The following is a 144,179-nucleotide window of genomic DNA, read 5'->3' on the forward strand; positions in this document are numbered from 1 at the left end:
CCTTTTCAATCATGTGTCCCCAGGACTGACCAGCTGACTCCTGGGAGTGGTGGCTTCAGATCCACGGGGCTGCCACAAGCCCTCTGGTCTGCAGACATTTCTGCTCAGCGACCTCAAATGGTGTGTACCCTGACCCTACCGGGTGCTCCCCCACCAGTGATCAAGCTTCAAGGTTTGATTGACACAGGGGCGGATGTGACAATCGTCTCCCTCTCTGCGTGGCCTCCTATGTGGCCTTTGGCTCCTGTGGAGTCAGCTGTCATAGGGGTAAGGGGTGTGGCACGTACCTTGGTGAGCCAACGGTTCGTGCTGATCACTAACGCGAATGGGCAGACGGCTGCTGTTCAGCCCTATGTCATTCCATCTCTCATCAATGTCTGGGGGCAGGATGTGTTGGCCACCTGGGGAGTGCGAATTGGAACGGGTTTTAATTGAGGCCACTGCATTGCAAAAAAAAAAGAAAAAAAAAAAGGGGGATGCCTGGAGAAACCAAATCAACCACGTCACAGTGCCACAGGATTCAGAGAATCTTGTCATCCTAAATCATTTTCTCTCATTGCATTCTTCAGGTGAGACACACCTGCCTCGAGCAAAGGTCTGGATACGAGACCTAACCACTAATAAGTGGGAGGGTCTGTACAACCATATCGCCTGGGGCCGCAGGTATGCATGCGTTTCCATAGATACTGGAGTGCGATGGGTACCTGCGAGATGTGTCTGCCCTGACTTGAGACACCAAAGAAAGACAGAATGTGGCCAACAGGCAACCCTCCAAATGATGATCAAGAGGATGTCCATCAATCAGATGGCCTCTCCCTGAGTGGGGACTGAACATTCCATCCTTTCTTTGTTTCTGAAAAAGGACTGTCAACAGGCTAAGACTGTCAGTTTTAAACAAATTAATGATAAGTTCTTATTGTATTATTAGACTTAGTATTGAGATTGTATTAGAATAAGTAAGTGATTTTAGGATTGATAGTGCATTTTTTGTAAGAGGGAATCACAAGATCCAATATCTCTGACCATTTTAAATCGGTGTCCGATTGAGGAACCTCTGGAGCTGTGTCTGTTCTCCTTCCTGCAAGGGGCCCCATGGAGGATTACAAACACCGCCTCCTTCTTTAAACAAAAAGGGGGACCTGTGGATGTGACAACCTGGTCAGAGAGCAAGAAAATGAGATAAGTTTTCTCACAGCGGACTTGTGCGACTTTTTAGGGAGTTATAGAGAAACTATGATAACTTGTTATTATAAACAACCTGCAGGTGGTGTTTTCCTACTTTGTTTTTCTGTTTTTCTCAAAGATTGTTTGTGAGAAAGGTGTTTTGGTTAATTAACCAATCAGGTAGAATGTATTGGAACAGTCTATAAAAGAGAAGAGTTTTTAGCATTAAAGCTGCTGCTGTGCAAACCAGCCTTCTTGGAGTCCATGCTGCTTTCTTACTCAATAGCGAGACATTATGGATCTTGAAATCAAAGGGTGTAGTTTGAGGGATTAGCCCTTTCAACCATAAATTTTCTAGAGTTCATGCAATTGTGGTGACATCTTTTCTAACACTTGCTTCCCCTTCTTCGTAAGTAGTGGTTTCGGTTTCATGTTGGGTGGTCAAAAAGGGCAATCCAAAAGTAATTTCATAGGGTGACACTAGTAGATCTGATCTGGGTTTTGTCCGGACCCTCAGTAGTGCCAGAGACGAACACTTTACCTATGACATTTGAGTTTCAATCATCAGTTTAGTTAGAGTCCTTTTTAAAGTTTGGTTCATCCTCTCTACCCGGCCTGAAATCTGTGGGTGCCATGGGATATGTAATTTCCATTCTATTCCCAGGACTTAAGTTATTTGTTGTAAGACTCTGGATGTAAAATGTGTTCCTCTATCTGAGTCTATCTTGTTAACTATTCCATACCTGGGAATAATTTGTTCCAAAAGGGTTTTACACACCACATTAGCTGTAGCTGTAACAGTTGGGACAGCTTCTACCCAATGAGTTAAATGGTCTATTATTACAAATAAAAAACTTCCACCTCTGCACTTGGGGAAGTTCAGAAAAGTCCACTTGGATGCTTTGAAATGGTCGCAGGGCTAACTCATGACCTCCTGGTGTTGTTCTTCTCATAACCTTTTTATTACCTTTTGGCAAGTTATACATCTCTCGCTTTGCTAATCCAAATATCCCAATGCACCTGTCCTAGGGTGACTTTATGATGCTGAATTGTGTCCCCACTCATCTGTTTAGCCCAGAAATAAGTTTTGTGCCTTTAAAACTAGATCTGAGAGCAAAGCAGGGAAGAAGGAAAAGTGGTGGAATTTTTTTGCAGTTGTATTCAAAAACAAAGCTATACGAGCTTCAGGTCTCTCTTGGTATGTGTTGTCTGCAGCACAGACAGAGAGTGGGAGAGAACTCCCCTTTGCTTTTAGTTAGTTTTTTTAGCTAGCTGAAGCAGAGAAGTTCCCTGGACTGTGGCTTTTTCTTTTCCTGGAACTGTTCAAACCTGCTCTGGACTAAAAACCCAGAAAAACACCAGGAGCTCACGCCTGTGGCACACTGGGGCCCAGGACGTGGCATTTTGCAGCACAGGAAGGACTGATAAGAGACTGAGCAAGCTGAGCTACACCCCACAAAAAAGACTATTTCTGAATTTGCCATTTCTTCTGAACAACAAGAAGTTTCTTTGTTTAATATTATTCATTGTTTCATGCTTGGGAGTACTTTGCTTGTTAAATAAACAGGTTTTTTCCACTTCTGTGGAAGGAGATTTTTCTCCTGAACGGGGGGGGGGGAGGGGGGAAAGGCCACTGAATTTTGCCCTTTAGGGAACATCCCTTAGGAAGTTCCCTTCCAAATTTGTCCCAAACCAGGACAAATACTTTTTGGCATCCAGCACATGGCTCAAGAAAGTGGAAAAAACCTGTATTAATTGCATTTTGGTTGTACTTATTCTGTCTTGGAATAAAGCAGTCAGTAGCCATGCTACTTAAATTTATACTGTTTCTCTGGTTTGAGTTCTTCATGTTTCTCTGGTCCCTAGGCTTTTTTGAGGTTTTAATACCTTTCTGGTCCCTATGATTCTTTTTTTATCCGGAGATAGCTCCAGTATTGTCCCTAACACATAGCTTTTACAAAAGAGGGGCAGGGATTAGAATAGCTATTTTCCTGGGCATGGTGATAAGGATTTATAAGGAGTTTACAAAGACACTAAGGTTTGTTTAAAATATGTGTAGTTTGTGGTTTCTTCGTCCTACCCTGCGTCCTAGTTCCAGTAGTATGTTTTGGGGGTTTATTAGTAATTGCACCCAGTTTATTAGAGGGGGAGCAGGGGATGAGGCTTTTCAGTCTTTCTTTTCCTTCTTCTCCTTTGAATCTGTTACGTCACTTTTTGAAAATTTTCAATTTCCCCTGAATGTTAGAGACCACTTTCCTGGTATTTTATCTGGTAAGCTTCCTCTATATAGTCTGCAGCTTTTCTAGAATGAGGGCTGGTATGTCCAGAAGAGCTGATGAGACCCCTGACCCAGGAGTAGACCAAAGCATGGAAAATCCTGACTGGTCTGGGGAATGAGAGGATATGGGCCAAACCCTCAAGGAATTTTCTGATTCTCTAGCCAGAGACTTTCCACAGAGACAAATACAGAACCCAGCTAAAGTGGGGAAATATCAGAAAAAGAAGTGCAAAGATGATTTGAATGAGAAAAAGCTCATTGCAATAAGCTGGGCCTTGGCATATGATTATCACATGCTGCAGATAAAAGCAGAGGGGCAGGGAGAAAAATCAGCAGTTACCCCAGTCACTCAGGCTGCAGCTAAACTAGACAGTGAGCCTAAGCCAGCAACTAAACCAGACAGTGAGCCTAAGCCAGTAGCTAAACTAGATGGTGAGCCTAAACCAGCAGCTAAACCAGACAGTGATCCTAAGGCAATGATGACGGTGATTGATGAAAGAGATGGGGCATCTCTTGGGTCGTATGCAAGAAGCAGATGTTTATTCTTTGTGAAGCAGGGTTTATATAGTTTTACAACATCAGCTAAAATTTTCCACTACTAAACAATGACTACATCACTCATGTCTCTTAACTATGTTGCTTAACCACAGTTCTGCAGGTGCAATTCTACCTGGCTACTCTAAAACAAAGTATAACATTCCTTTTCACTTCCCCCCTCTGTCTTGGTTTGAAAAGACAGGTGTTTGTTAAGGAAGGCAGGACTCTCCCTTGAAATTGAAAATGTAAACTTCATCTCTCTGAATTATTATAATTTTGAAATTAAGAGGTTCTCAGGTAAAGATATGGGAATAGGAATAACAGTTCTTTACTAGGAAAATTAAAAATACAAATGCAATAGTACAAATAAACAAAAAAATAACCCACTGACAGAGTCAGAATATGACCTGACGCCCTGTTGTTCAGGGTGTTGGTAGCAGTCTGATTAAATGGTGGCTGCAGTCCTTCTGGAGTGACAGGTGTGGTTTTGTTGAAGTAGTGATCTTGTAGAAGGGTGTAGTTTTCTTCTGAAGGTCTAGTGGTGTAGATGGGCCTGGTTTTCCTCTGGCAATCCGGTGGAGAAGAAAAGCTGCTCCTCTGAGAGTCTAGTGGGAAAAGGCTGGCTCTGGTGTTCTAAATCTCAGATTATATCTAGGTAGGAATGCTTGGCTCCTCCCCCTGGGCGGAGCATCTCACAATGGGATGATGTAATATTATCAGTCATGCAGTGAGATTCAGTGGCTTATTAATAGAAGATATTTCCTGAAGGGAGGATTGGTTGTGGAAGAGATAAAGAAAATTGTCAAATTAACAGAAGATAACTGCCCCACCTCTAACAGATGGTAAATAGAATACGCATCCCCATTTCCAACCTAAGACACCCCCACACTCCTATTCATTGATGCCATGGTTTCCATCCCACCAAGGTTAGCACATCTATGTTGGTTTCAGCCCTGCTCTCTAGCTGAAACCCCACATCTCCCCCTCTGTTTTCTACCAGTAAAATCTTCTTCATGGACTTATCAATTAGTCTCTGAACACACTGCAAAACACATGGCAAGGAAATCGCTATAAGCAACAAAATAGCTAACACATAAATCCCTGTCATAACTGAATTCTTAAGCCAGCCAGTAAGCCCCCATTCCCCAAGCATGAGTCCAAGCCAATCGCTATCATCTACAACCCCTAATTTAGTGACACTGTCTCTAAGGGCTTGTATGCTGGCATGAATAGAATGAGAGTCATCAGATAAATTCATGCAGCATAAGCCTTCAAAGTCTTCACAACTGTGTCCATGTGCTAAAAGCAAAAAATCTATTGCAGCTCTATTCTGCAGCATAGCATGTCACACTATCAACATCTGTTAATAGGCCTGTTAAAGCAGAGCTGTTAGCATTAGTTTGTTTCACAGGCCAACAGCCAAGGTTATTCAGGGTTTTTAAGGCATGTGCTATGCCAATAGATGGGATAATTGAGGCAAATACTTGTGGTCCATTGTTCCAAGACTCGATGCTATTATTGCAATCTTGGCTATACGTGTGGGTGCGCCACTTTGTTCGTACTAGCCTATGAAAGAATGTTAAATTTTCTTGTAAAGAGTGAAACATGGTCAGTCACCCAAAAGTACAAGGGCTTGCTAAAGCCCTTCCTGGTATTCCTTTCCAATCTCTATTTCCACATATCAAAAATATGTTGTCTAGTAATCCAAGGGCCACTTGTCTTACAACAATTTGCTATGGCAACGTGTGATTACACCACGCCAAAGCATTGGTATAAATGTCTGTACCTGAAACATCAAAGGCAGGGCCTATGTTTTCTCTGTTAACTTGATACTAGCTCGCACGGGTATAGTTTAAAAAGAAACACACGAAAGACTGCACAGATCCAAAAATATCTAACTCTTGAGGTTGTAGGGAAATAGGGGGAAAGTTTCCCATGTAATTAACTCCTTGATTGTTGTCATTACCAAAATACCATCCAGCTGGCAGACTATGCTTTTTAAGCCAATCTATCTTGCCGTACCACACTGGCTCAACTTGGCCTGGGGCAGTACACTCTTTATGCATTGTTAAATTGTACAAATTATCCCACTCACTTTTCTCTAAAGGCATGGCCACTAAGCAAGTTTGGAAAGGATTACCAGGGGAGGTCATGGATAGGTACAGCGTAGATTCATTTAAAGCCTGAGCTAGCGTAAGCCACACGTTATGTTTTGGAAGGGATGGCATCGTGACCACCTCTCCTTTGTTGAAAAGGAGTCCTACTAAGAGGACCAGCCTGAGAAGGCGGATCTGGCTCCTAAAAATACGATTGTGGAAGCCAGCCATACTCTTGCCCACACACTAATTTTAAAATGACACAATCACTAGAAGAATAATGCAAAGGGTCACACTGTGGGCAATTTCAGCGCAATACCACTTCCTCTGGCACCTGTAACACAAGAGTTCACACCTGGTGGGAATAGTCTCTGCCAATAAAACAAGGAATAGGGTTGTTTTCAAGGGTAAGTCCAAGTGTCTACTCGCTTCGCTCCTGCTGCTATTCACAAATGGTGGCTTGTTCTGCAATTAAAGCTTTTACTATCTCTGGAGCAAATCGACCATACAGTTCACAGAGTGGTGAGAGGTCAGTGAATCCCCTCAGGTCAGGTAACAGCTGGTTCAGGTGGCTATGGGATCTAGGTGGAGGTGGGCTCATCGGTAGGAGAAGATGAAGACAGGGTTCAAGTGGGCGAAACCGGGGGTGGAGTGCCAGGGTGATCGGGATCCTAAGGAGAGGTATTCAAGGATTCTCTGAAAGGTCTCACATTCTTGGCCAGGATCTGCCTCAGGCCATTTTCTGTGGAGACACAAGCAAAACCTCTTCCCCATGTGACCAGGGGGTAAGATTCCATAATCTTACCTGTTTCTGGGTCTCTGATCAGCACTGGGGCCTTTTGCTCAACTTCTGAGGGTTATTGCCAAAATGCCACACAATTGGAGGATTAGGGTCCATCAAGGAAAAATTTTAAAAATTGAAGGCATACAATGCCTTCTGTAATCACTCAGCTGGGGTGGTATTCCCCATTCCCCCTTTCTGTTGTAACAAAAGACTCTTAAGTGAAGCATGGGCTCTTTTGATTATAGCTTGACCTGTTGAAGAATGGGGAATCCTCATTTTGTGTATCACTCCCCAGAGGACAAGGAAATTTGCAACCCTATGGGAAATATATGCTGGGCCATTGTCAGTTTTGATTTGTGAGGGGATTCCCAGGACTGCAAAGGCACTCATAAAGTGACAGCAAATGTCTTTTGCTGATTCTACAGTATGACAGGATGCAAACAGAGCACCTGAAAAGGTTTCTATAGAGGAGTGAATGTACTTAAGTCTGCCAAACTCAGGAAAATGACTAACATCTGTTTGCCAAATTTGAAGGCTTTGAAGTCCTCTAGGGTTAACACCTCCGGACACAGAGGGGAAGGAGTGTCTTTGACAGTCTGGGCATTCAGCGACAATGCTGGAGGCTTGGTGATTAGTCAGGTCAAAAGTACAAGCCAGTGTGGCAGCATTCTGGTGAAAAAAAGAGTGACTTAATTTTGCCTGGGCAAAGCAGTCTGGTCCGGCAAAACTGGAGCAGGTTAAACCGGTAGGGCAAGTAGGTCTCCCTGCCGGTTTCCTTATGCAAAAAAAACGGGTAGTGTTGTATGAGACCTAACATACATAACAAAGTAGGGGTGTTCTCTGGCATCTAAAAGGAAAACAAGTTGCTGTAACCAGTGAAACAAATCTGCTTAGGCACATCCTTCACTAGAGCAGCTTCAGCCCTCTCCACAATACCTGCAACATAAGCAGAATCAGTGATAAGGTTAAGAAGGGTAGCAAATTGCTGAAAGGCTCATACAACAGCTGACATTTCAGCAGTCTGAGGAGAACTTGAAACAATAGTGACGTCTGGATCCCATTGGTTACAATCTGCATTCCACCAAAGCATCACCGACTTGTGGGTGTGGCCAGATCCATCTGTAAAAACAGTTAAAGCTTGTAACAGACCCTTGCTTCTCTTAGGTCACGTTAGGAGATTAAAAATGGCTGCCACGAGCTTGTGCTTTGGGGAATGTGTAGAAAGTTTTCCAGAAAAGTCAGTGAGGGCCATTTGAAGCACTTCAGACTGTTGCAATAGCCACTGCAAATAAACAGTAGTAATAGGTAAACAGATCAAACAAAAATCCACACCTGCCAGTGTGGTAAGTCTCTGTCTAACTTTTACAATAAGCAAAGCAAACATTTCATGTTGATTGCTTATAGTTTTAGACATATGGTGTGGCAAAAAAATCCAGTCAACAATCAGCAAGGGGTCTGGCACCCTAGAGTTCCACTGATAAATTAAAGCCTGAGGTTGCTTAGCTGAATTTAGAATTATTAAAGAAAAGGGCAACTCAGGGGCCCATTGGGCCGCATGTCTGTTTGAAATGGCATCATCTACTTTTTGCAGTGCATGGCAGGCTTCTGGTGTGAGCTGTCAAGGCAACAGGCAATCTGATTCCCCTTTTAATAAATCAAACAAAGGGCCCAGATCTACATTTGAAATTTCTAACAAGGAATGAACCCAATTAATTGTCCCCAAAAGCTTTTGTGCATGATGCAAGGTACGAATGTCTGTTTGGATTTGTAAAGGCTGAGGAGAAATACTCTGTGTCCTGATGCGCCAACCAAGGTATTTCCAAGGGGGTTGACACAGGATTTTTTCAGGACCAACACAAAGTCCTGCTTGAGTTACAGCAGCAATGACAAGGGCTAAGGCATCCTCCATAACCTCCTGTTTTTCTGCTGCAATAAGAATGTCATTCATGTAATGGTATAATAAAGCAGCAGGCATCTTTTGGCTGAGGACCCTCACAACAAACCACTGGCAAATAGTAGGGCTGTTTTTCATATTTTGAGGAAGAACAATCCAGTGATATCATTGCAAGGGTGCTTGCACATAGATGGTTGGGACAGAAAAGGCAAATTTAGGAGCATCATCAGGATGCAAAGGAATGTCAAAAAAGCAGTCTTTTAGGTCAATGACTGTCAAGTGCCAATCTCAAGGGATCACTGTGGGAGATGGGAGTCTAGGCTGAAGGGCTCCCATGTCCTCTATTACAGAGTTAATTTTGCGGAGGTCTTGGTAATGCCTTGTGAAAGCTGACCTAGAACAGAGACTAGACAGAGCTAAAGAATAAAGTAGGTATTTATTAGAAGGCCTCAATGGATACACCTTGGGCAGCACAAGAACCCAGCCAGGACTACACCCAAAATGAACTCAAAATGGTCACAAAATGGACAACAGTCACGGGGTGTCTCACTTTTATAAGTTCTGGTCCATTAGCATATCAGAGTTAATTGTCCAATTATAGCTTTATCTTACGAAGTTCCATCTTTCTTGTTTTTCTCTCTTCATTCCACCGTTGTTTATGCTCTTGGGCCTGAGATTTGAATCATTTGTCCTTGGTCCCCAACTAGAGAAAGAATTGTTTTGTCTACCTACTTTGTGAAGAGAGCTTCCAACCTCTAATATGAAGCTCAGAAGTACACACTAAAGCAGTGCAGAATCTGAAAAATATAAAAGCCAAAACCTGAGGCATCATTGGAGCAGGTGCCACTTGCCAGTGTGGTTTTTAATTATAAACACAGGCAAATTCCAGGGACTGGTAGAGGGGACTACATGCACCTTCTGGAGTTGTTCTTGAACAAGGTCAGTGAGCGCGTGCAATTTCGGTAGTGATAGGGGCCATTGATCAGCCCAGACAGGAGTATCAGTCTTCCAGGTCAATTTCAGGGTCTCGCGTGACACAATGGCCCCTATCAAAAATCAGACAGCTTTGAAACCCCATTGAGAAAGTACATCTCTTCCCCATAACACCATGGGTACAGGTAAGACAAATGGCTTTACAGAAGCTATGTGACGTTCTGGTCCTGTCACCTGAATTAAGTGGTGATTTTGATAACTGTGACTGCTTCCCCCAATCCCAGTGAGGGCTTGGGGCACCTCCGTGAGGGTCCAAGTGGGGGGCCATTTGGCTTGGAAGATAACAGTAACATCAAATCCAGTATCTAAAATGCCAATGAGTGTTATCTGTTGCCCCCATAACAATAGGGTACATTTACAGGTAAGGCATTTATCAGAAATTTCCTGCACCCATAATATTTGTGGGGTCCCTGTAGAGCCAAATCCTCCCACCCCTGTTTTGTCTTTTTCTACAGGAGATGGTGAATTGTGTGAAAAAGGAATCAGCCGCACAATGCGGGTCCCTTGAGGGACAGTACAGGGTGGAAAAGGGGTCCAAGCCATAATTTTAATTTCATCAGTAAAGTCTGAGTCTATGACCTCAGGTATCATTATCACTGCTTTTCAATGAAGGAATGGGACCACTGTCGGGCTAAGAACAATTTATTACTCAGATAAACATCAGTTTCAGAGGCTGTGAGATTTATGAGAGCAAGCCATCAGCCAGAGCTCAAGAGTAGTAACAAGTTTCTTCGTTACAAGGCAATATATAACTTTCTAACCCAAAAGACAGATGCCACAAAGTTTATTTTGCTTTTCTAACCTATCACCTTTACTTACTTCTACTGCACTGCGGATACTTTCATCCAATGGGCTGCTGTCACACGTACACCCCTATGCTTCTATTATAACTTCTAAACTCTTAGCTTACTCTATACAATTACATTACTACATTATGGTGTGCTTGAGGGCCACGCAGGACCAGAGTGGGGCTTCCTCCATCACTGAGTGGCTATTTGGGAGAACGCTGAGCAGGTGTGTTGCTTGTGCTTGAGGGTCACGAGGTCTGGGGCAGGGCTTCCTCTGTCACTGAGTAGCGGGCTGATTAAACAGTCGCCTCTAGGGAGCGTGGTGACCTGGAGCGCAGTGAACAGTAGCAGGCAAACAAGGATGTGGCACGTCTCTGAGGGCATGGCACGGCAGTTTGTGAGGCAGTTCTCACAGGCAGGGCAAGCAGGCAAGGTTGCAGCATTTCTTGCTAGCAAGGTTTACTATGTGTTGTTCATGGTGTTTCTGTTAGTTGGTAGGGTTTTTAGCATTTCTGGTAGTAATGGTTCATACGCGATCCAAAACTGCAGTTAGTACGAGTGCATGTAATCAAATTGAACCCTCCAAAAAGGATGTGTCTTTCCAGACCCATTCCTGTGTGGACGGTTTGAGCTTATCAGTGGTTTCAGAGTGTGTTGTGGAGGAAACCTGCCTGCGGTGTGAACAGGTGAACAATCTCCTTTCACTGGTGGATGAGCTTAGAGAGGTAGTTGAAAGACTAAGGAGCATCAGGGAAAGTGAAAGGGAAATAGATTGGTGGAGTTCAGCCCTTCCATCCTTGAGGGAGGTCCACCAAGAGTCAGAGGACACCCATGCCTCTCACTGTCAGACAGTAGAAGGACACCTGGTAGGTGAAGGGGAGTGGAAGTGGGTACCTACTTGAGGAGGTAATAATAAAAATTTCTCCCGACTCACTCCCAAGCCAGGTGTCACTTCAGAATAGGTATGAACCCCTGGATCTAGAGAGTCAGCCAGATTATTTAGAAGAAATTTCCCATCCTTTATCAATCCTTCTATTACTGGCTTTAAGCCTTCTCTTCCTTCTAATGATATAGGGTACTGAGACACATGTATGGGACATTCTTCTCTCTCAATCATTACCCTTATTGGGTCAATATCCAATCCTCCCCTATTTCCTTCCCTGGCCCAAACTTCCTTGTTAATCCTTTCCTCATCTTCTTGGCGGAGTTTTAGCACTTTGGCCACCATTTTCCCTTCTTCAGGTGTAACCCCTTGACGTTGTGTCCCGATCGCGGGAGGAGGGGCGGCGCCAGTCGCCCGCGCGCTCCAATCCCCTTTTATTTTAGGCACGAGTGACAGGAGTGGCTGCCCCCCGCCTCAGCCACCGGCAGGCAGGATCGCGGTTCGTCCACTGGCCGAGGTCCCGGACCGCCGTGAGCCGCCGATAAATGTGGACCCACGTCTAAGGATTGAGGCAAAGGAAGAAGGAAGGACTCTTTGCTTGCGTCTCCAAGCCATCTTTATTCTTTCCCGTGACGGGGGCGGGGGGGGGGGGGGGGGGGCGCCGGGGCTGCAGCCAGCACCGTGCGGGAACAGCAAAAGAGCTCGAAACAAAGAAAAACAGCAAACAGAGGCTTTTATGAGGGGGGGGCGGTTTCCCGGGACGAGACCGTCTAACAAGTCAAGGGCTAGATAGGAGGGGTCTGGGGGCACAAATGTAAACATAATACCAATAGAAAAGGGGACAGGAAAGGTGCATACCAGTGAGAGAAGGTAAATGTCATAACTGGCAGCGAAGCTTCTGGATAAATGGGTGTAGCAAATTATGACAGGCTGCAGGGGCAGGATTTCGGAGGATAGACAGGGAAGAATCTGGAATTATCATAACTGCCACGGAGAAAAGGCAGGAAGACAGGTGGTAAACAACTTTAGGGAGAGACTAAACATATAATCTTCAAAACCCCACTGCTACAACCCCTATTCCTAATTGTACCTGCAAGTCTCTCCCCAATAAATTGCAACCTGCTCCAGGGACTAGCAAGACATCTCTCATCCCTATTCTAGTTTCCCCCTTCAATTACTGTGGGTGAGGGTCCATAGTGATGCAGAGTCCCCCGGCAGATGCAAAGGAGAGCCGCTTTATTGCAAAAAAAGGCCTTTTTAAGCAGTTAGGCCTTTATCAGTTACATAGTTTTAAATAATAACAAACATAATTCAACCAGCCACCATAAACCACGATATAAACACATGATGGTTATATAACTTGTTTTTCTACTTCTAATTCAGCTGAGTCACTCCCATAGTCCTTTTCTACTTAGCCAAAGTAACAGGTCTAAGACATGATTTTACAAGGCCTTCCTTTTGTAAGGTTTTTCCTATATGCAACAAATTACTACACTTTTTATTAGAGGAACCTTCAAACCTTCTCCTTCAGCTCCCATTACTTTTATAATGTCATTGCATATTTTACACCCCTTTGGAATAGTAACTACACAAGTTCTCTCTGCCCCAGTATCAACTATATATTCTAATACCTCCCCCTGGGGGCCTACTTTTAAAGTTATCAAGGGCTCTAGATTATATTTATCCCCCAGGAAATAAAGCCCCAGACATCCCTAGTCTGCTAATTCTCCTGAATGTACCTCTTGGAATACTTTCAGGTCCTTGTTCTGGCAAAGTCAATATCTCTTATAGTGTCCCTCTTCTCTGCAATAAAAACAGACATTTCTAGTTTGCTCCTGAGACCTTGATCGTACAGGGCTCCTGTTTCCTCCCCTTTCCTTATCTCTGGAATCTGAATATCTGGGAATAGTACCTGGGGGCTGCGGATTCCTCGAGGGGTTACTTTCTTGCATGGTGGCTACCATAATTTTAGCTTTTGCCTTGGCTTTTTCTTCATCACTCTGTACATAAACTTTTTGGGCTTCTTTCAATAATTTGTTTAACCCCTTATCTTGCCATTCCTCAATGTTTTCCAACTTTTTCCTAATATTTGGCCAGGCATGGGTGGCAAAGTTAACCCTTAACAGGGCTTGTCCTGCTATACTATCGTGGTCTGTCCTGGAGTACTGCGGCATGTTTTTCCAGAGCCTCTCTAGCCATTCAGTTGGAGTTTCTTCCTTTCCTTGCTGCCCATCAAAAGCTTTGCTAACATTTTGCCCTCAGGGTGTAATAAAGCCTCTGATCGGCCTTATCATAAAGCAGAGCAATAGGGCTCAGGAGCTCAGTCCCTGGGTAGGGACCGGGTGCCTGAAGCTAGCTCGCTCATGCCAACGCCGCGGAGCTACCATCTAGCAAGCATGGTGATTATCAGCTTTATAGTGATTAGCAAGCTCTCAGGATTTCAGCTTTGCTTGCTAGGTAGTGGTGCCCCGAGCTTGAGGCCGCAGCAGATGGAGAGAGAGGAGAAGGAGAAGGCGCAGGCTGTTCCACGGAGATGGCTTTATTTGGGGAGGTCCGTGAAGGGTCTTTCCTCTTCTTCTTTCTCCCCTAATGGGGTACAGTATGCTTCTTTTATAGGGTTGGAAAGGATCCAAGCTTGACCAATGGTAAGGGGTTAACATGACATTGCCTTGTAGGGTTACAGAGATAGGTTAAGGGCGGAGGACAGGGAGACAGGAATTTTCTTTTGCTGTTTCAGCATTCCTATTGTTCATATCCTCCATGGTGCTTTTCCCAAACTTATGGGGTTTACTACAACTCCACTTTCTGTTTTAACAAAAAAAGGAGTTCACTATAGTTCTTTTGAATCAGTGAACAAGGCACGAGAACATAGCTAATACAATAACAACTACAAGGAGAATCAACAACATTCCCTTAACCAAGTATGCAGCCCATCCTGTTAATCCCCATTGCCCGAAAAGTTCATTGACCCAGTCTGGGATTCTCTCTACTTTCAAGTCCTTCACGAGATCTTTCAGTTTCTGGATGTCCGCATGGATGGATTCCGAGCGTGAAGAGAGGTTGAAGCAGCACATCCCTTCGAAGTCTTCACAGCCGTGTCCATGGGCAAGCAGCAGGAAGTTGATTGCTGCTCGATTTTGGAGCGAAGCCTGTCTTGTGGTTTCTTCTTCCTTTAAGAGATCACTCAAGGCTGCAGATGTAGCGTTAGCTTGTTTACTGAGCCAACACACAAGGTGATTGATGTCACCGAGGGCTTTAGCTGCAGCTACCCATGGTAAGAACAGGCAGACAGCAATCTTTTTTGGTTTGTTCCAATCGTATAATTTAGGATCACAATTTTCATCAAATTCAGTGTAGGACCTTTTTTGTTGTTTTGATTCGCTTTCTTTTTTCCAATTATGTAACAGGGTGATGTTTGGAGTAAGGGTAGAAAGTTTTCCAAGGGTACAGGGACCTCCCTGGAGTCGGGAGGGGATCCCAGCCCATACTCTGTCACCACAGATGAGAAACATTCCCTTGGGTAATACTTTGGGATGGAGAGAGGACACAGAAATCACACGAGCCGTGTAATTGCACCAATTGTGAGAGTTATAGGCTTTGTTAATTGGTGATATCTCTTTTCGATATGTGTTTTTGTTCTGGTCAATTTCTGGCCAATTGTTTTTTGGACGTCTAAAGTAAAATTTGACACAGTATGTGGCCTTGGAGGACCTCAACAGATCTAATTCTTGGGGTTCCTCTCGAGCATCTGGCAGAATTTTTGTCCACTCATCCCAAGTATCAGCCACATTGGGTCTCTTACCTGTGGTGCGGAGGATCTCTGAGTTATAGACAGGCCAGTCATCTGCTACAAAGGGAATTCCTACTAGACATGTGGAAAGTGGGTTATCAATGCTTCCCATGGACAAGCACATGTTGTCTTGTTTTAATGTCTTTGCTAAGGTTACCCAAACATTATGGCTAGGCTGTGGGCTAATCCAGCCGAAGGCACGCGGTACAGTGAAGAACATCCAGGCAGCAGTGAGGACAGCAGCAACAGAGATATTTTTCATCTTTGGGCAGGAATAGGGCTTCTGATAGGGAATATAAGCAGAATTTGTTGTCTTTATGATGAGAGGGTTTTCTGCCATGTTCTTTTCTCTGTTCCCCTCCTCCCCCCCTTTTTCTTTTAATTTCTAACCTACACTAAGGGAGGAGGAGTGGGTAGAAGGTTAAGGGGTTTTAAAAGGTTAGGGAGAGGGAATAACAGGGTTTTTTTCTTTGTTCGTTTGGGGTTTTTTTGGGGGTTTTTTTTGTTTGTTTGTTTTTGGTTTTTTTATAATACAAAAAAAAACAGTGCAACAACATATAATTCAGGGAACATTTTTGTGTTAAGGCTATCTATGGCCTGATGCAGCAGACTGTTGTTTAGCTTTCAGTTTTGTCTGCTGTCTTGTAATGGGGCGTTCTGTTCTTGTGTTTGTGCGTATCTGGCAACGTCTTCATCTCCAGGCAGAGCTGGTTTGGTTTTGAGGTGGTCTTGTGTTTGACTCAGGAGAGTTCTTGTCCCCGTTTCCAGGAGTAGTGTTTGCAGTGCCTAGGTATGGCTTTATGTTTTTTCCTGGGTACCACCTCGGACCGTATGGTAGTAGCACGCACGCGTATCCTCTACCCCAGGTAATCAACTGGTGAGGCCCAGAAATTTGGTGTGTTTCAGGGTCCTTCATGAGCACAGGTGGTTTCTCAGTGAGCTTTGCTAGGGTGGTATTTCCAAAGTGGCGAAGTATTGGTGGGTCAGGCTCTGATGCTGTACAGTTCAGGAAGTTGATGAAGTAGAGAGCCTTGCAAAGTCTTTCAACTGGAGACGTGATTCTCGTGTCTCTGTTCAGTTGATCGAGGACTCTTTTGAGGTTTTGATGTGTCCTTTCCACAATGGATTGTCCTGTGGGGTTTACAGGTATGCCGGTCTTGTGTGCTATTCCCCATTCATTGAAGAACTCCTTTAACTTGCGGGAAGTGTAGGCTGGTCCATTATCTGTTTTAACCTCTTTTGGTACACCCAGGGCGGCAAAAGCAAGGAGAAAGTGTTTTATTGTATGCATGGTATTTTCTCCTGCATGTGATGATGCAAATACTGCTCCTGAAAACGTGTCGACTGATACATGCACGTATTTTGACCTTCCAAAAGGTGCGAAGTGAGTTACATCTGTCTGCCACAGCTGGCAGCTATTCAGACCTCAGGGATTGACTCCCGTCCCCATAGATGGTATCTGATAGTTCTGACAGTTTGGACACGTAGCCATGATAGCCTTTGCCTGATCCTTTGAGAGCTTAAACATTCTGATAAGGGCAGGTATATTTTGATGAAAAAATGCATGTGACAACTTTGCCTGGGCAAAGATGTTATGAACATTAGCAGTTTCTGCTGCCATTGCTAATGCATCCGCTTTCCTGTTGCCTTCTGCAACAAAACCTGGGAGGTCTGTGTGTGACCTCACATGCATTATATGGTAAGCTTGCTTTCTGTGGGAGATTAGGTATATTAATTTAGAGAGCAGTTGGTACAACTTTGGATTGGAAACCTCTTTGAGAAGAGCATGTTCTGCTCTCATCGCTATCCCAGCGACATAAGCTGAATCTGTAACCAGATTGAAAGGCTCGTTTTTAAATTTTTAAAAGGCTCTGACAACAGCTTCTAATTCTGCGATCTGTGGAGATCCCTCCACTATTTGTATGTCAGAGTGCCAATCTTGTGTTTGGGGGTCTCTCCATGTAACCACCGACTTGTGGGAAGACCCTGAGCCATCTGTAAAGAGGGTTAGAGCCTTGAGAGGTTTTCTACTTTGGATTCGTTTTGGAATCAAATGGAAGGTTACATCAGGGTTAAAAAGTTTGTGTTTTGGGATCTTAACTGAAGTTTGGCCCGGGTAGCTATCCAGGGCAAACTGGAGGCTTTCATTGGTCTGGATCAAATCCTCAAAGTCTGTAAGAGTTATTGGTAAGTATATGCATTCGAACTCACAACCTGAAAGAGAGCGAAGGTGAGTCCTTGCCTTTTTTATTAAATGTGCTATGACCTCCTGATAGGTGGTAAGTGTCTTTGTAGGTTGGCTACTTGTAAAGACCCATTCCAGTATCAGCAAAGGGTCTCGAAGCTGGGAGTCCCATTGGAAAATCAGTCCATGGAATCGAGGTGCTTTTTCCAGGATGATGAACTGGAAAGGCAGGCTGGGCTCGAAGCGATGGGCTTTGCGTGAAGACAGGGCTTCCTGGACTTTGGTGATGGCACCTCTGGCTTCTTCTGTGAGAGTGCAGGGAGAATCCAGGTCCTTAGGTCCACGAAGAAGGTTGAACAGGGGAGCAAGGTCCTCTGTTGTAATTCCGAGCAGTGGACGTACCCAGTTGATGGATCCGCATAGGCTGTGTAAGTCCCTGAGGGTTTTTGGGTTGTCATTTATGGTGATCTGCTGAGGTACAATGGTCCTTTCCCGGATCTGGACTCCAAGGTAAGTCCATGGCTTAGTGTACTGGATTTTGTCCTCACGAATCTCCATTCCTGCCTTTTCTATGGTTTCAATAGTCTTTTTAACTGTATTGTCCAAGTAAGCTTTATCTGAAGCACACACCAGGATGTCATCCATATAATGGTGGATGATAGCATCGGGGAATGATTTCCGAATGGGAGACAGGATGTGAGCCACGTACCACTGGCAAATAGTGGGACTGTTTTTCATTCCTTGAGGAAGATAACACCAATGATATCTTTTGAGTGGAGCCTCTTTGTTAAGAGAGGGAATGGAAAAAGCAAACCGTGGAGCATCCTCAGGGTGCAGAGGAATGCTGAAGAAACAGTCCTTAATGTCTATGATAGCAAGTGTCCAGTCTCTAGGCAGCATCGATGGGGAGGGCAGGCCAGGCTGGAGAGGGCCCATGTCCTCGATGACCTCGTTGATTCTGCGAAGGTCGTGGAGGAGCCTCCACCTGTTTGTCCCAGGCTTTGGTAGAACAAAGACTGGAGAGTTCCAAGGGCTGGAGGACTCCACTATGTGGCCTTTTGCGAGCTGTTCTTCCACGAGGGTGTTTAGGGTGCGCAGCTTGGCTTTATTGAGGGGCCACTGTTCAATCCAGATTGGCTTGTGACTTTTCCAGGTGAAACGAGGTGTTTCTGGCAGTGCGCTTAGCTCAGTGGCCCCGATTAGAAATCCTGAGTGGGAATACGTAGGGAAGCTCCCCACTGGGATAGAACGTCTCTGCCCCAAAGGGTGATGGGGGCCCTTACCACAAATGGACGAATGGTTGCCAGCTTGCCTTCAGGCCCTTCCACGAGGATGCTGCTCTTGCTTCTCATGGACACTGTAGCTCCACCAATCCCTGAAATCATGCCTGCAACAGGTTGTAGATCCCAGTGTGCTGGCCATTCTGAGCGAGCGATGATGGTCACGTCAGCACCGGTGTCCAGCATCCCCGGTAGGTGGGTCTTCTCGCCTTTGCAGGTGAGGCCGCACTCGATGGTAGGCTTGGACGGTCCCACAACTTGTGCCCACATAGCTGTAGGGTTGAGAGGAATCTGTTCCCTGTGATCCTTTGGGAGTAAAAAGGCTTGTGCTATTGAAATTCCCTTTGAAAGAAAAAATGGTAAGTCTATGCAGTATACCTGGACGAGAATGTCTTGTCCTGGCTGCACTGTCAGCACTTCTGGAACAACGAAGATCTCCTTTGGGCTATTAAGAGAGTCACTTATAATTAAAATGTGCGAAGGACCTCCTTTTGGCCCATATTTGCCTGTGGGAACATGGTGAACATTCTCATTATTAAAGTCAATGGACAAAGCAGTTACCAATTGCCGGCGGGTTCCCATCTGGGTTGCCCCGTGGGTTGGATCCTCTTCTTGTGGTCCGGAACCTCCTGGGTTGGTGCGGGGTTGGGTCTGGGTGGCCTTTGATTTGTTGTCAGCGCCTGGGGCTCGACCGGGCGGCGCAAGGAGTTTCCCGAATGCTGCTGGTAACGCTGCTGATTCTGGGGTCTTTGGTAATTGTTACGGTGGTATCGGGGGGGTGATCTCTCTGGGCAATCCTTTATGTAATGTCCAAGATCCCCACAGTGATAGCATTTAGCTTGGTCTTTAGAAGCTATTACTGCATATGCCCCAGAAACTCCTTCAGCAATACCTTTGGCAACTGCTTGGGCCACTGTATTTTCAGTGGACATGTGACGTGTACAGCATTCTAGCATTTGCTCTATGGTGGGGTCTGTATCCACGGGTAGAGACCTCAAAATGGCTTTGCATTTTTCATTTGAGTTACTCAAGGCAAGTTTACATAAGAGTTCCTTCCTTGCCTCTGTGCTCTCTATCTGTTTCTCCAGAGCATCTCTAAGTCTGTCCACAAATTTGATAAAACTTTCATCTATCCCTTGTTTAATAGTAGAAAAATGCATTGTTGGCATTGACTCATCATGCATGAGAAGAGGTTTTTGCTGAGAGAGCGATGTCCTGCAGTGCCTCTTTATTCAAGGTTTCCAATTGGTCTGCTGGTTTCTGTAAGTCACCTTCACCAGCTAGTTGGACTACCGTAAAATTCGTCTTATTAGCATCTGCAGAATATGAATCTGATAATGTTTTTAATTGTTTTTTCCAATGCCTGTCCCATAACATATATTCTGCTGGGGACAGGAGGCAGTGTGAAATATTTTTTATATCGTGGGGAAGTAAGACGTGCTGAGAACATGGCTTCTAAGAAATTTCTAAAAATATGTGAGCTTTGCCCATGTTCTTTAGCTATATTTCTTAATTGCACTAGTTCCTTATTCGAGTTAGCCTTCCATGTCTTTATAGTGGACTCGCCACCATTCCGTCCTTGCTTATATTCTACTGGGAAAGCATTAATTTTCTGTGCCAGCTCCCAATCCCCAGCCTTGGTCGCCTCTATCTTAATAGGAGCCCATGGATCCGTGTGGATCATATCAGAATCAGATTCACTGCAAGAGCTCTGGTCCTCTGAGGAGGACTGGGGGGGGGGGGGGGTTGCTATCCGTGACTTACGCTTTTTTCGTTTAGAAGCGTTTTTCAAAGGTTTCAATGGCTGGGGGGGGGGAGACATGGCATGACCTGGCTAGGGGGAGGTGCCAATGGAGCTGGGATCGCAGCACAGCACGCACAGGACCTGGTGGGGGGGGTAGCACTTTGTGAGGTCTCTGGGATTCCGTTCGGGTGGCATTGAGGGTGGGCGGGGGGTTGGGGGGACGCGTGGTGGGGGCAGGGGGGCTTGGCGAGGTGGGGGTGCGGGCATGGGGGGAGTGGGGGTGAGCAGGCAGTGGTACCGGTCTGGGGTGCCGCAGTTACGGGGTGGTGTGATGGGACTACGCTTGTGTGAGGTCCCCCTGCTGTGGCAGGCAGGGAGCAGGGGGAGGGGGCGGGGATGGACACGGGCTCGGGAGCGGCGGGGGTGTGGCTCGGGGAGCCGTCAGGAGGGGCCGGGCCAGTCAGAGCTGGGGCGAGGGGAGCGGGGGCGGCGGGCGTGGCGACAGGAGGGATGGTGGGGGACACCAGCGCGGGGGTGGGGGGGGTACGCAGGGGAGGGGGACAGAGCCGACACAGGGGTGGAGGGGGCGGCAGAGGCAGGAAAAGGGACCCCCGGGACCAGAAGCAAGGAGGAAGCCGAGCCGGGGGTAGGAGGGATGTGTGGAGTAACAGATAAGACAGGATCCGCGGAGTTAGGCAGCGCAGGTCCTGCAGGGGTGGAGGATGGGGGAGGGGGAACCGTGGTGGGCAGCGTAACCTCTGCTTTAGGAGTAACAGAGGAGAGAGGGACTTTAGGACCTAAGGGGTGATGTGAGGCATGCAAGTGACATTCCTCTGAGTCCTTATGAATCTTGTTAGTATTTAAAGAGGAAGTGTCTGTTACCTGCAAGATTTTTTCTCTGTTAAATCTTTCAACGGTTTTAGTTATTATATGGAATAAAGGCAAATAATTAGTTACAGAGAAATCCTGGTTTGTTTGGGAGATATATATTGTGTTCCCGATCATATCCCAAAACGAATTTTCAATGACTGCTTTCTTATCAGTATCAGGGTATTGCGAAATAATCCAAGTTACAAATTTTTTCAGGTTAGTTTTTGAGAGCTTGCCTTTAGAAAAGGAGAAGTTGTTAGCAGATAAGATTTCTAAAATAGTTAAATATCTCTCTCTCTCGGTTTTACTTAGTTTTGAGTGTCAAACTGACCCTCCTGGGGATAGGATTTTCTAAAATGAAAAGTCCCTTCACAGAAGGAGCGGCTTCCCAAACAGGCAATCACAGAAAACCCCGGGGGGGCTTCGTTGCTCAACCGACGGATATCGCCTCTGGGGGGGGTCCATAGTCGTTGGGCCGCCACTTTAATAAAGCCTCTGATCGGCCTTATCATAAAGCAGAGCAATAGGGCTCAGGAGCTCAGTTCCTGAGTAGGGACCAGGTGCCCGAAGCTAGCTCGCTCATGCCAACGCCGCAGGGCTACCATCTAGCAAGCATGGTGATTGTCAGCTCTATAGTGATTAGCAAGTTCTCAGGATTTCAGCTTTGCTTGCTAGGTAGTGGTGCCCCGAGCTTGAGGCTGCAGCAGATGGAGAGAGAGGAGAAGGAGAAGGCGCAGGCTGTTCCACGGAGATGGCTTTATTTGGGGAGGTCCGTGAAGGGTCTTTCCTCTTCTTCTTTCTCCCCTAATGGGGTACAGTATGCTTCTTTTATAGGGTTGGAAAGGATCCAAGCTTGACCAATGGTAAGGGGTTAACATGACATTGCCTTATAGGGTTACAGAGATAGGTTAAGGGCGGAGGACAGGGAGACAGGAATTTTCTTTTGCTGTTTCAGCATTCCTATTGTTCATATCCTCCATGGTGCTTTTCCCAAACTTATGGGGTTTACTACAAGGGTGTTGCCTCTTTTATCCCTTTGATTATCGGATTATGATAATCATTCATATTTCCTCATCCTGCTGCATTGTTGTGATTCCAATTAGGAGATGCTATTGGCATTTTCTGGTCCCCTGATGGGCCCTGTTGATTTTTTCTTTCCAAAATTCTCATCAGCCCTAATCATCTGCCTCTCCTCTTGGGAAAATATAATGCCCATTATTGACTGCATTTCTTCCCAAGTAAAAATGTTGGGGCCTAAAAATTGGTCTAATTGTTAAGCTAAACCTATGGGATCTTCTAATAATCCTTTAATTTCCCTTTTAAAATTTCTGACTTCTGAAGAGGTCAAAGGAGCATTCACAAATCCTATTCCCCCTTGAGCCCCTTCCATAGGCACTTCCCTTAAAGGAAATGAGCCGACTTCTTGATCTCTTTCCAAAACAGCCTTTCTGTTCCTCAGCTATCATGACCTTAGGAAAGATCTGTTTCCCTTGCTGTGGGGTGGTGGCAGGGGAAGACTTATTGAGCAGCCCTCGAGTTTTTACTGAACTTCCCCTAGTGTTTTGGTATGGTCCCCCACTGGTGGGAGGGGGAGCTGGTGAAGCAGCAGGGGCCACTCAACCAGCAGGGGTCGCTGGAGCAGTGGGAGGGTACAGAGGGGGTAATGCCTCTAGCAGTTCCCACCTCTTTTCCTTCTTCAGCTCGTTCTAAGGCTTCTGATACCTTAAAAACTTTTACCCCTGGGGCCAAATTTCTGTCCAGCAGGAGGCATATTCATTTTCCTCAGGATCGAGAGGTTCTTTTACATTTACAAATATGTTTAGAGTTTGACTAATGCAACGCTCAAAAGACCCATACCTAGGCCAATAGACATGATCAGATCTTATTTCCTTTTTTGTCCCATCTATCATGCAATACCGAATCACTTTGACTTTATCTTTTCCTTTAGTACATGGATTACTATCCCAGTTAGCTAACTTAATTCCTAGGGGACTGTCCTGGGGTATGGCTGCTGGCACCCTTTTGCTCCCTCTCCTCTCCAGCAACTCAATCCGCCTCCCTTCAGACAATAAGGCTGAACTCCAAATCAACAATTGACATAACTGTCCCCATTTAGGGCAAATTTGGGAGAAAACCTCTAAAGGGGGCCCCTCCAGAAAGCAGAACCACACGGCCCCTAGTTACCATGGTTTTTTAGGGAGCCTTTATCCTTCCCCCTTTCTTTTGCTTTATGAGTCCCTTCTTGTCCATGAGGTGTCAGCCTGCAGTCGCTGATGATGCCAGAAGAAGCCAATCAAGCTGGCGAAATTGGCGGGGCACGCCTCTTGCTCGAAATCTCCTAGGGCCACAGAGATGAGGCGTCCATCCTGGATGAGACCCCAATTGTGAGAAAAAAAGCCCACTCCTCAGTTAAAATTTAAAGAAAATTTAATAAGGGACAATAGGGGACAATGTCAATAAAGCAAAAGGAACAGTGCTGGGTTCTTAGATGCAGCCAGAGGCACATCAGTCAACACAGTAACACCCTTTATATACCCTGGGTATTGCATCAGCTTAATACATGTTTACAAATGGTTATACATATTTAAACATTTTAACACAGTTCCTCCTCTGTCCCACCTTTTTAGAGCATGTGCAGCTGTCCTAGTCATAGTCATTTGTTACTTTTTGATACATTCAACAGGTTTTGAGTCCTTCATTGGTTAAATGTTAACATTACAAATCTTCACCAACATTGACATGACAACAAAATATTTGCATTAAAAGAACTCTAAACTTTAGCAAAACTTCCTTTACAAAAGTCAACATTATAAAACATATAGTATTCACTCTAACAATTGTGAAAGCCGACACTTATCACATGACAGTTCTTCTATTTGTCATAAAAATGGCTGTTAGCATGCATCTTCCTTCTTATCGCTTAGCCCACAAAGGTTAAGCTCTTGTCCTGCAGAAAAAGCAGTTATCCAAACTCATTAGCTCACATTCCTTTCCCTTATCATCTTAGTCCATTTGGTTTTGTTTCTCTCCAAGGGCAGTTAGTATTAGGCATAGCATCTACTATTTGTTTATCATCATAGCCCCTGCTGGGGTTAGGCTTCTTGTTTTGCAAAAGCGGTTGTGGTCGAGCACAGCAGCCAACACCCAACTTTTATTAATCTATACTTTATACTGAGGCGCTTGTGTTGAGTCCTGTGTTTCATATATTAAAGGAGTCCCGTGTTTCACACTCCGGCAGAATAGATGGGAACTTGTCTGGCGTTAGTGTCTTCCTTGCAGCAGTCAAAACTGGTGGGTTTTAGTGTCCTTTCTTTTGCTGGCTTGGTCTTTCCCAGGCTTTGGACTGGCCGGGGCTGCCCCCCCCCCCACCCCCGCAGGCGCCCTGGACCAGAAAAAAAAAAAACAAGCCGGAAACAGTTCAAGGGAAAAAACAAAAAAACCCCCAAACAACTAAAGAAGAAACAACTGAAGGATCTCTGCTGAAGTCCAGGGAAAAAAGGTGGGGAAAGAAAAAAAGAAGCTTCTTGCGTAAGCAAGCAAAAAAACTAATCCAACAAAGGCAATGAAGTAACAATTCGTGTCACTGCCTGAAACAGGCTGGAGAGAGAGAACATTTAAACCAAACTGCCCAGGAGCTCAAGGCTCACCGCTCCACTGCCCAGGTCCATCTTAAATCTACAGCAGCCATTTTCTGGGCATAAAGCAGATGGTTAGGGAACAAAGTATCATCATAAAATCACCCCAAGACAATGGGCTTGTGATTGAGGGGTGGACTTAACCATGGACACTATTGCACAGGTTATACATTGACGTGGCCACCGGAGCCCAGGCTAGCTCTGGAGAGACTCTGGCAGCATGCCAGGAGTGGGGACCAGCTGAGGTTTTGATTTACCTGCAGCTGAACCTGAAGAGCAGCTTGCTCTACAGCGAAGAATGTCACAGCCACAGCAGGAATTGGGCAAAGGAGAAGGAGGAGGCTCTCTGGTCTTGAGGGTCCAACAGGGAGAAGTTTATTGCAATTGAAGACGTCAAGAACAAAGAGCCCCAAGAACTGCCATGCTCGGGTTTAGATACCCGGTGGGAAGGTACAAACAGACAGCCAATGGGGAATCCTTGGGGGAGGAGTGAGGGGATTCGGTCACTTGCTTGGGGCCAATTAGGGCAGGTGGGAGGAGAGGATAGGTCACATGGGCCAATGGGGCATCGAGGCTTAGGGGAATTCCAGAGGGGAGGCACAATCAGGGATTGGCCCAAGGTGGGAGTGACAAAGAAGATTCATTCAGGAACAAGGGGCAAGCTGGAACAAAGGGCGGGGAATACCATAAAGGGCAGCTTCAGGGGTGGATACACCTCAGGGACAAACCAACTTGGGGAAAATACAGGGGTACATTGGAACAAACTACTAACATTAACTTTTAATAATAAACTAATAAAATAAACACGGGCTGCAACAATACATGAATGTGAAACATGCTGCAATCAAGCAGAGGCAAGCAGGTAAAGCCTCTGAGGTATGGAGGACAATGGCTGAAATACAAGTATGGGGAGGTCTGGCAGATTGACTATATCACACTCCCCAAAACCCATATCAGCAAGTGCTGTGTGCTTACAATGGTGGAAGCAACCACAGGATGGCTAAGAACATACCCTGTGCCCCATGGCACCACCCAGAATACTGTCCTGGGCCTTAAAAAGCAAGTGTTATGGTGACATAGTACTCCAGAAAGAATTGAATCAATGGAACTCATTTCTGAAACAACCTCATAGACACCTGGGCTAAAGAACATGGCATTGAGTGGGTGTATCACATTCCCTATCATGCACCAACCTCTGGAAAAATTGAACAATGTAATGGACTGTTAAAGACTACACTGAGAGCAATGGCTGGTGGGACCTTCAAAGATTGTGACACATTTAGCAAAGGCCACTTGGTTAGTCAACAACAGAGGATCTGCCAATTGGACTGGCCCTGCCCAATCAAAACTTTTGTGTACTGTGGAAGGGGATAAAGTTCCTGTAGTGCACATTAAAATCATGCTGGGGAAAAGTCTGGGTTATTACTGCCTCAGGCAAAGGCAAACCCATCCATGGGATTTCTTTTCCTCAAGAACCTGGGTGCACTTGGTGGGTAATGAGGGAGGATGGAAAAGTCTGGTGTGTGCCTCAAAGCTATTTGATTCTGGGTTAAAATAGCCAATGAATTAAATTGTATGATGTTATTAACTATCCAACACTGCGTCTTACCATTTGTATGGTGGCTATGTGTGCATTACCTCACTGAGCACCTCATGGCATCAATCTTAAACACAAGTGATGGGAGCCTGACTTCCCTCTGACTGTCACACTCACACCAATCAATGAAGAATGAACTTTGATAAAAGTGAACAAGTGCAGCAGTACTGGAATCAGAGATGACTCAAATGTGCAACATGCAACAATCCCACACCTCACACCATCTTTCCTGCTTGAAAAACTGTTACCAAGAATGAAGGCCAGTCATGGATTAAATGAATTCAACAATTTTATTTTTGTGTGGACATTTTATGAACCTTTGACAAAGGTCTTCCATAGACTAAGGGAATGATGTCTGTATGTATATCTATCAAAACAGATAAATAGGAAAGGTGATGGCATATTGGGGGCTGTGAAACTTGGCAGACATCAATGGTATGGAAGAAGGGGTAGATATTGTCCTGGTTTCAGCTGGGACAAAGTTAATTTCTTCTCAGTAGCTGTTATAGTGCTGTGTTTTGGATTCAGAATGAGAATGGTGTTCATAACACACCAATGCTTTGGTTTTTTGCTAAGTTGTGTTTATCCTAAGTCAAGGACTTTCTTCTTTGTCACATGCTCTGCTAGTGAGGTTTGCAAAAGAAACTGGGAGGGAGCACAGCCAGGACAGGTGGACCCAAACTGACCAAAGGGATGTTCCACACCATATAACGTCATGCCCAGTATATAAACTGGGGGGAGTTACCTGGAAGGGTGGCTGATCTGGGGGCCTGGCATCAGTCAGTGGGTGGTGAGCAATTGCATTGTGCATCACATGTTTGTTTCCTCTTTATCAACATTATTATTACTTACCATTATTATTGTATTTTACTTTATTTTCCATTATTAAACAGTTCTTATCCCAACTTACAAGTTTTGTTTCAATTCTCCTCCCCATTTCACTGTGGTGGAGGGTAAGTGGCGGGGGGGGGGTTGTGTTGAGTGAGTGACTGCGAGGTGTTTCATCTCCAGCTGAGTTTAAAACCATTACACCCATCAAAGTGTCATGGTAGAGCAAGGAGGTCAGGAAGGTCCATGGGCCTTGGAGAGGGTCAACTTGAGGGAGAGGGACTACTACCCCAGAGTCACGTAAGAAAAATTTATGGGCATGTCCAGTGTACAATTTTGCTTCCATCTTTTAACCCCAACTAGATAGGACAGGAGGCAGAACACAGTGCTAGGGGATACAAAAAGGCACCCACTTCCACACTATTCAATAAACCCTGATCTAAATACTTAACAGGAACACAGTATTTGCTGGCACAACAGAGTTTCTCCCTTGCTGGACCTGGCTGGACCAAAAGTGCTGGGTGGAAGCTGCAATGGGACTGAATTTGGTTTGTATGTGAAAAAACAAAGCCCTTGGGAAGGGCTTGTATTGGAGAAGTTCATGGAGGACTGTCTCCTGTAGGAGGGACCCCACACTGGAGTAGGGGAAGGACTCCTCTCCCTGAGGAGGAAGCAGCAGCAGAAACAACATGTGATGAACTGATCAAAACCCCCATTCCCTGTCTCCCTGTACTGCTGGGAGGAAGGAGGTAGAGAATGAGGAGTAAAGTTAAGCCTAGAAAGGAGGGAGGGGTGGGGAGAAGGTCTTTTTAATACTTGTTTTACTTCTTCTTATCCTACTCTGTTGTCTTATATATCAAGAGTTCTGTTATCATGATGGTGCAAGGGTTCCATATCCTCAGAGTTTTGTATCTCCTCGATGTTTCTTGCAGGCAGCTCTTCTAAGCACTAACTTTTCCTGATCCTTGCAGCAGCCATCTGACTCCTCTAACTTCAGTTCCTGCCAATCCACTCTTTTGTACCACTAGTTCTTATTTGCTACAGGTGTGGCCTGTTATCATCCGGCATGCTCCTAATCTTTAGTAATAGGGTCCAGCTGCAACTCATTGGGGGGTTAAGATTACATTCTACATTACCTTCATTTACCCATACTGTGTCCCCCTACACTACTCTGATTTTGATCGGTAATAAATTCAATTAATATTCCCAAGTCAAGTCTGTTTTGCCTATGATGGAATTTGGTGAGTGATCTCTCCCTGTCCTTAACTCATGAGCCTTTTGTTATATTCTTTCTCCCCTTTCCAGCTGAGGAGGGGAGTGATAGAGTAGCTTTGGTGGGTACCACAAGCTGCAGTAACAGACTGCTGTTTCCTACATTGAAAAGACAGTCCGGAAACCCAAATGCGTCACTTTCTAAATCATTTGGACTACTTCCTATACATTGAAGCAGAAGGGTGAATTAGCCAGTGCTGAATTTAAGCTGGTGCTATTCAGCAGTTGCTAGTACAAGTGTGGGGTTTGAGTAAGCTGGAGAACACTATTGGCAGTGACCCATGACCTGCACTACAGCTAAGAGCCTCTGGGATTGTACTGGATCAGCCCTATCCCTGCCCATTACCTACCTAAGAAGTATCCAATGCTCCTGAATACTAAAGACAATGGCATGATGATATTAAAAAAAAATCTTTCCTAACAGTTTTGAAGACATGTAAATGAGCAAGACTATTTTTATCCCACAAAGGAGAACAATCTGTGTGTCCTTGCAGGTAGACAAACCAACGTACTTCCTTTGGAGGCTGTTGCCATGGCATCTATCCAATGTCTTCACAGCATCTTCCAGATTTTTGAGATCTAATGAGAAAGAAAGAGGAAAGGAGGCACCAGTTAAAAGACACGCAGCAACGTTGCTGGGATAAATATGACCCAGTCCAGCCTGTATTTATACGTTGAATTAATTGGAGGTTTTTTCTGTGTGGCATTTCATCCACAGAACACTGAGTTTTCTCATTTGATTTTTGGTAAGAAAGACAGAATTGCTATAAAAATATTTTCATTAAGTCAGGGCAAAATTAATTTTACCGAACTTCAGCCATCTAAGCCTGGCCTAAGGGGGCTGTCTAGGCTCCTGTTAGAATTAATGGAAGGAGAAGGGCTCCTCCCAAGAATGATTTATCCAGCCTAGTTTAGATACATAATTTAAGATAGGATGGTTTACCCTTTGGCAGTATTTATCTCTCTCCTTTAACTACAGTGGGACCGTGGATGGACTAAATGTCTGGATTTTCAGGTGAGGTAAAATGAATATGAGCAAAAACCTCTGTTAGGTGTTATTTCAGGGACAGAAATTGCCAACCAAAATGAATGAGCTGAGTGAACAGCCTGGGGCACACCTTTGGGTATCTGGAAACAATGCAGCTAAAATAAAAATAACTTTTTGCTCCATTCCTCAACCTTAACAGAAATCAAAAGCCTCCCAGCATATCAGTGCCGAAGGAAGTCAGTGGGATGCCATGCTCAGGAAACAAGTGAAGATAAATTAACTCTTCTTAGATAAAATTGTCTATAGACTGTGAGTCTACTGAAGTTGCATGGTAGGCTGGTGTACTGGTTTCAGTTGGGGTAGAGTTATTTTTCTTCCCAAGGGCTGGTATGGGGCTGTTTTGGATTTGTGCTGAACACAGAGTTGATAATACAGAGATGTTTCTGTTATTGCTGAGCAGGGCTTACACAGAGCCAAGGCCTTTGCTGCTCCTTGTATGGCCACGATGCAGGAGGGGGGGGTGGGTGTGGGTGTGTGGGAAGTTGGGAGGAGACACAGCTGGGACAGGTGACCCCAAGTGACCAAAGGGATATACCAGACCATTTGACATTATGCTTAGTATATAAAGTGGGGGGAAGAAGGAGGAAGGAGGGGACATTTGGAGTGATGACATTTTGCTTCCCAAGTAACCGTTACCCATGAAGGGGTCCTGCTCTCCTGGAGATGGCTGAACACATGCCTGTCTATGGGAAGCAGTGAATTAATTCCTTGCTTTGCTTTGCTTGCGTGTGTGGCTTTCTGTTATAAATACATGTTATGTTGTTGGCTTTTCGCAAATATTAGGATGAATGTTATATGTATAATGTTAAAATAACTTTGATTTTATTTCTGCTATTAACAAAAACTTAGACATAGTAGTAGGGGTAGCTGATATAGTTATGAGTGAACTGTCTGTTTGGTCGGGATAAAATCCACTGAACATGTAATGAAGACCCTGCTATTGATATGCCAACTATCAGCATCTGCTGTCCAAAGAAAGTATGGACCAATGCCCAAACTGGAAGTGATAAGGAGAAGGAGCCAAAATCACAGCCAAAAAACACACATGCTCTAAAAAAGCAGACCCGAGGAGGGGCCATGTAAAATAGTTCCTGGAATATGTAAACTAGCTTATGGATATGCATAAAGGTCTATGAATATGCAACAGGCTGATGTAATAGAAAAGGTATTTAAGGGGTATCCCTGAAGGTGAAGGTGTGCTCTTGGCTGAGTGCCAATCTTAGCTTTACTGTCTTTGTCTCCTATTGTCCTTTATTAAACTAATTTTCACAGGAGAGTGAATGTGTTTTTCAAGCTTTCCCTAATAAACTGTCTTTATCTCAACCCATGAGTTTTCTAGCTTTTAACCTTCCGATTTTCACTTCCATCCCACCGATGAGGGAGTGAGCAAGCAGCTGTGTGAGGCTTGGTTGCTGGCTGGGGTTAAACCACAACAGCTGGCATGTAAGAATCTAAGTGGTGCATCTGAATAAAAAACAATTTTACATTAATGATGTCCATTGCAATGCTTTAGGCAGACTGTCACCTTGCATGTGTGGGGCTTGGGAGGTACACTGACAAGCACAGTGTGCCTATTTTTTAAGGCAGTTCACTTTGAAAGTATGTATTACAGCCACAAATATCCTGTCCCTGAAGGGGAAATTTTCATTTCAGTCATGAAAATAGGTTTCACTTGACGTAGAAATAAGGCCAGGACTTGATTCTGCAGCCTGAAGTGGAGCTGTAGGCACCTGTGAATAGCAGCGTGGGTACTATTGCAGGGAGGATGCATAAGAGTTAAAAATTATGTCCTAATAAGGCAACTTAGGTGTGTTAAATTTACACATAAATACCCCTTAATCATTTCCAGGACCAGTTGCACCATGGCCTAGGACACATTGTGTCGCCCTAATAAGCACCAGGTTTTGTGTGATGTCACCGAGGAACCTTTGGGGTCTGGCCCCCGAGGGTCTCGCCCACGACACCACAGCTTTCAGGGACCCTGCCTATCTCAGTAGTCCGGGCCCGGCGGGAAGGGGACATCACATGGGGGGGACTCCTGAGTACAATTTGAGGTGCGGCTAAGACAAGGAGAGCACTTACTTTCTGCCGGTCCGGGCCTATCCAGCCGGGCCACCGAACCGGATGCCTCCGCCATGCCCAACCGAACAGTCCCAAGCACGTCTCCGGAAGCGCTTGCCGGACTATAGCGGAAGCGGGGCGGGGCATAGTCTCTTTGGTGCTAACCCCCGGAGAAGATGGTGAGTGCAGGGACCTAAGTGCGGCGATATCTGTCATCATCCGCCGCCGTGCCGGGCTCTGTGAGGCCGTGGGCCCCGTCTGGGGCGTGGGGTGGCCCTGCGCCGTGCTGTGGCCGGTCTCGGCGGTGGGGCTGCGCTGCGGGGAGACGAGGCTGGGACCTGAGCCTGAAGGCCCCGTTCCTGGCCTGTGTGGGAGCGTGGGACATCGCGTCCTGGGTGAAGAGGCAGAGATGGGGTATGGGGCTGTGCTACCACGGGATCTCCTTCGGGGTCCCCTCCGTGCTTGCTGCGGGCCTGGCCGGGACAGCGCTCTTCCCAGTGATGAGGAAGCTTTTCAGATAACGTAGTAAGAGGGAGTTTGATTGCCAAAGCCTCTTGTGAGTGTATGGTTAATCTATGAAAATAAATACATTTCTTCAGGAAAAAGCAGTTAACTGTTTATCACCGATAAATTTGAGGGAGATGAGAAAGGAGTTGGAGATAACCACTCGGTGGCTTCATTTTATTTCAGCACTGGGCAGGGGGATAGGAATGGCAAAGAGAAGTGTAAGAAACTGGTTTCTTAAAATGGAGGATACCTATAAAAGTGACTGAGTCAGTGTTTCAGAGATCAGTGTGCCTCTGCCATGTTTACTGAACTTGGTGATTTGAGAGTGTTTTTTAGAGAAGCCTGTGTTTTGAGTTACATGACTTTTGAGTGATAGTGATATTTACAATGTGCAATGTCTTGAAATATTTCTCAGACAAAGGGTACGTCATCATTTGGTAAGCGACGAAATAAGACACACACCTTGTGTCGTCGATGTGGGTCCAAGGCATACCATCTGCAGAAATCTACCTGTGGGAAATGTGGTTACCCTGCTAAGCGTAAGAGAAATTGTAAGTAAGAGTTGAGTTTAAAAACCCGTGGTTTTTTGTTGTTTTCAATAATCTGGCTTTTTTCCAACAAAGAAAGAATACTGTATCATCTTACAGTGTTAGGAAATTTTTTGAAATTAATACTGATTTAACTGTTTTTCAGCTAACATGCAGTATTACTGAATAATAATTTACTTAATTTATAATTTTTTTTTTCTTACGTGAAATTGAATAGTTGTGCTATTCAAATGTACCATGCAACTAATTATTTGGTGTAGATGAATAACAGTTATTTCTGTGTTCTAGATAACTGGAGTGCAAAGGCTAAAAGACGAAATACCACTGGTACTGGTCGCATGAGGCACCTGAAAAGGGTCTACCGTCGATTCAGGTACGACATTTTATTACAAACTAGTGTAATCTGACATCTTCAATGGATTTCACTGAATTATGAAATTCATCATTCAAAGTTAACACTTATTTAGTATGCTTGATGAGGTATGGTGTTTCTTTTAAAATATATTGTGAAAATAAATGATGTCATATCTGCAAAAGAATATACTGCCAATTATAAAAAGCTCATTCACTGTTAAAATATAGGCTGTATAGTAAACTCTGATGTTTCTGTTAATTGTAGATAGTACAGAACACAGAGGGTATTGTAATAAAGCACTCACATTTGAAAAGGCATACTTTGTGTAGCATTACCTCTTTTTGGGAGTCTGACATTGATGGTTGCACTGAAGTTGGATTTTTCTAAGAAACAATTCTTGAAACGCATTCTAATCCCTTCTTGCCCACAAGAAAAGGATTTAAATACTTCAGTGGTTGCTCTTTAATTTGGAGTACAATTAATAAGTAACATCTGATTCTGAGTTACAGGTTTCTAAAATCTGTTATAAAGCTTTGAGTTGTACTTAAAAGGTACTGTACTGTTAAACTTGCTAAGAATTTCTTTTTGTATGACCTCCATGTTCTAAAGCACAGCTCTGTAACTTTTGGCCTGATACACCAGAAAGATGGATGAAAAAACCCAAGCAATTCAAAAGTCTTTTCCTAAAAATGTAGATTGGATTTAATAGTGAAAAGTAAGTCTTTTAAGTCCCGGACCTAGGTGTATTTGAGGGATCCATTCATCTCTGGTTTTTTGGTAAGCATAGTCTTTCCCAGAAGCATCCAGGAAACACCTTACAATGTGCAACTGCAGCCTGATTTCTACCAAGTGTTGCTGAAGTAGAAATGTCATCTCCAAAAGTAAGCTTGGGGTCAATTTCTGTAAGAAATTGACTTGCACTTCAGTGCTAACAAATGCAAAATCTTTTGCCAAGCTGCTTAGTAGGAACATAAAGTAAGGCATGCCTTCAGTGGATGTGCTGTATCGAATTCAGTCTTGCAATGTTTACTCAGTTAATGAAATCTTCCTGTTTGAAGAAGTCACTTACTTCAGCAGAAGAGAGAGAAAACCATATTGCTTATTCCAAACAGTTTTTGAATTATGTTTCTTAAGAAAAACCATTGAACATATGAACTCCATAGTGATTTCAGTGCATTACTGAGAGAAGCTGAAAAAAGCTGGTGAACCTGATCTGAAACATTGCTTCTTGGAAAATAACTTGGAGCAAAAGTCAGCCTTTCAAAAAATGATGACCATATTTCTACTTGTAGGAATGGATTCCGTGAGGGAGCCACACCAAAGCCCAAGAGAGCAGCTGTTGCAGCCTCCAGTTCATCATAAAGATACTTGTATTTGTTAAAATAAATTGTCTTATCCAGAAAATGTCATCTTTTGTATGTTTTACTTCAGTGAAACATGATATATTGTGTCTGGCTGAGCTGGAGTTCATTTCCCCACAGCAGCCCTCCCAGTGCTGTGCTTTGCATTGGGAGCTGGAAAGGTTCTGATAACACACCAGTGTCGTGGCTTCTGCTGAGCAGCACTGGCACACCATCAGTGCTGTCTCTCCAACATTCCCCCATCAAGGGGCTGGAAGTGGACAAGATCCTGGATGGGGACACAACGAGACCAGCTGACCTAAATTCCCAAAAGGGATATGACATCAGCTCAGATATAAAAGCTAAGGGAGGAAGGAAGAATGGGGGTATTCATTACTTTACAGTGTTTGCCTTCCAGAGCAACCACTCTGCGTGCTGAAGCCCTGCTTCCCAGGAAGTGTCTGAACATCACTCACCAATGGAAAGTAGAGAATAAACCTATTTTTTCTCTTTGCTCATGTGTGCACAAACTTTTGCTTTTGCTTTAGTAAACTGCCTTATCTCAACCTACAAGTTGTTTTCCATCTTATTTTCCCTCCCCTGTCCAGCTGGGAAAGGGATCAATAGAGCAGCTTTGTGGGCACCTGGTAACCAACCAAGGTCAACCCACTACAGTCCTTTTTTGGCACACAACCTGTGGGGTGAGACAAGTGCAGTTAAATTTATATAAATATATAAATCATGCTATAGTAAATAGTTATCAAGTAGCAAGCTCCTATGGGAGGCATGGAGTTTGTCAGCTGCACTCCTTATCTCTATTTTGCTGAGTTTGGAAACATGTTAACACAAACAATGGCTCTATGCTTTGCCCTTAAACTGATGGCCTTGTTATGCTGGGGGAACTGCCTTTTGTGGACAATGAGGGAATACACCTCCCTCTGCCTGCCTGAGATTGCTGTGAAGGCTTTTATAATGCAGCCTCCCGTGGTCATTGCTCATCCTTATGTAAACTGCTTAATACTGTTAACGATATTAGCTAATACCATTGGTACACTATGGAGTTCATGGAATCTGGTGTCATCCTGATGTAAGAGAAAACAAACTTAAGGTGAGCAGATATTGAAATCTGCCCTGAGGCATCCAGTTCCTGACTGGGAGGGTGGGTGGAAGGATTTGGGCAGGTTCCTAGGGCAGTTCTCCCATTACCTGGCACTTTATACCTGAACAGGTAATCAACCCTGACAAACTGACCTGTCAACTGATAGAAGTGTGTCTTGCCTACCCCACCGAAAACCAGCAGCTCCTCACCCTGTACTGGGGCCTGGCCTGTGCCTATTGAGCCACAGTTCAGTACTCTCAGAGGACTGTAGTTGAGGCAGGAACCCAAACTGCATTTGAGGATAATAATGGCTGAGATAGGAACACAAAGAACAATTACAGTTATTGCCCCAGTAGTGAAAAAAAAAAATTAACAAGGCGAGCTACAGGTCCATATCATCAATTAGAAAGGGAGGAAGAAGAGGAGGATCAGTGGAGAAGGAGGGGTGACGCTTTCAGCGCTGTGTATTTAATACCAGTCACGTCACTGCTGGGGGGAGTAGTTCCGGTAGGGGGAAAATGCCACGGCCGGAAACAAATGTGGCAATTTTTGACTGGCTCGCTTCAGCTAAGGGGCCTGCAGACCCCGGCACCCTGCGCTCTGCCGTTTCTCCCCTCTTTTCCTGTCCTTCCAGGACGTTTTTGCAGGACGAAGGGCTGAGGAGAGACGGCGGCGCCGATATCAGCTGAGTCTAGCCGAGCCGAAAAAGGAGTCCAGCGGGGTATTGGGAAGAGGCAGCAAAGCAGCAGAACCGACCCACACACACCCCCAGCACAGTGGACTGGTGGTAGAGGCGGTGCAGGATCCTGGTGCCGAACTGAACTCAGCGGAGGGAGAGTCGACTCGGCTTGGACGACCGAGCTTCTGGGGGGTCTGTTTAGTCATTGTATTTTCGGTTCGTTTGTTGGGGTTTTTTGTTTGTTTGGTTTGGTTTTTTGTTTTCTCTGGCTGGGGGGGGGGGGGTGTTTGGTTGGTTTTTTTATTTTGGTTTTGTTTTGTTTTTTTTCTGGCAGCGGGGGAGGGAGGGTGTTAAACTGCAGAACCCTTGATCATATTGCTTCAGGCTTCATATTGCCTTTGTTGGTTATACCATTTTCTTTTTGTACAATCATTTATTATTACTGCTGTGTTTATTGCAAGCCTCTTTAGTAAATTGTGACTCTGACTTCAATCTTCCTTAGTATTTACTTCAACGTTATAGAAAAGGGGGCGGCTCGAGTGGCCTTATTTTCCCCGGTGAGTTTTTAAAACCAGGACAAGGGGCAGGATGTGCTCCAGCCGCTGGAGCTGAGATTCTCCTGCAGCCCGTGGTGAAGCAGCTGTGCCCCTGCAGCCCACGGAGGTCCACGGGGATGCAGAGATACACCTGCAGCTGGTGGAGGAGCCCCACATTGGAGCAGGTGAATGCCTGAGAGGAGGCTGTGAACCCCTGGGAGGCCCGTGCTGGAGCAGGGACCTGCAGATCCATGGAGAGAGTAGCTCATGCCAGAGCAGGTTTCCTGATAGGACTTGTGACCCCATGGGGGACCCACACTGGAGCAGGCTGTGCCTGAAGGACTGCACCCCGTGGAGAGGGACCCACGTGGGAGCAATTTGAGGAGGGTTGTTGCCTGTGGAAAGGACGCTGGAGAAGTTCGTGGAGAACTGTCTCCCGTGGGCGGGACCCATCCCCCACACCCCACATTAGAGCAGGGGAAGGACTCCTCTCCCTGAGCAGCAGCAGGAACCATGTGTGATGAACTAGTCATAACCACCATTACCCATATCCAGGTGCTTTTAAAGTCTTATTTTACTTCTCATTATCCTGCTCTGATTTTGTTAATAATAAATTAAATTAAATTAATTTCTCTAATTTGAGTCTGTTTTGCCCATGATGGTATTTGGTGGGTGATCTCTCTGTCCTTGTCTCAACCCATGAATCCTTTGTTATATTTTCTCTCCCATGTCCAGCTGTGAACAGGAGTGATTGAGAGGTTTTGATGGGTGTCTGGCATCTAGCCAGGGTCAACCCACTACAGTCTTTTTGGTGCCATCACTCAGATCATGAGGATTTTGAGATAAGGATAGTAATTGAGAGAGGTAATGGGCAAAACAAGTACTGAACAATATTAGAGAGTAGAATGATCATGGGGAATTGCTGTAATTGTGGCAAAGGGACAAGGGGTGGATTTTGTGTAAGTTGTCCATTTTTGTTCTGTGTTATGATTATGTTATTTTGGTTTTTGTGGGGGGAATTTTTGTCCATGGTCTTCACCATGGGCTGCAAGGAAATCTCAGCTCCAACACCTGGAGCACCTCCTGTCCCTCCTTCTCCATTTACCTTGGTGTCTGCAGGGCTGTTACTCTCACATTTTCACTCCACTCTTCTCTGGCCACAGTTACATCTGCACAAGAACTTTTTTTCTTTTTCTTCTTAAATATGTTATCACAGAGGTGTTACCACCATTTCTAATTGGCCCAGCCTTGGCCAGCTGCCCATTCATCCTGGAGCCAGCTGGCATTGGCTCTGCTGGACATGGAGGAAGCTTCCAGCAGCTTCTCACAGACACCACCCCTGTAGTCCCCCTGCTACCAAAACCTAGCCATGCAAACCCACTACACATGGGATTCCTGAAAATGCATGTATTTACATGTACAAATTCTTGATGGTATGCACTGAAGCAATTAATTATAAATAGTCCCTTAATTGACTTTTCATTTAATAGCACCTCCACCTCGAAAAGGGCCATCATCTCTGTGCTGAATTTAAAAAGAGGGTTGTATTTTACTCACCTTTCCTGCAAGAGAAATGAAATATTGGCACTATGGACTGAGTTTCATTGTGTCCTAGCATGTAGAGTCAGAATTACTTGCAAAGATGGTAATTGAATAATGGCTCTAAGTGCTGTTCTGGGAGGGAATAGTTTAAGAGGGATTCCCAGTCTGAGACATTGTTCACTGTTTTGTGGCTCTGAAAAGCCTGCAAAAGTATTGCCTATTTAGTGGGTCATTGCTTGGGTTAAAAGAAACTGCCAAGTCTGGAGCACACGTACTGCCAGACATTAAGGGACTGGAGATTTGTTATTGTTGACACACAAATAGATCAGAGTTAATTAGTGAAAGGACTAGAAAAGGACTAGAGCACAAGTCTTATGAGGAGCAGTTGAGGGAACTGGGATTGTTTAGCCTGAAGGAGGCTCTGCGGGACCTTATAGCTCTCTACAACTACCTGAAAGGAAGTTATAGCTGAGTGGGGGGTTGGGCTCTTCTCCCAGGTAGCAAGTGACAGGATGAGAGAAAATGGCCTCAAGATCCATCAGGGTAGGTTTAGGTTGGATATTAGGAAAAATTTCTTCACTGAAAGGGTGGTCAGGCATTGAAACAAGCTGCCCAGGGCAGTGGTGGAGTCACCATCGCTGGAAGTGTTCAAAAAACATGTGAATGTGGCACTTGGGGACATGGTTTTGTGGTGGACTTGGTAGTGCTGGGTTAAGTGTGACTCAGTCTTAAAGGTCTTTTCCAACCTAAATGATTCTAGGATTTTATGGTGGGTGAAAACATTAAATGGTAGGTAGTATGATACAGAAGTCCATGACTTGGAGATACATTTGAATTATGGATTGGTACCTGATAAACTTGCACTCTACATGGTGTGTTACTGGGTCACTCAGCTAGCTTTCAAACTCAGCTTTAAAAAAAGTGATTGTAAGGTAAAACTTTTGGAAATTTAGAAGATGGTAATCCCTGCAAGGCTTTAGAGGATTTCAGATGCTTTAGAGAGAAAATGCTTAACACACACCTCTCTTCCTCCCCCCCCAAAAAAAAAAACAAACCCCAAACAACCAACAAACCATCAAAAACTTCTAATATTTTAAGCTTCTGAGGCTGTTCTAGTATTCCTTTGGTTTCATAATGAATTTATAGAAGTAGCATACTGCTTTGTCAGTACTGAAGGATTAGCAGTCCACAAATGTATCAGCTTGTGCAGATCACTGAAGAAATTTTCAGCCGGGTTTGAAATTAGAGTGCCCTTGACTGCACTTTCTTATATTTTAAATGAAGTATAGTTAATACTTTAGGATAATTGAGTGTATCTACTTAAGCTGTTTGTAAACAAAAAGAGAAATCTTGTCCTGCTGTTCTCTTAGCATGTAACAAATATATTGTACTCTGCTTTTAATTGGTCCTGAGAGATTGAAAGTAAGTGGTGTCAAAGCTGTTAACTTAAAAATACATTTTGTACATATTGCACATCTATGTATTCACAGGGCTCAAGAATTCATCTAAAATGTGTTGTTTGATTATATAGTGGGAAACAAATGTAAGAGGAAGTAATAATAAATGTCTTTTTGTTACTCTCAGAGTGAGAATAACCCCTCAGAGCATCTTAAAACAGGTCAGCAAGGCACTAAAGGCTTTTTGAACAACAGTACTGTTGGATGGCAGGTGTTCTGACTATGGGTGGGAATGAAAACCTTTGCTTTGCAAAGTCTTATTTGATGTTCTTTGTGTAACATGGGATTTTTGTTTTGAGCAGCCTGTGTTGCATTAAGAGTAAGAAATTTGGCAGAAAATAACTCCACTTGCATTCTAGCTGGTCAGAGAGATCAGAGGGGCTGGGTGCGGCTGGGCTTAATTTCTGATTAGAACCAATTCAGTTCTATAGGTCTGGTCCTGTTCAATAGGAACTTCCATGAGCACAGATTTATAAATAGTGCAGTTTACCAGTCTGATCCTATAGCTCTGGTTGCATTCAATAAGAATCTTGTGATCGATCACAGATTCACGAATAATGGGGTAAATTGAAGCAACAGAAATACAGATTTGGAATAATAATATTGTGTTAACCTGAGTAATAATAATCGTACACAAAATCTTATCAAGAAGGTGTCCCTGCTTGGGAGGAGGGAGGGGAGAGGAGAGTAGCCCATCGACTGTGTCCAAAGTCTTTTTGCGTCTTCCTCACTAAGTGAAATTTCTACCCTCCTTATATATAGCCCTATATTATCTTCCTCCTCCTATGCAACGTATAGCATGATCTAAGTTGAGAGTTGAGTATTGTTATATATGTGGTACCATGTACTTCATTAAGCTTATTAGCATATGCAAGGATGTGCATTTTAATGACCCTTAATCAGGCAAAAGTTACTTTTTTGGCCATGGTGTCAAGTTCTAGTCATATGACTTTGTTCTGTCCTGTGCTGTTAGTTTGAGCCAAAACAAGAACATCCTATCTCCACAGGACCTTCTTTAGCCAACTCATCCTTTCTTGATGTCAGCTACACAGATATCCATCCACAAAGATAACATAGAGGGAATGCAGTGTGGGCTGCAGATAGATAGTAAGTCTTAGCCCTTGCCTGGATTCTTGGTCATCATCCCACAGCCTGTTATGCTGACCCACAAACATAATATTGCAAAGGCAAGTGATTAGCTATTTGCTGCTGCTATCTGTTAGCTCTTCAGCCTAAATTATATTATGCTGTATCACACTGCTGAAAAATGAGCATTTATATAATATACAACATATCAAGGTAATACCGATTGAAACTTGCAATGGCTTGCAGTCACTTTAAAAACTTACGCACTTCCTTTCAGGGGGAATTTTACCTATACCAAGAATGAATTTTATGAACAGTTTGACAGCTGCTGCATTTTAATCTCCTTTAAAATTCTTGGTGAGGGGCAGGAGATCAGTTAATGTGGGTTATGTTAAACCTATTCAAAAGAGATTAGGTAGCTCACTATTACATGTCAGTCATTTTTGGACTAAAAGCTTTACTAGATATAGATTCTGAAGTGCTTCAGTTCTTTGTAGTGTTTTGTTAAATGTTGAAAGGTTGACTGCCTCAATGATTTTTCAGTATATAAACGATCTTTTGAGATCTTGTTATAATAATCTTAACTTGAGGATTATGAGTTAGAATTGAGCCTCTGCATAGTGTTCACTGGTACTTTAGATCAGCCCCCTTTATGTCCAAGATCCTACACCTGAGTCACGGCAATCCCAGGCACACCTACAGGTTGGGGGGAAAAGTGATTGAGAGCACCCCTGCAGAGAAGGACTTGGGGATGATGGGTGATGAAAAACCATGAGCCAGCAGTAAGTGCTCACAGCCCAGAAACCAACAGAATCCTGGGCTGGATCCAAAGGAGCATGGCCAGCAGAATGAAGGAGGTGATTCTACCCCTCTATTCTGCTCCTGTCAGACCCCATCTGGAGTACTGAGTACAGTTCTGGTGCCTCTAACATAAGAAGGACATGGAACTGTTGGAGCAAATCCAGAGATGGACTAACAATGTTGCTAAGAGGACTGGAGCACCTCCCTTACAAAGACAGGCTATGAAAGTTGGGGCTCTTCATTCTGGAGAAGAAAAGGTTCTGTGGAGACCTCACAGCAACTTCCAGTACCTGAAGGGGCTACAGGGAACTGGAGAGGGACTCTTCATCAGGAACTGCAGTGATAGGACAAGGAGTAATGGGTACATAATGAAAGAGGGGAAATTTGAGTTAGATATTAGGAAAAAATTCTTTAATGTGTGGCTGGTGAGGCACTGGAACAGGTTGCCCAAAGAAGTTGTGGATGCCTCATCCCTGGAAGTGTTCAAGGCCAGGTTCAATGGGGCTTGGAGCAACTTGGCCTAGTGGAAGGTGTCCCTGCCCATAGCAGGGGGATGGAAGTAGATGATCTTTAAGGTCCATTCCAACCCCTTAAAATTCTGTGATTCTGTACATAACTATTACCATACACAGTCTGTAATGTTTTATGAAATGTTTTTTCATACCATATTTCTTATTAAAGCTTTCATATTTTTTATTCCATAGTAATGAACAGATGGGTTTTAATATTTTGTCCCATTAGGTTAGGGGGATGCTTTAACACATAAAGACTTTTCAGGGATCCAAATTTGTTTTCCAACTTTCTGTTAAATTCATGACTGTAACAAGTAATACTGAATGTTCTCTGAATCATATTTAAGACTATTACTAGAAAAAATGCTTTTTTAACCATATGCAATACACTGCATTATTAGTGCCTGAAACCCTGTCTGCATGTGGGTGTTCAGCCATGTTGTGTTTTGACACTGGTCCAATGCCAGGCATCCACAAGAGTCACTCGCTCACTCTCTGTCTAGGTTTGAAAGACAGGTGTCTGCTAGGGACGGCAGGAGCTGCACTTGGAATGGAAAATGTAAACCCCCTCCCTCCGAATTATTATAATTTTGAAATTAAGGGGCTCTCAGGCAAAGATATGGGAATGGGAATAACAGTTCTTTACTAGTATGTATAACAAAGCAAATCAACTACAACAACTATGGCATTAACAACAACCAGAACCACAAACCCAGTAACAGCCTTCTCGGCCACAGGCATTTTCCCCTTTGGTGCAGTTACGGTCACAGACGGCAGGGGCGCTGGTGACTCCCGATGCCCCAGCAGGACTCTGAGGAGCACCAAGCTGGAACGGCAGGAATGAGCAAAAATCCCGGGGTGGTGGACGAGATGTATCAGAAGCTCCGTAGCGGTAGCTGGAAATGCGGGACGTCACGGCAGGGGAGGGGGTGCAGAGCTACAGCGTGGAGAAACCCAGAGCAGTGCTGAAGAACCGGTGGGGGCGGGGCAGCAGCGGCCCGGCTCCCAGCAGGGCAGGGAGAGGCGAGCTCAGGATTCCCGGGCACCCGAGCAGATGGTGATGCGTCCCTCTTTTAGTGAGGTAGGTGATAATAAGGTCCCAGTTCAGTTGTTCCTCTCATGAGCAGAGGCTTCGGGCTGGGTTATGGCGGTGGCAGCGAATTCTTTTTCCTAAGCAGCAGCTTCGACCGTCCTGCTCCGAAACAGAGAACGAGAGTGTGCCTAGTAGCTGCCCCCGCTCCTTTACCTGCCCAAATCTCACGGTATCTGCCCCTCGAAAAGAAACTCCCAAAAAGAGAGATGCAACCAGATGCCTTCCTCCCCTGAGTCTTTGGCCACTTCTTTGTTGTCTTAAGTACCCAGCTGTCAGTGTCTCCTAGCAACTTAATGGGAAAAAAATTCTACAACTAAAAACGAACAAAAGGAAAGAAACTTAATCCCCGGCACCCTCCCCTGCTACCATTGGGCGGAGGAGGGAAAAGAAAAAAAAAGTAAACGACGGATTCCTGAGTTAAGGATCGCGAGAAAACACTTCAAGGGGAAAACAGGCTCAACTTAAGGTTGCAAAGTGAAATTTATTACTAACAGAAACAGAAATTTATTACTAACAGAAACAGAAGAGGATAATGTGAGGTAAAATAAGCCCTTAAAAACACCTCTCCCCCCAGCCCCTCCCTCCTTCCCATCGACAGCACAGGGATACAGAGTGTGGGAGTTTTGGTCACCTGAGGTTTTCTCTGGGAAAGGAGTCCTCCCTAAATTGCGGAAAAGAAAACAAACTCCACAACTTTTGTGAAAGTTGTAAAGCTGGTATGTGTATTACAGCACTGGACGCATGTGGGGATCTTTCCCCTTAAAAGGACATGCATACCTCTGGGAACTCCAGATCTCTTTTTATCTTCCTTACTCTTATAAATGATCAATCGTGAGCCAAATTATCAAAAATTGCAAAAAGATTTCTTAATCTTTCTGCACGACTGAATTATGGTCTTCAAAACCACCACAGCCAAAGAGACAGCGTCGAGCCTGGGATCAGCGCTGGGTGACCCTGGATCCGACCTCTATCGCATCGGAATCCCCCCCATTCACGAGAACCACTTCTTGCGGTGAGGTTTTCTACAGTTTATTGTGCCCGAGGCGAAAGAGCCCAAATTTCTTTTGTAACTCTTCACATTCATCGCTGTTTCTTTCAGTGTGCAGAGCTGGACAAAGATTGTCTCCAGGTGGATAGTCAGCGTTGATGGGCTCCGGGGAAGCCATGTATTCAGATGATGTATAGTTCTGGCTCGCTGGCTATCTTGATTGATGTAATCGGCAGGGCGATGATCCTCTTAGGCGGTTTCTGATGACTGGAGATACCGGTGATGGTGATCATCATCCTGGAAGCGTCTATTCTTACGCTAAAGCATTGATCGTTATCTTATCTGTGTCTGGGAATTCTTTGGAATCTGAATAGACATCTGCTTCTCGGCCGCCTGTATGTGGTCAGAGACATGTTTTGGATTTTACAATCTTTATAACATACATTCTTTAATAGCATGAATTATTTCTACCATATATTACGTTGCGAATCCATATGCATAGAATTTCACAACAGGTTCATAAATATTCATTTTACTGATTTCGCGTTACACTTGCTGCTAGTGTTTTTTTATCAGAAAGCACAAAAAGAACTCCTGGGACACCCTGTCCTGCCTCCCGCAGCCTCTCTGTCTCCCGTTATCTCTGTCCTTCGGCTGAAGCAGTTTCTTCAAACATAGGTTTTTTGCGAGAACGCGCAGTCAGACCAAACAGCTATGTTCAGAAGCTACAGACTTAATTCAAAGATGTACTTTTTACCTAAATAGGAATGGATTTCTACTCTGGATAATTTCCACTCTGTCTCGTTCCCCTGTGAGACTGTGGGGTCCCTCTCATGGGAGACAGTTCTCCATGAACTTCTCCGATGTGGGTCAACTCTCACGAGCAGCAGCCATACCGCACCTGCTGCAATGTGAACTCCCCCCATGGGCAGACAGTCCTCCCAGAACTGCTGCGATGCGGGTCTCTCCTTCCACAGGGTTCAGTCCTCCAAGGACAGGCTGCTCCATCCTGTAAGCAGGGGCCCCCTCTCTCCACCAGATCTTCCACTGGATCACAGCCTCCTCCAGCCAGTCACCCTCTCTGGTATGGGCACCTACCCCAAAGGCTGAGGGTGGATGTCTGCATCCCCCGTGGACCCATGAGCTGCAGGGGGACGACCTGTTTCACAATAGCCTGCAGAGGAATCTCGGCTCTGGAGCCTGGAGCACCTTCTCCCCCTCCTTCTGCACTGACCTTGGTGTCACCATGTTGTTTTCCCTCACATGTTCTCACCTCCTCCTCATCTCTAACTAAAAGCAAAATCCTGTGACTTGTTTTAATTTTCTTCTTAAATATTTAATCACAGAGGCATTACCAGCCTCTCTTGTTGGCCCAGTTTTGGCCAGCAGCATGTCCATCTTCAGAGCCATCAGCCATTGGCTCTGCTGGACATGGTGGGAAGCTTCCAGCAGCTTTTCACAGGAGGCATCTTTGTGGTCCCCTATTACCAAAAACCAGGCTGTGCAAATCAATACAAGCCACCACCCCAGTGAGAGCTGCTGTATGCTCTCCACAGGCAGGCCTTGCAGTGTGCAGCAGCACATTGCATGGCACCCCGTGGCTGTGACAATGAAGACAGCCTAGCAATCTCATTGTACTATCACAATTTCTCAATTGAAAGTATGCCTATGTTCGACACATCTCCTCACTTTAGCATCAGGAAGGACAAGCCGTATTGTGGGGAGCGCTTAGCCCTAACTTCCCACTGCCTGCAGGCACAGACCTCGCGGGCGATTGCGGTGCTAGCCAGGAATACGAGGGAGCTTAAGCTTCCAGGCGGTGCCACTTCTGACGCCAGTGGGCCCAGGTCAGCTCCTTGCACCACGCCAGAGCTGAGGGAAACTGCCACCGCTGCTGAGAAGCGCTTTATGACTGCCTTCCCTCCCGGTCCTGAAATCTGTGCATATTTCCAATATTTCCCAGGGAAGGTGGCATAAAAACACCCCAGCCCCCTCACTCTGCCCCACAGTTTCCGGGGGCTGTTCTTTCCATCCTGCCGTTATGCCCTGCCAGCAGGGCCCACCTGCAGAAGCCTCACCCCTTAGGGTGCCACTGAGCCGACCCAGCCCTCCCCCACCCAACAGCAAGGATTTGCCCCAGGGGAGGGCAGGAAAGTGATAAGTGCTGAGATCACTTCCCAATTTGGTTGATGAGCGTTTTTTGTTTGCTCCTCCCCTGCTAGTACTGCGGCACAGGCGCGGGCGCGGTCTATGAGCAGGCTCGGCCCTAGGCTCAAGATGGCGGTGGCAGTGGCAGATAAACAGAAGCATGAGCATGGCCGGGTGAAGATTGGGCACTATATCCTGGGCGACACGCTTGGCGTCGGTACCTTCGGCAAAGTCAAAGGTGAGCGGCAGGGAGTGGGACTCTCATCTGCTCCATGGAGTGCACGGTCCAGTCGGGCTGCAGGGGGTAGCGTGCTGGGCAGGTGTGTTGGGCTGAGCAACGGAGTCTCCATTTCTGGCTGAGGGACGTGGCTGCCTACGGTCGCCTGACAGCAGCCAGTCCTCTGGGGCTGGAGTCAGGTGACCGTTGAGGCCTGATTGGAGTGGTGGGGAGTTTTGGGGCTGGACTGCCACCTTAGTTTGGGATTGGTCCTAATCTGTTTCCTGCTCAGAGTGTTGGGGATGGGGTCTGAGTTTCATTGGGGGTAGTGCCCGGCTGTATCTGTCGAGCCCGGTGGGTCACTGGGATGTGACCGCCCTAGCACCGGGGGCCGACGGCGGTGGTGGGAAAGGGGTTAGGGAGAGCGATGTAGGGCTGACGTGTTTTCGGGGTGACCGCGAGAAGGCATTTCATGGGCTGTTAACTGGACTCTCACCCCTAGATGTAGTGGCTACAGGGTGGTGGCCGGGGCTACATTCTGAATGATGTAGACTGGGTGTGGTGGTGTGGAAATATTGTCTGATATGCTGTGAACGTCTTTTAGGAAAGGGGAGTTGTATTAGCTAACTTCTCTGGGGTAGGGACTTCTAATGGGAAGTAATCATAGGAAAAGCAAAATTTTTCTCTTCTGTATTTACAGAAATAATTGTTGGAAGCTACTTATGCTGCATTTATATAAATCATCATCAGATATGTAATGAAAGTAGATATTCTTAATTCTTGAGCCGTCTGTATGTTTTGCCACACAAATATTAATACTTGATGCCCTTATAAGGGAGACAAGATGCTTCACTCTACAAGGGGAGAAATAAGCATGTGTCTTGGTTTAGGGCAAATTTGGGAGAGAATCCCTAAAGGGGTTCTTCTAGAAAAGCAGATTTAATTGGCTCTTCCTTTAACTGGTTTGGGAAAAAATACTTTTTTGGAGAAGAGTGGAAAAAACCTGTTTATTAAACAATAAAACCTAAACAATATCAAACAATAAAAGTTCTTGTTGCTTTAAAAGAGATGACAAACTCAGAAAAGTCCCCTCCCTGGCTTGTAGCTTGGCTCACTCAGTCTCTTATCAGTTTCTCTGTCACTGGAAATGTCACGGCCCAGGCCCGGCCTGGTGGGCTACAGGTGTGAGCTGCTGGTGCTTTTTTGGGTGTTTAGTCTAGAGTAGGTTTAAACAAGTTTAAAGAAAAGGGAAAAAAACCTACAGTTTAGAAAACTTTTTTTGCTTCAGTTAGCTAAAATTAACTAAAAGGAGAGTTTTGTCTTGTTGTTTGTTTATCTGTAGACAACAATAGTCTAGGAGTAGGAATGTGGAGGAGTGAGTGCAATGTCTGAAAACAAACTGCGTGCTTCTTCTCTTTCTCCTTTACTCTCTGGAATAAGTCTTAAAGGTGTAAAACTTATTATTTAGCATAAAAAGAACAGATGATTTGGGATAAAATATTATATAGTTAACTCAGGACATTCGACCCCTTATCCCCATATTGTTAGCTTGCTACTAAATTTAATATATATTTTAACTTTATAGGCATATATATTATACATCTAATATACAGTTATACACAGACAATGGCAGTAACATTCAGCAAACAGTGATATTTATATATAGTTTTTACTCAACAATCAGATTTCTTTGAGGTATACATCGCGTTCTTTTATCTTTCTGTATTATTTACTATGTGTAACTTGGTCCTTGAGTAAAGTCAACTCTACGAATGGGTTTGTCTGTACTTGAGGCAGAATTGCTCTAAACTGTCTTCTCTAACAAACTTCTGACATGTACTACTGGGACTTTGTTTACTCTATGTAAAGGTTCAGATTGGGCAGGGCCTACTCGGTTAGTAGAGCTTCGGTTGTTAATTAACTAGGTGGCTTTTGCCAGATGTTGCTTTTAATTTTTGAAAGATTTCTTACCTAATGCTTTTAAGGTGGTTTTTAATAGTCTAATGTACCTCTTTACTTTTCTTGTAGCTGGTGTATGGTAGGGGATATGGTATACTCATTTAATGTCATGTTTCCTAGCTTAGGTGTTGATAAGGCTGTTCTTGAAATGAGTCTTGTTGTCTGACTCAATCCTCTCAGGGGTACTATGTATCGTATTTGTGGGGTTCCCAGACAAAGGAAGGAATGATAAATCTGACTCCATGTTCTTAGAAGGCTAATTTATTATTTTATGATACTATATGATATTAAAGAATACTATACTAAACTATACTAAAGAATAGAGAAAGGATACTTACAGAAGGCTAAAAAGATAATAATGAAAACTTGTGACTCTTTCCAGAGCCCCAACACAGCTTGACTGTAATTGGTCATTAAGTCAAAACAATTCACATGAAACCAATGAAACAATCACCTGTTGGATAAACAATCTCCAAACACATCCCAATGCAGCAAAACACAGGAGAAACAATGAGATAATATTGTTTTCCTTTTTCTCTGAGGCTTCCCAGGAGAAAAATCCTGGGTGAAGGGATTTTTCCAGAAAATATGACTGCCACAACTATGCTTTTAAAGGGCTTGCTTTTTAAGGTTTAGGATGGTGTTATGGGCTGTAGCATGAGGCACAGGGTAAGTTTTTAACTATCTTGTGGTGGCTTCTATTATTGTGAGTATGTAAGGCTTGCTTTGGCATGTCTGGGGCAGTGTGATGTCGTTAATCTGTCAGGCTTCTCCATACTTGTATTTGGACTACTGTCCACTATATTACAGGGGCTTTATTCGCTTGGCTTGTTTGATGGTAGCACACGTCTTACAGTCATGGATAACTTGAGAAATACTGTCTATGGTTAAATTCACTTTTTGGTTTCGTGCTTACTTATAGGTGGTATCTCTACTTTGATGACTTGAGGTATTATGGGCTTATTGAATTAGGAATAACTTTTTTTTGTGTTGCTAATCTATTTTTCATACTTCTATTTTTGCAGCTTGGTCTACTTGCTGATTGTTTTGGTGCTCTTTATTGGCTTTACTTTTGGGGACATGGGCAGACTTTCAATTAAATCTGCTTTTCTAAAAAAACCCCTTTAAGAGTTCTCTCCCAAATTTGCCCTAAACCAAGAAACCTACACAATTATGTCATCAATATACTGCAGGTGTTCTGGAGCTTCACCCTTTTCCAGTGCAGCCTGGATCAGTCCATGGCAGATAGTGGGGCTGTGTTTCCACCCCTGGGGCAGTCGGTTCCTGGCGTACTGCACGCCCCTCCAGGTGAAAGCGAACTGAGGCCTGCATTCTGCTGCCTGAGGAATGGAGAAAAATGCGTTAGCAATGTTAATAGTGGCGTACCACTTTGCTGCCTTGGACTCCAGCTCGTACTGGAGTTCCAGCATGTCCAGCACAGCAGTGCTCAGTGGTGGAGTCACTTCATTCGAGTCACAATAGTCCACAGTCAATCTCCATTCTCTGTCAGACTTGTGTACAGGCCAAATGGGACTGTTTAAGGGTGAGTGGGCCTTATTGACCACCCCTTGGCTCTCCAGCTCCTGGATCATTTTGTGGATGGGGATCAAGGCATCTCGATTCATCCAATACTGCCAGCAGTGCACCGTCAAGGTGGCAATTGGTACTCGTTGCTCTTCCACCTTCAGGAGTCCTACTGCAGATGGGTTTTCTGATAGTCCAGGCAATGTGTTCAATTGCTTAATGTCTTCTGCCTCTACAGCAGCTATTCCAAAAGCCCACCTGAGACCCTTTGGGTCTTTGTAATAGCCGTTCCGGAGGAAGTCTATACCCAGAATACATGGGGCCTTGGGGCCGATCACAATAGGATGTTTCTGCCACTCCTTCCCAGTCAGGCTCAACTTGGCTTCCAACAGGGTCAATAGCTGCAATCTCTCCATTACCCCGGCAATGGAAACAGGTTCTGCCCCCACATGTCCCGATGACATTAGGGTACACTGTGAACCAGTATCAACGAATGCTTCATATTTTTATGGCTCTGATGTGCTAGGCCATCAGATCCACACCATCTAAAAGACCCGGTTTTCCTGTGCCTCTTCCTGGCTAGACACAGGGCCCCTCTAGCTCTGGGTATAATTTTAGTCCTGGGCATACATACTAGAGGTTCCTTCAAGGGGATCTGACAGATCATACCCGGCAGCTCAGTCATGGGAGGCTGAGGCTACCTTCACTTTAGTGGAACTCCCTTGGTTAGTGTTTCTCTCCTTGAGTTGAAGCACCCATGCTGCCAGGACAGAAGTGGGTTTCCCATTTTCACCTTCCCATGTTTCCCCCATGGTCGCGCAGCAAGAACCACAGGTCAGCTCGTGAGGTGCACCAGGTGCACCCTCTCTCTCTAGCTGGGAGACATTGGGCTGTGACTTTGGGGCCTGTGACTCGCACTGGTGCTAAATGGGAACTGTTCCTCCTCACCTCCTCCTTCTCCACCTCCCTCATCCCTTCTTTGAGGTCTTTAATCACAGCAGAGACATGCGCCTGCATCACGCCATTGATCATACTCTTGTAATTTCTAAGCTTGTTGGTGACAGAACCCACTGTATCAGTTGTTATCAGCATTAATCATTGCAATCAAGGTGGTGTATTGAGATGGCCCTAGATTTGCCAGATTCCACAACATTTGCCCTGTGCACCTGACCTTGTTGGGGTCATTATCATGCCATCAATCCCTCTCAAAGAGTACTTCCAGTACCACCACTTCTCTCAGCTGTTGGATCCCTTCCTCAAGTGTAAGAGCCTAAATGAGAGATGCGGGACTCCAGGCGGCTCTCCAAAATGCAGTTTATTCCATCAAAGAGGTTACAGCAGTCCCGGGTTGTGGGCGACAGAGCCTGTGCCTACAGCTGTCAGCTCCAGCTGCAGGCAGGCCTGGAGACCCTTTGGTTTTGGTTACAATGCATTATATACTTTTCTTTGCTTAGCATCTTAATACAGTAGAACCAATCTATACCTTAACTATTATCTATAGCCTATCATAACTACTATAATTACCATATTCATGTTACTATTCTCCAATCACTAAATTTAGTACATTACAGTTTAAGCTAGAAGTTGTTTTTCAGTTTTCTTGCAGTGGAAAATTCTGAGACGTTTTTTCTACTTGCAACATTGGCAGACTTGTTTGCCTGTGCTATCTTTCTGCTTGGTAAAAACATCTTCTTGTTTGAGGTGGGTTTATCCTTTGCTCTAAGCCATAAAAACCCCTTCTAACTAACATACCCTTTGCCTCCTTGGTTAGCCAGTAAGACTGGCTCAGCAATTCTTTTCTTCTATATCAAAACTTGCTTCCATGTCTATTCCTTCATCAGACTCTACATTTAAAAATCTTTCTGCTAAGCATACATATCTGTGAGACTTTCTTGTCAAACTTTCATCCTTCCTAACACTCAAGGGTCTTCTAGCGCATTCTATGATGGTACTCCTGCATTCTCTCTCTGTGGACAAACTTCTCACTTGCACTCATTAAAAGCTGCTCCCAGAGGGAAAGGGGCTCTGGCTCCCTTACAAATACCTGATTCACACCTGAGTCCTGGGTCAAGGGTGCCAAATTCCTTGCCTCACCACCATCCAGTTGCACACCTGTACCAGGTTGTATAAGCCTCACGCCCCCATTGTACAATGTCTTTGTGCAGATTACAGAGAATTTCATATCTCGGGGACTCGGTGATGATCTCAACTGTTGGTTCCCCTGCGGGTTGTGAGGGCCCTCCTTTCTTATCCTTATTATCTGGGTGCTCTGATTTCATCTTAGACTTCCTCGTTTCCACAGGGGGTGACTGCTGCTGGCTGTGACTGCCCCTGCGGTTCAGCTGGAACCTGGGTAGTTGTAATGTCTGTGGGTTCCACTGCTGCACCATCAGACTCTCCCTCTTCGAGGCAGGGAGAGGGTTTCTCACCAGCTGGGGAAATATAGTTCTTCAGCATCTGGCCCATCCTGGCGTATCTCCTTCACCAGAGCCCCAGTCTGGGTGGTTCATTTCTGAGGTGGGCTGCAGGGCAGGGTCAGGCGGTGGGGCAGCATCCCTAGTCTCTGGGGCAGTGTCAGGTTCTGGGGCAACATCCCTATTCTCTGGGGTAGGTATCAGGGTGGTTATCCAAGTCAATCTTCCCTTATCTCTGAATGCTAAAATGAACAGGCTTAACAGACATGTCAGTAACACCAACCACTGTATGAAATCATTAGCATTTAGAGAAGATTTGAACCCTTTAAAAACTGGTGGGGTAGACCCAAAGAGCTGGTTGAAGGGTTGGGAGAAAATTTCCCCCAGTGTAATTTCCTCACAGTAAGTACCATTATTAAAGTAACCCCAAAAACATATAGTTAGTGTATGATAGCTCTGAATCGATGTGCCCACCTTCCAGAGGAACTTAAAAATCTATTAATTCCTCACCTCATTAACCCATAAATCAAACTGGATAACAGCCACAGTAGCCTGAAGTTATAGGACCCATGTTTAGATAAGGGGCTGCAAATGGGAGAAATATAGCCACGACCACATGCCACCCAAACCAGGGTAAGCTAGACCACATGGCGATACCTAATGAGATTTCTATATCCAGCACACAAAAATTAGGTTACTCAAGAATTGTTACTCCTTTTTCACCCTTTTTCTGTAGATGCCCTCATGCCTCACATTGGGTGCCAAAATCTGTCTTGGTTTGAAAAGACAGGTGTTTGCTAAGGAAGGCAGGAGCCTCTCTTGAAATGGAAAATGCTAAACCCCCTCCCTCTGAATTATTATAATTTTGAAATTAAGGAGCTCTCAGGCAAAGATATGGGAATTGGAATAACAGTTATTTATTAGGAAAAATAAAAATAAAAATGCAGTAATACAAAACAACACTGACAGAGTCAAAATATGAACTGACACCCTGTTGGTCAGGGTGTTGGTAGCAGTCTGAATAAGTGGTGGCTGCAGTGATCCTGTAGAAGGGTGTAGTTTTCCTCTGAAGGTCTAGTGGTGGAGTAGATGGGCCTGGTCTTCCTCTGGGAATCCAGTGGAAAAGAAAGCTGCTCTTCTGGGAATCCGGTGGGAAAAGGCTGTGTCTGGTGTTCCAAATCTCAGATTATATCCAGGTAGGAGTGCTTGGCTCCTCCCCCTGGGCAGAGCATCTCACAATGGGATGATGTAATTTTATCAGTCATGCAGTGAGACTCAATGGCCCATTAACAGAAGATATCTCCCCAGAGGGAGGATTGGTTGTGGAAGAGATAAAGAAAACTATCCCACCTGGTTTTAACAGGTAGCCCAATTAACAGAAGATAACTGTCCCACCTCTAACAGATGGTAAATAGAATACACAGCCCCCACCACATCTTGCATTTGCAACCTAAGAGAGATGAAGCGGTTCAAAATATCTGGTATCAGCAAAACAGCAGACACTAACTGGTAACAGACTGGTGACTACTTTTGAATTTCGCATAAAGACAACTGAAAGCAAGACCTCAGATAATATCATGTAGAAAAGAAGCCAGTGTTATATTTATGAAAGCTACTTTGTATTACCTCTTGACAGAAATCACCTAAGCCTCACAAATAAGAAGCAATCAAAATATATTTATATTAGTCACCCTAAACCTCAATGAGCTATCAGTCCTTCAAAAGAATCACTGCAAAAAGCTCCCTTTACAGATATAACATTTCCTTCTATTTCGTTATTCTTTGATAATGCCAATTGCCTTCATGCTTCACCATGGCTATGCATAACATGAACATTTCTAAGACAGTCTTAAAGCAGCAATGACTCGTTTGAACTGTTCAAATGCAGAGCAACAGTGTCTAAACGTAGTTCACCTGGCTTTCAACTGGAAAAAAAAACAGATCACGAGGACATTCAGAGTAAATATGACATTCTTATGAAATGCAGGTACTAGTCATGAAGGCTGTAGAAAAAAAGCTGAACAAGCATATGTTGTGTTTAATGAGGCATTTCCATCATATGCCAAATGGCCAACCCAAGGCTTAGAGGAAGGTAGTAATTAGAAATAGGAGCTAAATGTTTTCATTAATATTTACAAAAAAAAAAAAAGAGTTAATGCTGTGATGCTGTGCAAAGGCATATTGCTGCACAGCAACATTAGATAGCAAACTGATCTTCATTGTCCATTCTCAGATCTCTTATCACTGCCTTAATCAGGAAGACAAATTTACATCAGTTTTGCAGGCAATACAGACCAGGGGTTTGAACCTACATCCTCGAACAAATTCTGAATATTTACAAAAGTAATTTTCTACCCTTATTTTCTCAGTACAAATCACTGAAAGTCTAACTATTAAAAAATTTGGACATTTGCCTGCAGCAGGAATCATCAGTTTTTTTAACACATAACTGATTTTGGTCCAGTACTCTTTTACGCCACAGCTTTTTAGCTCTGTGGTGTTTTAGCTTTGACTGGATATTGGCTAGAAACAGCTTTCTTCTCCATGACTGCCCATCTGAGGGACAGTCAAATGAGCTAAGCCTGTCACTATTCGACTCAGGCTAGCACAGCCAGATGAAAAGCTAAACTGGTACTGATGTGATGTTTTCCCAGTTATGTGGGAGGGTAAAAGGGTAAATAGCAGAGTGAATTCAACTAACAGCTATCTTGACAGCAGGAGCCCTTTAAGAATTATTAAGCACTGGTTTTCCCACTCATCTTTTGGGGCTGACACCACTGTTAAAACTAAAGACCCACTTTCAAGAAGCCATATGCTACATTACATGAGCTCTCAAGAAAAATCCTAAAAAAAATAAATAATTGTTAGTTTATCCTTTTATTGTCAATTGATGAAACCATATCAATCCATATCAGTCACCAGAAAGGGAAGATGCTAAAGATTACCAGAAAACAATCACAGATATAGTATTAAATGAATGTGTGCTCAAGAAGAAAACTAGTGCATCACAGATAAAATATGCCCTTTTTATGAAGTACAGCTAGAGCAAGAAGAAAACAACATAGCACATTATTTAGGGACAAGATGACACATTTTTTTTTACGGAAACAGAGCATTAGTCCATGAACACTAACACTTGCTTTCAGTTCCTAAATAAATTCCCAGACCACTTATGGCAGGCAAGTCAGTATGCAGAACAATGCTGCATTTTACCACAAAGTGATTTCTCCCTCTGTTAGCATTCAGGAACACGTAATCACGGAATGATTATATGCAGGTGCTTTTATTAAAGAGCTCTGGGTGTCAGGGGTTCACAGACCCAAATCTGACCCGACATGGGTTCGAGCCGTACATGTTTTATATTCTATCATTATATAACTTACATATTAATTATTAAACTTACATTGTTCTATTGTATACATTGATTGCATCCAAGCATGGATTTCTCGTGATCCCCCTCAAACCGCAAAAATAGTTTTTCATTATTCTTTAAACAATAATTATATCTAATCACATCTAACAATTATATAATTTATCATATACTGACTACACAGGTGCAGTTTCACATGATCTAGCAAATACAAGGCCTAACATTTCCCAGGGCCTACCTTTAACATTTTCCCAGGGCCTACTAAGCCTAACTTTCTTTCTAGCTCCCCAAATTTTCTATGATTTTAAAATCTTTTACTATCACCTCTACTCTTAAAAAGTGACGTTCATACATGTATGTATGTACTCTTCACATGATCAGTAACTACAAAGCAGCCTAAAAGAAAACCCAACTTAAACCAAATAAGGTACACTGAGGGGTATTATGGAAATAGAGCAATAATAAAACTGGCAAGTTTGGGGGTTTTTTTAAAGAAAGTGTGTCAATAAGGCAGATTATTAGCCCTTCAAGTTAATTTTATTTGATGAAATATTAACAGGAGAGACATTCAAGAACATGTTAAAATTATAACAGTAGCTCCACCACAACAGTCCTTTTTTGACATCCAATATAGGCCATGAGGGGTTACAGATAACAGGTTTGTTGGGGATGTGCTAGATCGAATTTGTGGCTGTTATTGCAGTTCAGTGTATAAACGGGCAGGCTCCTGTGCTTGCCGTGGGGTTCACTTGCCTCTTAGAATCTAGTGCTTGTTAGTGACCACTTTTTGCTTTAATTGCTGCTGTAGTGCTGTGCTACTCATCACCTTACTCTGCTGTGCCTGGGAGAATTCTGATAACAGTTGTCTTGTGCAGTGAGTACAGCATGCAATCCAGACAGGGTGTAGAATCCCAGAAGATAAGGGGCTAATATGTATGTCTCAAGCACCAATAGACAGATAGCAGTGGAGCCAACCAAGGATTGTTGGTAATCTGTGGGAAAGAACAGGATGTGGCTGGAGAAGGGGCCATGCAGAAGTAGGACAGCACTTCTCTGGGACAAACATTCTTGTAGCTCCTGGAGATAAGCACAACACAGCACATCACAAGCACAGAAATGAGGCTGAGTAGTGGGCATGGACTGTAGGGGGGGACCAAGATCACCCAAGACCCCTAAAACCTCCGACCCATTTCCAGAAAGACTGCATGTGAGAACTAATTTGCATAGAAAGCAACAAACCTGTCTTAAAGTAAGAGAAACCTGTCTGTAAAAAGGTATCCCCACTAAGCTGAGAAATAAATGAGATTATGACATCAGAAATGTTCCACCAACAGCAAAAGTTAGCACCTATGCAAAAAAGTCAACCACTCTAGCCCCACTCCCAACTGCCATCTCAAGGCAAAGCACTACCTGGAAAATGCCCAAATGTCAGAAATTAAGGTTTGGCAGGTCCCCCAAAATTGCTACCACTGTAGTCTCTTAGTGTGAGGGTAACCAATGTCCCTATGCTCCTTTAACTATAAAGTGATGGTCTGGGGAGATTTTACATGTGTTAGCTCTGGTGAATACTGTAGCTGAGGTTACTGTATTACATAATGATATCACTAATAAAGAAGCCACATCACAGACCTGTGGATTTAGGGGAATTTAACCCCAGCCCTCTGAGCTAAGGTTACCTTAATAGGAAAAGCCACTTGATTTACCACAACTGTGTTAACTGCCCCATTTTAAAAAAAATCTATTGTGGGTATTGATATGTTGGCAGGAAAAACAGTTGAAACTTTAAACAGTTGGTTCTGCTTCAGGACTTCGCAACTGGAATTTATGAGTCTTGGGTGAATTGGCAAAGTGGGATCCTGTTGTGCTGCCTGTGCCTGACAAGGTTGTAACTGCAAAACAATATATTCCTGGGGAAAAGAGAAAATTACTCCAACCATTCAGGCACTTCAACAAGTGGGAATTGTTAAGGAAACCATGACTGCTTTTAACAATCCTATTTGTCAGCCTGTTAAAAAAACAAATGGCACTTGGAGAATGATTGTAGATTATAGAGAATTGAATAAAGTCATGCCCCCTTGCAGTTACACTGCCAGACATGGTTACCCTCATAGAAAAAAAAAAAAAAAGAAGGAAAAAAAAAAGAAAAAATTTACAACCCTGGAAGGTGGTAATAGATCTTGCTAATGCTTTCTGTTCCATTGCCATTATGCATTTATAGCCATGTGTATGTAATTATACTGTTTGTACTCAGCTATATTTAAGGACATTATATAGGCCATGGGCAAAGATAAAATAGGGTCGGTGGGCCTTGAATACATGGCAGGTCAATTACATTGGCCCCCTGTCCTTGTCAAGAAGGTGGTGATATGTATTCTCTGCTGTGGATACAGCATCGGGACAATTTTTTTGCTAAACCGACTAAATATGCTAATCAACATAACAGAATTAAAGCACTAGAACAACTTGTTCTTCATTATGGACCTTCTCACCAAATGCAAAGATTGACTGAAAGAACAAATGGAATATTGAGGAAATAATTTTAAAAAGCTAACCAGTACTAAAGTTTTACAACAGTGGTGTTCACATCTTACTAAAGCAGGCTTTCTTGTTAAACAGCTGGAGTATTCATAATCAAACATCCAATGATCATACAAACATGGCAAGGACTGAATTTCTTCCAGATGGTATCTCTCCCAAATTATTACCTAGAAGGCAAAGGAAATTGTTTACACCAGTAGATTGCATGGTGGAACTGCAACCTATTAGCCTAGACATGAAGATTCATAGAATAACCCCCTCAGAATGCCATATGGTTCTGTACCCCAACTTCTCTTATTTTACATCCTCTGTTGATATCAGATTCTCAAGTTCTTGTATTTTGGGTATCTTTGATGAATAACAGTACCTTATTTAGAGGAGACAGTATTTGAGCAGTGTTATTGGTGTCACAAACCCAACATCAAATTGAAGCTCTTCAATACATGTGGGCAATTACCCCATATCAGGTTATCAAACTCAGAGCAATAGTAACTGAAGGAGCTGGAGTAATGGCATATGTATTACTAGAAGGAATTTACATTCCTATTTAACTCCCTTATCACAGGTTGGCTCATCATGCTTTGCAGTCTTGTACTATAAGCACATGTCCTGGATATATTTCCATGAGATTAACATGTAAATACTTGGATTTGGTTGGCCTCTACTGTAACTAACTTGTCTGCCTTTTGTATTGAGGGAGGATTAACAGCTGCAGATGGTCACATTCACATTCTCTGGAAAAATCCCTTTGCCCAAGATTTTTCTCCTGGGAAGCTGAGAAGCCTCAGAGAAAAAGGAAAACAATAATTATCTCATTTGCTTCTCCTGTGTTTTGCTTATGTGGAATGTGTTTGGAGACTGTTTATCCACAGGTGATTGTTTCATTGGTTTCTGGTGTGAATTATTTTGACTTATTGGCCAATCAGTGCCAAGCTGTGTTGGGACTCTGGAAAGAGTCACGAGTTTTCTTTATTATCTTTTTACCTTTCTGTAAGTATCCTTTCTGTATTCTTTAGTATAGTATAGTATAGTATATTATTCTTTAATATAATATAGTATCATAAAATAATAAATTAGCCTTCTGAGAACATGAAGTCAGATTCATCATTCCTTCCTTCATTGGGGCACCCCACGAATACAATAGCAGATCTCTTGAAAATGTTCCATTGGCATGCCAATCCCAGTAGCTATATTACAGAATTATACTATGCAAATGCTTTTGATATCCATGTTCTTCATTGTTATTCTTTCTGGGTAGGTAACAGCTGTATGCCAAGGAACATTACAAAATCAGTTGGTTGTGGACCATCTTCTTCGACACCATAAACACTGCTCCAATTTTGAAGGCATATGTCACTTCAATGTAATTGATGAATCAGCCAGCATAGGGGACAACATTCAATGTCTCCAGGACGTAATGCATCAAACGAAAGAATCTACTGGTGGTGCCTGACTAGCTGAGTGGTTTAATTCCCTGGCAGGATGAGTGGGACACCTGATTCAAAGCATTATTGTGACCAACCTAGTGGCCTTCTCTGATGGCATGACTACACCAGTGGACAAGGGAAAGATTGCAGATATCATTTATCTGGACTTCTGTAAAGCCTTTGACATGGTCCCCAACAACATCCTTCTCTCTAAATTGGAGAGAGATGGATTCGATGAATGGACTGCTCTATGGATAAGAAAGTGGTTGGATGGTCACATCCAGAGGGTAGCGGTCAATGGCTCAGAATCTTGATGGACATCAGTGACAAGTGGTATCCCTCAGGGGTCCATATTGGAACCAGTGTTATTTAATATCTTCATCAATGACATAGACAAAGGGATCAAGTGCACCCTCAGCAAATATTCAGATGACACCAAGCTGAGTGGTGCAGGTGACATACCTGAAGGATGGAGCCATCCAGAGAGACCTGGACAAGCTTGAGAAGTGGCCCATGGGAACTTCATGAGGTTTAATAAGACCAAGTGCAAGGTGTACACTTGCAAACCAAGAAAGCCAATCATGTCCTGGGCTGCATCCAAAGCAGCAGGGGCAGTAAGTCAGGGGAGGGAATTCTGCCCCTCTGCTCTGGTGAGATCCCACCTGCAGAGCTGCATCCAGCTCTGGGGTCCCCAGCACAGGAAGGACATGGACCTCTTGGAGCAAATCCAGAGGAGGCCACCAAGATGATTAGATGGATGGAACACCTCTTCTATGAGGAAAGGCTGAGAGAATTGGGATTGTTCAGCCTGGTAAAGAGAAGGCTTCTGGGTGACCTAATTGCAGCCTTCTACTACCTGAAGGGAACCTGCAAGAAAGACAGAGACATTTTACCATGGCATGTAGTGACAGGACAAGGGGGAATGGCTTCAAACTAAGAGAGTAGGTTTAGATTAGGAAGTATTAGGATATTAGGAAAAAAAATCTTTACTGTGAGGCTGGTGAGACACTGGTATGGAGTGCCCAGCAAAGCTGTGGATGCCCCATCCCTGGAAGTGTTCAAAGCCAAATTGGATGGTGCTTGGAGCAACCTGGTCTAGTGAAAGGTCTCTCTGTTCACAGCAAGGGGGCTGGAACTAGATGATCTTTAATGTCCATTCCAACCTAGGCCATTCTATGATTCTACGATGGTAGGAATATGTTTATTCCTTTTTCTATATGTGTTTATTATGTGCCTCTGTAAATTACCCTGGCCTACACCCCGCAAGCCCAAATGGACATCTCCAACTTTGCCAGCCCCATTGGAAATGGTCCCTTGACTGAGAGAGTGGAATGTGGGAAAATAACAGAAGATTGGAGATGAGGATTGCAAACATGCTTGAATGACCTGCATCTGGAGAGTAGAAAAATACATATGTCACGTTAATAATTGTTTAGCCTTGTGTGTTTGACAAGTAGAACATCTGTGTTTAGATAAAATAGGCCTGTGATAGATTCAGAGGCACCCTTGCAAACATGCTTGAGATTCCTGCCCTGCTGTGGCAAAAGACCAAAGCACAGTGGTACACTACACTTGATAAACAGGTGAAAATAACAGGTTCATTGATCCTCCAGCCTGGACCTCCTCTGTGGTGCCCTTGCCTCTGCTTGTGTGCCTCTGCCCAGGTGCTGCTTTGGGTATCTCCCAGTTGGTGAGGTAATGAAAATAAATATACTCCCTGCATTTGAGCTGTGATTTTGTGATTGTTCCTGTATCCTGTCTGTGCTGGCTCACACACTGCTTCCCAGTGGCTGGGGGTGGTGGTGTCACTTTATAAGCCAGCCTTGAAAAAAAACAGGAGTCAACAGGCTTTAGTATCAAGATGTTCTTCCACTGCTTTCCTAGATATTCTTAGAGTCAAATATATCCCTATTTTCTATAGCATACCAGAAGTTAACAAGCAACTTCCAGGTAGAATTTGGTTCTGCTATTATGCAGAACACTGTCCATGACATCACTTTCAATTTCTAGAGAGGATAATCTATGTTCTTCACCCACTTTTCCACTTTTTTCAATCATACAAAGAGACGCCCCATATCTAATGCTGCTTCTGAGATGAAAAATTTAAACTAAAAGAAGGCAAATTTGAAATGAAACATGGTAACACTTGAAACATCAGTAATTTTTTCAAAACATGCCAATAGTTGAAAGAGATTGTGCAAAGAACATAAAATAGAAACATCTACACTGAAAAAAAGCTATCATGTTAAAAGACAACTAACACATTAAATACAACAGGATTTTTACTGTTTATACTAGGTACATGAGAAATCCATTAGGTTAACTGTAAAAAACCCCACCAGCTTATTTTAAGAATACAACCTGAATCTAGTTTAACTCATTTGCAAAACAATGTTTTCAATTTGCATACCTCAATATTTCAACAATTCTCACAAACAACACAACAGGAACAGCTTAAAACAATGCAATTCTTTCACCTGTAGTGAATGGCATCGCGGGAAAGTTTAATTTCTATTTTATTTCTACAAGGCTTTGAGCCTACTGCATAGCATCTGCGTCCCTACTAGGAAAAGTTGTTTACATCTAAGCTGAAAAAAACCCCTTTGATAACCACTGGTCAACTGTTTTTAGCAGTCTTTCCAAGTCTATGTCAGATGTGTTGCTAGTTAATCTAATAATCTCAGGACCATCTTTTCATGCTGTCCTGGGTTGACTATATGATGCTTTTATCCCCAGTCGTCTGTTCTGTTTATGCTGAATAATAAGTTTTGCACCTTTAAGACTTGTTCCAGAGAATGAAGAGGGGACAGAAGAAGCGCGCAGTTTGTTTTCAGACACTGCACTCACTCCTCCACATTCCTGCTCCTGGACTGTTGTTGTCTGCGGATGGACAAACAGCAGGACAAAGCTCTCCTTTGTTGTAGATAGTTTTAGCTAGCTGAGGGAAAGAAGTTCCCGAGACTGTAGTTTGGTTTTTTTCCCTTTTCTTTAGACCTGTTTAAACCTGCTCTAGACTGAACACCCAGAAGAGCACCGGCAGCTCACACCTGTGGCCCACTGGGCTGGGCCTGGGCCGCGACATTTCCAGCGCCGGAGGGACTGATAAGAGACTGAGTGAGCCAAGCTGCAACCCAGGGAAGGGACTTTTCTGAGTTTGTCATCTTTTTTGGAGCAGCAAGAGGTTTTATTGTTTAATATTGTTCAATATTGTTTAGGTTTTATTGTTTAATAAACAGTTTTTTCCACATTTCTCCAAGGAGGTATTTTTTCCCAAACTGGTTGGGGGAGGGGCCAATTGAATCTGCTTTTCTAGAGGAACCCCTTTGGGGGTTCTCTCCCAAAGAAAAATACATCTAGTGGCTCCCAACGCATGGCCCAAGAAAGTGGAAAAAACCTTTATTGATTGCATGTTGGTTATGCTTGCTCTGTAGTGGGTTAAAGCAGTCAGTTGCCATGTTGCCTGAATTCATAATGTCTCTTGGGGTAGGTAGAAGCCTTCAGGTAGTTCTAGTCTCTAAGCTTTTTTGAGGTTTTAATACCTTTCTAGTCACTAAGATTATTGTCCCTAATATGTAGTTTTTACTGTAGAGGGGCACGGATTAAAACAGTTATTGTGCTGGGCTTATTGATAATGATTTATAGGGCGTTTACAAAGATACTGAAGTCTGTTTACGATATGTATGGTTTATGGTTTCTTTGTCCTACCCTGTGTCCCAGTTCCGGTAGTATGTCTGGGGATTTATTAGTAATTGCAACCGGTTTGTCAGAGAAAGAGCAGGGAATGAGGCTTTCCAGCCTTTCCTTTCCTTCTTCTCCTTTGAATCTGCTATGTCACTTTTTGAAAATGTTCAGTTTCCCCTGAATGTTAAAGAGACCATCTTTGTAGTATTTAATCTGGTAAACTTCCTTTATATGGTCTACAACTTCTCTAGAATGAGGGCTGAGATGTCCAGAGGAGCTGATGAGACCCCTGACCCAGAAGTAGACCCAGGCATGGGAAATCCTGAGTGGTGTAGAGAATAAGAAGATATGAGCCAAGCTCTGAAAGAATTTTCTGACCCTGTGCCTAGGATTCTCCATGTGAACAAATTCAGAGCCCAAATGAAGTGGGGAAATACCTAAAAGAGAAGTGCCATGATGACTCTAAAGAGAAAAAGCTCATTACAATAAGCTGGGCCCTGGCCTATGCTTATCGCACTCTGTTAAATACTGTAGGGCAGCAGAGAGAAGCAGGGGGACAGGGAGATAAATCAACAGCTACCCCAGTCACTCAGTCTGCAGCCAACACCCCAGCTACTCAGGTTGTAGCTAAACCAGACAGTGAGCCTAAGCCACTGGCAGTCGCCGCAGGAAAGAAGCACACAAGCAAAACCAATTGGCCACTAACCGATGATGATGATCCGGGGGAAGGACCCTCAACACCAATTACTGATACAAAAGCCAAAATTAAAGCAACTGACACAAGATCAAAAGCCACTATTAAGTCTTATTCTCTGAAAGACCTTCATAGCCTAAAAATGCTTACACTCAAAAACCCGATGAATCTATAATTAGTTAGTTAGTCTGTCTTTAAGATGCTGCAGGCAAAGTTATAATTTTAAACAGTAGTGAAGCAAAGCATTTGAGATCCCTGTCACATAATCCCATCATTGACCAAAGAATGATGAAGGACGCCAAACCTCACAGCCTCTGGGCACGGGTCCTGGGAAGTGCAACACAAAGATATCTGTGTGCAGACAATCTCTATATGCAACAAGCTCAGTAGAAGACCATAGAACAAAGAATTCAATGCTTAAAGGAAATAGCAGTGGCAGATATTGTCTTCTCAAATGACATAAACACTGTAAATCCAGACTTATTACCATGTACATCCGTAATGTGGTGAAAACTTATATGACTTAGGCCACAAGAATATGCTTCTGCTTTAGCAAAAATGAAGCAAGATGACAGTGAAGAGACTGTGCTTAATATAGCGAAAAAGCTCCGAGCATATGCAGATGCTGTACATGGCCCAACACATGCCAGAATCACAGAGGTGGAAACACTTCTGCAGAAATTAGAAGATAGAAGAGAATCACAAAAAACTCTGGGAAGAGATTAAAGAAGACTTTCTCCAAATCTCGGCAGTACAGACCAGAGGTTCTGGTATCCAACACAGAAGTTCCCCAGATGGGCAGAGAAGGTACACCCCACGAACTGAGCCGTAGTTCTTCCTACATGTTTGCAGAAAAAACATGAGGAAATAGAATAGAAAATCTACTGCTGCTGTAGCACAACAGGTGTGTGAATTGAAAGAAAGCAAAACTCAGAAAGAAAATTCTACCAGAAGAGAAGCAGCTCCAGTGGCCATAACCAAACTGCCATATATAATGATGATGACGATATTTTCGATCCCCTTAAGGGAACCTCCAAGACATATGTCCAAGGAAAGAAGGATAAGCAGGCTTAGAGGGGCCCTGCCTCTGGCCAGGTAGAAGCTAGAAAAAAACGTGTTTTTTGAACTGTGTAGATTCATTAGCCTGGCACATATGAACCACAACAATATAAAGCTTTAGTCAACACTAGTGCGCAGCGCACATTAATTCCATCAAGAGATGTGAGGGCAAAATCTGTTTCTATTAGTGATATGACAAGGGGATCATAGAATTTTACTTTAGTAGAAACTGAAGTGAACCTGACTAGAAATGAGTAGAAGAAACACACTATTGTGTCTGGCCCAGAAACCCCATACATTTTAAGCATAGACTTCCTCCAAAGTAAGTATTTCAAAGTCCCAAAAGGACTCAAATGGGCATTTAAAATAGCTGCTGTAAAGACAGATGGTGTCAAGCAATTGAACACCTTACCTAGACTATCAGAAAACCCATCTATAGTAATTGCTGGGCACCCCCATCACGGGAATGATTGGCATCTGTCTCCAAGGCTTCGGAATGCTTTATTAAAACTATACTATATTACATTACAACTATATTAAAGAGAAATACTATACTATACTATATCATACTTACTACTAACTAACTAACTAGCAAACCCATGACTCTCTGCCCGAGAGCCCCGACACACATGTGGATCCAATTGGTCAATGAATCCAAACAACCATCACCAGAATCCAATCAAGCAATCACCTTGGGTAAACAATCTCCAGAACACATTCCACATGGGCACAAACACAGGAGTAGCAAATGAGATAAGAATTGTTTTGATCACTCTTTTCTCTGCTTCTCTCACAGCTTCTCTCTGTTCAGAGGGCATGTGAATACCACACCCATCTACAGTAAGACTCCTGAAAGTAGAAGAGCAACAAGTACCGATTGCCACCTCGACAGTGCACCGCCGACAATACCGAATGAATCGAGATACCGTAATCCCCATACACAAAATAATCCATAAGCTAAAGAACCAAGAGGTAGTCAGCAAGACCCACTCACCCTTCAACAGCCTCATTTGGCCTGTGTGTAAATCTAAAGGAGAATGGAGATTGACTGTAGACTACTGTGCATTAAATGAAGTGACTCCACCGCTGAGCGCTGCTGTGCCAGACGTGCTAGAACTCCAGTACGAGCTGAAGTCCAAAGCAACAAAGTGGTATACCACTATCGATATTACCAATGCATTTTTCTCCATTCCTCTAGCAACAGAATGCAGGCCTCAGTTTACCTTCACCTAAAAAAGCATGCAGTACACTTAAAACTGACTTCCCCAGGGGTGGAAACACAGCCCCGCCATCTACCATAGATTAATCCAGAGTGCGCTATAAAAGAGTGAGGCTCCAGAACATCTGCAATATATTAATGACATCATTGTGTGTGGGAAGACAGCTACAGAAGTGTTTGAGAAAAGAGAGAAAATCATCCAAATTCTCCTAAAAGCTGGCTTTGCCATCAAGTAGAGCAAAATCAAGAGACCTACTCAAGAGATCCAGTTTCTGAAAGTAGCAAGATAGACAGCGTCAGATTCCCACTGATATCATCAACAAGATCACGTCTCCACCACCCAACGAGAAAGAAACACAAGCTTTCCTAAGTGCCATAAGTTTTTAGAGAATTCACATTCCTGAGTACAGACAGATTGTAAGCCCTCTCTACTTGGTTACCCGCGAGAAGAACGATTTCCACTGGGGCCCTTAACAGAAGCAAGCCTTTGCCTGGATCAAGCAAGAAATCACTCACACAGTAACCCTTAGCCCAGTCAAGACAAAACCAAATGTAAAAAATGTGCTCTACTCTGCAGCCGGGAGCCATAGTTTGTCATAAAGCCTTTAGCAAAAAGTGCCTAGTAAGACTCAAAACCAACCACTAAAATTTTAGAGTCAAAGCTACATTTTCCTACACAATGATGTCATCAATATATTGTAGATGTTTTGGAGTCTCACTCTTTTTTAGTGCAGTTTGAATTAGTCTATGGCAGATGGTGGGGTTGCGTTTCTACTTTTGGGGTAGTCGGTTTTTGGTGTACTGCATTCTTCTTTAGGTGAAGGTAAACTGAGGTTTGTATTTTGCTACGAGAGGAATGGAGAAAAATGCATTGGTAATATCGATAGTGGTATACTACTTTGCTGCTTTGGACTTTAGCTTATACTGGAGTTTTAGCATGTTTGGCACAGCAGGGCTTAGCAGTGGAGTTACTTCAGTTAATTTTTTTTCAGTTAATTTTTTTTTCAGATTTATGTACAGGCTAAATGGGGCTGTTGAAGGGTGAGTGGGTTCTGCTTACTACTCTTTGGTTCTTTAGCTCATGGATCATTTTGTGGATGGGGATCACAGTATTTTGATTTGTTCAGTATTGTTGGCGGTGCATTGTTGAGGTGGCAATTAGCACTCATTCTTCTACTTTTAGGAGTCTTACTGCAGATGGGTTTTCTGGTAGTCTAGGTAAGGTGTTCAATTGTTGGATGCCTTTTGTTACTACAGTTGCTATTTTAAATGCTTATTTGAGTTTCTTTGGGTCTTTGAAATACTTTGGAGGAAATCTATGCCTAAAATGTATGGGGCTTCTGGGCTAGTCACAATAGTGTGTTTCTTCTACTTATTTCTAGTCAGGCTCGCTTCAGTTTCTACTAAAGAAAAATTTTGTGATCTTCCTGTTACACTAGTAATAGAAACAGATTTTGCCCTTACATGTCTTGATGGGATTAATGTGTACTGCGCTCTAGTGCTGACTAAAGCTTTGTATTTTTGTGGTTTAGATGTGTTAGGCTAATGAATCTACACAGTCTAAAAACCACAGGTTTCCCTAGTCTTTATTTAGTTAGAGGCAGGGCCCCTCTAAGCCTGGTTATCTTTCTTTCTTTGGGTATACGTTTTAGAGGTTTTTTTAAGGGGATCAAAAATATCGTTGTCATCATTTTATATGGTTGTTTGGTTATGGGCTACTGGAGTTGTTTTTTTTTGGTGGAACTTCTCTGAGTTTTCCTTTCTTTCAATTCACGCTCCTGTTGTGCTAGAGTAAGAGAAGATTTTTCATCCTATCGCTTTATGTTTTCTCTGCAATCATGTAGGAAGAACTACAGCTCAGCTTGTGGGGTGTACTTTTTCTCTCTATCTGGGGAACTTCTGCATTGGATACTAGAGCTTCTGAACTGTACTGCTGAGATTTGGAGAAAGTTCTCTTTAATCTCTTCTCTGAGTTTCTTGTGATTTTCTTTTATCTGATCTTCTAATTTCTGCAGACGTGTTTCTACTGTTGTGATTTTGGCATGTGTTGGGCTATGTATAGTATCTGCATATGCTCGGAGGGTTTTTGCCATATCAAGCACAGTTTCTTTACTGTTATCTTGCTTCATTATTGCTAAAGTAGAAGCGTATTCTTGTGGCTTAAGTCATACAAGTTTCTGCTACATCACAGATGTACATGTTACTAAGTCTGGATTTACAGGGTTTATGTAATCTGAGAAGACATTTTCTGCTACTGCTATTTCTTTCAAGCATTGAATTCTTTGTTCTATGGTCTTCCACTGAGTTTGTTGCATATAGAGATCGTTTGTATACAGATATCTTTGTGCTACACTTTCCAGGACCCATGCCCAGAGGCTGTGAGGGTTAGCTCTCCTTATCATTCTTTGGTCAATGATGGGATTCTGTGACAGGGATCCTAAATGCTTCGTCTCATTACTGTTTAAAATTGTAGCTTTGCCTGCAGCATCTTAAATACGGACTAACTAATTATAGATTCATCAGGTCTTTGAGTGCAATCCTTTTTTAGGCTACAAAGGTCTTTCAGGGAATAGGACTCAATAGTGGCTTTTGATCTTATGTTAATTGCTTTAACTCTGGCTTTTGTATCAGTAATTTGGATCATCATTGTTGGTCACTGGCTGATTGGTTTTGCTTGTGTGCTTCTTTCTTGTAGGGAATGCCAGTGGCTTAGGGTTACTGTCTGGTTTAGCTACAACTTGAGTAGCTAGGGTGTTGGCTGCAGCCTGAGTGACTGGGGTAGCTGCTGATTTATCTCCCTGCCCCTTTTCCTCTGTCTGCTGCTTTACAGTATTTAACAGAGTGCGATAAGCATACTTCAGTATCTTTGTAAACGCTCTGTAAATCATTATCACCAAGCCCAGCACAATAACTGTTTTAATCCGTGCCCCTCTACTGTAAAAGTTACGTGTTAGAGACAATAATCTTAGTGACTAGAAAGGTATTAAACCTCAAAAAAGCCTAGAGACTAGAACTACATGAAGGCTTCTACATTAAATGCCACTAGATGTATTTGTCAGGGCAAATTTGGGAGAGAACCCCCAAAGGGGTTCCTCTAGAAAAGCAGATTCAATTGGCCCCTCCCCCAACCAGTTTGGGAAAAAATATCTCCTTGGAGAAATGTGGAAAAAACTGTTTATTAAACAATAAAACCTAAACAATATTGAACAATATTAAACAATAAAACCTCTTGCTGCTCCAAAAAAGATGACAAACTCAGAAAAGTCCCTTCCCTGGGTTGCAGCTTGGCTCACTCAGTCTCTTATCAGTCCCTCCGGCGCTGGAAATGTCGCGGCCCAGGCCCAGCCCAGTGGGCCACAGGTGTGAGCTGCCGGTGCTCTTCTGGGTGTTCAGTCTAGAGCAGGTTTAAACAGGTCTAAAGAAAAGGGAAAAAAACCAAACTACAGTCTCGGGAACTTCTTTCCCTCAGCTAGCTAAAACTATCTACAACAAAGGAGAGCTTTGTCCTGCTGTTTGTCCATCCGCAGACAACAACAGTCCAGGAGCAGGAATGTGGAGGAGTGAGTGCAGTGTCTGAAAACAAACTGCGCGCTTCTTCTGTCCCCTCTTCATTCTCTGGAACAAGTCTTAAAGGTGCAAAACTTATTATTCAGCATAAACAGAACAGACGATTGGGGATAAAAGCATCATACAGTTAACTCAGGACATTACAGGAACATGGCAATGGAAGTATTTGAAAAAGGAGAGAGAATCATCCAGATTCTGCTGGAAGCCAGCTTTGCTGTGAAGAAGAGTAAAGTCAAGGGACCTGCCTGAGAGATCCAGTTCCTGGGAGTAAAGTGGCAAGACGGATGGCATGAGATTCCCACTGAGGTCATCAATAAGATCACTGCAATATCTCTACTGACCAGCAAGAAGGAAACACAAGCTTTCCTAGGTGACATAAGTTTTTGGAGTTTGCACATTCCTGAGTACAGCCAGATCCTGAGCCCTCTCTACTTGGTTCCCTGCAAGAAGAACGATTTCCACTGGGGCCCTTAACAGCAGCAAGCCTTTGCCCAGATCAAGCAGGAGATCACTCATGCCATAGCCCTTGGCCCAGTCAGGCCGGGACCAGAGGTGAGGAATGTGCTTTACTCTGCAGGTGGAAACAGTGGCTTGTCCTGGAGCCTATGTCAGAAGGTGCCTGGGGAGACTCGAGACCGACCACTGGGATTCTGGAGCCGAAGTTACAGAACATCCAAAGCCAATGACACTGCCACAGAGAAGGAAATCTTGGCCGCCTATGAAGGAGTTCAAGCTGCCTCCGAGGTGACTGGCACGGAAGCACAACTCCTGGCACCCCAACTACCGGTGCTGGGGTGGTTGTTCCCTCTACCCACCACTCCACTGATGCCACATGGAGTAAATGAATTGCCCTCATCACACAGTGTGCCCATATTGGAAACCTGAATTGCCCTGGGATTTTGGAGGAAATAATTACAAACTGGCCGGAAGGTGAAAACTTTGGTCTCACTGATGAAGAGGAGCAGGAACAAGTAAGACTGGCTGAAAAAGCTCCACTGTACAACCAACTACCAGCAGAAGAAACACAATACACTCTTTTCACTGACAGTTCCTGTCACATCTCATCATAGGTATGAAAAGAAAGTGAAAAGCAGCCATATGAAGCCCCACACAACAGGCTGCACAAGCTACTGAAGGAGAAGGTGGATTGAGTCAACTTGCTGAACTCAAGGCTGTTCAGCTGGCCCCGGACATTGCTGAAAGAGAGAAGTGGCCAAAGCTCTACCTTTATACTGATTCATGGATGGTAGCCAATGCTCTGTGGGGCTGGCTGGAAAGATGGAAAAAGGCCAACTGGCAGCATAGAGGAAAACCAATTTGGGCTGCTGATGAGTGCAAAGACATTGCCACTCAGGTAGAAAGCTATCTGTGAAAGTCTTTTATGTGAATCTTCATGTCACTGAGCTAGGCAAATGAGGAGCACCAAAACAATAAGCAGGTAGACCAGGCTGCAAAGATAGAGGTGTCAAAGATAGATTTAGATTGGCAACGTAAGGGGGAGTTGTTCCTAGCTCAATGGGCCCATTATGCCACAGGTTATCAGGGCAGAGATGCTACCTATAAGTGGGCATGAGACCAAGGGGTAGATCTAACCATGGACAGTATTTCTCAGGTCATCCATGACTGTGAGACATGTGCTGTGATCAAGCAAGCCAAGTGGGTGAAGCCCCTATGGTATGGTGGGCGATGGTCGGAATATAAGTATGCGGAAGCCTGGCAGATTGACTACATCACCCTTCCCCAAACCTGCCAAGGGAAGCGCTATGTGCTGACTATGGTGGAAGCCACCACAGGATGGTTGGAGACCTACCCTGTGCCTCATGCCACTGCCCAGAACACCATCTTGGGCCTGGAAAACCAAGTCCTGTGGAGATATAACACCCCTAAGAGAATCGAGTTGGTCAACGGGACCCATTTCAAGAATGGCCTTATAAACACCTGTGCCAGAGAACATGGTATTGAATAGATATATCATATCCCTTATCATGCACCAGCTGCCAGGAAAGTTAAACAGTGAAATGGACTACTTAAGACTACCCTGAAGGCACTTGGCAGGGGAATCTTCATAAATTGGGAAATGAACTTAGCAAAAGCCACCTGAATGGTCAACACCCGAGGGTCCATCAATCGAGCTGGTCCTGCCCAGTCTGAGCCCTTGCACACAGTGGATGGAGATGAAGTCTCTGTGGTACATCTGAAAGGTATTTTAGAAAAGACTGTTTGGATTAGTCCCACCTCAGGCAAAGGCAAACCCATCCGTTTTGCTCAAGGACCTGGTTACACTTGGTGGATAATGCAGAAAGATGGAGAAAGCCGTTGTGTACCACAGGGAAACCTAATCTTAAGTGAGAACTGTGTGTAAGGTTACATTGTGTAGAGTTTATTGATTTGGGCATGATGCACATGGTAATAGAATAAGGGGTGGATAATGTCTTGGCTTTCAAAGGCAAGATGTGGTGGGGGATGAGTGTTCTATTGCCATCTGTTAGAGGTGGGACAGTTATCCTCTGTTAATTGGCCCACTCTTAAAACCAGGTGGGCAGTTTTCTTTATCCCTTCCACAACTAATCCTCCCTGGGGAGATATCTTCTGTTAATGAGCCACTGAGTCTCACTGCATGACTGATAAAATTACATCATCCCACTGTGAGATGCTCTGCCCGGGGGATTAACAGTTTAGTTCTAATGTGATAGCATACACACAATAATAAAGCTGCAAAGCTGCCTTACAGTAGAAAAAATGCAAATATTTTTGTCTTGATTAAATGCACGTGGAAAAACTTGTATTTGCTATTACATTATGTAGCAAAGTGAAGATTATTTTTGTAATCTTTGTAATTAATTTTGAGTTCAGCACAGGTCTGTTACTAATGTCCATTCAAGTGGACAAGGATGAACCATGTAGGTGTGTGTCTGGAATCTGGCTTGTCTTCAGATGGTAGGATTCAGGGTGGTGGATGAAAGTGATGTAGTTATTATAGTATTAGTGTTATATCACTGCATGCAGAAATTAATGCAGATAGTGAAGCCTTCTAGTGGAAGAGATACCTTTTGTGGTTTATCTGTAATACAATGTTGAGTTTAAGAAAAATATTCTTAGGAACTCTATTATACCTACTTTCAATAGCACCTGCAAAATTAAGGAATTTAAGAGGATTACCTGTCTAGGAAATGTTTTACATTTTCAAGTTCCCCTGTTGAAAGAAAAATGAAACTCTCTCAGAAGTAGGAAAGAAACTGAGGAGTGTAAGAAGTTGCATGTTTGCATTGCTTCTCACAGTTACTATTGGATTTTATTTTGTGCATTTCATATAACTTTTGTCACTTATTTTATATAATAAAGCCCTGGTGATTGCTGCACAGAATGTGGAGCTTATTTAGGGTTAGACTGCTCCAAAGACAGATAAGTAATTATTAAGTAAACCAACTAGATACTTTTAGCAGTAATTCAGAGTAATTGCTGAAATGGGCTTCTTGAGGAAAGGATAGTGGTGATGTCCTTAGTAAGAGTATCCTTGCAGATAAAGTAGAAGAGTGTGTCTGAGCAGGTTGCCAAGTGAGCCAAAATCTTGAAGTTACTTGTACATGGAAAGAAAATGGTCTCCTTAATTAGAAAGGATGGCAGTGTTTTGGGATACAAAATGCTTTGTTTACTGTAGTGCAAAAACACAGTCATGCTGCAAGACTTCTGAGCATTAGGTTTAAGGTTTGTTCCTACATATCCAGTTCATCTTCTAATGATAGAATTCTGGGAGAAATTGGAGTAGGGCAGAAGAAACAATGTGCCATCTGGTTTTCAGCCTCCTCAAGGATAATGGGGCTAATGTGGAATGCTTATATCTTAATTGTGATATTTCTTGGCCTTGTTTCTTGCAGTTGGTAAACATGAATTAACTGGGCATAAAGTCGCAGTGAAGATCCTAAATCGACAGAAGATTCGCAGCCTTGATGTTGTAGGAAAAATCCGCAGGGAGATCCAGAACCTCAAACTCTTCCGACATCCTCATATAATTAAACTGTAAGTTTTGCTTGCTATAATCATATCTATTTAAACAGTAGTCCCTTGCTCTCACTAGTCTGAAACATGTTCAAAGGGCAATACTATTAGTGGTATACTTTAAGGAAAGTAACCAGTTTTCAACTATGTAACCATTTTTGGTGTACTCTGTAATGCATTTTCACAAAACTGATTATTCTGCAGGGCAGAGGGCTTCCATTAGTTCTTTACTTCGAAATTCTTTGGGCAGGTATAGAGAAGGTAGTGGCATGATGGATGCTTACAGTAACATCCATCTCAGTTGTTTTAGCTGCTGCTTCTGTTTTCTTTTTTCTGGTAATGTTTGAGCTTTGTTTCTGCTTGGAAACTGAGTTCAGTACAAGATTGTAAAGGGTACTTCGATAGTAAATTTGTTGTGTTTTCTTTACTCAAAATATTTTTTAGGGTTGTGTTGGTCAGTGCCCTGTTTTTTCCTGTGTATATGGTGCTCTACAAGATTTTCCTGAAATATGTGCAGTCTGTTAAATGTGATCTCATATTTCAGAGCTCTTCAATCTAGCTGTTACTGCTTAACTAAATAAATGCGATATTTACAGTGTGCCTGTTTACATTTGTTTGATCAGTAGCTCATCAACAGAGTTCAGAATGCAGTTATGTCCCGGAGTAGACACCTTGTATCTGGTCTGAGGAAATAAATTATAAATACTATTGACTTTTGTACTTTTCCTATAAAGTCAACCTGTACATCTAGCAGGGCAAATTTAGAATATGGGTGACTTTCACTGTTAATTGTGGTGTTGGAGTTAAGGTTTTCTTTATTGGCAGTCTTTTTTTTTGATCATGCTTTCACTGATATATGCCATCCCTATACACTCATTTGGCAACAGCACTTATACTGGAACTAAATTTGATTGTGTCAGATCACACTGACTTCTTCAGTGGGTCAGTTTTCAGAAGACTATTGAGCTGATTAGTTTGGCTGCAGAGCTGCTAGTGCTGCCAGGTAGAATTCATGAATGAGTCCAAAGTATATAACTTTAGCTAAAACAAAATAGGAAGTGTAAGTGTGCCAATTGAGATATTTGGGCTGGAACAAGAATGTGTACTTCTGGTGCTGCCAAACTTCTAAGTCATCTTAACAAGTTTCAGGTTTCAATTTCTTTCTTGGGGAATTATGGGGAGAATTTTCTCTTCTGCATGCTGAGAGAAAGGTCAAGACAAAGGAGATGATGGAAAAATTGATGGGTCCCAAGCTTTTCAGTTGGTCATCTTGCATTTTCAAAACAGAAGGGTTATTAGCCTGAATGCAAATAGCATTTGAGCTATAATTGATAATGTTGTGTAGATAGACTTGCTGGTGACTTTGGATCATGATGCTTGTGCTATTAGCTGTATTAGGGAACTGCTAGGTTTTTACGAAGCAGAGCGACGCACACTCCCCAGGCAGGTGCAAAAGAGAGCTCCTTTACTGCACAAACTAGGCCTTTTTAAGCAGATGAGCTTTTCTCAGTTACATACTTTTAAAATACAACAAACATAATCCAACCAACCACCATACACCACAATGTGAACACACAATGGTTATATAACTTGTTTTTCTACCTCTAATTCAGCTGAGTCACTCCCATAGTCCTTTTCTACTTAGCCAAAGTAACAGGAGTGATCCATGATTTTATAAGGCCTTCATTTTTAAAGGTTTTACCTATCTGCAACACTAGGTAGCAGCTCAAGATACTTGGCATAAAGGTAATGAGATTATTTCAGCTGAATATTACAAATTAGACAATGTCTAATTTGGAACAGCATGCTTTATTAAAATTTTTCATACAATGCTTTATCAATATATGCAGTTGCAAAGCTGCCTCACAAAGATTTTCTTTTTATACCATGCTTTAAATAAAAACCTTTGGAGCATCTCCTGTTGTGGTTTTTGACCTCTAGCAATAGAATGCATCTTGTTTTCCTATGTAAATTGCCTCTTTGTGCATTCTGGTCATCTATGCTGTGTGGTTTGATAACCTTACTTATAGGTATGTAACTGTCGGGTCCGGCTGTCTGTCTCTGCCCCAACACAGGTAGGGTGGTGTAGAGAGCTTTTTGGATAATTGGTTAGCTGAGAAAGGACATTTCGATGTGATACCAATGGATAAGGATAGGGGAAACAAGCTGGGAACTGAGCAACCAGTGTCCAATCACTGACAAAGGTCACAGTGACCTTCCCTGAAACGGGAAGACGGGGGAGAAAATCGCTTGCCAGAAAATGTAGTTATCTTAGGTAGAGAAGTTAGAGGAATGTAAACATAGAAGCAAAATAATTGTTAGAAGATAGAAGTAGGTGTGGTTGATCTAAGTGTGCTTTAACCAATAATGAGCTCAGCTTTTGCAATATGTATAAGCTTCATTAACACCAATATAAATATGGGTGAGCTTTCAATAAACTTCGGGATTTGCTATTCACGCATATGGCGTGTCGCATTTCTCCCGCCGTTCACGACAAATGGTGACCCTGGACGTCGGGACTAGCCACGGTCGGCGGCGTGAGCGGAGTCAGGTCCTATCGCAGCTGAGGACGGCAAAAGCACCGCTGAAAAAGGGAAGGTGCCGTGCCCTGGGTGACCCCAGAGAGGGGCCCGGCTGATACGTGTTGCCGGAGCCTGAAAAGAGCTGCAAGAAGCGCGCTGTTATCGTTTAACACGGATAAAGAAAGGCAAGCAGCATATAATTTATTTCCTAGCTTTTTATATAAGCGTAAGATTACGGGTATAGATTTGCAGAAGAAGCTTCATGGGTTGTTAGCTCATGGGTATGCTCAAAGACTTTTTCGGACTACTCGCACAGTGCACAGGTTATCAGACTGCCGTATATTTGGGGATTAGTTGTGGCAGGCAGTCATAGCTGCTGATAAAGCCGCGAGAAAGTTGGGAAATTTATGGCGGGTCGTGCATGCTGAATTCTTGAAATACCAGGCAGAGGAAAGAGCTGCCCAGCAGACTAGTGCAGCCCGTGAAAGAAACAGGAGTTACAGAGACTGGTTTGGGTCCCCGCCGACACTAGCTCCTGCTCGAAACGGCAGTTCCCCACCCCCATCGGCGCCTGCTCTAAGCAACACGGCCCCGCCGACATCAGCGCCTGTTTTAAGTGGCACCCCCTCGCCGACTTTGGTTCCTGCCCCATACGGCGGTCCCCTGCCGGCACCGGCATCTACGTTAAGCGGCAGCTCCCTGCCGACACGAGTTCCTGCTCCAGACAGCAGCTCCCTGCCGCTATCAGCTCCTGCTTCGGGCAGCAGCACCCCCCCCCCCCCCCCCCACGCGTACTCCAGCCGTGCCGTCCGCGCCGCCCCGCCGGAGAGGCTTGTGCCGGCCCCGGTCCTGGGCAACTTAACAGCTGCAGCGCGGCCGCCTCCCGCTCCGCTCCGCTCCGCAGCCGCCCCGACCCCCGAGCTGAGGGGGCGGCAGGACGGGCCTCCCACCCCCCGTGGATCAGCGGGCTCCAGGAGGTCCGCCCGCCCCGCGGCTGCCCAGTGCAGCTCTGCTTCCCAGCCACCAGCTCCCTGCGCCCGGACACCAGTAGCAGCTGTCACCTCCTCAGCTCAACCGGCCTCCAGCCCGCCACCGCCGGGAGCCTCGGAGTGGACCTGGCAGCAGCAGCGGACAGTAACCCTGATAACTGCTCACCCGGAAAAGGTTCCAACTGGGGTAAAAGGACCACTCATTATTGATGGATTACCTATGGGAGTTTTGCTTTTAGGACGTTCCTCGGCTACAGTGATGGGATTATTTGTTTTATCTGGAATAATGGACGCTGGCTATATAGGGAAGAGTTCTATTATGCTGTATACTCCTTTTCCACCTATGCAAATTGAACAATGAACTGTTAGATGAACTTTGACCTTTGTTAAAAGGAACTGATCCAGCACAGCCTGTTCGTATAACCCCTGAACAGGGTGAGACACTGCAGCAGATATTGGACTGTGTTACACAAGGCAGTGTTCGGAGACGTGATCTTGATCTCCCTATACAGCTGACAGTTTGGTGTGGACCAAAATTTTTACTGGGTGCACTTACTCAACATAACAGAAAAACGGGGGAGATATGGGCCTTGGAATGGATATCTCCTCCACTTCAACAACATAAAACCCTTCTTCAGAAAATTGACATTTTAGCTGATTTGCTCAAAAAGGGTCGTGATAGGACAGTGGGGTTAGATTCAATGCCCAAAAAGATCATTAAAGCCCTTATCGGATGCTATAACTGCTTACACAGATGCAGGAAGAAAATCCAAACAACTGTTACTCATTGTACATATTTATATGTTTAGAAAACTGGACTGGATGTCATGTAACATTTAGAATTATAATTTAACCTGAATGTTAGTTTGCACAAAAAAAAAAAAAACTCCCTCCAAACAACAAAAACAACAAAACTCCCACTCAAAACAGATACTAAAATATATAATAGACTTCCAACCATAATAATAATAATAATAATATTATTATTATTATTATTATTATTGTGGACAATTCTGATAAATAATTACCAAAAAGAATATATTCATCCCTACTGTTCAAGCATCAACTGACTTTTAAAACATAAAGCATAAACACTGATGTTTGAGGCCTAGAAAACATTCATTCTATTGTTTGAATAATGATTTCAGTCTACAGGAAAACTGTTGCTTAGCTTTTCCTGTAACATCGAACAAAGAGTATTTTGTACTTAGTTGCTATCTTTTTTCTTTGTCCAAGTGAGAACACAATATGTCATTTAAAATATTCTCTCATTTAATTTACATTTTAATCTGAAAGAGAATATGGGTTTAAAAATCATACCACAGCATTAACGTCCCTTTGCACTCAGAAACATATTTCTTGTACCTGTTCAATTTAAAGCAAACCCACAATACTCTAAGCACCTGACTTAACTTGTAACTTCTCCATCACTTCTTATATTTTTTTTTCCCTCTGAAAATAACCAGTGTGAGCTGTAGCTTGTCTCTCATGTGTTAAGTTCTTCACTGGCTTTGCATAAGGAGATTCACAAGCACATGAGTTATTCTACACTGCTTATTTGTCTCAAACATCTGATCTAAAACACGTCATCTGATTTGTATTTCTTAATATTTTATAGGTGAGTTAGTTCTGAGTCATTTTTCTCTGTTTCCTGTGTCTAACCAAGATGCTGAAAGACTTTTTTGATACATCAGACTTCACTGAAACAAAAGCTTCACACAGATCAGGCATCTAAACTATTTGTTCATTTCAAAAGTGGTATTTTGGCTACAGTATATTTTTTCCACTTGTGTGGTAGAAATATTCCTCTGGCACAGTCGAAAGTGATAGGTCCTATTTTGGGAGGTCAGAGTCCCAACCAAGTGTGAGAGGATTGTCTGAAAAACTTAAAGAAGCTGAAGCTAAGGAGAAAGAGACGTTCTTAGGAGTTTGTGCCAGACATGATGGCCGAGTGGCCCAAAAGAGTGCCTGGGAAAATCAAGATGGGATAGAAACTTTATGTTGTTGCTTTATTAATTTTTGCTTCTTTTGGGGACAGTGTAGACCATCAGGCATGGGCCCCACCTCAGCCCAAAACTAACATATGGGTCACCCTGGCAAACTTAACCAAACAAGAGACTATTTGCCTGTCACTGTCCTCTCCTGGCAATCCTTTCACAACTTGTTTAGTTGGATTACCAGCAGATCCCTGGCCGTGCCCTTCACATGTACCAACTTGTAAGGTCAGCAATGCTAGGACGAGTGTGGATAATTGGGATCAATGGATTTCCCACTTTCCTATAGCACCACAGGAGCCCCAAGAGTTAGAGTTGTTAGGGTCAGTGATGGCAGATGCATGCATTCATTTTAACCATAGAAGCCTGCTGTCAGTCAAGAACCATTCTAATGTTGTAACTTCCAGCATGACTGTCTACCGTAATGCATCGGCCTGGTGCAATTATACAACAAAGAGAGTGTCAGTCTCATCCAATGACCCTATTCAATTGCCAGCAGGATATTTCCTGATATGTGGAGACCGTGCTTGGCCCGGTATCCCATCAATGCTGCACGGGGGACCATGTACGCTTGGACGGCTGTCTCTACTTACACCTAACATGTCCATGATACTAAACATGAGCCGCTGCCATCGTAGAGGCAAACGAATGGCTCATGCATTTGCAGCCGATTGCCGGGATGATGTAAAGTTTTGGTCCCCAGCAGCCATAGTTGCAGCATCTTTCTTAACTCCAGGGGTATCAGCAGCAGGTGCTCATGCTATTTTAAATAAGTTAGGGTGTTGGCTTGCTAAACAAACAAATGCAACTTCTTTAGCAATTTCCAGTCTTTTGCTTGATGTAGATTCTATTCGCCATGCGACACTTCAAAATAGAGCTGCAATTGATTTTCTCTTACTTGCACAAGGCCATGGCTGTGATGAATTTGAGGGCATGTGTTGCATGAATCTCTCTGATCATGCACGATCTGTACACTCACAGCTCTCTGAGTTACAGAAGTTAACTGGGAACTTACAGGTGGAATCAGGCCTTGGTATTGATGGATGGCTCAAATCTTTAAACCTAGGATCATGGTTACGTTCTATTGTTAAGGTTAGCATTGTAGTAGCTATTGTAGCTTTGCTGTTAGTATTAGTCTTGCCTTGTTTTTGTATATGTTTACAGAATATGGTGCGAAAGATGATAGCTACCGCATTTAACCAAACTATGCTTGTTCAACAGAAAAACGGGGGAGATGTAGAGAGCTTTTTGGATAATTGGTTAGCTGAGAAAGGACATTTCGATGTGATACCAATGGATAAGGATAGGGGAAACAAGCTGGGAACTGAGCAACCAGTGTCCAATCACTGACAAAGGTCACAGTGACCTTCCCTGAAACGGGAAGACGGGGGAGAAAATCGCTTGCCAGAAAATGTAGTTATCTTAGGTAGAAAAGTTAGAAGAATGCAAACATAGAAGCAAAATAATTGTTAGAAGATAGAAGTAGGTGTGGTTGATCTAAGTGTGCTTTAACCAATAATGAGCTCAGCTTTTGCAATATGTATAAGCTTCATTAATACCAATATAAATATGGGTGAGTTTTCAATAAACTTCGGGATTTGCTATTCACGCATATTGTGTGTCGCATTTCTCCCGCCGTTCACGACAGGGTGGTTCTTGGGTGGCACGCGTTTCAAAGGACGAGTCTGGACTCTTCAGCTTTTCGGTCTTCAGATTGTTTATTGTTTCTTATCTACAAAATTTTCTGTCTGCCCAACAGAGGTCTGATCTGCAAGGCAGCCACAGGCACTCTGACCACCCACGGGGTGGTCATATCTTTTTATACTAAAATCTACGTACATAATATTTACCTTTATTTCCCAATACTTTTCACCCATGTTAGCAAGTGCACCTTCACCATAAACCAATCCCCAAGTGCCAACATCACCACAGGAGATGGAGGACAAGAAGAAGAAAGAAGAAGGACGAGACACACCCTGATCCCTCCATCTTGTCTCCATAACCCCCTTGTACCAAAAACCTTAAGGTTTATATTTCACCCTCTAAATGTGTCCCTTTTACACCCTTCACTCTAAAGTGATTCTCATGTCCTCAAACTCTTGTCACTTCTGTGGATGGATCAAAATCAAGCTACCAAACACTCCTGGCAACATTCCAGGATTTCCGAGACCCCCAAGGGTTCTCCTGGCATCTCTGGACATCGGGAACGATGTGCTGAGTTCCCACATCTCCCCCTTCTGTTTGCACCAAGAAGACTTCTTTGGCAACTTGACTCATGACACGTCTCACACATAAAAAGATGCATGGGACCATGAGCATGAGGACTAAGAGTATTATTAAAATATAAAATCCCATTTTTAAAAACCCTCTCCATAAGGGAGAAAGATCAAAAAATCCCGCCACATCATCAATCCATGACCCAGTGATTTCGCCTAGTTTCTTTATACTGTCTTTTATATTTTGAATACTTTCATGAATTGATCTCGAATGATCCGAGAGATTCATGCAGCACATTCCCTCAAACTCTTCACATCCATGTCCATGAGCAAGCAATAGATAATCGATTGCTGCCCTATTTTGAAGAGTTGCCTCTCTCACACTACTTATGTCTTTTAACATATCACTCAAAGTGAGAGAGACTGATTGAGCATGCTTGCTCAACCAACAACCCATGTGGTCCAGTTGAGTCAAGGCCACCCCCGACGCTGTCTGAGGTGAGAAAATTGCTGCCGCAATTCTCCTTGCCTTGTCCCAGGTGTACACTTCATCATCACAGTCTGCACTGTAATGTTGCAAGGACCTTTTCTCTTTGTGTTTTTGCTCTCTCAATACTTTCAGATCTGGTGATAACATTGAAATCCTCCCAATGCTGCATGGACCTCCCTTGGCATTTGCAGGAATGCCATGCCAAATTCTGTCCTCACAAATTAAAAACAACCCAAGTGGCAATTGCACTGGGACCTGGATTGATCCTTTGGCTGTCGTCACAGTGTGATTGCACCAAGCTGATGCGTTTCTATAATATTCGTGATTTGGTGTGACATCAATGCTGTTGTTTGTCCTTGACACATTCGAAATTTCGAATTTCATGCATAGTTCGATTGTTGTGGACCCGAAAATTTCCAATTCCTGCGGTTCAGTAGAAGCCACAGGTAAAAGATGTGTCCAAGCACACCATTCATTCACAGGATCTTTGATGACCTGCGAAATCTCCATTGGAGAATGCCCTGGAATTGGCCATTTGTCCACTGGCAACCCAACCATGCATGCTGTGAATGGTTTCCCTGGTTTCGAATGTGTCAGGCAGATACTTTCTAAATTTGCTGCCTGGGCTAACGTTTCCCAAACATTTTGTTTTGGTTGACTGATGGGTAGATTTGCTCCATTGCTTAAAGCAACAGATGGAAGCATGAGCATCATGAAGCTCATGACTTCACCCTTATGAAAAATCATTGTCATGCTTCCACTCAAAGCCACAAAGGAAAAACCCCCCAAAGTTTTTATTCTTTTTGTCCCTCTTCTGAGTCGTTGCTCACAACTTGAGTTTCTTCCTCCGTCTGCGTGCTCTTTTCTCTGCCTCTGGGATCTGTGCTCTCTTGCTCTCTTGTCCGAAATGGCTTCACGTGCCGCGCTGACACCCACTTCAGCCCTCGCCCTGTGGAAACACAAGCGAAACCCTTGCCCCAAGTGATTAGTTTGAAAGGACCCTCTATTTGTCCTGTCTCTGGGTTTCTGATCAAAGCCAAAGGATTCTCCCTTAGTTTTGCCTGAGAGCTGTTTGAAAAATGCCTCACGATTGGTGGATTGGGTTCAGAAGACGAACTGTTAAGAAAATTCAACACATACAATGCTTTGTTTAACTTCATGTGTGGTGTCGCCTCTGGCTCCCCCCTTTTCTGCCTGTCCAAAAGGGATTTCAGGGTGTGATGTGTTCTTTCAATGATTGCCTGACCTGTGGGTGAATGTGGAATGCCAAATGTGTGTCTGACACCCCATCTTTTCAGGAATCTGTCAAGCACCCTGCCTGTATATGTTGGACCATTATCTGTTTTTATTTCTTGAGGCACACCTAATGATGCAAACGCTTGTAAAAAATGTTGACAAGCATGTTCTGCTGTTTCCCCTGCATGTGCTGAAGCAAAGACCGCCCCTGAGAATGTATCTACTGATACATGAACATTTTTGAGTCTCCCAAATGATGGATATTTTGTGACATCTGTTTGCCACAGCTGAAGACTTTGCAGTCCTCGTGGATTGACTGCTCCTGTTGAAGCAGGTGGTTGCACGAGTTGACAATCTGGACAAGCACTAATGATTTCCCTCGCCTGAGTTTTTGTGAGACGAAAGGATTCCATCAGCGCCTGTGCATTCTGATGAAAAAATGCATGACTCAGTCGTGCTTGCTCAAAAATGTCCGGAAGTGTTTGTGAAATGGGCATTGTCAATCTGTCTGCCTGAGCATTTCCTTCCGCTAGAAATCCTGGAAGTGTTGTGTGCGCTCTGATGTGAGTGATGAAATATTCTTCTTCCCTGCTTTCTAGCACTGTTTTCATGCTTACTAGATAGGAATATAAAACTTCGTTGCTGACTTCTTTCAAGAGCGAACCTTCCAATCGCCTGACCACACCTGTAACATATGCAGAGTCCGTGACCAAATTGAGCGGTTGTTGGAACAACTGAAATGCTCGGACAACAGCTGCCAATTCCACAATCTGTGGAGAGCCTTGAACCGTCTTCACGTTTGATTCCCATTCCCCTGTCGTTGAGTTCATCCACATGATCACTGACTTGTGTGTCTTTCCTGAGCCATCAGTGAACACTGTGATCCCGTCCAGAGGTTCTTCACTTATTTTTGGCTTTGCTCTGTAGCATATTTGCGACTGCAACATTCTATGTTGAGGAAAGTTGATGGTGCAAGCTCCTGGAAAAGCTAACAACGCAATTAACAAATCTTTTGATTTCTGCATGGCCCAATCGAAATAATCTTTCTTCAAAGGCAGATAAATCTTTGAAAATTCTCGGCCCGCCATTGTCAGCAATCTTGTTCTCCCCTTTATGATGATCTGTGCTGCCATCTCCAAATCTGTCAGAATTGTCTTTGAAGGCCTATACGGTAAGAAAATCCACTCTATGATTATCAAAGGATCTCTCTGAGACGCATCCCATTGGAAGATTAAACCATGGAATTGTGCTTTCTTTCCCAACACTGCTAATTGGAAAGGCAACGATTCAACGAATCGATGTGCCTGTCTCTTCTGAATGGCATCTGTAACTTTTTCCAACTCCTTCTTTGCTTCCTTTGTGAGCGTCCTGGGAGATCGAATGTCTGCATCTCCTCTCAAGAGATCAAGCAACGCTGGAATGTCGCTGTTCGTGATTCCCAAAATCGACCTCATCCAGTTGATTTCCCCTAGAAGTTGTTGTAAATCATGCAGATTGTTGACTCTTGTGCTGATTTCCATCTTTTGAGGCCTTATTGTTTTCTCCGAGATCTTCCACCCAGATATTTCCAAGGCGCGACCTCCTGAATCTTTGAAACACTGATTTCCAGACCTGCCTTTTGCACTTCTGCAATCACACAGTCACGAGCCTTTTGCAGCTCTTGTTGTGTCGATGCCGCAATGAGCAAATCATCCATATAATGAATGATTCTCACCTTCGGGAATTTCTTCCGTGCTGGTGACAAAGCTCGTGCCACGTACCATTGGCAGATTGTCGGCGAGTTTTTCAGGCCCTGAGGAAGGATGACCCAATGGTACCGCTGCAGAGGCGTTTCCTTGTTGATGCTTGGAACTGAAAAGGCAAGCCTCGGAGCATCATCCGGATGAAGTGGAATGCTGAAGAAACAGTCCTTGAGGTCAATGACCACAAGCGGCCAATCTCTGGGAATCATCGAAACAGATGGAAGACCCAGCTGAAGCGGTCCCATGTCTTCGAGGACTTCATTGATCTTCCTGAGATCGTGCAACAGCCTCCATTTGCCTGACAGCTTCTTTTTGATGATGAACACTGGAGAATTCCAAGGGCTGTTTGTTGGCTTGATGTGTCCCTTCTGCAACTGTTCTTGGACCAGGGTTTTCAATGCACTCAACTTTTTTCGCTCCAGGAGCCACTGATCCACCCAGACTGGATCATCTGTTTTCCAAGTCAACTTTAATGTGGCAAGTGCCGCAGTGACCCCGACTAAAAAACCACCTCGATCTTCGTGCCCCACTGTGCCAAGAGATCTCGTCCCCAAACTGTGATTGGCTTCTGCACAACGAAAGGACGAATGATCGCCGTCTTGTTTCCTGGTCCCGTGACAACGATGGCATTCTCACTCTGCAGACACAGAGAAACTCCCCCTATGCCTGAGAGAGATCCCAAGGGCGCAATCAAGCTCCAGTTGCGAGGCCAAAAGATATAGGATATTACTGTGACATCTGCCCCTGTGTCGAGCGTGCCTCTGACCTCTATTGTTCTGTCTCCACAAGTTAATTGGCATGTGAGCGTGGGTCGATCTCGACCTATGTGCTTTATCCATGTGGTATGTATTTCGACATGTTCCCTCAAAGGAAGCCCTTCTTCATCAAAGATTGACATGACTTCAATGGTGTGCGGTGGCAGAGCAAAAGCTCTCGCGATCTGAGTGTTTTCCGCCACGGTCAATGGTGGACGAAGCGCTTTTGCTAAAACTGTCAGTTCCGTATTTTTGTCTGCAGAAACAACTGATGGATAAACAATAAATCCAAGGATTCTGCTCCTGTCCTGTCCTATTATTAAGAAATCTTGTTTTTTGTATGAATCTCCGCGGATCCCTGTTGGAACCTCCGCATGACTTTCATCCAGAAAGCAAATTAATTTGGAAGTTGCCAGTGTGCACTGCGCTCCTGGTGGAAGGAGTTCTGGGTCGCTTGAGAATCGACTGAGTAGTTTGCTGAGGGCGTCTGCTTGACGATCCCCGATGATTGTCCTGTTGGTTGTTGCGTCACCGCCATCACTTGTGTCGACACGCGCTGATGGTTTGTGGGTGCGCTCCTTCTCCCGTTTCCCGGAAGTGGTAAAGGATTCCCTTCCAGGTCTGTCTGGGAAAAACATTCTTTCACAGTGTCTTCCTCTTCCGCACCGCGCACAGAGTGGCTTTGCAGGTTTTTGTGTCTGCACTTGTGCGTGTGCATGTGGACAATTCTTTTTCAAGTGTCCAAACGCCCCACATTTGTAGCATTGTCCTCCTGATGGATTGTTCTTCTTCTGGATGGTTGCAAGAACTTTATTTATGTTTTCATTCTGTTGTTGGAGTACCTTTTCCAGCATCTTTTCAACCTTGTCCTGATCTTCTGACTGCCTCTCCGGGTTTCTTCTTATCTGTTCTCCCCATTCTCCTCTCAGCTCATCCCTCACGATCTACGCGACGTGCTGAGGTGTTCCCACTCTGCTACATGCCTCCACCATCTCTGCCAAGGATGGCCGTCCTGGCATTGCGCTGATGACCCATTTACAATCCGGGTTGGCATTGCCGAAAGCTAGACTTTCCATGAGAGGTTGCTTCGCCTCGTCAATCGTCACCTGTCGATCCACAGCTTGCGAGAGTCGATCTATGAAAGATGAGAATGGTTCTGTGGGACCTTGCCTGACGCATGAGAATGGGACGTCCGGAACTCCCGCCGGAGCAATCTGCAAGATCGCTTTGCGTGCTGCTTCTTTGATGTCATTCAGCACCTGTCGTGGAAGCCATGCTGCTTGCTCCACTGGATTGTCATCTGGAGGGTCTCCTGCCAACTGGGCTTCTGTGAGGTTTGCGTTTGGCCCACCTTGATAGCTGGCTCTCAACTCTGTGAGATATCTTCTCCATCTTCTGTCCCAGATAAGACTTTGTGTGTCAGTGAGAATCATCGACACAAGACATCGAATGTCAAATGGAGTGAAATCATACATATTGAATGTCCCCTTCAGGAGCTGTTTGAAGAACTGCGAATTCAGACCATTGTTTTGAATGGCCTTTGATAAGTCCTTGATCACTTCATGATCCAACCTTTCCCACCTTGGATTTTGACCTTGTGCATCATATGTCACTGGCATTATTATGTCTCCTGATCCTCTGATCAAACCCTTTTCTTTTGATAATTCATTTCTAATTTCCTTCCAGTCTATTGGTTCTATCGGTTGTTCTTCTTCCTCCTCTGGAAATTCCATTGGCCATTGCCTGCACAATGGAATCGTGGAGGCTCTTGGTGATCCTTCGCTCCATGTTCTTTGACTTGAGGTCCTCAGTCTTGCTCCTAAATCTGAAAAAGAAACTTGAGGCTCTCTTGAACGCGTTCTTTTTGCTGCATCAAAAGACTGCAGAAGATTTCTTGCTGCTTCTGCTGCTGAAAGCATCCATGCTGGAATTCCCTCTCTTGCTGTAATGTGTATCATTTCTTCTCCTTGAGGCTGTGTTTCATCTGAGCTGTCTTCAACTTCATATAATCCTGAAGTTGATGGAATATTATCCTTTTGTTGTGTTGTTGTTGTTGTTTTTATTTTCTTTAATGTGGCTTTCTTTTTATAAATTGTTGGAAAAAATTGTTGCATTGTTGCAGTTTGGCCAGCAGGTGATGTGGTGGCGCTGTCGAGCAGGTCTGACATGTCCTGCAATGTGGTCGTCCCTCCACGAGGTGGCGCTGTCGCCTGCCTGGACAACCTTGATGACGACACGAACTCGATCGGTTCCTGCTCAGCAGACTGCAACGCTCGCAACTGTGTTTGAGACCGAGTTTGCATGGCTGTTGACTGAGCTGGCATTGAGGGTTGAATACTTGAATGTTTCTTTTGAGTGGAAGGGGTTTGAACCATAGGGATTGAGACTAAAGGCATCGAGACCGGAGAGGGGGTGGAGCCCCGGGATGTCGAACCCCGAACGTGGCCCCTCCTCTTCGCCCGAGACGTCACAGAGGATCGGACCTGCCCCCGTCCTCGCTCCGTAGGCACTCCCCGCGCATGCGTGCCTTCGGGGACGCCCCCTGCCTCCCCTGTACTGACATCACTGTCTCCGTCCCGCTCCACCTCCGAAGTCTCCTCCCTATTGTCTGTTCCTGTCCCTCTCTCCTCCTCCTCTGACGCTGTATCCACACCCCTCGCCGAAGCGCGCAGCCCTCCCCCCGCGGGTGTCCCCTTTCGCGCCACAATTCGAGCCGATCTCCGGGTCCAGATTTCCGGGTCTGATGTCACCACCGCGCGTCTCCTGCGTCCCCCCACGGTAGCCCGCCGGAGCCCTGCAGCTGCTCCGCCCTTGCTGCCCGTGTCTGACGCTGCCGCGTCGGTTTGAGAGCCCTCCCCGGCCGTCCCGCGAGCCTTGCTCATCACGCGCACTTTTGGCACCGCGCCAGCTGAGGCTGCCGCCGCTTTCGGCGTTGCGCTCGCAAAAGCCGCACCAGAACCCGTGTCCCCCATCGCCTCCACGGCCCCCCCGCCAGCCGCCGCCGCCGCCGCCGCGCCTGCCGCGAGAGAGCGCATCCCCCCTCCCCTCTTGTTCCCTTTGAACCCCCCTCCCCGACTCCGCCACTTTTTCCACCTCCTCTCCCTCTGACTCCTGCGAATCGGGACGGTACGCTCGTAAAGAGTGACCTGCCTCCTCGATATCGCTGGGAGAAAACCTCATTTCATCAGGGAGTGGAATAGTATCATCTGTGTCTGAGTCGGAGTCTGAAACCCCTGCACTCTCTGGGGTCTCAGGGTGCTTTAGGGTTCCCTTGGGTCTTCGGGATGGTGGGACTGAAGGCAATGACATTTCTCCTTGTCCCCTTTTCTTGGGCACTTTTTCCCCCGGGCCAATCGGGATCAGAGCCAATCTCTGCTTTGAGCCTTGCTCTGCTCCCTCTGCCCCTGTGGGACTCGCAACAAGTTGTTGCCTGGCTGACCCTCTAAATTGAGTAGAGGTCGCCTCTAACATAATTCTTGCTGAAGACAGCAATTTCAAGGCTGTCTTATCCTCATTGATGGCTAGAAAATATAGGTGTCTATTAACTTCTTGCCAAAAGCCTACTTCAAATAACAACCGTGTCTCTGAGTACGGGTAATTACACCGCACCCACAACAATAATTCTTTAAGCTTTTTCTTTGGGATCCCCTTAGTGTGTGTGTCTGCCACGCCCTGTAGGTTGGACAGAATCTCTATTTGTTCCTGGGAAAGTGTACCCCCCATGTTCTTAATTCTTGACCTTCTCACCGAAAATCTGTCGTCAGAGCAGTCCGAAGGCTCCTGGTCTCTGCCTGCAGGTCACAGGAGATGGATTCGGAGGCGCCTTTCCGATTCCGATTCGGGCTGTCCTGCTACGAACTTTCTTCGGCCGAAGTGGAGTGCGATGTTCTCTGTGGCTGCTGCGTCTTCAGACTCTCCTGGCTGCTTTCTGGCTGTTCTCCCAAGGAGTTATCAGTGCTCTCCTGGGAATGAGTCCAGCTCGGGAGCTGCCCACTCGGTGCTTCAAGGCTGACCCTGTGCAAGAGGTGCACACCAGAGCTCACCGTGGCTCAGCAAGTGCTGCCGGATGCTGCTGGATCGCCGGTCGCTGCCGGGTAGCCCCCCGGATCGCCCACCGGGTGCCCACCCAGGGACGCCAAATGTCGGGTCCGGCTGTCTGTCTCTGCCCCGACACGGGTAGAGTGGTTCTTGGGTGGCACGCGTTTCAAAGGACGAGTCTGGACTCTTCAGCTTTTCGGTCTTCAGATTGTTTATTGTTTCTTATCTACAAAATTTTCTGTCTGCCCAACAGAGGTCTGATCTGCAAGGCAGCCACAGGCACTCTGACCACCCACGGGGCGGTCATATCTTTTTATACTAAAATCTACGTACGTAATATTTACCTTTGTTTCCCAATACTTTTCACCCATGTTAGCAAGCGCACCTTCACCATAAACCAATCCCCAAGTGCCAACATCACCACAGGAGATGGAGGACAAGAAGAAGAAAGAAGAAGGACGAGACACACCCTGATCCCTCCATCTTGTCTCCATAACCCCCCTGTACCAAAAACCTTAAGGTTTATATTTCACCCTCTAAATGTGTCCCTTTTACACCCTTCACTCTAAAGTGATTCTCATGTCCTCAAACTCTTGTCACTTCTGTGGATGGATCAAAATCAAGCTACCAAACACTCCTGGCAACATTCCAGGATTTCCGAGACCCCCAAGGGTTCTCCTGGCATCTCTGGACATCGGGAACGATGTGCTGAGTTCCCACATGTAACTATTTCACATCTTTTTCCATAACTACAAAAATGAACTGACTATAGAGAAACATGACTGAATCTTCCAAGAGGCTGAAAATATGAGGTGCAGAATGGCTCATTCTTTTCAGTGATGCTAAGAGGTTTATCTTCCAGCACTGCTCACTATCTCACTATCTAGATGATGGAAAATGACTGTGAAGATCTAAAATAAAAGCTTGCTCATGTTTTCCTGAAGCATAGAGCTTAGTAATTTCACAACTATGGAAAATGTCATTAACAGTAGGGGTGTTAGAAATGAGGTTGCACTGTAGCTTTTGGATTAAAAGGATTACAGTGTTATTTCTGTAGAGTGTCTTAGTTATGACTTCAGTATGTTCAAGTACATGACACTTTCAACCAAGGTATTTGAGAGAAAATTAGTAAAGGTAAAACATCTTGGACTATAAGATGTTAGGTAAGTTAACTTTGAAGATGACTCCTTCAGAATAGTATTCAGATTATCTGAATGTTACACTACAATGCTAAGCTGTTAAAATAGATACATGCACACATATATACATGCACACATACATTCACCTGGATAGTCTGAACTCACTGCTGTCAAGAAAAACTTCTCTGTTAGCTGGAGCATGTCTGTTTTTCCCCCTTGTCTTAGAATCAGCATTTGAAAGAACATTTCAGTTCTATAGTGTATGGGTGAATTCAATTATTTTTTTACAATTGGGATATTTGTATGCTTAAGTGTAGTACCTTGAAGCATTCATTTGCATCCAATTGCTATCTCCTGTCTTCTTAATATAGTATCTGAATTTTTTGACTGAAGGTTTATTGGTGTGCATTTTCTTGCTATGTTAAAAATTGGTCACTTCTGACTGCTGGAAGAAGAAAAAAAACTAAACAACATTTAGGTAAGGATATGTAGAAAACATATCAATCTCCTAAGTGGAGAATTTGACCATAAACTAGTTTTTTCAAAACCTCAAAGCTAACTTTAAAGTATAGTGATAAAAATATAACCAAGGTGTTAATACTCTTAAGTACTAATGAGAAATTTAGGTCTCTTTGTAAAAGATAATTGCTTTCAATCATCATGAATATTTTTTCAAGTCTTGAAGTATACTTTATTTATGACAAGGCAAGGGGGTTTTGCCTGTTAAAGTTGAAGGGTGTGTGCTTTTTAAGACACTAGCAAAGTCCTTTCGAATCCCTTCCTGATTACACTAAAATGTCTGTGAGACAGCACTGTATATGGCTTCATAGAAAACATTTGGACTCAGAGTAGTCCTCTGAAAGTACAGACTAATCTTCCTCGTGGGAAATACAAATTCCCTGGTAATCTTGGCGATGATGGTATCACATAGTGAAAGGAGAGGAAATAGCTTCTGAAAAATATTAACATTCCAGTAGCTGTAAATGGGCTGGTAATTTTTTTCAAGTATACCTTTAATCTGACTCTTTGCACAACTTTGGTTTTAACTAAATGTAACTAGCTGCTTTTACTGAGTGAATAGACTAACAGATACTTATTCTTATCAGGTACCAGGTCATCAGTACACCAACTGACATTTTCATGGTGATGGAATATGTTTCAGGAGGAGAACTGTTTGATTATATCTGTAAAAATGGAAGGGTAAGAAGTAGTCTAACTCTACAAATCAATGACTTGCATTCTGTTATTGCTTTTGCAATCTTCCTGTTAAATGAAGGTTTGTTTCTTATGTATTCAGCATTAATTTTGCGGTTAGCAATTAAAATATACCTTATGACTATATCTTGTTTTGAAAATAAAAATGGTTATATATCAACATGTTTCAAATCTTTGTATGTGACTTTGTAGCATTTTTCCACTCTACTGAAGAATAAATGATACTGATATGTTAATTTACAATTACTGTGTAGAAACTGGATGGATATGCTACCCAATTGGAGTAGCTGTAAACTTTCTTCAGTATAAACTATTGTTGAAAAGCTACTGTTGTGCCCTTATTACCCTCTTCTACTATTAGACTGGTTTCTGTGAAAGTCCTAAAGTCACTTTTGACAAACCATCTAGATAGCCAGGATATGTTTAGTTAGTTGTTAGACTGAGCAAACTTTGACACAGATTAGGGTGTGTTTATAGGAAATATCCAGTTAAGTCTGCTGTTTAGGGCTAGCTGCTAATAGGAGCATAAACCATATCCGAAGTTTATCACTTATATACTGAGTGTCATCAGCTTTTGTCAACTTTAATCTTATACCATGCTTAAATATCTAAGTTAATTGATATTTTAATTAGACAAAATTAATGTTTGGGTGCTAATATTTCTAATTACTGAGTATATAACATGTGCTGTATAAAATATCAAAACTATAAATGATAGCTTTTGGTCATTGGAAAGTTTCCTTCAATTCATATAGGGGAAAATCAAGTTATCCTTCCACTGTCTCAAAATTGTTTAAAACCTTTGTTTGTTTTAGCTTGATGAAAAGGAAAGTAGACGTCTGTTCCAGCAAATCCTTTCTGGTGTGGATTACTGTCACAGGCATATGGTAGTACATAGAGATCTGAAGCCTGAAAATGTGCTGCTTGATGCACACATGAATGCCAAGATAGCTGATTTTGGTAAGCATTGCTATTTTATATCTGATCACATTTCTGGTGTTATTTAGGTCCTGTTAATTTAGATCCTGGCCCGACCGCAGGACCTCTCTCACTTTTCTCACTGCTGGCAGTTTGCAAAGTTCAGGTCAAAACAGTTTCTAATTGCTAAATGTAGTCTTTACGAGTGGCTACAGTTGCAAACCCAAAACAACCACCTTCGAAGCAGAGCTCTTGCCTCTCTTTCTTTCATCACAGCTTTTGCTAAAGTCTCCACTTCCATAGTTTTTTCTCCTTGGCCGGGTGCTGCTGACAAGTCACCATCGACTTGGACTGGAGTGGGGAGGTTGGTGCAATGCCCTGGCTGCGGAATTCACCCTAAGGCAGCTCAAAACCGCTAACTGCAGTGTCTCTGAGACAAGGAAAAACAAATGAAAAGAGAACCAAAAAAACCCTCCACTTAAGCAAAGTCCAAACAGCCAGCAAAGCAAAAACCATGCGGCAAAAGGGGGCAAGCTGCTTGTTCCAACAGACTCTAAAAGCTCCCTCAAAACACCCCTGCCCCCATTCTGTTCCTGGCTGCACTGCTGGTTCTTAAAGACACAGCTTAATATTTTCTCTGATAATGCTAAGTAGACTTAGTTCCCCACCTTGCCACTTCAAAACTGACTCTCTGATTGTTTCTTTATCTATAAAATGCAGATGCTTAGCTCTCTTTTAAGTACAGTGCAGGGAAAGTTCATCATATTTAAGAACTACATTGCTCTAGTAAAATACACTACTTCTAAGAAACTGCTCTAATTTCACTTTAAAAGCTCTACAGATGTGACTGAAAAATGTAATTAAAGCATAAAAGGTAAAATAAGAACATTTTTGCAAATTCCTGTGCTTTTAGCTATATAACTGCTGTGAGAAACAGAGCTTACTCTTTGAAATTTTTAAAAGTTTAATAAGGGATAAAAGGGACAATATCCAGCGCTGGGGTGTTTGGCAATATGCCAAAAACATACCTGGCTTAAAACAATGTTCTTATATACTGTTACATTACATGCATTATATGTATATTCATGAGCATTTATACATTATTCAAACAGTCTTGTGAGTTTAGATGTTTCAGGAATTCTTTTGCTTGGTTTTAACCTTTGACTTGTCTGCATGCCATCCTGTAGATTAAATCAGTATATTTTATTTTTTCTCATGGTTCCATCTTGTTGTTTTTACACTCTCTGATAACGAAGACTCAGTAAATTCTTCTCTTGGTGCTCCTGTTTTTGTCACTGTTATCTTATCATTCAGATAAGATAGTCCACAAATGTGAGAAACAACATAATTATTTTACACCATTCTCTGAGTTAGTTACATTAATAAAAGCATTTTAACATTACATAGTCTTTATTTTAATATTATGCTGAGGCCTGAGATATATTTATCATGCTACTATTTATATAAGCTATATGGTGCATACATAAACTGACAGATTATACTATACCAAAAAGCAGTTAAAAGAAATTATGAATTGTACCACATCAAAATCTTTGTGATTAATAATAACATGCAGAAGCTAACACACAAATGCGAAAGCCAATACTATATCGTAATTTATAACAGCTGCCTAAGTAATCAGAAGCTTAATTGTTTATACTAGCTATTTAACGCAGCTGCTGTGAGGACTGGTAGCAAGTTCTTGGTGTCTAAATTGTGGCAAGGCTGTGTGCACTCCTGAGTTCCCTTATTCTATATAACCTCTTAAAAAATTTTAGGCAATTCTTTGGTAGCATCTTCCTCTTTGGCATTTAGAAGAGAATATGGTTTTTAAGACACTTTTGTGTTAATGACCAGAATCCTATATTACTATGTTGCTCTCTCCTTTAGAGCAGCTTTGTTCTCTATCATGCTTGTGTAATCCAGAATGGATTCGTTTTTGTCGTGGAATTAATATGTTTTTGAACATTCCTAGGTTGTGTGCAATAATGGATTGATGTTACTCAAGTTTCTGGTAAACTAAATGCAGGATCGTGTGTTGTTCTCATATAAAAATTTCAATCACTCCAAACAATTTTGCCTCCTTACTGAGATAAATTAGTTAACTTTCTAATTTGAATTACCAGTGATCTTTTCTAGTGTAAAATCACTTTGCTCTGTGAATCTTTAGTAGTTATTCTTATATACTTTCAGGTCTATCAAATATGATGTCAGATGGAGAATTTTTAAGAACAAGCTGTGGTTCCCCTAACTATGCTGCACCAGAAGTAATTTCAGGAAGGTAGTTTCTTTTCTACTGGATACATGTATGAGCTTCTTTTCTATTGGGTGCATATGTGCATGTACTTCAGTCATTTTGCTGCTTAATTCTAAAGGCTACAAAATAGTGTAATGCACAAGCTTTACACTAAGAAATTGTGAGCTGAACTCTTAATTGCCTTGATAATTTTTTATAAATATTTAAGACTTTGACCGAGCTTTGAACAGTTTTTGTAAGGTGGAGGTGATGTCTGATGTCCCAAATACAGTGTGTACAGTGTCCCTGAATTGGTTTAAAAAATCTCATTTACAGCTCAGATCTTGCAAGTAGAGGTACAGATAGAAATACAGGCAAAGTATACTGTGAAGTTGAGTAGCAGTGAAATATCTGCCGTAGAATCTGTATTCAGTCTGAATTTACTCAGTGATTGTCAAATATGCTGCTTTCAGCTCACTACCCTAATATCTTTTGCTGACTGGAGGCCAAATGTATGTTTTATTCATGCAGTAGCATAGAAGATGTGGCAAGTTCTGCTATGTGGACTTGTCTTAAACTTCTTAGCCTCCAAGGCTTGGAGGCTAGATGACTACATAGATTGCACTCAAATAGTGACAGCGATGTATAACATGGGCTTTCTTGGTAGTAGCTGCAAGTTTCTTTCAGTTTGCCATTATCTTAAATTGTATCTGTGGATTATTTTTATGCAATAGAGAGGAAAACAAAGTACTTTTCTAGTTTCTGTTACATATGTGAAGAGGAAAGACACGAGTTCAAGGCATAGTACTGAATGGTATAGTGAGTGCAGATTAGTTGTCCAAAGTTCATATACTCTTGATTAACATGATACAATTTAAGAATGTAGGAAAAAAATCTATTTAAATGTATTAAGCACAAATTGCTAATATTTAACTTTTTTTCCCAGATTATATGCAGGTCCAGAAGTAGATATTTGGAGCAGTGGAGTTATTCTCTATGCTTTGTTATGTGGAACACTTCCATTTGATGATGATCATGTGCCAACCCTTTTTAAGAAGATATGTGATGGTATCTTTTATACCCCTCAATACCTGAATCCATCTGTATCTAGTCTTCTGAAACACATGCTGCAAGTAGATCCAATGAAGAGAGCAACAATCAGAAACATTAGGTAAAATGTTAACTGATATCTGATCAGAGGAGGCTGGAATGTTAATTTTAATGAAAATATGCAGAACAAAGAAATAATTTATATAGCTTGTCCCTGGTTTATAGTCTGAGATGAAAAATTCAACTTCTGTTTTTTTGGCTTTAGCTCTGGCTCTGATCTCCTGTGGCCAATGAAGTATCTACTGGTGGTCAGAGTAGAACAAATATATATGTTGCATATAAAAATTCTGTGAAATTCTACATTTAAGAGTGCTAAATCAAGCCTGTTTACCTGCAGAATGGTTTGCAAAAACTGTACGGTATTGACTTCTCTGGGCAAGAAAAATATTTGCTGATTTGAACTGCTGTTTTGTATGGTAAATGTCTGAGGGGAAGTTATGACTCTTTAACCTGATAACTATTGCTTTTATTAATATTTCTGCAGACTCAGCAAAATAATCTATTGAGGTTGAATATTCCATGTATAAGATGGCACTCACTATTCTAGCTTGAAAACCCTGCCACGAACCTGTATATGAGTGACAATTGCTACATAGAATACTGATAAGTTTAAGACTGCAGATAGAGATAGACATAATGGACTCCAGATTTCAAGATAGAATTATGGAGAGGGTGACCACTTTTTGACAAGTGAACAGTGGGTAGAATTAAAAAAAAGGTAGCTTCATGCAATAGCAGAGTTAGGTATTCCTGTTTTATTTGTAAGAAGCTCTAAGGAGAGAGCTCTGAAATACTACCTTAGTGAAGATGCTTCCTCATTTAGGAATGGAAGTTTTTAAGTTAGCAATGTTTTTGTTCTTTCAGTAAAACAAAAAATGTGTTACATATATCCCTTACTACTTCATTAAAATGGAAAGTAGTTTCATAGAATGTTAAACGGTTGGAAGGGACTTAAAGATCATCTAATTTCAACCCCCCTGCCATGGGCAGGGATACCTTCCACTAGACCAGGTTGCTTAATATTGGCAATGGAGAGACAGGGACATCTGAACTTGGATCAGAAGCCGATTTTTATTGAGAATAAAAAGTGTTTATATAGGGTTGACTTGTATGACACTTATATAGGGTTCTATTTTTGGTAACAATTTCCTATTGGTTACACATTCTTCATGACATCTGTTACCTGGTAATCATTATCTTATCGCAAAGTTTCACAACATATCTCTTGGTCACTTTTACACCAGAGATCTGTGTCTGTCTCTCCTATGGTTTCTGCTTGATCAGGCCTAAGATATCAGGCTCCTTTATCAGTTCCATTGTACTCTCTCTTATTGTCTATACCTCCCCCTTTCCTTTCAACTAAAAATACACTCAAGTGACTTGTCTATTAGTTTTTTCACACACTGTAAAATACAAGGAATAACCATAACAATACATAATATAATGCCTAATACATATAAGCCTATTTTAATTAAATTTCTTATCCATCCACCAAGTCCCCAATCCCCCAGAAGTCTACCTAGCCAATCAAATCCATCATCTACTTGCAGTTTGTTTACACCCTCTTTCAGGGCTTGAATGCTTGCATGGATTGATTGAGAGTGGTCGGACAGCTTCATGCAACATATTCCATTGAATTCCTCACATCCATGTCCTTGTGCTAAAAGCAAAAAAATTATCGCTGCCCTAATTTGCAATGTAGCATGTCTAATAGAATCGACATCAGCTAAAAGTCCTGTTAATGCTAAGGACATAGCATTAGTTTGTCTAGCTAGCCAATAACCTAATTCGTTAAGTAATCCTAAAACTTTTCTTGCTGCTACACCAGGGGGAAAAACGATGCTGCCCATTGCTGTCCTTTATACCAAAAATCAAACCGGTCATCACAATCTTTGTCAAAAGCATGTAAGGTTCGCTTAACTTTAGAGGGATATTTATGCTGAAAAATTGGTATGTGAGGTTGTGGTTGGAGACAGACAAACAACACAAACTCCCCCAAGATCATGAGACAAACAGCAGCGGTTTATTATGGAAGACTCTTTATATGGGGGGTTTGAAAGTCCCGTGTTAAAACAGCTGATTGACTGAGATCTCTCTCTGCCCAGATCTCTGGCCAGTGGTGTGCCTGCATCTAAGCTTGAACAGGGTTGGCTGAGGGTCCCTTGTATAGGTTTGAATCCAACCTATTGTACTGTGACAATTCCTCCTTTCCTTTTTAATAAAAAATGTAAAATGTTGTCTGTTATCCTACCTGCAAGGGCCCTTTGCAGACAGGGTGACAGAAGACAGCATGAGTCTAATTTGAATGAGGTTTTCCACCGGATTTGACAAACCTAGCTCCCCTCAGCCAGCGATCTGTCCCACGTACCACTGGAGTTGTAGTACTCACTTCCAGGAGCTGTTAGGCGAGATCACAATCCTTCAGGCTAACATGCCAAAGGTTAACTACTTATAGGTACAAGTTACAACTTAACTCTAACACTAAGAAACCATTTAACCCATAGAACCATTAGAAAAACCCAATTATCAGAAAAACAGTTTGTAAACAGAAAAACAATCTGTAAACAAAGAAAGTCCTTAAATGAATTGTCACTTCAATAGTCCCAGATTTCCATGAGGTAGATAAACAAGTTGTTTCCATCACTGTTCCACACATGGCTCCACAATGTTTGTTGACAGGCTGTCAGGATCCACTAGTACAAGCAGGGGTCGTGATGGTTCGTTAACTGATCTCAGAGTGCAAAAACAACACAGAGGGGATTTCAGTATTAATCAAAACAAATGCACCTTTTATTGAGTACCCACAGCAAATGCAATAGAAGGATTAGAAAGGAGATAAAGGATAGAGAGAGAGAGAGAAAGAGGGGAGGAATAGCTACCAACAGAGAGATGAAATCCTCGTGGTCCAGCCAACAGATCCGTCTTGTTGCGTTGGGGAGAATCTCAAAGTCTTGGTTAACTCAGGGGTCTATTATAGTCCTCTGACAAGGGGGGAATAGGTAAAAGACAATGGAGAAATAAGTCTATTGAAAAACGGGTACAGACAGTCCATGTTCCGAAGCAGGGCAAGTCAATTTCAGCAGTGAGCGGGACCCATTGTTCTTGGTCCAGAGAACACATCTGCAGGCAACACTTTGCAAACATCCCACTTCAGTCAGGCCAGTGCCCCTGTGTTGGAATTATAAGGGTCTCAGTCTCAGTCCTTGGGAGGGGCCTTCAATCCTCCATCCATCATGGTGGTCGTCAGGCAGATGAGGGATTTTCTGTGGGGGATCACCAAAGTTACCCTAGAAAGTCAGACTTTCTCCAAAGCGGGTGGCATCTGGCCAAGAGGTGGGGAAATTCATGGGCTATTGTGATGAGCGGGTAGCGTGAAGCAGGTGTAAGACTGTGGTGACACAGCAAGCACACCTGCAAACAATCGCTTGGTGAGCATCTACCTCAACCAGGCCAGAACTCCAGTCACGGTCTTCAGGGTCTTAGTCTCTGTCCTTGTGACAGTCGTGGGGCAAAAGAGGGAAACTTCGGACCATCTCTTACACAGGCCGTCAGGAGGATGCTGCTTGTGGGCTCAGGCAGGACGTAGGGCAGGACAGACCATATTAGGTCTTTGATCACTTACTACCTGAGTCCAGTACATTTGGGGCTGTCTTTGAAATGTCCCCTGTGGTATGGACTGGTGCGACCAGTTTACCTTCACACGGCCTTGTTGTCCACATCTGTAGCAATGGGGAGTTTGTTTAACAGCAGCTGTAATAGTATTAGCTAACATATCCATGTTGTGAGATCCAGTCACAACCTTAGGACATGCATTTATCATATCCTCTAGGGATGGATTCTCTTTAGGTAATGCATCTATTATCTTTCTACAGTCTTCATTTGCATTATCTTGTGCTAACTGTAGTATTAATTGGCTCCTTGCTTTTCTGTTTGCTATCTGTTTTTTCATAGCATCTTGCAATTGTTCTATGAACCGCATATATAGTTTGTTGGGGTTTTATCTTATACTTGAATAACTTTGGGTAGACACAGACATATTTGTACTTTTTGTTAGAGCTCGCATTGCTAAGTCCTTTGCTTGGGCTAGGATTAAGGGGTCCAGGCGTGCTTGGGTTTGTGGGTCTTCCATGGGGGGCAGTCCCATAAGTTGAGAAATCCCTGACCCAAAACATGGGTCCTGCTGCGAAGCTCTTGAATTTTGCAGTCCCTGGTCTTCTGCATAAGACATCCAGGCTGATTCAAACATCATATATTGCACTGCAGTACAGAGTAATTTTGCAATTTGCTTCGTATCATAGGGGGTTAATTCACTAGCAGTTATAAATCAAAGCCTATTTGCAACAGCAGGTGACCCTAACCTGTGTTTAACAGCCAGTTGGCATAGCTCTGAAAGGATTTGCCAATTAAAGGGCACGTATTTGTCGGGTGTTGTCCCATTACCTAATACAACTGGGAATGCTGCAATTGCTCCCCCTCTCACTGCTAGTCCTCTGATGATGGTGAATACATGGGTACAAAAATTAGTTCAGCCCCCTCTATATCCCCACATTCTATCGCTTTTTGTTTTACCTCCATCCAGAAGATTACCAGGTCACGAGTGGGGATGGTTTCTGCTCGGAACATCAGAGAGGCTGGAGCTGTTGTCGGCAGGGTTGCAAGGGCTTCTTCGGGTTGTTAGAACTTTGGCTGTAGGTGTGATGGTGCAATGGCAGCGACACGTGCTGGGCTAGGAGCATCGTAGTGCTGGGACTTCCTGGTTTTGGTGCATTTCCGGGTGTGATGTAGTGCCAACATCCAGGCATTTCTAGTGACATCATCTCGGGCCCCATCCCTGTGTTGCAGCAGCAGGCATGACCAGCAGAGCTGGGACTGTGAGCGCAGTTTGTGGGCTGAGCCAATCAGCTCCAGGCAGGGACGGTCCAGGCATTTCCATGGTGATGATGGGCGTGGGCAGCTCCGGTGGTGAGGGAGTGATCCCGGGAGCCGCATGGAGCTGCGTCATGGTCACAGGATGCTCAGCCAAGATGGCGGTGTGGTCTGACCCAGCACATCAGCCCCATGGCGTGGACACTGGGTGCTCTAGTGCTGCACAGCACCCCCACAGCGTGGGCACAGGGCGTTCTGGCACCACACTGCATCCCCGTGGCGCGGGCACAGGGTGTTCCAGCACTGCCCAGCATCTTGCACGGGCGCACCTTCGCTGCTTGCTGTGGTTCCACCTGCTGCTGGGGCCCCACTGGCCACCGCAGAATTGCTGCCACTCTGAGCTCTGCCGCCCCCCTCTGTTGCACAGTGGAAACACGCTGAGGCCCTGCCACGTGGAGCGATCGCACAATCTGGCTCGTTGTTGCCTGACGCAGTTTGTCCGTGCACCGGAGCACTGCCACGTGTGGGGGTTGTGGAAAGTGGCTTGCCAGGGTACGGTGCTGGTGCAGGGGGCACATTCAGGGTGACGCAGCCGCACAGGACGGCAGAGCTCCACAGGGTGACCATTTCATCCAGCCACATCATCTGTGGGCTTGGAAGGGTGCCCAACTCCCCCACTAACGCCTCTGGTGCCCACTCCTCACCATGTGCCCCGGTATTTAACAGTCTCATCTATGGGAATTAATCACGCCAACTCCATTTTCTTCATGGTGGAAAAAAGCCCCTTCTAAATTCACGTAACTCGGTTTTATACAGTTTTACAGACCTCATGTGTGACTCCAATTGGTTGGTAGCTTTCTTGCCAATTACTTTTATTGGTTAGTAACAAGTTGTTATCCTGTATTGACTGGTCACTCAAACCCCCAGTGTGTACATGCAGGAAAAGTTGTTTGTGAGAGATAGTTTTCATTTTTCTAACGGTGTAAAAACAATTCATAGAGGTGGCTAGTTGTTTTTTCATGCAGGAATAGATTGTTATGCTAACGAACTGCTCACACCAGGATTGCTTTCACATGGGAACTTGCAAAGTGCTAGCTTCCCTTAGAAGAAATGACAGGCTAACAGAGCAGGCCTGATATTATGAGGCCTTTTTCTTATAATTTTTCCACTTTACTGCAATGCTCATCAAATCTAAAATAAGTTTCCAGGGCTTTATAAGTTTTATTGGGCTTTCATCACCTCTGGAAGCTGCTTGAATTATAAATTGGCCAGTTTGCGCCCAAGTATTCAAATCAAGGGCAGCCTCTTTAGTTGTGTCCAATCCGTGGTTCTTAGCCCACGTTATTAAAGCTAATGATGCCTCTTCATCATAATCGATGTCCCATTCCTCAAGAAGTTTCCATACCTTCATAACTGGATGATCCTGCACAGAGACAAAGCCACGATTTCTTCAGTGGGGTTTTTCTTCTATTTTTCAGCTTTTTCAGCTTCTCTGGCTCCTATGCCATTTGGGTTTTTTTTTTCAGCTCTTCCAGCTTCTCTGGCTCCTATGCTGCTTTTGTCTCCCCTGCACAGTACACAGAGATGGCTGTGTCCTCACACAGGAGCACCACGTGTTACGTGAGGTCATGGTCAGAGACAGACAAATGACATGAACTCTCGGAAGATCATGAGACAAACAGCAGTGGTTTATTATGGAAGACTCTTTATACGGGGGTTTGAAAGTCCCGTGTTAAAACAGCTGATGGGTTGAGATCTCTCCCCGCTTAGATCTCTGGCCAGTGGTGTGCCTGCATCTAAGCTTGAACAGGGTTGGCTGAGGGTCCTCTATATAGGTTTGAATCCAACCTATCGTACCGTGACAAAAAATCACAGACGTGTTTGGGGTTAAAAGGGATAATTGCCCAAGGCTACATGGTCTTCCTTTTATTATGCAATGGGATGGCAGGCCAAGCCAAATCCCCACAAATTAAAAATACTCCAGAAGGTAAAAGTAATGGAGCATTGGTTGAGCAAGAAATAATCCTGGATGTATAATTACACCATGCGCTCGCATTTTTATACACAGGTTCATGAGGGGAAACAGCCCAAGCCTTAGACTGATTTTTCCCAGAATAATTAAACCTTTTACAAAGATCCATTTTCACTGAGCCCAGAAGTTCTAACTCTTGAGGCTCAAGGGACACCAGGGAAAATAAGGGGTCCATTGATCCCAGGCATGATTGCTGTTTTGCAACATTGTATTTGCCTGACTCAGGCAAGGCCAATTGTCTAAGGGCAGAGCAGCAAGGCACGTTGAAAAAGGATTATCAGGGGATGCAGTGGCCAAACACAACATATCTTGTCCTGTAACATTCACCAAGGTTACCCAAACATCTGTTTTAGGTTGGTTAACAGGCCATGTCTGAGCACTAGAAACAATTCCCAGTAAATACCATAGTATTCAGGAAGTCATAATTTATCCTTATTCTCAGTAGGAATAAGCCACTGGTTTGGAGTAATTTCCAATTGTTCAGGTAGATCAAACTTATACCCACACACTAATCATTGAATTTGTGTGTTATTTCTGCTGCTTCTTGTTGGATCACATTGACAGCAAGCACCTTGCCTTTTATGAGATGTGCAGTACCACAGTATCCCATATTCAACACATTTGCATAGGTCAAACAGGTGCTGATGTGGCGAGGTCCTGTTCACAAGGATTCTCCTCTGATGTTGGTGTTAAAGGTGAATCTTCTGGTGATGCAGTCAAAGGTTCTGTAAACAGCTTCACATTCTTTGCTGGAATCCACTTGGGACCATTCTCTGTGGAGACACAAGCAAAACCTCTACCCCAGGTGACCAAAGGATAAGGCCCCAATATTTTACTGGATTCTGGATCCTTCACTAAAACAGGGGGTTTTTCCTTTTGTTGCAATTGTAAATTACAATTAAAATGTCGAACAATCGGTGGGTTGGGGTCCATCAAAGAACAATGCAAAGAGTTGAAAACATAAAGGGCTTTCTGTAGTCTCTCGGCAGGGATGCCATCTCCGGTTCCCCCTTCTGTTGACTTAAGAGATGCTTGAGGGAGCCATAAGCCTGTTCAATGATAGATTGGCCTGTTGGGAAATGAGGAATACTTGTTTTGTGCATAATTCCCCACAAGGCAAAAATGGTAGTAACTTGATGGGAAGTATAAGCTGGTCCATTGTCTGTCCTTACTTCAGATGGTATACCAAGAGATGCAAAAACAGCAGTGAAGTGTCTACAGACATCTTTAGCTGTTGCCCTTGAATGGGCTGATGCAAAAAGAGCACCAAAAAAGATATCAATAGAAGAATGAATGTATTTTAAGCGACCAAATTCAGAAAAATGGGTAAAGTCGGACTGCCAGATTTGAAGGCTCTGAAGCCCTCTGGGATTAGGACCTCCTGCAACAGAGGGAAAAGAACACCTTTGGCAATTGGGACAAACAGCAATAATTGCTGAAGCTTGGGCTTTGGTAATGACTGTGTCAAAGCAAAGCAGCAGCATTTTGGTGAAAAAAAGAATGGCTCAATTTAGCCTGTTCTATCTTATTAGGTAGAACAGTTTGTAGTACAGGCATTGTTCAAAGGTCAGCTTGCCTGTTCCCTTCAGCCAAAAATCCGGGAAGGTCTATATGCAATCGAATATGCATAACAAAGTAAGGAGACGTTCTATTTTATAAGAAAAAAACAAGGAGCTGCAACCAATTAAAAAGTTGTGAATTTTCAACCTCTCTGATGCCTCTGCTCTCATCACGATTCCTGCACCATAAGCTGAATCTGTAACCACATTAAAAGGAACAGAAAATTTTTGAAAAGCTCTGACAACAGCAGCAAGTTCAACAATTTGGGGGGACCCCTCAATTGTGGATACATCTGCTCTCCAGTCACTAGAAGAGGGATCTCTCCATATTACCACTGATTTATGAGAGCGACCAGAACCATCTATGAATACTGTTAAAGCTTGAAGTGGAACCTCACTCTTCTTTGGTTTTTCTATCAATTGAAATAGAGGTATTAAAAGCTTATGTTTTGGAGGATGTATTGAGATTTGTCCACTGAATTCGGCAAAGGCCATCCGAACATCCTCTGATTCCTGAAATATCCAATTCTAATTAAAGGTGGTAAGAGGTAGGAAAATAGTGGAAAATTCCACTCCCTCAAGAGAAGTGAGTCTTTGTCAGACCTTAACAACTAATTGGGCCATCATTTCATGTTGAGTACTGATGGTTTTGGTCATTTGGTCTGGTAAAAAAAATCCATTCAATGATAAGCAAAGGGTCTGGTGCCTTGGAGTCTCATTGATAAATCAAAGTGTGGGGCCTTTTTGCCGGACGCAAAATTATTAAAAAGAAAGGCAGTTCAGATGCCCAGTGTTCAGCTTGTTGGCGTACTAAGGCATCAGATATGCATTGCAGCACCTGCTGAGCTTGTAAAGTTACCTAGGTGATAAAAGGTCTGAGTCTTATTTTAGCAATTCAAAGGACTTAGCTCTGCATTTGAAATTCCTAACAAGGAGCCACCCAGTTGATTGCTCCCAAAAGTTTTTGCACATCATGTAAGGTGCGAATGTTTATCTGAATTTGCAGAGCTTGGGGGGAAATTGAATGGACTCCAATGTGCCACCGCAAATACCTCCATGGGAGGTGTTTTTGTACCTTTTCGGGAGCTATGCAAAGCCCTGCCTGATTTACAGCTTATGTGACAAGGGCTAAGGTTTTCTCCATGACTTCCTGTTCTTCAGCTGCTACAAGAACATATGATGATAAAAAAGAATATTAGGCATTTGTTGACGAACATGTTTGAGGACCTTAGCAACATATCACTGGCAAATAGTACAGGAGTTTTTCATGCCTTTAAGTAAAACAACCCAGTGCTATCACTGTAAGGGAACCTGCATGTTTGTGGTTAAAACTGAAAAGGCAAATTTAGGAGCATCATCAGGATGTAAAGGAATATAAAAAAATCAATCTTTTAAATCAATAACAGTCAAGTGCCAGTTTTGGGGGATCGTGGTAGGAGGTGGGAGACCAGGCTGTAATGCCCCCATGTCCTCCATAGCTGCGTTAATTTTTTGAAGATCATGGAGTAAACGCCACTTGCCAGTTTGTTTTTTGATAACAAACACAGAAGAATTCCAAGGACTGGTAGAAGGGACAATATGTCCTTTCTGGAGTTGTTGTTGGACCAACTCCATTAATGCACACAGTTTTTGCAATGGTAGGGACCATTGATCCACCCAAACTGGATTTTCTGTTTTTCAGGTTGGTTTTAAAGTGTTTTGTGCTTCAATGGCCCCCATTAAAAATCTGATTGAATTCTAAAGTTCCATTGGTAGAGAACATCCCTCCCCCATAGCACCATCGGCACTGGTAACACAAATGATTTGACTGAGGTGAGGTGTCCCTCAGGGCCTTTGATCTATATCAAGTGCCAGCTTTGATACCTGTAGCTGCTCCCTCCAATGCCTGAAAGTGCCTGAGGCACTTCAGCAAGGGACCATTGTGAGGGCCATTTAGCTTGAGAGATAACTGTAACATCAGCCCCTGTGTCTATGAGACTGACAAGTGTTATCTCTTGTCCATTTAATGTCAGGGTACATCGGCATGTGGGGCATTGTTCTAATATAGGTTGTACCCAGCATACTTGGGTGTCCCAGTAGACTCAAATTCCCCTTATAGCATTACGTCTGTGAATGGTATGCTCATGGTTTGGGGAAGTAAAATCAATTGAACTATTCGAGTTCCTTGGGGAATGGTGCAAGGTGGTTGAGGTGTCCAGGCCATAATCATAATTTCATAGTCAGAGTCAGAGTCTATAACCCCAGAGAGAACAAACAGCCCCATCAAAGAGGTGGATGACTAACCTAAAAGCAATGCATGCATACGCTGCCCTGGTGGTCCAAAAACTCCTGTGGGAAGCAAATGAACAGATGAATCAAGTAACGTTACTGTGATGGAGGTTGCCAGGTCCAGTCCAGTGCTTCCTGGTGTGGCGGGTTGTAAATCGGCAACGGTCCGGCAAAGGCTGCTTGTGGCGGTGGCTGGGCTGAGGCTTGCTGTGTTCTGCTCTGAGGCATCCACTGGGGCATTTGTGTCTGTGCGCGGTGCCACCCCGTTCTTCAGCTCCAGTTTCCTGATATCGGATGCCCTTCAAAATCATACTTGGAATGACATTGATTAGCATAATGCCTTCCTTTATGGCACTGAGGGCAAATACTGTGAGCTTTGGATCTGGCCTCCCCCTTTTGGAAACAGTCCTTTTTCAAATGCCCAGATTTTTTGCACCCGAAGCATGTTTGTGGGTCCCCTGGCATAATCTTCAAAGCTGCAAAGGCATTAGCTATACCAGCCCCCACAGCCTCATAAGTAACTGTTGCTGTATGCTGAAGTGTGCCGAGGCAATTACATGCCTCAATCATTTCCAGCAGGGTGGGTTCCTCCTTAGGCAAGGACTTAAGCAGTTTTTTACAGTCCTCATTAGCATTTTCAACAGCTAATTTTAAAAGCAACACCTCTCTGACAATGTCATTCTCAATTTGTCTTTCACAAGCTTGTTTTAAGCCGTCAATAAATTGCATATAAGATTCATCTGGTCCTTGCTTTACAGTAGTAAATACTTTTTGGGGGGTCGCAGCATTGGGAACCTTTAAAAATGTGATACACGCAGCTTCAGTAATGCCCTCAAGGGCTTCTCTAGGAATGCGGGCTTGCCCCACAGGGTCTGAGTGAGCCCCTTCCCCAGCCAGGTGGTCAATCATGAGGGCTGTGATATTCTGGTTTGTATGCCCTACATACCTTACAAGCAAAACTTCTAACCCCTTCTTCCACTAAGCATCAAAAATAGCATACTGAGTTGGGGTTAATAATACTTTCGCCAGTCCCTTTAAATCATGAGGGGGTCATAGGATGAGTTGACAATGTAGACTGTTAAAGATTAACAAAATAGAGAGACCCTAGCCCGTGTTCTGTAGCCGTGTGGCGTAGTCCCTTAATTTCCGAATAGCGAGGGGTTCCCACTGTGGGTTGTTTCCCCTGGCGCCGCAAAGCCTGACCGGCGTGACTATTTTTGCTGCGATATCAAAATCTCCCTCCTTAAGAGCCTTTTTCTTTAACCGCATCCAGTTATCATGAGGGTCAAGAGGGAATAGATCAGTCTCATAATCTGAAGGTCCCAGATCGATGGGGTCCCTGTCCTCCTCACTGCTAGAGCCGCAAGTAGCAATCTAGGCTGTTAACAACCGTGAGACAGGATGCCTTCCCCTCCTTTATCTGGGCAGAGGGGAGGTTGATGGCTGCAGCCACTCTTCAGTATGAGGGGCACCAGTTTCAAGTGGGTAGGGAGAGTCAGAGTGGGGTAGGAGGCCAGCGGTATCTGCAGAGGATACAGCCTGAGACTGCTCTTGCTTTTTCAATGTCTCAAAAATCATTCTCCAGGATGGGAGCATACACATTGCCAGCTTGTGTCCTGTAGTGGCTAAATCATAGAGCTTAACTCCCACATCATCCCAAACAGCACTTGTAAAAATAGTGGAGTCAGCGATGTCAGAACGTTTAACAGCCACCCATTTTAGAATGAGTTTCAAGTCCAGCTTTGGCAAGGACTTGACATGTTTTACAAGCAAAGCAAGCATTAGTTTAAAAACGCCTCTTTCTTTAGACATGCTTTGTCCTATGTTCCCCCTGGCTCACCTCCTTCTTCGTGGAGAGATTATTTTGGGCCTGCTCCCGGTTCTTGCACTAGCACTCTCAGTTCTGAGGGGCTCGCTGACTGCAGCCAGATAGGCTGGTTCTTGCTCCTCACATGGGGCTACCAATTATTGGCGATGGAGAGACAGGGACATCTGAACTTGAATCAGAAGCCGATTTTTATTGAGAATACAAAGTATTTATATAGGGTTGACTTGTATGACACTTATATAGGGTTCTATTTTTGGTAACAATTTCCTATTGGTTACACATGACATCCGTTACCTGGTAATCATTATCTTATCACAAAGTTTCACAACATGTCTCTTGGTCACTTCTACACCAGAGATCTGTGTCTGTCTCGCCTATGGTTTCTGCTCAATCAGGCCTAAGATATCAGGCTCCTTTATCAGTTCCACTGTACTCTCTGTCTTACTCTCTATAGCTCAAGGCCTTATCCAACCTGGCCTTGAACACTTCCAGGGATGGGGCATCCACAACCTCCTGGGCAACCTGTCCCAGTGCCTGACCACCCACACAATAAAGAATTTCTTCCTAATATCTAACCTAAGTTTCCCCTCTTTCAATTTGTACCCATTACTCCTTGTCCTATCACTACAGTTCTGAACAAAGAGTCCCTCTCTGGCTTCCCTGTAGGCTCCTTCAGATAGGGGAAGGTGCTATGAGTTCTCCAGGCTGAACAGCCCAAACTTTCTCAGCCTGTCTTCATAGAGAAGGTGCTCCAATCCTCTTATCAAGTTAGTCTCCCTTCTCTGGACTTGCTCCAACAAATCCATGTCCTTATGTTGGGGACACCAGACCTGAATGCAGTACTCCAGGTAGGGTCTCACAAGAGCAGAACAGAGGGGGAGAATCACCTCCCTCACCCTGCTGGCCATGCTCCTTTGGATGAAGCCCAGGATTCCATTGGCTTTCTGGGCTGTGAGTGCTGACTGCCAGCTCATGGTGAATTTTTCATTAGTTATCACCCCCAAGTCCTTCTCTGCAGAGCTGCTCTCAATCACTTCTCTGCCCAACCTGTAGGTGTACCTGGTATTTCTTTGACCCAGGTGTAGGACTTGGCACTTTGTTTTGTTGAACTTGATGAGGTTTACACAGGCCCACTTCTCAAGCGTGTCAAAGTCCCTCTAGATGGCATCCTTTCTCTCCATTGTGTCAACTGCACCACACAGCTCGATGGTGTCAGCAAATTTGCTGGGGGTGCCCTCAATCCGACTGTCCATGTTGTCGACAAAGATGTTGAACAGTATTGGCCCCAGTACCCACCCCTGAGCGACACCACTCATCACTGGTCTCCATGTGGACAATGAGCTGTTGACCCCAACTCTTTGCATGCAACCAGCCAGTTCTTTATCCACCGAGTGGGCCATCCATCAAATCCATGTCTCTCCAATTTGGAGACAAGGATGTCATGCGGGACAGTGTCAAACACTTTGCACAAGTCCAGGCAGATGATGCCAGTTGCTCTGCCCTATCTACCAATGCTGTAGCCCTGTCACAGAAGGTCACCAAATTTGTCAGGCATGATTTCCCTTTTATAAAGCTATGTTGGCTGTTAACAATCACCTCTGTTTTCCATGTGCCTTAGCATAATTTCCAGGAGAATCTGCTCCATGATCTTGCCTGGCACAGAGGTGAGACTGACTGGGCTGTAGTACCCTGGGTCTTCTGCTTTCCCCTTTTTAAAAATGGGAATTGCATTTCCTTTTTTCCAGTCCTTGGGAAGTTCACCTGACTGCCACGATTTTTCAAAAATGATGGATAGTGGCTTAGCAACTTTCTCTGCCAGCTCCCTCAGGACCCATGAATGAATCTCATTGGGTCCCATGGACTTGTGCACATTCAGGTTCTTTACATAGTCTTGAACCTGATATTTTTCTACAGTAGGCTTAGGGTCTTCATTCTCCCACTCCCTTGCTTAACTTGGGGGGGTGTGGCTGGAGCACTTGCTGTTGAAGACTGAGGCATAGAAGTCATTGAGAAGCCTTGCAGAAATCAAAGCACTGAGAACTAAACATTGTAAAACTTAAGCTAAGTTCCTATCCCTTCATCTAAGTCATGTTAAATAAGTCCAAAAGAGAAGTGATATGAAAAAAGATGTTGAAAATTGTTGACTACAGAGCATGGATGGATTTTTGAATCCTAAACAATTTTGTCTTGTTAGCTATGAAACATCATCTCAGTTTAAAAGATAAAATTTTGACTTTAATTGACTCCCTTAATTTTTCTAGTGGTATGTGCATGCAAAGAAAGAGGCCCACTGTAACAAATAGTGACAAAATATTCAGTTATTCAGCTAGAGCTGTGCTTTATAATCATATAGGAAAAACTTTTTCTACTTCTAAGTTAATTGCTTTCATATGATGCAAGTACATTTTGCTCAATTCAGTTGTGCTGAGGCATGTTCTCAGGCTCATACTGACTAGAGCTTGATCAATATAACTGCTCTTAAATCTGTAGCAATTCTTTATGCTCTAGAATAGAATACTTATAAAATTAGCATCATATCGTATCCTATGACTAGTTAAACAGCTTACTCTAGGCACACAAAATTATTTATTTTTGTATGATTGGGCAACCTAAGTATTTGGTTCCTTCTATATATTTCCTTTTCACTCTTAGCCTATGGATACACTAGTAAAGAGGTACAGATCAACTCTTCTGTAGCCTTCCCTCAACTCTTTAAGGCTTGAAGAGACAGCAGGGGTTTTCTGAATGGAAACTCATAGGCAGCTTGTTGGGGGTGGGGAGCATGTGACTTCAGTGTTCAAACATCTACTAAAAAAAATATTCAGTATCAAGATTTCTTTAATTTGTTAAGTATTCTTATGTATGTACTTGGGGAGGGACAACTTTGATTGGGTGGCATATATATTTCAGTTGAAAATATCTCAAAACTAAAATTATTTTTCTTTTTACTACCTCTAACTACAAACCCAAGGCCAAAACCACATCTATTTATATAAAAAGCTGGTTGACTTATACAAAGATATTATTCAAAATCAGGTAGTTGAAACCCTTAGAAGAAAGAGGCATTTTTCAGTCTCCTGCAAAATGTCTAGCAAAATCTTGTGAAGGAGATGATTACTTTTCACTATGTACTGTTGTGTTGCACAGAAGGGGACTTGTATTGACAACTGTTGATCTTTTTTGTATAGACTAAGAATAATTTTATTTTAAAAATAATTTAATAATAAAAATGCTTACTTTGCATATATATACTCAGATTTTATTTTTAAATCTAGACAACATGAATGGTTTAAGCAGGACCTTCCCAAGTACCTGTTTCCTGAAGACCCGTCATATAGTTCTACCATGATTGATGATGAAGCCTTAAAAGAAGTGTGTGAGAAGTTTGAATGCACTGAAGAAGAAGTGCTAAGTTTTCTGTACAGCCAAAATCATCAGGATCCTTTAGTGGTTGCTTATCACCTCATTATAGATAATAGGAGAATAATGAATGAGGCCAAAGACTTCTACTTGGCTACAAGCCCACCGGATTTTTTTCTTGATGATCACAATCTGTCTCGACCTCATCCTGAAAGAGTGCCATTCTTAGAAGCTGAAGCACCACGTCCCCGCCATACTCTTGATGAGCTGAATCCACAGAAGTCAAAACACCAAGGTGTAAGAAGAGCCAAGTGGCACTTGGGAATACGGAGTCAGAGTAGACCAAATGATATCATGTCTGAAGTTTGTCGAGCAATCAAACAACTGGATTATGAATGGAAGGTAAAGAATAAAGGGTCTTTACAGCAGACAACAGTACATTTTTTTTGAGCTGTGTAATAACATGGCCTTGAAGTATGAAACTGTCTTCTCCTGTGCTGTGGAAAATAGTCTTCTATGCCTGTACTGACTACTTGTGTTTGCTGTGCAGGAACGGTTTGGGGAGGAAGGCTATTTATGCTGGCAGGAATAATCTTGCTAACGTGTTTAATCTTTCTACTGGGGCTCTGGAAATACGTTGAGTAGGGTGTTTTGTTTGAGGGTTTTTTGGTGTGTTTTTGTTGGTAATAAAAACTCCATCAGGTAAACCTGAAATCACTTAATAACATCAGTGACTTGAAATAAGAAAAACTATGTGCAGTGCTTCTAAAACAGTTCTAGTTACTAAGTCAAATCTCTTGTGTACTAGGTTGTAAATCCATATTATCTGCGTGTTCGAAGCAAGAATCCAGTGACAAGTGCATATTCCAAAATGAGTCTACAGTTGTATCAGGTGGATAGCAGGACGTACTTACTGGACTTCCGTAGCATTGATGGTATGTAAAGACTTATATAAGTCAATGGACTTGTAACGGGAATAGTATTAAATGCAAACATGTCTTAACTTACTTGTTTATAAGTGATGTGTTGTCCTTTATTAGTTTAAGCCAAGCTAGATCTGCATTAATGTTTCTTTATTCCTTCCTTGTCTAGTGTTCCTATGATCAGATGGTTAGCTGTTTCATTCCTTAAATAATCACTTTTTAGCTATATCAACTCTCAAACTGCTCCATTTTGTGTCTGCACCAGCACTAATATTGCTGGTGCAAAAGGGGAAGGATTGTTGAAGGTGAGTTTTGAATCAACCTAAACTGGTTTTGTGGCCTCACCCCCAAATTTAAACTTTAATTTAGATCTGAAGTAAGTATGGGAACATATTTTCCTAGTGAAGATAAAGTTTGGCATTTAGGCATGCAAATTTAACTTTAGCTGTGCATTGCTGTACTGCATCTGGCTGAGATGGATTTAACTTTCTTCATTGTAGCTGGTATGGTGCTGTGGTTTTGATCTGACTAAAACAGTGTTCTGGCTATTGCTGAACAGTACTTGCATAGTATCTAGTCTTTCTGTTTTCTCACTGTGGTGCACCCAATGAGTAGGCTGGGGGTGAATAAGAAGTTTTATGGGGACATAACCTAAACTGCTGACCTGGCTTGATCAAAGTGATGTCATGCTATATGATGTCATGCTTAGCAAAAAATCTGAGTAGATGGGAGTTTGGGGAAGGTAGCTATTGTTCGGAGACTGGCTGGGTGTTAGGATGCTTATAGGAGGTGGCATGTGGTTGCCTTTGCATGACTTTTTTTTGTTTCTTCCTTCATCTTAGTAAGCTCTTTATCTATGAGTTTTCTTACTTTTGTCTTTCCAATTCTCCTCCTCCATTGCACTAAGGGTAGGGTAGAGTGAATGAAGGGCTGGCTGGGGATTTAGCTGTCAACAAAGTCCAACCCAACAATGCTAGGAGTAGACAAAATTTAAGATGGGCATACACTTTCAGTAAGTGAAGTCTTGAAAGCAGTTGGACAGATCTGTAGAAAAAACTTTTATAGAGTGACAATATCACAGCATACAACTCTGTTGTGGTTTAAGCCCAGATGGGAACTAAGCCTTACACAGCTGCTCCTTCACTTTCCCCTGGTAGAATGGGGGAGACAATCAAAAGGGTAAAACTGAGAAAACTCATGGGTTTAGATAGAGACAGTTTAATACAGAAAGCAAAAGCCACATGTGCAAGCAAATCAAAACAAGAAATTTGGTCGCTCCTTCCCATGGGCAGGCAGGTGTTCAGCCATTTCCATCATGCATAACAGTTACTTGGGAAGACAAATGCCATCACTCCAAACATCCCCCACTTCCTTCTTCCCTCAGCTTTATATGCTGAGCATGATGTCATATGGTCTGGAATATCCCTTTCATCAGTTGGAGTCAGATGTCCCAGCTGTGTTCCCTCCCAACTTCTCGTGCATCCCCAGCCTACTTACTGGCAGGGCGGTATGAGAAGCAGAAAAGTCCTTGATGCTGTGTAAGCTCTGCTTAGCAATAACAAAAACATCCCTGTATTTTCACACACTGTTTCAGCACAAATCCAAACCATAGTCCTGTGCTAGTTACTAGGAAAAAAATTACCCATTCCAGTGAAAACCAGCCCAAACTGCAAGTCATACCTTCCTGAAAATGGAGGAGCAAATATAGACTGGCCGTAATGCTTGTTTAAGAGCATAGTAGACTAAAGCAATTTATAGCCAATAGTGTACATGATATGCCTAGGAAAACCTGTAATGGAAAAAGGATTTACTGGAACATGGCTGGATTACAGTACAGGATGGCTACGGCTGAGTCTCATGGCAGTTTAACCTGATCTGACTTGGCAATGCAATTCTTGCCTTGTCCCTTCTAACCATACAAGTGCTTGCTCAGATCTAGTAGTATTTGATACAGGGCATTAATCCCTTTCCTGCACTGACCTCTACTGTAGCATAAGACAAATGCCATTTCTGCTGAAGGGGAGATGACTGCTTAGAGCCATGCAGCTGGGGCAGCTGCAGTCCTGGCCTCAACTCTTGAGGAAATACAAGCCGAGGGCATGGATTTGGCATCTCTCTTCCAACAGTAAAGCTGATCTGACTTGGCCTCCACCACAGCTAGCCATTCTCTATCCCTCTTGCAAACTGTAGTTTAACGTAGCTTTGATGTGAACACCCAATGTCTTCTGTGTTCACTAACTTCTCTTAGAAATAACTTTTTCTGGTGACAGGTGCAGGTCAAAACTAATGTTGAGTATTTAAAGTAAGAATAGAGATACTTCAGCAGAAAATTACCTTCAGTATGAGGTAGAAATGCTTCCATCTTAGAAGTAAACTGTTGCAGCCCAAATGCATATTAAAGAGAAAAACTTCCAAAAATGAAGGATGTAGATGCTAGCATTTAATGTATCAATGAATTATAAGGAAATACAAAGTATGAATAACCAAATAGAAAGAAAGCAAATAAAATACTATCAAAAAGCATCTACATAATGTTCAAATTGTTATTTGATTTAACCTTTTGATGCTGTCACGTTTCTGTTTTAAGTTTAAGCTAAATCTATTTGACTATTAGCTGCTGAAACTACTTCATGAAAAATGTGGTGAGTGCTGGTCTAAACTAGATGAGATAGTCCTGGAGCACAGTTCAAAGCACAAGAATAATTTGCATAAGGACATTTAATTCTGTTGATAGATGTGTAAGCTTTAATTTTGTATTGACTACATACAGTTGCAAAAGCTGTTTATGTATTAATCAACATTTAAGAAAATCAAGACTGGAAGTGTGAAAAAGGGAAGTTTGCTGTTCTTATGATTAATTTTCCTCTTCTCTCCAATTGTCCCCCAGATGAAATTGCTGAAGCAAAATCTGGGACTGCAACTCCACAGAGATCAGGTTCTGTGAGCAACTGTAGATCCTGTCAAAAAGATTCAGATGGCGATGCACAGGGAAAATCTGAAGATATGTCCCTTACACCATCAGCAACCTCTTTGATTGATTCTTCTAAGGCTGAATTAATTCCAAGACCAGGGAGTCATACAATAGAATTCTTTGAGATGTGTGCAAATCTTATTAAAATACTTGCACAATAAGTTCAAAAGTGGGCTTATTTTTTTACAGCAATAAGCATGCCTAAATCATAGTCAGATGCTTCCAGTTATAATCAAGTTAAATTAACTAAGGTGCTGAAAAAACTAGCCACAGAATGCAATTTTCAGGGGGATTGGAATGATTATAGTCCATTATGTATATTATTTTGAAGCTGGAGTGAATTCTGATTGTCCACTGTCCAATAGCATAATACAGGTATAGGAAGTTGTGCCCTTGGGGCAGTGTTCATAACACTTTACACTGATTGCACATTAGAATTCAAATATTTAAGTTATGCTGGCCTTCTCGCTTTTTTCACTGATAATACATACATCTAATGCACTGTAAGTAAATGTAGTTCAATGACTTAAGTATGGCTTGATCAGCATCTATAGTTGTGCCTTAGTTGATCAGAATTGTCAACATCTAACAGTAATATATTAAAACTGCTGTTTCTTCCCTCTTATTTGACAGTAAATGATAAAGAATAGTTTAATGCATTATAATATTCTACTTTTAATAACAGATAAATATGATTAAATTCATGCAAATCCAGCCAGGTGAAAATATATGTAGGGGGTTTGTAATGCACTAAGGGTGAAATTCTGTGGGCTGTAAGTAGAACAATTCAGGTCACAGCAGTGGTGAGAGGTTTAATGCTGAGAAGACTTGGCCCCCTGTGGGCTGAAACAAAATGTGGTTCTGTGAAGGAGAACTGTCAGCAGGTTCCTGATCTGTGCAGATTTAGTAACTCATATCTTAGTGTGGTAGCAGCACAGCAGTTCCCCATTGCTACTGCAGGCTGAGAATCCTGTTACTTATAAACACATGCATGTAGTTAAAAGCACAGCTTAATGGCCTCTTGCATGCTATTCCAGAATCTAAAATTTTCACTTTTAAAAATATGTTCATGCTTTGATACAGCTGTTTTATATCATATGCTACCTTGCCATATATTTTATAGAATTCACATTGCAGTTGAAAATACATATATAGGTTTAGGTTTTTCAAAGCAGCTTTTATAGTGAACTCTGCCATTTAAATTGTGGCGTTAATAGTCCAACTTTTCATTTGAACATTTAAAACTGATCACGACAGCTTATCATATAATCATAGAATGGTTTGGGTTGGAAGGGACCTTAAAGATTACCTGCTTCTAACTCCCTGCCATGGGCAGGGACACCTTCCACTAGACCAGGTTACTTGTAACCCTATCCAACCTGGCCTTGAACACTTCCAGGGATGGAGTGTCCACAACCTCTCTGGGCAACCTGTGCTGGGGCCTCACCACACGCACAGTAAAGAATCTCTTCCTAATATCTAACCTAAACTTCCTCTCCTTAAGCTTAAGGCAATTCCCCCTTCTCCTGTCACTGCATGCCTGTCCTGGATTTCCAAGCAAATTGTATTCTATTTGCCATCTGTATGGCAGCTGTCTTCTGTTAAGTGGGCAGTTTTCCTTATCTCTTCCACAACCAATCCTCCCTCTGGGGAGACATCTGCTGATAACAGGCTATTGAGTGTCACTGCATGACTGATAAGAACTATAGCATCCCATTGTGAGATGCTCCGCCCAGAGGGAAGAGCCAAGCATTCCTACCCAGATATAATCTTAAGATTCTGGAACACCAGCAGGGCTTCTCCACTGGATTTCCCAGAGGAACAGCTGCCTCTTCCACTGGATCTTCAGAGGAAGACTACACCTTTCTACAAGATCACTGCTCCAACAGAACCACACCTGACACTCCAGGAGGACTGCAGCCACAATTCCAATTGGACTGCTACCAACACCCTGACCAACAGGGTGTCAGGTTGTGTTCTGACTCTGTCAGTGTTGTTTTAGTTTACTGCATTGTTTATTTTATCTTTTTATTTTCTTCCCTAATAAAGAATTGTTATTCCTGCTACCATATTTTTGCCTGAGAGCCCCCCTTAATTTCAAATTTATAACAATTTGGAGGGACGGGGTTTACATTTTTCTATTTCAGGGGAGGCTCCTGCCTTCCTTAGCAGGCACCTGTCTTTCCAAACCAAGACAATGCCCTTGTGAAAAGTCCCTCTCCATGTACCTTGTAGGCCCCCTTTATGTACTGTAAGGCTGCAATAAGGTCACCCCAGAGTATTCTCTTCTCCAGGCTGAACAGCCCTAAGTCTCTCAGCCTGTCTTCATAGGGAGGTGTTCCGGCCCTCCGATCCTCTTTGTGGCCTCCTCTGGACTTGTTCTAAAAGGTCAATGTCTTTTCTTGTGTTGGGGGCCCCAGAGCTGGATGCAGGACTCCAGGTGGGATCTCACAAGAAGGGAGTATAGGGGCAGAATCACCTCCCTGAATCAGCTGGGTATGCAGTGATAGGATAAGGAGTGTTGGAACCCAGGGCACAGGGAATATTTCTCTGCCTGTCCTGAGAAGTCCTGATCCCCAGGAGAACACTGCTTTTAACCTTCGTCCATGGAGAAAGCTTCCAAGACTTTGGGATGAATTGGAATCTATGAGTGTGTGAAATAGATAGTAGTATAGTTTATCACAGGGTGAAAAACTTAAAGTTTTGGGGTTTTAGTATGGAGGTAGATCGGAGACAAGATGGAGGATTTTGGGCGTTGTCTGATCTCCTTGTTCTTCATTTACTCCATTTTCTGCAGTGTTGGGAGCACAGGGTGATTGGTTAGAAAGAACTGCAATGCAGATGTTGCATGGACAGAAAAATAATTAGTTATTGGTAGAAAGATAGAAATAAAGTTTATTTTAAGAGTTAATTGGACAAAATAGCTTTAAAAGACCTTGAATCTGTGTGTCTTGTAGCTTTTGGTGCCTTTTCTTTGTATGCTAAGTCTGAGATGTAGATGGCATGCAGAACTTTTGATAAGAAAAAATAACCAACAACCTGAAGACCCAAAAAACCAAGAGTCCTGTCTGTTTCTCATTCCTGACACAGAACTTTTTAGGGGTCTCCCCATCAGGGGGACCCATGAGGGAGGTTTCAACAAGGAGGAGTGGACTTGAGCTGAAGGAGAGAAGGTTTAGATTAGATCTTAGGAAGAAATTCTTTATTATAAGGGTGGTGAGGCACTGGCACAGGTTGCCCACAGGTTGTGGATTCCCCATCCCTGGAAGTGTTCAAGGCCAGGTTGGATGGGGCTTGGAGCAATCTGGTCTAGTGGAAGGTGTCCCTGCCCATGGCAAGTGGGTTGGAAGTAGATGATCTTTAAGGTCCCTTCTGACCCCAGCCATTCTGTGATTCTTTATCAAGCTTCTCATCCACAACCATCCTCAGTCCTCCCAGGGCTAATTCTTGATTGATTTTACGCCTAGCCTTTACTTGTGCTTGGGATTCAAAAAGTTTTTAACAGTAGACTTCTGTTACCAATGTCATAAATCCTACCACAGTTATGGTTTTTGCAATGTTTTCAGAACAAAATTGAACCTTAAATGTTAAAATCTTAGCTAATACTTGCACAAAACTATGTACTCTCTTGTAAACTGGATGTAATTATCCACAGTTCCATTTTCATCTAACACTAATAGATGTAAACATTGCACAATAAACTATGTCATAAAATATTTGCTTTCAACAATGAGCATTCTCTTCAAAGTCAACTTCATTACCTACTCTCTTTCAAAGATTGCTCTCCTGATTAGAGACTGGAAACAAGGCATTACTATGAACAGTAAAGTCTTGACCCTGAAAATGAATGCGAGTTGTTGTCATTGTCTAACTGAAAAATGCTAGCTACACCTATAAGAATAGTCTAATCCAGGCCAACTGGTTCCAGTTATGAATATGTACAGCACAGAATTTGAACAAACGTAAAGCTGCTTAAGCCCTGGAGCTGCCGTAACTGTGTTCTGAACTGGGAAATGGTGTAGTCTGCCTAATACGTAGGTACATGTTACAACCGGTTCTTTATCCTCAAGTGTCACACACTGTCCCCATAATGCAAGGTTGTATTACTGTATCTCAAAGTGGAAGATTTCTCTTAATGCTTTGGGTTTAAACTCCTGAGATTGAGATGTCAACATGAGACCAGTTTCTAATCCTACTAAAGTGGGGGTTTGTGTTATGTGGGGTCTTTTTAAGCCTTGTAAGAAATTAATCTGATGTACTAAATAAATCAGTGTACTCATTTTTGTTCCCCTTTTATTTTGAAGTTGGTAAATATTGTACAATATAACAAATGCAGAGGGTTTTTGGTTTTTTTAAATTGCAGCAATTTCTCATCTGGAATTGGTTTGGAATCACTGAAAGGGTCTCTGTGTATGTTAAGCTAAATATTTGTAAATGGTATCTGGTCCTGTTTTGCAAATTTGTAATGCTGACCACAAGTGCAAGGTGTCAAGGTGCAAATATCTTTTAATTTTTATATGTTTTTTGGCAATCATGCATTAAGGGAACCTTGGTTATTTTGTCTCAGTATCTGATAGTTGAAGAGAGTTTCTGACAGAAGTGTACAGTATGTATAGCTTTATTTAAAGTAAATTTTATTGGTATGATAAATCAGTTTTGATGGACAAAAGTTTCCTGATGGAACAGAGTTGAGGTGGGGTTTGGGGTCTTTTTGTTTGTTTGTTTGTTTGTTGTGGGGGTTAGCTTATACAGGGGGGAGAGGGAGAAATAATGCACTGGAGAGTCCAGAAGTGGAGCCCACTGGTTGAGATACCCATACAGGGAGGGTAATGCCTGAGAAAGAGACAGCAAATAATTTCTCACAATCCCCTCCCCATCTAAGTGCATTTGGTCAGTTTGATTTCCTGGCAGGATATGGTTTTCCATATAATACTTTGAAGGGACTTTCTCCCTCTCTAACCCATAGAGTTATCTTGATTCTCAACAATAAAACAGATAAAACCTCCACCCGTTTAGGATGTGTTTCCTGACATAATTTTGTGATTTGCCTCTTGAGAGTCTGTAAGAATAAGGCCTACAGCCATAAGATATGCCATAAAATATGTGTTGAAGGGATTAATGTGAGCATGATAGCCTACTGATGGGGCAGATGCTGGATGACCCTTATCCCTGCAATTGACCAGGTGAAAGAGGAAGTGATACTAAGGCATCACAGTTCTGTTCCACCCTTCCACAAGATCCAGAGCCTTTGTAATGTCTCTCTTTGTTACTCTTAATATCCCTAATTTACATATAAAGTGGCTTCCCTCCCCCATTTGACTGCAGTCTCATCTCCACTTCTCCCAAGAATGAGAATATGACCACCTTGCAGACAAGTTGATGGGCTTTCTCCTCTCTCCTCCTCAAAGCAGGGGCACCTCTTGGGTAAGATTTGTGCATCTGACTCTGTCGGAGTATACCTGGGAGCACTTTATTATAGTGCTATACACTTATATTTTGTAGCTCTAGTGAATGTATCACCATCAGTCTAAGAAGAATCTATAATCTGTTGCTTCAATAAACCACACTACTTGTGAATCTGTGATTGTAGTTGTTCTTACTGAACACAACCAAATTTGTAGTGTTAAACTGGTATACTGCACTACTGGTGAATCTGTGATCAAGAATAAGACCAGACTTACAGTGTAAACCACACTATTTGTGTGTTTGGGATCTTATTGAATGTGACCAGACTTATGGTGCTGAATTGGTTCTAATCAGAAATTAAAAACACAGCTGCACCCAGCCCCTCTGACCTATGAGGACTAGATGGAACACAACGGGGTTTATTTTCTGCAAAATTTCTATCCCCTTAGCTCAAAAGAGTCTGATTCATTCTATTTTTCCACTTGATTGCAGTCTCCAGGGAGTGTGCAAATCCCATTTCATTCAGTGAAAATTTTATACGTGCTGAACTACCTCTGAAATAAAATGCAGACCATTATCTCAGGATAGACCTTCGGGGATCCCAAACCAAGAAATTATTTCCTTTAGCAGATTTTTAGCAACCTCTCTAGCTTGACTGTTACGACATGGGAAAGCCTCTAGCCATCCTGAGAAGGTACCCCACTAAAACGAGCAGATATTGTTGCTGTTACTGTTCATTTTCTTTTCTCATTGCTGTTTCCAGTAAATTTTTCTTAGCTCAGCCCATGATCTTCACCTTTTGTGCCTCCAATTCTCAACTCCATCCTGCCACAGCTTCATGCCATTGCCTCATGTCCTATCACTGGTAACCAGAGATGAGATCAGTGCCTGCCTCTCCATTTCCCCTTGTGAGGAAGCTGTAGGCTGCAATAAGGTCTCCCCTCAGTCTCTTCTTCTCCAGGTTGAACAAGCCAAGTGACCTCAGACACTTCTTGTATGGCTTCCCCTCTAGGCACATCACCTGCCCCAACTGGCTGGCGATGCTGTGCCTGATGTACTTTAGGACACAGTTGGTCCTCCTGGATGCCAGGGCAAACTGCTGACTTAAACTTGTCATCGACTTGGATCCCCAGGTCCCCTTTTGTGGTGCTGCTCTCCAGCCTCTCATTCCTCAGTCTGTGCATATATCCAGAGTTGCTCTGTCACTGGTACAGAATCTGGCACTTTTCTTTGTTGAACTTCATACGGTTGGTAATTGCCCAATCCTCTAATTTGTCTAGGTCTCTCTGCAGGGGCTCTGTATTGGTTTTGCATGGCCTGGTTTTTGGTAGCAGGGGACCACAAAGATGCCTCCCGTGAAAAGCTGCTGGAAGCTTCCACCATGTCCAGCAGAGCCAATCTTTGATGGCTTTGAAGATGGACATGCTGCTGGCCAAAACTGGGATAATGAGAGAGATTGGTAATGCCTCTACGATGACATATTTAAGAAGGAAATCAAAACAAAGTCGTGAGTTTTTGCTTCTAGTCAGAGAAGAGGAGGACGTGAGAACATGAGAGAAAACAACATGGTGACACCAAGGTCAGTGGAAAAAGAGGGATAAGGAGATGCTCCAGGCACTGGAGCTGAGATTCCTCTGCAGGCTGTGGTGAAGACCATGGTGAAGCAGGCTGTCCCCCTGCAGCCCATGGGTCCATGGGGGTTGCAGACATCCACCCGCAGCCTGTGGGGCAGGTGCCCATGCTGGAGCAGGTGGATGCCTTGAGGAGTCTGTGGTCCAGTGGGAGACCTGGTGGAGAGAAGGCCCCTGCTTCCAGGCTGGAGCAGCCTGTCCTCGGAGAACTGCACCCCATGAAATGAGAGACCCACATCGCAGCAGTTTTGGGAGGACTGTCTGCCCATGGGAGAGACTCGTGTTGCAGCAGGTGCGGTATGGCTGCTGTTCGTGAGAGTGCACCCACATCGGAGAAGTTCACGGAGAACTGTCTCCCATGGGAGGGACCCCACAGTCTCACAGGGGAAGGACTCCTCCCCCACAGCAGCAGAAGAAAATCTAGGTGATGAACTGACCCAAAAAACCCCCATACCCTGTCTCCCTGCACAGTCAATGGGAAGGAGGGAGGGGCTGGGGGGGAGAAGGGGTTTTAAGGGGTTATTTTAGTTCTCATTATCCTCCTCTGATTCCGTTAGTAATAAATTTACTTTGCAACTTAAGTGGAGACTGTTTTGCCCTGAATTGTTTTCTCCTGGTCCTTATCTCACTCATGGACCCTTCATTAATTTTTTTTCCCTGTCCTCTGCTCAGCTGTAGCAGGGGAGGGTGAGCGAGCAACTCTCATGGGTGCCTGCCATTAGGCCAGTGTCAAACCATGACAGTCTCTCTGCCTTCAAGGTAGTCAAGAACTCCTCCTAACTTATTATCATCTGCAAACTTAGTATCCCTTCGAGTCCTGCATCCAAGTCATCTATGAAGATGTTGAAGAGCACTGGAGCCCTGTGGAACCCCACTAGTGACCAGCCAGCCTTATGTAACCCCATTCACTTAAAACCCTTTGTGCCCAACCCATGAGCTAGTTGCTCACCCACTGCATGACATGTTTATCCAGCTGAATGCTGGACATTTTATCCAGAAGGATACTGTGAGAGACAGTATGAAAAGTTTTACTGAAATCCAAAAAGATTCTATCAACTGGCTTACCTCGATCAACTAGGTGGACTACCGTGTCATAAAAGGAAATCAGATTTGGCAAGCAGGACTTTCTCCTGCATGAAACTATGCTGGCTGTGACCAGAGACTGCATTGTTTTTCAGGTGTTTTTCAGTATTGGGTTTGCATGGCCTGAGTTTTGGTAGCAGGGTGGGCGACAGAGGTGGCTTCTGTGAGAAGTTGCTAGAAGCTTCCACCATGTCCAGCAGAGCCAATCCCAGGTGGATCCAAAGATGGATATGCTGCTGGCCATGCCTGGGCCAATTAGAAATGGCAGTAATGCCTCTGTGATAACATATTTAAGAAGAAACCAAAACAAAAAGTTGTTGCACAGTTTTAATTCCATCCAGAGAAGAGTGAGAACGTGTGAAACAAACAACTATGGAAACACCAAGGTTGGTGAAGAACATGGGAGAGGAGGTGTTCCAGGCACCAGAGCTGAGATTCCTCTGCAGCCTGTGGTGAAGACCATGGTGAAGGAGGCTGTCCCCTTGCAGCCCATGGAGGTCCATGGGGAAGCAGAGATCCACCTGCAGCCCGTGGAGGAGCCCCATGCTGGAGTGGATGGATGCCTGGGAGGATGCTATGATCCTGTGGGAGACCCATGGAGAGAGGGGCCCTGCTCCCATGCTGAAACACCCTGTCTTTGAAGAACTGCACCCTGTGGAAGAGTGACCCATGTCACAGCAGTTTGAGGGGGACTATTGCCCATGGAATGGACTCATGTTGGAGAAGTTCATTGAAAACTGTCTCCTGTGAGAGGGACCCCACAGTGCAGCAGGGAAACTACTCCTCTCCCTGAGCAGTGGGAGAGGCTACAGATGATGCACTGACCATACCCCCCATTCCCTGTCTCCTTGGGCCATTGGGGTAGGAGGTAGAGATAGAAGGAGGGTGGGCAGGGGGAAGATGTTTTTAAAGGCTTATTTTGCTTCTCATTATCCTGCTCTGATTTTGTTAGTAATAAATTCATATCTCTAATTTGAGCCTGTTTTGCCCATGATGGTATTTGATGAGTGATTTCTCCCGGTCCTTATCTCAACCCATGAACCTTTGTTATATTTTCTCTCCTCTGTTCAGCTGCAGATGGAAATGAGTGAGCAGCTTTTGTGAGTGCCTGGCATCTGGCCCAGGTAAACCCACAACACTCCCAGAATAATCTTTTCCATATTTTTACCAGGCACTGAAGTGAGCTTCTAATTAACTGGGACCTCTCCAGATTCCCAAGACATTCAAAAATCATTGAAAGGGTTCTCACGATGACATCAGCCAACTCTTTGAGTATTCTCAGATCAATCCCATCAGTCCTCATAGACTTATAGGGATCCAGCTGGAACAGCAGATCCTGCACAAGTTCAGACTCAATTTGGATTTTATTATTCTCATAGACATGGTCATTCAGCTTAGGTACTGGGAGCTCCAGAACCCATCATCAGTGTTGAAGACAGCAGGAAAGAAAATATTAAAGATCTCTGCCTTGTCTATGTGTGGTAATCATATATCCTCTGAACGGAGAGAGACATAGCTCTCTCCCATGATTTTCCTGGGAAGCTGTGAGAAGCTTTGAGAAAGCTCAGAGAAAAGAATGAGAAACAATTCTTATCTCCACTTGCTGCACCTGTTGTTGTGCACATGTGGAATGTGTTATGGAGATTTGTTTACCAAAGGGTGATTTCTTAATTGGACACTGGTGATGGTGTTTGGATTTCAATTGACCAATTGGATCTGTCTGTATTGGACTGTCTGCAAGGCCAATGTTTTCTTCTTAATAGTAGAGTAGTATAATATAGTATAATAAAGCGATTGATTAGCCTTCTGCAATCATGGAGTCAATGCTCATTATTACCCAGCAGGGCCCGCTGCTATGATATCTATGTCCCTGTTTTTGGGGTGACCATCCTCATTATCTAATAGGTTGGTATTATTTCTGCACTGCCTTTTGCTATTAACATATTTAATAAAGCATTTTTATATTGTCCTCTACAGTACTGACCAACTTCAATCAAGCTTTGGCCACACAAATTTTCTCCTTAGAGTGGCAAGCCATATCCCTGTATTCATCTCATGTCACCTGACCTTGCTTCCACATTTTACCTTAGCATCAAAAGAAGATTCCTGATCAGCCAAGCTGGCCTTCTGCCTCACCTGCTTAACTTCTGACATTTTGGAATTGCCTGCTTGTCTCGATTTGAGACAAATTATAAGGAAACATCCTGAAAGGAGTCTCCTCTAAAAAGGCAGGTTTCGGTACTCCCTTCCCCCACCAGTTCGAAAGGAATTTCTTGGAGGAAAGAGAAAAAACTTGTTTCTTTAACAAGCAGAGTGCACACAGGCACAGGAAAAAGAATACATAATGTTAGATATTGAAAAAAAGCTGGTGGATTCAGAGTTCTTTCTGTAGGTGTGCCTGAGCTCCTCCCAAGGTCTGGAGCTGGGATGCAGAGTCCCAGGGCCTCCCCTCTGGGCCATGGCATGGGGCTCCCAGCAATTTTCTGGTGTTCAGACTGGGGCAAAGCTGAACAGTTCCAGAAGAAGCAGCCACAGTCCCAGGAAAACTTCTTGCCTCAGCTAACAAACAAGAAGAAAGCAGATGATAGGAGATACAGTATCATAACATCACCCCAGGACACTGCTCCTCTGCTCTTAGGAGGTGGTGCTTAAAAAGTGACCAAAACTGATGGACCCCAGCACTGCACTGAGGCCAGAATGATTTTTGCTTTTATATTTCCTTCATATATATTCATAGCTCTGTAGACTTGTCCTGGTTTGGGACAGATTTGGACACTTCCCAAAGGTTCTTTCTTCTAAAGGGCAGAATTCAGCAGCCCCTCCCCCAACCAGTTTGGGAGATAATCTCCTTGGAGAAAAGTGGAAAAAACTGTTTATTTAACAAGCAAAGTACTCACAAGCAAGAAAAAATGAATAGTAATAAACGATGAAACCTCTTGCTGTTTTGAAGAGATGGCAAATTCAGAAAGTCCTTCTGTGGTTCAGCGAGTCCTCCGTGGGTGTGTCTCGGCCTTGCTCAGTCTCTCTCAATCCCTCTGGAGAAGGAACCCGGAGTTCAGGCTGCAGAGCAGCTTGGGGGTGCCCCCGGGCGATGATCCTGGTGTTCTGGACCAGAGAGAAGCCAAACATTCCAAGAAGAAAGACACAGTCCTGGGAAAACCTTTCTTGCCATAGCTAATGAGGAAAACCAGTGGGAAAAAAAGCAAAGAAAAACTCCCTGTCTCTCTCTGCAAAAGCCAAGAACTTGGGGAGCACTGCACTCCTTATCTCTCTGTGTTTTGAATACAAGTGGGGAGAATTTCCACTGCTTCCCCCCCCCCACCTTTCTCTGGGCCTAGCTTAAAGCTACAGGACTCATTTCTGAGTGGAAAAACAGACAGTGGAGATACTGGACCATAGAGTCACCCCAGGACATGACTACTGTGGTATAGTTGTATAGCTCCTAGCTAGCTCCAATACTTTTCCCTACCCTGATATTCAGAAAGTCAAAACACATTCCAGAGGCTCCAAACCCTGGGGATCCCAGGCTCCTATCCTATCTTGGTTCTTCCTGGGAGCCAAGGATGAAATACTTTCCTCAGACATGTTTTCATAAACAAAATTTAGTTCCTATCTAAAGGGGGGCTACCAATGAGGTGGAACCAAAGGGGGGAGAATTACTTCATCACTTGTGCTTCTAATTGGGGATTCTTGTCAATTTTGCTAATTTGCTAAACTTATAAAACTGTATTCACCCCATGCGGGGGTGGGCATTTTTCCATATCTACCCCTGGAGGCCTCCAATAAAGACCAGCCTTTATATTACCTCCTATATTAATATTGTCTCGGAAGTGTGTTGTTTCATTTCTAGGTCTTTAAAGCATCAGCACCTTCAGAAGCATTTTCCCAGGGGACCTTACTAACTAGTTCCCTGAGCAGCCTGAAGTCTGCTCTCCTCATGTCCAGGGTTGAAGTTTTGCTGGCAGTTTTCCTTCTGTCAACAGAGAGTCTAAACTTGACTGCTTCATGGTTGCAGTGGCTAAGGCAGCCACCAATCATAACCTCATTCAGGAGACCCCTCTGTTAACAAGCAACTAATCAAGGAGGGCATCTTTCCTAGTCAGCTCCCTTAGTACTGTGCTGGTTTTTCAGAAATTGATTTTTGGTGAGGAGGGAAGAAGCCACCTATGGAAGTGATTTTCTGAGAGGAGCTGTTAAGAGCTTCCTCTATGCCTGACAAAACCAATCAGTGACTAGTTTTCAGGATTGACACCCAGTTAAACCACTTTAAAAAAGTTAAATCCGCCTCCGTGAAACACATTTTAAAGACAGGCAAGCCCGGGAAAGGCTCTCTTGCTTCCGGCCTTGGACAGGTAACTAGATGCAGGCCCCACCAGGCCCCGCTCCGCCATGGTCCACGTGACCTGACAGGGCCGAGCTGGGCTGTCAGAATTCAGGACATCCCTCTGGCTGTCCTGGATTGCCAGAACCCCTGCCAGGGGGCTCAGAGACCCTGGCACAGAGCCCAAGATGCCTGTGACTTTGATTATGACCCATGGAAAAAATTACCAACCTTATATGAGGATCTGCAAGCCACAGAAATCTAAGTAGAATAATAATTCGTTTGTCACGGGGTGAAAAATAGATTTTTAGGGTTTTTAGAATGGGGGTTCAGGGGGCAAGATGGAGGAATCTGGGCGTGTCTAGCTTTTCTCCTTCTTCTTGGCCTCCATCTTCTGCTGTGATGGTGGCACTTTTAGACTGGTTTAGAGTAGAAGCTCACTGTCTAACATAGGTGACAGGTATTGGAAAGTTATGGTAAATAACGTACATGTAGTTTTTAGTATAAAAAGATAACACCACCCCGGGGGCGGCCAGAGTGCCTCTGTCTGACCTGCTGAACGGACCTCGGCAGGCCAGAGAAAGAATGTTATAGATAAGAAACAATAAACAACCTTGAAAATGAGAACTGAAGAGTCCTGACTCCTTCTTCGACCACCGGGCTGGGAAAAGAGACTTTCTAATGCATCTCAGGGTCACTCTGACCAGCTAAAGCCCCAAGACTGGGCCCCAGAGGCTGCTGGGCAGGGGGAGGGGAGTCCATCTGCCCCCAGCATGTTGCAGCTGAGCCCTAGCCTGGCTGTTGAGATCCTAGCCGCTCACCTTCCCCTCCCTCCCCTCCCTCCCAGCGCGGTCGCCGAAGAAACCTCCATCGTAAACAGCTTTGGCTGCAAGCTACTAAGGGGCTCTCTCGGCACCAGAGGAGACCATGCAGCTGAGACCAGGGGCAGCTCTGCAGCCCATGCAGAGAGTGGCTGCCGCAACTGGAATTGAACGCAGCAGGGGCCAGAGATCACCCATGTGGCCAGAGTGTCTGCTGCCATTCTGGCCTGGGCCCCTGAGATTCTGGCGCAGCCCCCAGCATGGCCTGAAATACAACACCATGAGAGCTCCAGCTGCAGCCCAGCAGAGTTCACATGACCATCCACACGCCTGGGCAAGCTATTAACTCTTTCACTGCACAGATGAAACTTGCAAACATCAATCATCTCTCAAGTGAAAGAAAAGGAGAGTGAAGACACATAGAAGACAAAATGAAGACACCAAGGTCAATAAAGAAGGAGTTGAATCTCAGATGGGAGGAGAATGAGGAGACGCCTTAGTCTTGGGCTGAAATTCTTTTGTGAGGCCATGGTGATGGACTATGATACACTAAAATATCCCGGTAATTCATGAAAAAGCATGGGGGGATGGAGCATTCAAACTGTAGACATGAGCAAAGGCATCCATGCTGAAGCAAACAGATGATGAAGTAGTTGTGATCCGAATGAGAATTTTGAACAGAGAGACAAAAGTGACGAAGACTCTTAGCTCCCAGGGAAGAAGAAAACCTCTGTTCCCAGAGATGAAGATGATCTCAGAGATAGATTAAGAGACCCTTTGCTTTTGAACAGCTCATCTTTAAAAGTGTACCCCATTAGCTGAAGACTGAGCCCTTGAAAACAGTTGTGGGGAAAGCTGTAAGTCGAGGGGAGGAACTTTCATACAGTGATCAGATTTCCATTTTTCCCAGGCGGCTGATTCGCTGTGATGTTGAAGCCATGAGAGAACTGTTTCTTGTGGAGAAGTCTCCGTGGCATGATGTCATGGTTTGACACTGGCACAATGCCAGTGCCCCCATGAGGATACCCTCTCCCTGGTTTCTGCTGTGACATGTGACCAGGAATAAACAAAGCAGGCTTCCACTTAAAAATAAAGAAAACAAAACTTTATTAACTACACTACAACTATATATAAAAAGGGACACACACAGGAAAAATGAAAACCTTACAAATACATTTCCTCCTCCCCCCACCAAATTTCCAATACAATACATCTATTCCCCAAATCACCAACTCTTGGTCCAGCACCACCCTTCAGACAATCAATCCTCAGTTCATCAAGAGGAGAGGAGTCCTTCTTGTACCATGGGCTTCCCCTGGAAACACAGCTGAAGCCTCGTGTGTTTCCGTGTCACTCGTGGCACCGCCCGGAGTACATCTGCCGTCGTGACCTCTTCCTTTCATGTCCAGTGCTCTCACCACTGAACATGGACCAGAGCTGCTTCTAGGGTTGTCTTTTTAAGGATGCTTTGTCCCGATCCAAAAAGGGCACAGTCTCACCTTTGGGACACCTGTCCCCACAGTCTCTCCTTTGGGACACCTGTCCCCCACATATTTTTTCACCCCCTGGGGCCGAGGGGCACCAACACTGAACCCTCTTGGTTCTGAGGCATTGACTCCCCCTAGACGCAGTCTCTGTATCACAAGGAACATGGTTCTGTCCATGGCTGTACAAAAAGAGTCCAGCAAAAGCCACTCCATCATCTCTTCCCACTAGGATTCTTCTCTATTCTTCCACTATCTCTCACTCGCCCAGACCTCTCTCACACTTGCACATTTCCTTCCTCATCTTCCACTCTATCTCTCTTCTAGGAAAGGTCAATGTTCTGTAAAGTTCTCATTCTCCGAAAAGGGGTTAAAAGCACAAGCAGCCAGCTGCACCCCCCCCCCCCCCTTCTTCTCCTTCCCAGCCGTGCTGCCGGCACAGGCACATGTTTATCAAGTTTCAAGGTTACAGTCTCAGGCACCGGCTTGCTCTCTCTCTCTCTCTGTGTCTCTCAGGGGGGCTGCCCCATGGCTCCCAGTGTCTCTCTCTCTCTCTCTTCCACCCTTCCACCCCCGGGCTCCGGCCTACCTCTCCCGGCCACATGGCTTTTCCCTTCCCCCCGCCCAGCCAGCAGCTGGGCCGGGGGAGAGACCCAAACTCTTTCCTGCAGGAAACCCAAGAGAGCCTCCCAGGGGAGAGCTCTGCTTTTAACCCCGTGTTCTCAGAGGCGGATCCATGTCCTAATGGCCAGGTTAGATGCCAATATTAAAATCTGAATATCCATTGGCCCAACCATAGCATCCCAAAAAACACATTTCCTGTCAAACCACCACACATGACAAGAGAGACTCCTCTCCCTAAGTGAACTGAAGAAAGATTATTTTAGAGATGGTAAACTGACTGAAAATCCCAGGTTTTGTCTCTACATTGTCAGTGGGAAAGGAAAGAGGAGTTGGGGGGGAGGAAAAGTGTTTTAAAGGTTTATTTTGATTCTTATAATTTTTTCCTTTAATTCTGTTAATAAAGTTTTCTTTATACCCTTTAATATTACATTAGTAACCCCTGATGTTTGTATGGCTGAGGCACAACACACGACAAACTCCCATTGGTCATCAGCAAACAGCACGATTTATTGTCCATGGCTTTCTTATATAGCCCATTCAAAACTCCCAGGTCGAGACAGGTCATTGGTGCATCCATGTGCCCCCAGACCCTGAACCAATAAGAGGCCTGCACCCTAGGAGAGCTCCCATTGGCTGTGAACTTCTGTCAGTCAGCCCAGAGGCTGGTTCATGGAGCTGAGCTGAGCATGTGGCTACAATGACGAGATCGTGTCCAGGGAGGCCACAGCTGATGGCAGAAGAAACAGACGAGACAAGTTTCTTTGTTGTTTAGCACGGGAGTCCATTTTATTTCCCCCCCCCACCCCGTGTCGGGTTGGGGGGGGGGGGGGCAGGAGGTGCAGAGCCCCAGAGAGCCGAGAGCAGAGAGAAAAGAGAGCAAAGCTGATGACCGGCAGCAGGGGTTTAATCAGGTGTCCCATGGGAGGAGTCTTAATATCAGATTACAGCCTCCTCAGAACAGGAAAGCTCCACAATTCCTTCATTTATAAATTGGTTAAAACAAGGGGATTCTTGGGAATATGACTTAATGGCTTACAAAACTAAAATGAACATTATTAAGCTGAATTAACAGTAACAGAAAAGCATTTGAGACTTAAATACAGAGGATAAAGTAACAGAAATTATGATACTGAATTAAATGAATACATTTTGCTTAGTGGGTTAATAGTCTATTCTCCTTTGGCTTTTGATCTTCTCACCAGAAGGGGTGCTGTTCTTGGTCTTTTCTTTCACGAGGGGCACAGTCCTTAGTGTTCTTTAGTACTGGTGTTGTAGGTGTTTCTCTGTTGGATTCTGATGATGCAGACTGTGAAGCAAGGAAGGGTGAGAGCAGCAGTAGGGCAGCTTGCATCACATGGCAGGGGTCTGCCCTTTTCAAGGCTGCCCTGCTTTGCCATGCCACCTCTGCCTCGCATCTCCTGCAGGTGCAGCGGGGCCCAGCCCTCTCAGGGCTCAGCAGCTCAGCCTCGCCTCACACATCCCCGTGGGCCAGGTCGCGCAGCAGGAAGGGGGAAGGTATGGAGGGGAAAGGGCAGGCACAGGACTGGAAAAGACGGACATGGCGAGAAACAGGGATCTCAAAACCACGTGGTTGCACCATTTTGAGAAGGAACACCCGGAACGGCATGGCCAATGCCTTTCTAAGCAGGGAACGGGGGATATGGAAAGAGATGGGGGTGAAAGAGGGGAAAGGGCAGGCACAGGACTGGAAAAGACGGACATGGCGAGAAACAGGGATCTCAAAACCATGTGGTTGCACCATTTTGAGAAGGAACACCCGGAACGGCATGGCCAATGCCTTTCTAAGCAGGGAACGGGGGATATGGAAAGAGATGGGGGTGAAAGAGGACACAGGGTGGCGAGAGGATGGTAGCACTCCAGCGTCAGCTCTGGACAGTTTCTGACCTTGTCCTGCTTCAGGGAAAAATGGGGGTGTCCTAGTTCAGGGCAAATTTGGGAGAGGACCCCTAAAGGGCTCCTCTAGGAAAGCAGATTCAATCGGCCCCTCCCCCCAACTGGTCCAGGAGAAAATACCTCCTTGGAGAAAAGTGGAAAAATCCTGTTTATTAAACAATAAAACCTAAACAATATTTGTGATCGTGTTCACAGGGGTTCTTGGATGAGGGAAGAGACGAGAATGTTGACTCCATGTTCAGAAGGTTTGATTTATTATTTTATTATATATATATATTACATTATAACTATACTAAAAAGAAAAAGAAGGACAGGTTTTCTCAGAAACTTGCTACGCTAAGAATAGAAAAGAAAAGAATGATAATAAAAGGCAGCTCTCTTGGACTCTGAGATAGCTCCGTCTTGATTGGCCAGTAATTATAAACATCCAAGATGGGCCAATCACAGGTGGACCTGTTGCATTCCACAGCAGCAGATAACCATTGTTTACATTCTGTCTCTGAGGCCTCAGCTTCTCAGAAGGAAAAATCCTAAAGAAAGGATTTTTAGTGAAAAGATGTCTGTGACAAATATTAATCAGTAAAACTCCTTGCTGGTCCAAAAGAGATGAAAAACTCAGAAAGTCCCCTCCCCGGGTTGCAGTTCAGCTCACTCAGGCTCTTATCAGTCCCTCCGGTGCTGGAAATGCCACCGCACAGGCCCGGCCAGGTGGGCCACAGGTGCGAGCTGCTGGTGCTCTTCTGGGTGTTCATTCCAGAGCAGGTTTGAAGAGGTCCAAAGAAAAGGGAAAAAGGAAAAAAAAACCCCACAGTCCAGGGAACTTCTTTGCCTCAGCTAGCTAAACTAACTAAAAGCAAAGGAGAGCTCTGTCCCGCTGCAGGTCCATCTGCAGACAACAGAGTCCAGGAGCAGGAATGTGGAGGAGTGAGTGCAGTGTATGAAAACAAATTGCGTGCTTCTTCTCTCCCCCCTTCACTCTCTGGAACAAGTCTTAAAGGTGCGAAACTTATTATTCAGCATAAACAGAACAAGACGATTTGGGATACAAACATCATATAGTCAACCCAGGACATTCCACCCCTTATCCCCATATTGTCAGCTTACTACTAAAACTAATTTATATTCTAACTCTACAAACACATACATTATACATCCAATATACAGCTATACACAGACATTGGTAGTAACATTCAGCAAACAGAGATATTTACACATAGGTCTCACCCAACAATCAAATCTCCCTGAGGTACACATCATGTTCTTCCATCTTTTTGCATTATCCACCATGTGCAACCTGGTCCCTGAGCAAAAACAACCCCACAAATGGGTTTGTCTGTATTCGAGGCAGAATTGATCCAAACTGTCTTCCCTAACAAACCTCTGACATGTACCACTGGGACTTTGTCTCCATCTACTCTATGCAAAGGCTCAGATTGCACAGGGCCCACTCGGTTAGTAGAGCCTCAGGTGCTAACTAACCAGGTGGTTTTTGCCAGATGCTGCTCCCAGTTTTTGAAAGATCCCCCACCTAATCCTTTCAAGGTGGTTTTTAACAGTCCGTTGTACCTCTCCACTTTGCTTGCAGCTGGTGCATGGTAGGGGATATGGTACACCCACTCAATGCCATGTTCCCTAGCCCAGGTATTGATAAGGCTGTTCTTGAAATGAGTCCTGTTGTCTGACTCAATCCTCTCAGGGGTACCATGTCTCCACAGGACTTGCTTTTCAAGGCCCAGGATGGTGTTCCGGGCCGTAGCATGAGGCAGAGGGTAGGTTTCCAACCATCCTGTGGTGGCTTCTACCATAGTCAGCACATAGTGCTTGCCTTGGCATGTCTGGGGTAGTGTGATGTAGTCAATCTGCCAGGCCTCCCCATACTTGTACTTGGACCACCACCCACCATACCACAGGGGCTTCAACCGCTTGGCCGGCTTGATGGCAGCACACATCTCACAGTCATGGATAACCTGAGAAATACTGTCCATGGTTAAATCCACCCCTCAGTCTCATGCCCATTTATAGGTGGCATCTCTACCCTGATGGCCTGAGGCATCATGGGCCCATCAAGCTAGGAATAACTCTCCTTTATGTTGCCAATCTAAGTCTATCTTGGACACCTCTATCTTTACAGCCTGGTCTACCTGCTCATTGTTTTGGTGCTCCTCATTGGCTCTACTCTTGGGGACATGGGCATCTATCTACATGGCGAACTTTCACAGGTAGCCTCCCTACCCTGGTAGCAATGTCTTTGCACTCATCAGAAGCCCAAATTGGTTTTCCCCTACGCTGCCAGTTAGCCTCTTTCCACCTCTCCAGCCATCCCCACAGAGAGTTGGCTACCATCCATGAATCAGTGTAGAGGTAGAGCTTTGGCCCCTTCTCTCTCTCAGCAATGTCCAGGGCCAGTTGAACAGCTTTGAGTTCAGCAAGTTGACTTGATCCACCTTCTCCTTCAGTGGCCTCTGCGACCTGTCGTGTGGGGCTCCATACAGCTGCTTTCCACTTTCGTTTCATTCCCACAGTGTGGCAAGAACCATCAGCAAAAAGAGAGTATCGTCTATCTTCCGCTGGTAGTTGGTTGTATGGTGGAGATTCTTCAGCACATGTCACTTCTTGTTCCTCTTCATCAGCAAGACCAAAGTTTTCACCTTCCGGCCAGTTTGTAATTATTTCCAGAATCCCAGGGCGATTCAGTTTTCCAATACGGGCATGCTGTGTGATGAGAGCAATCCATTTGCTCCATGTAGCACTGGTGGCATGGTGTGTAGAGGGAACCTTTGCTTTGAACATCTACCCCAGTACTGGTAGTCAAGGTGCCAGGAGGAGTTGTGCTTCAGTGCCTATTACCACTGAGGTGGCTTGTACTCCTTCATAGGCTGCTAAAATTTCCTTCTCTGTTGGAGTATAGTTGGCTTCAGACCCTCTGTAGCTTGGACTCCAAAATCCTAGTGATCGACCCCGAGTCTCCCCAGGCACCTTCTGCCAAAGTCTCCAGGACAAACCATGGTTCCCGGCTGCAGAGTAGAGCATGTTCTTCACCTCTGGTCCCGTCCTGACTGGGCCAAGGGCTACTGCATGAGCGATCTCCTGCTTGATCTGGGTGAAGGCTTGCTGCTGCTCAGGGCCCCAGTGGAAAGTGTTCTTCTTACGGGTGACCAGGTAGAGAGGGCTTACAATATGACTGTATTCGGGAATATGCATCCTCCAAAAACCTATGGCGCCTAGGAAAGCTTGTGTTTCCTTCTTGCTGGATGGTGGAGACATTGCTGTGATCTTGTTGATGACATTGGTGGGAATCTGACACCATCCATCTGGCCACTTCACTCCCAGAAACTGGATCTCCTGGGCAGGTCCCTTGACTTTACTCTTCTTGATGGCGAAGCCGGCTTTCAGGAGAATCTGGATGATTTTGCCTCCTTTCTCAAACACTTCTGTGTCTGTCTTCCCCCACAAAATGATGTCATCAATATACTGTAGGTGTTCTGGAGCCTCACCCTTTTCTAGTGCACTCTGGATCAGTCCATGGCATATGGTAGGACTGTGCTTCCACCCCTGGGGCAGTTGGTTCCAGCTGTACTGGATGCCTCTCCAGGTGAAGGCAAACTGAGGCCTGCATTCTGCTGCCAGAGGAATAGAGAAAAATGCATTGGCAATGTCAATTGTGGTGTACCATTTCGCTGCCTTGGACTCAAGCTCATACTGCAGTTCCAGCATGTCCAGCACGGCGGCGCTCAGCGGTGGAGTCACTTCATTCAATGCACAGTAGTCCACAGTCAATCTCCATTCTCCTTCAGATTTACGCACAGGCCAAATGGGGCTGTTGAAGGGTGAGTGGGTCTTGCTGACCACCCCTTGGCTCTCCAGCTCACGGATCATTTTGTGGATGGGGATCACAGCATCTCGATTTGTTCGGTACCGTCAGCAGTGCACTGTCGAGGTGGCAATCGGCACTCGTTGCTCTTCCACCTTCAGGAGTCCTACTGCAGATGGGTTTTCTAACAGTCCAGGCAAGGTGTTCAATTGCTTGACGCCCTCTGTCTCTACAGCAGCTATTCCAAATGCCCACCTGAGTCCCTTTGGATCTTTGAAATACCCACTTTGGAGGAAGTCTATGCCCAAAATGCATGGGGCCTCTGTGCCAGTCACAATAGGGTGTTTCTTCCACTCATTTTCAGTCAGGCTCACCTCAGCTTCCACCAAAGTAAAAGCCTGTGATCCCCCTGTCACACCAGCAATAGAAACAGATTCTGTCCCCACATGTCTTGATGGGATTAATGTGCACTGCGCACCAGTGTTGACCAAAGCTTTGTATTCTTGTGGTTCAGATGTGCCAGGCCAATGAATCCACACAGTCCAAATAACACGGTTTTCCCTAGCCTCTACCTGGCTAGAGGCAGGGCCCCTCTAAGCCTGGTTATCCTTCTTTCCCTGGGCATATGTCTGGGAGGTTCCTTCAAGGGGATCGAAAATATTGTCATTATCATCATATATGACAGTTCAGTTACTGGCCACTGGAGCTGCTTCCCTTTTGGAACTTCCACTCTGAATCTTCAGTTCACACACCAGTTGTGCCAGACCAGCAGTAGATTTTCCATCCCATCTCCTCATGTTTTCTCCACAATCATGCAGGAAGAACCACAGCTCAGCTCGTGGGGTGTACCTTCTCTCCCCATCTGGGGAATGTCTGCGTTGGGTACCAGAACCTCTGATCTGTACTGCCGAGATTTGGAGAAAGCCCCCTTTAATCTCCTCCCTAAGTTTCTTGTGATTCTCCTCTATCTTGTCTTCTAATTTCTGCAGGCATGTTTCCACCACTGCAATTCTGGCATGTGTTGGTGTGATGGTGTTCACAGGGGTTTTCAGGTGAGGGAAGAGACGAGAATGTCGACTCCATGTTCAGAAGGCTTGATTTATTATTTTATTATATATATTACAATAAAACTATACTAAAAAGAATAGAAGAAAAAGTTTCATCTCAGAAGGCTAGCTAAGGTAAGAATAGAAAAGAAAGAATGAAAACAAAGGTCCGTGCCTCGGACAGAGAGACCCAGCTTTACCGTGACTGGTCATTAATTCCAAACATCCACACGAGACCAATCACGGATCCACCTGTTGCATTCCACAGCAGCAGATAACCATTGTTTACATTTTGTTTCTGAGGCCTCTCAGCTTCTCAGAAGGAAAAATCCCAAAGAAGGATTTTAATGAAAAGATGTCTGCGACATGTTGGGCCATGTACAGCATCTGCATATGCTTGCAGCTTCTTTGCCATATCAAGCACAGTCTCCTCACCGTAATCACATGTTGTTGTTCTAGTATTACCAGAGTCCCATATTGTTGTTCTATCAGATTTCCAAAGTCCATACCTCTTGGGTGTATTCTCATGGCTGCAGATCTTCAGAGACTCCTTTTGCTGCATGCTGTTCTCTCTCAGGTCAGGGCTCCTCCAAGGCTCTCCCTGACTGGCTTACCCGCCCCCTTTTGTCCCGGTCATCTTCATCAGTTACAGCTGCAGCCCAATTAAGGACATCGCAGCTGCAGCCCAACAAGGGCAACCAGGACTTCTGGGGCAAAGCCTCTATACACATATTCAAATACATTTCCTCTACTGTATTTCCCCCTTTGCTTTTACTTAAGTTAACAGTTATACAGATCTTCAATTACAATACATACATTTCTCCATGACTCACAGGCCATGTTCAACACACACATTTCTCCATGACTCGCAGGCCATGTACAACCCACATAGCTCCTTGCTCAAAGGCCATACTCTTTCACAGCTCCCTGACCCAAAGGCTATGTTCCGTCGCAGCTCTTGGCCGCCACAGCTCTCGGCTGTCTTATCTTCCGCTAGCAATCACTGCAGCTCTTGGCTGTTCTGTCGCAGCTCTTGGCCGCCACAGCTCTCGGCTGTCTTAGGTTCTGCTAACTATCACGTCGGGGTCACCACTTGTTGTTCTTCTATTATTTCTAGAGTCCCATATTGTTGTTGTTATTAGATTTCTAAAGTCCATACCTCTTGGGTGTATTCTCATGGCTGCAGATCTTCACGGACTCCTTCTGCTGCATGCTGTTCTCTCTCAGGTCAGGGCTCCTCCAAGGCTCTCCCTGACTGGCTTACCCGCCCCCTTTTGTCCCGGTCATCTTCATCAGTTACAGCTGCAGCCCAATTAAGGACATCGCAGCTGCAGCCCATCGAGGGCAACCGGGACCTCTGGGGCAAAGCCTCTATACACATATTCAAATACATTTCCTCTACTATATTTCCCCCTTTACTTTTACTTAAGTTAACAGTTATACAGATGTTTAATTACAATACATACATTTCTCTATGACTCACAGGTCATGCACAACACCCACATTCTCCCATGACTCACAGGTCATGTATAACACCCACACTTTCCCATGACTCACAGGCCATGTATAACCCACATAGCTCCTTGCTCAAAGGCCATACTCTTTCACAGCTCCCTGACCCAAAGGCTATGTTCTGTCGCAGCTCTTGGCCGCCACAGCTCTCGGCTGTCTTATCTTCTGCTAGCAACCACTTCAGCTCTTGGCTTTTCTGTCGCAGCTCTTGGCCGCCACAGCTCTCGGCTGTCTTATCTTCCGCTAGCAATCACCGCAGCTCTTGGCTGTTCTGTCGCAGCTCTTGGCCGCCACAGCTCTCGGCTGTCTTAGGTTCTGCTAACTATCACGTCGGGGTCACCACTTGTTGTTCTTCTATTATTTCTAGAGTCCCATATTGTTGTTGTTATTAGATTTCCAAAGTCCATACCTCTTGGGTGTATTCTCATGGCTGCAGATCTTCACGGACTCCTTCTGCTGCACGCTGTTCTCTCTCAGGTCAGGGCTCCTCCAAGGCTCTCCCTGACTGGCTTACCCGCCCCCTTTTGTCCCGGTCATCTTCATCAGTTACAGCTGCAGCCCAATTAAGGACATCGCAGCTGCAGCCCATCGAGGGCAACCGGGACCTCTGGGGCAAAGCCTCTATACACATATTCAAATACATTTCCTCTACTATAATCACACTTCATTATTGCTAAAGCAGAAGCATATTCTTGTGGCCCAAGTCGTACAATTTTTCTCCACATCACAGAGGTGCATGGTACCAAGTCTGAATTTACAGTGTTTTCGTCATCTGAGAAGACAATCTCTGCCACTGCCATTTCCCTCAAGCATTGAATCCCTTGTTCTATGGTCTTCCACTGGGTTTGCTGTATATAGAGATCATCTGTGCACAGGTAACTTTGTGCTACACTTCCCAGGACCCGTACCCAGAGGCTGTGAGGGCTTTCCCCCCTCACCATTCCTTGGTCAATGACAGGATCATGTGACAGGGATCCAAAATTCCTCGCTTCACTACCGTCCAAAACTGTAGCCTCACCTGCAGCATCCCAGAGATGGACTAACCAACTAATTATGGATTCATCAGGTCTTCGAGTGTAATCCTTTCTTAGGCCATGAAGGTCCTTCGGGGAATAGGACTCAATAGTGGCTTCTGATGCTGTGTCAGTTGCTTTAACTTTGGCTTTTGTATCAGTAATTGGTGTTGAGGGTCCTTCCCCTGGATCATCATCGTCGATCACTGGCTGATTGGTTTTGCTTGTGTGCTTCTTTCCTGCAGCAACTGCCAGTGGCTTAGGCTCACCATCTGGTTTAGCTGCTGGCTTTGAGCCTGGGGTGTTGGCTGCAGCCTGAGTGACTGTGGTAGCTGCTGCTTTATCACCATGCACCCTTGCCTCTGTCTGCTGCTCTACAGTATCTAACAGAATGCGATAAGCATAGGCCAGGGCCCAGCCTATTGCAATGAGCGTTTTCTCTTTAGAGTCATCATGGCACTTCTCTTTCAGGTATTTCCCCACCTCAGCTGGGTTCTGGATTTGTTCATGTGGAAAATCCCAGTCTACAGGATCAGAAAACTCCTTCAGGGTTTGGCCTATATTTTCCCATTCTCCACACCACTCAGGATTTTCCACGCCTGCGTCTACTTCTGGGTCAGGGGGGCCCATCAGCTCCTCTGGACATCTCAGCCCTCATTCTAGAGAAGCTGCAGACCATATATAGGAAGCTTACCAGATTAAATACCAGAAAGATGGTCTCTTTAGCATTCAGGGGAAACTGAACATTCTCAAAAAGTGACATAACAGATTCAAAGGAGAAGAAGGAAAGGAAAGGCTGGAAAGCCTCATTCCCTGCTCCTCCTCTAACAAACTGGGTGCAATTTCTAATAAATTCCCAAAACATACTACTGGAACTGGGATACAGGGTAGGACAAAGAAACCATAAATATCATAAACAGACTCCAGTATCTTTGTAAAGGCCCTATAAATCATTATCACCAAGGCCAGCACAATAGCTATTCTAATCCATGTCCCTCTACTGTAAAAATTATGTGTTAGGGGCAATAATCCTAGTGACCAGAAAGGTACTGAAACCTCAAAAAGGTCTAGAGACCAGAACCACATGAAGGCTTCCACCCCAAGAGACATTACGAATGCAAGCAACATGGCTACTGACTGCTTTAACTCACTACAGAGTGAGCACAACCAACATGCAATCAATAAAGCTTTTTTCCACTTTCTCGAGACATGCGTTGGGTGGCAATAGATGTATTTGTCCTGGTTCAGGGCAAATTTGGGAGAGGACCCCCAAAGGGCTCCTCTAGGAAAGCAGATTCAATCAGCCCCTCCCCCCAACTGGTCCGGGAGAAAATACCTCCTTGGAGAAATGTGGAAAAAACTGTTTATTAAACAATAAAACCTAAACAATATTAATCAATAAAACCCCTTGTTGGTCCAAAAGAGATAAAAAACTCAGAAAGTCCCCTCCCCGGGTTGCAGTTCAGCTCACTCAGTCTCTTATCAGTCCCTCCGGTGCTGGAAATGTCGCGGGCCAGGCCCGGCCAGGTGGGCCACAGGTGCGAGCTGCTGGTGCTCTTCTGGGTGTTCAGTCTAGCGCAGGTTTGAAGAGGTCCAAAGAAAAGGGAAAAAGGAAAAAAAAAACCCACAGTCCGGGGAACTTCTTTGCCTCAGCTAGCTAAACTAACTAAAAGCAAAGGAGAGCTCTGTCCCGCTGCAGGTCCATCTGCAGACAACAGAGTCCAGGAGCAGGAATGTGGAGGAGTGAGTGCAGTGTATGAAAACAAATTGCGTGCTTCTTCTCTCCCCCCTCCACTCTCTGGAACAAGTCTTAAAGATGTGAAACTTATTATTCAGCATTAACAGAACAAGACGATTGGGGATAAAAGCATCATATAGTCAACCTAGGACAGGGGGATGGGGTGGCAGGCAAGCAGAAAGTGATGGAGAAGACGGTAGCAATTTCGAGCCATCCTGGCAGTTTTCCCTCCTTGCCGCACTCTTAGGAATAAAGGGTAAGGAAAGATACAGGCAGTTTCACAGAAAGTGAAAAACGTGGGAGTTCACAGAAGGGAGGACCACTGATTTAGCGCACCGACACTCTGCATGCAAATCGTCCATAACCGTCCATAAATAGCCACTCGCACTTTACCGTCCATAAAGTGCAGCAGACGAGTCAGTAGAGCTGGTAAGAGTCCCGAGCATGCTCCTTTTTGTAGGCAGACTAGGTGCTTGTAGCTCAATCTGTGGTGATTCACAGGGGTGCCGGTCGGCTTGTCCTCACTGGTTGCCCCGATTCTCCACCATTTGTAGCAGTGTGTGGCTACAATGATGAGATTGTGTCCAGGGAGGCCACAGCCGACAGCAGGAGAAACAGATGAGACAAGTTTCTTTGTTGTTTAGCATGGGAGTCCATTTTATTCCCCCCCCACCCCGTGTCGGGAGAGGGGGGGGGGGGCAGGAGGTGGAGGCCCGGGAGCCCAAGCAGAGCCCCGGAGAGCCGAGAGCAGAGAGAAAAGAGAGCAAAGCAGACCCGCGGCGGGAGGTTTTATCAGGTGTCCCATGGGAGGAGTCAATACCAGATTACAGCCTCCTCAGAACAGGAAAGCTCCACAGGCTGCTTGTTATAACGAGATTAATTCTAATGCAACATCTCACTGTTTGCCTTTACTAAAAATTGTGATCTGTTCTCTGTCATCTATTTGTAGGAGTCCTTAGCAAACAGGGTGACAGAAACAGCATGGTTTTAATTTGCATGACATATATTAGTAAAGGTGCAGTATATTGGTTTAGTCTCTGTAGGTGAGAATTTCTTAATGTTTAGGTTAAAAAACAGCTTATTTTAACAGGAACAAGCTACTTAACTCCTAAAACTGTTGAAGAAAGTCTAACTACTAGACAAAAAAAATTTGTAAACAGAAAACAGTCTGTAAAGATGAAAAATAGTTTGTTAACAAAGCTGTAAGTTATATCTTAACTCTGAACTGAAATTAGAAAACCTCGAAACACTTTTAACTTTAGTACTGTAATAAAAAACAAGCTTA

General features: G+C 44.0%; 3 protein-coding genes and 1 non-coding gene across 4 annotated transcripts; all 4 read left to right on the forward strand.

The window, feature by feature from the left end:
• The first annotated feature begins 31,816 nt into the window (after positions 1–31,816).
• Positions 31,817–34,546, forward strand: LOC139598987 (large ribosomal subunit protein eL37-like). The gene is made up of 4 exons (XM_071445920.1): positions 31,817–31,906; positions 32,650–32,785; positions 33,071–33,155; positions 34,430–34,546. The coding sequence occupies exons 1-4, from the start codon at positions 31,904–31,906 to the stop codon at positions 34,497–34,499; spliced, it is 294 nt and encodes a 97-aa protein (XP_071302021.1). The 5' UTR covers positions 31,817–31,903; the 3' UTR covers positions 34,500–34,546.
• On the forward strand, positions 34,248–34,328 carry LOC139599019 (small nucleolar RNA SNORD72). The gene has a single exon (XR_011682142.1). It is a non-coding gene; the product is annotated as a small nucleolar RNA SNORD72 (small nucleolar RNA).
• An 11,951-nt stretch (positions 34,547–46,497) lies between the features above and the next one.
• LOC139598921 (5'-AMP-activated protein kinase catalytic subunit alpha-1-like) lies at positions 46,498–95,622 on the forward strand. The gene is made up of 5 exons (XM_071445856.1): positions 46,498–46,656; positions 73,963–74,104; positions 92,311–92,404; positions 93,235–93,379; positions 95,531–95,622. Exons 1-5 carry the CDS (start codon positions 46,521–46,523, stop codon positions 95,620–95,622), a joined length of 609 nt encoding a protein of 202 aa, XP_071301957.1. The 5' UTR covers positions 46,498–46,520.
• A 1,025-nt stretch (positions 95,623–96,647) lies between these two features.
• Positions 96,648–116,907, forward strand: LOC139598919 (5'-AMP-activated protein kinase catalytic subunit alpha-1-like). The gene is made up of 4 exons (XM_071445855.1): positions 96,648–96,744; positions 112,512–112,998; positions 113,405–113,531; positions 116,407–116,907. The coding sequence occupies exons 1-4, from the start codon at positions 96,698–96,700 to the stop codon at positions 116,649–116,651; spliced, it is 906 nt and encodes a 301-aa protein (XP_071301956.1). The 5' UTR covers positions 96,648–96,697; the 3' UTR covers positions 116,652–116,907.
• Positions 116,908–144,179: the final 27,272 nt, after the last annotated feature.

The sequence above is a fragment of the Agelaius tricolor genome, unplaced genomic scaffold (genome assembly GCF_023055355.1).
Source record: "Agelaius tricolor isolate 1412-34295 unplaced genomic scaffold, bAgeTri1.0.p SCAF_21, whole genome shotgun sequence".
Lineage (NCBI taxonomy): Eukaryota > Metazoa > Chordata > Aves > Passeriformes > Icteridae > Agelaius > Agelaius tricolor.

What these genes read in the sequence shown, in the direction of transcription:
- LOC139598921 (XM_071445856.1), top strand. Translation starts at nt 46,521, where the DNA reads ATGAGCAGGCTCGGCCCTAGGCTCAAGATGGCGGTGGCAGTGGCAGAT. An exon ending in ATATCTGTAAAAATGGAAGG is followed by an intron (nt 92,405 to 93,234) that starts GTAAGAAGTAGT and finishes TGTTTGTTTTAG; the next exon opens with CTTGATGAAAAGGAAAGTAG. An exon ending in TGCCAAGATAGCTGATTTTG is followed by an intron (nt 93,380 to 95,530) that starts GTAAGCATTGCT and finishes ATATACTTTCAG; the next exon opens with GTCTATCAAATATGATGTCA.
- LOC139598919 (XM_071445855.1), top strand. Translation starts at nt 96,698, where the DNA reads ATGCTGCAAGTAGATCCAATGAAGAGAGCAACAATCAGAAACATTAG. An exon ending in GCAACAATCAGAAACATTAG is followed by an intron (nt 96,745 to 112,511) that starts GTAAAATGTTAA and finishes TTTTAAATCTAG; the next exon opens with ACAACATGAATGGTTTAAGC. An exon ending in AACTGGATTATGAATGGAAG is followed by an intron (nt 112,999 to 113,404) that starts GTAAAGAATAAA and finishes CTTGTGTACTAG; the next exon opens with GTTGTAAATCCATATTATCT.
- LOC139598987 (XM_071445920.1), top strand. An exon ending in TGCTAAGCGTAAGAGAAATT is followed by an intron (nt 32,786 to 33,070) that starts GTAAGTAAGAGT and finishes TCTGTGTTCTAG; the next exon opens with ATAACTGGAGTGCAAAGGCT. An exon ending in AGGGTCTACCGTCGATTCAG is followed by an intron (nt 33,156 to 34,429) that starts GTACGACATTTT and finishes TTCTACTTGTAG; the next exon opens with GAATGGATTCCGTGAGGGAG.